A 140,014-nucleotide genomic window follows, 5' to 3' on the forward strand; every position below is an offset into this window, starting at 1 on the left:
TCTCAGAGACGCAATATCTCATGGCGCTCGTCCGCGGCAGAGCTTGTTGCCGAAAAGGCAAATGTCCGGCTCCTTCTCCCACAAGGAAGGGCCCAGCACTGAAAGCTGTTGCTGCTCTTCACGGTGCCTTGGCACCCTATCTACAGGCACAGCAGCAGTGGGGATCTGTGCTTTCCCAGAGACGCAACATCTCATGGCGCTCGGCCGCGGCAGAGCCTCTTGCCGAAAAGGCAAACGTCCGGCTGCTTCTCCCACAAGGAAGGGCCCAGCCCTGAAAGCTCTTGCTGCTCTTCATGGTGCCTTGGCACCCTATCTACAGGCACAACAGCAGTGGGGATCTGTGCTTTCCCAGAGACGGAACATCTCATGGCGCTCGGCCGCGGCAGAGCCTCTTGCCGAAAAGGCAAACGTCCGGCTCCTTCTCCCACAAGGAAGGGCCCAGCCCTGAAAGCTCTTGCTGCTCTTCACGGTGCCTTGGTGCCCTATCTACAGCCACAACAGCAGTGGGGATCTCTGCTTTCCCAGACACGCAACATCTCATGGCGCTAGGCCGCGGCAGAGCCTCTTGCCGAAAAGGCAAACAGCAGGCTCTTTCTCCCACAAGGAAGGGCCCAGCCCTGAAAACTGTTCCTGCTCTTCACCTACCCTTGGCGCCCTATCTACAGGCAGAGCAGCAGTGGGGATCTGTGCTTTCCCAGAGACGCAAAATCTCATGGCGCTCGGCCGCGGTAGAGCCTCTTGCCGAAAAGGCAAACGTCCGGCTCCTTCTCCCACAAGGAAGGGCCCAGCCCTGAAAGCTGTTGCTGCTCTTCACGGTGCCTTGCCGCCATCTCTACAGGCACAACAGCAGTGGGGATCTGTGCTTTCCCAGAGACACAACATCTCATGGCTCTCGGCCGCGGCGGAGCCTCTTGCCGAAAAGGCAAACGTCCGGCTCCTTCTCCCACAAGGAAGGGCCCAGACCTGAAAGCTCTTGCTGCTCCTCACGCTGCCTTGGCACCCTATCTACAGGCAGAGCAGCACTGGGGATCTGTGCTTTCCCAGAGACGCAACATCTCATGGCGCTCGGCCGCGGCAGAGCTTCTTGCCGAAAAGGCAAACGTCCGGCTCCTTCTCCCACAAGGATGGGTGCAGCCTGGAAAGTGTTGCTGCTCTTCACGGTGCCTTGGCACCCTATTTTCAGGCACAGCAGCAGTGGGGATCTGTGCTTTCCCAGAGACGGAACATCTCATGGCGCTCGGCCGCGGCATAGCGTCTTGCCGAAAAGGCAAACGTCCGGCTCCTTCTCCCACAAGGAAGGGCGCAGCCCTGAAAGTGTTGCTGCTCTTCACGGTGCCTTGGCGCCCTAACTAGAGGAACAACAGCAGTGGGTATCTTTGCTTTCCCAGAGACGCAACATCTCATGGCGCTCGGCCGCGGCAGAGCCTCTTGCCGAAAAGGCAAACGTCCGGCTCCTTCTCCCACAAGGAAGGGCCCAGCCCTGAAAACTGTTGCTGCTCTTCACGGTGCCTTGGCACCCTATCTACAGGCAGAGCAGCAGTGGGGATCTGTGCTTTCCCAGAGACGCAACATCTCATGGCGCTCGGCCGCGGCAGAGCCTCTTGCCGAAAAGGCAAACGTCCGGCTCCTACTCCCAGAAGGAAGGGCCCAGCCCTGAAAGCTCTTGCTGCTCTTCACGGTGCCTTGGCGCCCTATCTACAGGCACAGCAGCAGTGGGGATCTCTGCTTTCCCAGAGTCGCAACATCTCATGGCGCTCGGCCGCAGCAGAGCCTCTTGCCGAAAAGGCAAACGTCCGGCTCCTTCTCCCACAAGGAAGGGCCCAGCCCTGAAAGCTGTTGCTGCTCTTCACCTACCCTTGGCGCCCTATCTACAGGCAGAGCAGCAGTGGGGATCTCTGCTTTCCCAGAGTCGCAACATCTCATGGCGCTCGGCCGCAGCAGAGCCTCTTGCCGAAAAGGCAAACGTCCGGCTCCTTCTCTCACAAGGAAGGGCCCAGCTTTAAAACTGTTGCTGCTCTTCACCTACCCTTGGCGTCCTAACTAGAGGAACAACAGCAGTGGGGATCTTTGCTGTCCCAGAGACGCAACATCTCATGGCGCTCGGCCGTGGCAGATCCTCTTGCCGAAAAGGCAAACGTCCGGCTCCTTCTCCCACAAGGAAGGGCCCAGCACTGAAAACTGTTGCTGCTCTTCACCTACCCTTGGCGCCCTATCTACAGGCAGAGCAGCAGTGGGGATCTGTGCTTTCCCAGAGACGCAAAATGTCATGGCGCTCGGCCGCGGCAGAGCCTCTTGCCGAAAAGGCAAACGTCCGGCTCCTTCTCCCACAAGGAAGGTCCCAGCCCTGAAAGCTCTTGCTGCTCCTCACGCTGCCTTGCCACCCTATCTACAGGCAGAGCAGCAGTGGGGATCTGTGCTTTCCCAGAGACGCAACATCTCATGGCGCTCGGCCGCGGCAGAGCCAGTTGCCGAAAAGGCAAACGTCCGGCTCCTTCTCCCACAATGATGGGCGCAGCCCGGAAAGTGTTGCTGCTCTTCACGGTGCCTTGGCACCCTATTTTCAGGCACAGCAGCAGTGGGGATCTGTGCTTTCCCAGAGACGCAACATCTGATGGCGCTCGGCCGCGGCAGAGCTTGTTGCCGAAAAGGCAAACGTCCGGCTCTTTCATCCCCCAAGGAAGGGCCCAGCCCTGAAAACTGTTGCTGCTCTTCACCTACCCTTGGCGCCCTATCTACAGGCACAGCAGCAGTGGGGATCTCTGCTTTCCCAGAGATGCAACATCTCATGGCGCTCGGCCGCGGCAGAGCCTCTTGCCGAAAAGGCAAACATCAGGCTCTTTCTCCCACAAGGAAGGGCACAGCCGTGAAAGCTCTTGCTGCTCTTCACGGTGCCTTGGCGCCCTAACTAGAGGAACAACAGCACTGGGGATCTTTGCTTTCTCAGAGACGCAATACCTCATGGCGCTCGGCCGCGGCAGAGCCTCTTGCCGAAAAGGCAAACGTCCGGCTCCTTTCCCACAAGGAAGGGCCCAGCCCTGAAAACTGTTGCTCCTCTTCACCTACCCTTGGCGCCCTATCTACAGGCAGAGCAGCAGTGGGGATCTGTGCTTTCCCAGAGACGCAACATCTCATGGCGCTCGGCCGCGGCAGAGCCTCTTGCTGAAAAGGCAAACGTCCGGCTCCTTCTCCCACAAGGAAGGGCCCAGCACTGAAAATTGTTGCTGCTCTTCACGGTGCCTTGGCACCCTATCTACAGGCAGAGCAGCACTGGGGATCTGTGCTTTCCCAGAGACGCAACATCTCATGGCGCTCGTTCGCGGCAGAGCTTGTTGCCGAAAAGGCAAACGTCCGGCTCCTTCTCCCACAAGGAAGGGCCCAGCCCTGAAAGCTCTTGCTGCTCTTCACGGTGCCTTGGCGCCCTATCTACAGGCACAACAGCACTGGGGATCTGTGCTTTTCCAGAGACGCAACATCTCATGGCGCTCGGCCGCGGCAGAGCCTCTTGCCGAAAAGGAAAACGTCCGGCTCCTTCTCCCACAATGAAGGAAGCAGCCCTGAAAGTGTTGCTGCTCTTCACGGTGCCTTGGCGCCCTATCTACAGGCAGAGCAGCAGTGGGGATCTGTGCTTTCCCAGAGACGCAAGATCTCATGGCGCTCGGCCGTGGCAGAGCCTCTTGCCGAAAAGGCAAACGTCCGGCTCCTTCTCCCACAAGGAAGGTCCCAGCCCTGAAAACTGTTGCTGCTCTTCACGGTGCCTTGGCACCCTATCTACAGGCAGAGCAGCAGTGGGGATCTGTGCTTTCCCAGAGACGCAACATCTCATGGCGCTCGGCCGCGGCAGAGCCTCTTGCCGAAAAGGCAAACGTCCGGCTCCTTCTCCCACAAGGAAGGGCCCAGCCCTGAAATCTCTTGCTGCTCTTCACGGTGCCTTGGCACCCTATCTACAGGCAGAGCAGCACTGGGGATCTGTGCTTTCCCAGAGACGCAACATCTCATGGCGCTCGGCCGCGGCAGAGCCTCTTGCCGAAAAGGCAAACGTCCGGCTCCTTCTCCCACAAGGATGGGTGCAGCCTGGAAAGTGTTGCTGCTCTTCACGGTGCCTTGGCGCCCTAACTAGAGGAACAACAGCACTGGGGATCTGTGCTTTCCCAGAGACGCAACATCTCATGGCGCTCGGCGGCGGCAGAGCCTCTTGCCGAAAAGGCAAACGTCCGGCTCCTTCTCCCACAAGGAAGGAAGCAGGCCTGAAAGTGTTGCTGCTCTTCACGGTGCTTTGGCGCCCTATCTACAGGCAGAGCAGCAGTGGGGATCTGTGCTTTCCCAGAGACGCAACAGGTCATGGCGCTCGGCCGCGGCAGAGCCTCTTGCAGAAAAGGCAAACGTCCGTCTCCTTCTCCCACAAGGAAGGGCCCAGCCCTGAAAACTGTTGCTGCTCTTCACGGTGCCTTGGCACCCTATCTACAGGCACAACAGCAGTGGGGATCTGTGCTTTCCCAGAGACGCAACATCTCATGGCGCTCGGCCGCGGCAGAGCCTCTTGCCGAAAAGGCAAACGTCCGGCTCCTTCTCCCACAAGGAAGGGCCCAGCCCTGAAAGCTGTTGCTGCTCTTCACCTACCCTTGGCGCCCTATCTACAGGCAGAGCAGCAGTGGGGATCTGTGCTTTCCCAGAGATGCAAGATCTCATGGCGCTCGTCTGCGGCAGAGCCTCTTGCCGAAAAGGCAAATGTCCGGCTCCTTCTCCCACAAGGAAGGTCCCAGCCCTGAAAGCTGTTGTTGCTCTTCACGGTGCCTTGGCGCCCTATCTACAGTCAGAGCAGCAGTGGGGATCTGTGCTTTCCCAGAGACGCAACATCTCATGGCGCTCGGCCGTGGCAGATCCTCTTGCCGAAAAGGCAAACGTCCGGCTCCTTCTCCCACAAGGAAGGGCCCAGCCCTGAAAACTGTTGCTGCTCTTCACCTACCCTTGGCGCCCTATCTACAGGCAGAGCAGCAGTGGGGATCTGTGCTTTCCCAGAGACGCAAAATCTCATGGCGCTCGGCCGCGGCAGAGCCTCTTGCCGAAAAGGCAAACGTCCGGCTCCTTCTCCCACAAGGAAGGGCCCAGCCCTGAAAGCTCTTGCTGCTCTTCACGGTGCCTTGCCGCCATCTCTACAGGCACAACAGCAGTGGGGATCTGTGCTTTCCCAGAGACACAAGATCTCATGGCGCTCGGCCGCGGCGGAGCCTCTTGCCGAAAATGTAAACGTCCGGCTCCTTCTCCCACAAGGAAGGGCCCAGCCCTGAAAGCTCTTGCTGCTCCTAACGCTGCCTTGGCACCCTATCTACAGGCAAAGCAGCACTGGGGATCTGTGCTTTCCCAGAGACGCAACATCTCATGGCGCTTGGCCGCGGCAGAGCGTCTTGCCAAAAAGGCAAACGTCCCGCTCCTTCTCCCACAAGGAAGGGCCCAGCCCTGAAAACTGTTGCTGCTCTTCACCTACCCTTGGCGCCCTATCTACAGGCACAGCAGCAGTGGGGATCTGTGCTTTCCCAGAGACGCAACATCTCATGGCGCTCGGCCACGGCAGAGCCTCTTGGCGAAAAGGCAAACATCAGGCTCCTTCTCCCACAAGGAAGGGCCCAGCCCTGAAAGCTCTTGCTGCTCTTGACGGTGCCTTGGCACCCTATCTACAGGCAGAGCAGCAGTGGGGATCTGTGCTTTCCCAGAGACGCAACATCTCATGGCGCTCGGCCGCGGCAGAGCCTCTTGCCGAAAAGGCAAACGTCCGGCTCCTTCTCCCACAAGGAAGGGCCCAGCCCTGAAAACTGTTGCTGCTCTTCACGGTGCCTTGGCACCCTATCTACAGGCAGAGCAGCAGTGGGGATCTGTGCTTTCCCAGAGACGCAACATCTCATGGCGCTCGGCCGCGGCAGAGCCTCTTGCCGAAAAGGCAAACGTCCGGCTCCTTCTCCCACAAGGAAGGGCCCAGCCCTGAAAGCTCTTGCTGCTCTTCACGGTGCCTTGCTGCCATCTCTACAGGCACAGCAGCAGTGGGGATCTGTGCTTTCACAGAGACGCAACATCTCATGGCGCTCGGCCGCGGCAGAGCCTCTTGCCGAAAAGGCAAACGTCCGGCTCCTTCTCCCACAACGAAGGAAGCAGCCCTGAAAGTGTTGCTGCTCTTCACGGTGCCTTGGCGCCCTATCTACAGGCAGAGCAGCAGTGGGTCTGTGCTTTCCCAGAGACGCAACATCTCATGGCGCTCGGCCGCGGCAGAGCCTCTTGCCGAAAAGGCAAACGTCCGGCTCCTTCTCCCACAAGGAAGGGCCCAGCCCTGAAAGCTCTTGCTGCTCTTCACGGTGCCTTGGCGCGCTATCTGCAGGCAGAGCATCAGTGGGGATCTCTGCTTTCTCAGAGATGCAACATCTCATGGCGCTCGGCCGCAGCAGAGCATCTTGCCGAAAAGGCAAATAGCAGGCTCTTTCTCCCAGAATGAAGGTCCCAGCCCTGAAAGCTGTTGTTGCTCTTCACAGTGCCTTGGCGCCCTATCTACAGGCAGAGCAGCAGTGGGGATCTCTGCTTTCCCAGAGTCGCAACATCTCATGGCGCTCGGCCGCAGCAGAGCCTCTTGCCGAAAAGGCAAACGTCCGGCTCCTTCTCCCACAAGGAAGGGCCCAGCCCTGAAAGCTGTTGCTGCTCTTCACCTACCCTTGGCGCCCTATCTACAGGCAGAGCAGCAGTGGGGATCTGTGCTTTCCCAGAGATGCAACATCTCATGGCGCTCGTCTGCGGCAGAGCCTCTTGCCGAAAAGGCAAACGTCCGGCTCCTTCTCCCACAAGGAAGGGCCCAGCCCTGAAAGCTGTTGTTGCTCTTCACGGTGCCTTGGCGCCCTATCTACAGGCAGAGCAGCAGTGGGGATCTTTGCTTTCCCAGAGACGCAACATCTCATGGCGCTCGGCCGTGGCAGATCCTCTTGCCGAAAAGGCAAACGTCCGGCTCCTTCTCCCACAAGGAAGGGCCCAGCACTGAAAACTGTTGCTGCTCTTCACGCTACCCTTGGCGCCCTATCTACAGGCAGAGCAGCAGTGGGGATCTGTGCTTTCCCAGAGACGCAAAATCTCATGGCGCTCGGCCGCGGCAGAGCTTCTTGCCGAAAAGGCAAACGTCCGGCTACTTCTCCCACAAGGAAGGGCCCAGCCCTGAAAGCTCTTGCTGCTCTTCACGGTGCCTTGCCACCATCTCTACAGGCAGAGCAGCAGTGGGGATCTGTGCTTTCCCAGAGACACAAGATCTCATGGTGCTCGGCCGCGGCAGAGCCTCTTGCCGAAAAGGCAAACGTCCGGCTCCTTCTCCCACAAGGATGGGTGCAGCCTGGAAAGTGTTGCTGCTCTTAACGGTGCCTTGGCACCCTATTTTCAGGCACAGCAGCAGTGGGGATCTGTGCTTTCCCAGAGACGGAACATCTCATGGCGCTCGGCCGCGGCATAGCGTCTTGCCGAAAAGGCAAACGTCCGGCTCCTTCTCCCACAAGGAAGGGCGCAGCCCTGAAAGTGTTGCTGCTCTTCACGGTGCCTTGGCGCCCTATCTACAGGCACAGCAGCAGTGGGGATCTGTGCTTTCCCAGAGACGCAACATCTCATGGCGCTCGGCCGCGGCAGAGCCTCTTGCTGAAAAGGCAAACGTCCGGCTCCTTCTCCCACAAGGAAGGGCCCAGCACTGAAAATTGTTGCTGCTCTTCACGGTGCCTTGGCACCCTATCTACAGGCAGAGTAGCACTGGGGATCTGTGCTTTCCCAGAGACGCAACATCTCATGGCGCTCGTCCGCGGCAGAGCTTGTTGCCGAAAAGGCAAACGTCCGGCTCCTTCTCCCACAAGGAAGGGCCCAGCCCTGAAAGCTCTTGCTGCTCTTCACGGTGCCTTGGCGCCCTATCTACAGGCACAACAGCAGTGGGGATCTGTGCTTTCCCAGAGATGCAACATCTCATGGCACTCGTCTGCGGCAGAGCCTCTTGCCGAAAAGGCAAACGTCCGGCTCCTTCTCCCACAAGGAAGGTCCCAGCCCTGAAAGCTGTTGTTGCTCTTCACGGTGCCTTGGCGCCCTGTCTACAGGCAGAGCAGCAGTGGGGATCTGTGCTTTCCCAGAGACGCAACATCTCATGGCGCTCGGCCGCGGCAGAGCCTCTTGCCGAAAAGGCAAACGTCCGGCTCCTTCTCCCACAAGGAAGGGCCCAGCACTGAAAACTGTTGCTGCTCTTCACCTACCCTTGGCGCCCTATCTACAGGAACAGAGCAGCAGTGGGGATATGTGCTTTCCCAGAGACGCAAAATCTCATGGCGCTCGGCCGCGGCACAGCCTCTTGCCGAAATGGCAAACGTCCGGCTCCTTCTCCCACAAGGAAGGGCCCAGCCCTGAAAGCTCTTGCTGCTCTTCACGGTGCCTTGCCGCCATCTCTACAGGCACAACAGCAGTGGGGATCTGTGCTTTCCCAGAGACGCAAGATCTCATGGCGCTCAGCCGCGGCAGAGCCTCTTGCCGAAAAGGCAAACGTCCGGCTCCTTCTCCCACAAGGAAGGGCCCAGCCCTGAAAGCTCTTGCTGCTCCTCACGCTGCCTTGCCACCCTATCTACAGGCAGAGCAGCAGTGGGGATCTGTGCTTTCCCAGAGACGCAACATCTCATGGCGCTCGGCCGCGGCAGAGCCTCTTGCCGAAAAGGCAAACGTCCGGCTCCTTCTCCCACAAGGAAGGGCCCAGCACTGAAAACTGTTGCTGCTCTTCACCTACCCTTGGCGCCCTAACTAGAGGAACAACAGCACTGGGGATCTTTACTTTCTCAGTGACGCAATATCTCATGGCGCTCGGCCGCGGCCGAGCCTCTTGCCGAAAAGGCAAACGTCCGGCTTCTTCTCCCACAAGGAAGGGCCCAGCCCTGAAAGCTCTTGCTGCTCTTCACGGTGCCTTGGCGCCCTATCTACAGGCAGAGCATCAGTGGGGATCTGTGCTTTCCCAGAGATGCAACATCTCATGGCGCTCGGCCGCAGCAGAGCATCTTGCCAAAAAGGAAACTGTCCGGCTCCTTCTCCGACAAGGAAGGGCCAAGCCCTGAAAGCTCTTGCTGCTCTTCACGGTGCCTTGGCGCCCTATCTACAGGCAGAGCAGCAGTGGGGATCTGTGCTTTCCCAGAGACGCAACATCTCATGGTGCTCGGCCGCGGCAGAGCCTCATGCCGAAAAGGCAAACGTCCGGCTCCTTCTCCCACAAGGAAGGTCCCAGCCCTGAAAACTGTTGCTGCTCTTCACGGTGCCTTGGCACCCTATCTACAGGCAGAGCAGCAGTGGGGATCTGTGCTTTCCCAGAGACGCAACATCTCATGGCGCTCGGCCGCGGCGGAGCCTCTTGCCGAAAAGGCAAACGTCCGGCTCCTTCTCCCACAAGGAAGGGCCCAGCCCTGAAAGCTCTTGCTGCTCTTCACGGTGCCTTGCCGCCATCTCTACAGGCACAGCAGCAGTGGGGATCTGTGCTTTCCCAGAGACGCAACATCTCATGGCGCTCGGCCGCGGCAGAGCCTCTTGCCGAAAAGGCAAATAGCAGGCTCTTTCTCCCAGAATGAAGGTCCCAGCCCTGAAAGCTGTTGTTGCTCTTCACGGTGCCTTGGCGCCCTATCTACAGGCACAGCAGCAGTGGGGATCTTTGCTTTCCCAGAGTCGCAACATCTCATGGCGCTCGGCCGCAGCAGAGCCTCTTGCCGAAAAGGCAAACGTCCGGCTCCTTCTCCCACAAGGAAGGGCCCAGCCCTGAAAGCTGTTGCTGCTCTTCACCTACCCTTGGCGCACTATCTACAGGCAGAGCAGCAGTGGGGATCTGTGCTTTCCCAGAGATGCAACATCTCATGGCGCTCGTCTGCGGCAGAGCCTCTTGCCGAAAAGGCAAACGTCCGGCTCTTTCTCCCACAAGGAAGGGCCCAGCCCTGAAAGCTGTTGTTGCTCTTCACGGTGCCTTGGCGCCCTATCTACAGGCAGAGCAGCAGTGGGGATCTTTGCTTTCCCAGAGACGCAACATCTCATGGCGCTCGGCCGTGGCAGATCCTCTTGCCGAAAAGGCAAACGTCCGGCTCCTTCTCCCACAAGGAAGGGCCCAGCACTGAAAACTGTTGCTGCTCTTCACGCTACCCTTGGCGCCCTATCTACAGGCAGAGCAGCAGTGGGGATCTGTGCTTTCCCAGAGACGCAAAATCTCATGGCGCTCGGCCGCGGCAGAGCTTCTTGCCGAAAAGGCAAACGTCCGGCTACTTCTCCCACAAGGAAGGGCCCAGCCCTGAAAGCTCTTGCTGCTCCTCACGCTGCCTTGGCACCCTATCTACAGGCAGAGCAGCAGTGGGGATCTGTGCTTTCCCAGAGACGCAACATCTCATGGCGCTCGGCCGCGGCAGAGCCTCTTGCCGAAAAGGCAAACGTCCGGCTCCTTCTCCCACAAGGAAGGGCCCAGCCCTGAAAGCTGTTGCTGCTCTTCACCTACCCTTGGCGCCCTAACTAGAGGAACAACAGCACTGGGGATCTTTGCTTTCTCAGAGACGCAATATCTCATGGCGCTCGTCCGCGGCAGAGCTTGTTGCCGAAAAGGCAAATGTCCGGCTCCTTCTCCCACAAGGAAGGGCCCAGCACTGAAAGCTGTTGCTGCTCTTCACGGTGCCTTGGCACCCTATCTACAGGCACAGCAGCAGTGGGGATCTGTGCTTTCCCAGAGACGCAACATCTCATGGCGCTCGGCCGCGGCAGAGCCTCTTGCCGAAAAGGCAAACGTCCGGCTGCTTCTCCCACAAGGAAGGGCCCAGCCCTGAAAGCTCTTGCTGCTCTTCATGGTGCCTTGGCACCCTATCTACAGGCACAACAGCAGTGGGGATCTGTGCTTTCCCAGAGACGGAACATCTCATGGCGCTCGGCCGCGGCAGAGCCTCTTGCCGAAAAGGCAAACGTCCGGCTCCTTCTCCCACAAGGAAGGGCCCAGCCCTGAAAGCTCTTGCTGCTCTTCACGGTGCCTTGGTGCCCTATCTACAGCCACAACAGCAGTGGGGATCTCTGCTTTCCCAGACACGCAACATCTCATGGCGCTAGGCCGCGGCAGAGCCTCTTGCCGAAAAGGCAAACAGCAGGCTCTTTCTCCCACAAGGAAGGGCCCAGCCCTGAAAACTGTTCCTGCTCTTCACCTACCCTTGGCGCCCTATCTACAGGCAGAGCAGCAGTGGGGATCTGTGCTTTCCCAGAGACGCAAAATCTCATGGCGCTCGGCCGCGGTAGAGCCTCTTGCCGAAAAGGCAAACGTCCGGCTCCTTCTCCCACAAGGAAGGGCCCAGCCCTGAAAGCTGTTGCTGCTCTTCACGGTGCCTTGCCGCCATCTCTACAGGCACAACAGCAGTGGGGATCTGTGCTTTCCCAGAGACACAACATCTCATGGCGCTCGGCCGCGGCGGAGCCTCTTGCCGAAAAGGCAAACGTCCGGCTCCTTCTCCCACAAGGAAGGGCCCAGACCTGAAAGCTCTTGCTGCTCCTCACGCTGCCTTGGCACCCTATCTACAGGCAGAGCAGCACTGGGGATCTGTGCTTTCCCAGAGACGCAACATCTCATGGCGCTCGGCCGCGGCAGAGCTTCTTGCCGAAAAGGCAAACGTCCGGCTCCTTCTCCCACAAGGATGGGTGCAGCCTGGAAAGTGTTGCTGCTCTTCACGGTGCCTTGGCACCCTATTTTCAGGCACAGCAGCAGTGGGGATCTGTGCTTTCCCAGAGACGGAACATCTCATGGCGCTCGGCCGCGGCATAGCGTCTTGCCGAAAAGGCAAACGTCCGGCTCCTTCTCCCACAAGGAAGGGCGCAGCCCTGAAAGTGTTGCTGCTCTTCACGGTGCCTTGGCGCCCTAACTAGAGGAACAACAGCAGTGGGTATCTTTGCTTTCCCAGAGACGCAACATCTCATGGCGCTCGGCCGCGGCAGAGCCTCTTGCCGAAAAGGCAAACGTCCGGCTCCTTCTCCCACAAGGAAGGGCCCAGCCCTGAAAACTGTTGCTGCTCTTCACGGTGCCTTGGCACCCTATCTACAGGCAGAGCAGCAGTGGGGATCTGTGCTTTCCCAGAGACGCAACATCTCATGGCGCTCGGCCGCGGCAGAGCCTCTTGCCGAAAAGGCAAACGTCCGGCTCCTACTCCCAGAAGGAAGGGCCCAGCCCTGAAAGCTCTTGCTGCTCTTCACGGTGCCTTGGCGCCGTATCTACAGGCACAGCAGCAGTGGGGATCTCTGCTTTCCCAGAGTCGCAACATCTCATGGCGCTCGGCCGCAGCAGAGCCTCTTGCCGAAAAGGCAAACGTCCGGCTCCTTCTCCCACAAGGAAGGGCCCAGCCCTGAAAGCTGTTGCTGCTCTTCACCTACCCTTGGCGCCCTATCTACAGGCAGAGCAGCAGTGGGGATCTCTGCTTTCCCAGAGTCGCAACATCTCATGGCGCTCGGCCGCAGCAGAGCCTCTTGCCGAAAAGGCAAACGTCCGGCTCCTTCTCTCACAAGGAAGGGCCCAGCTTTAAAACTGTTGCTGCTCTTCACCTACCCTTGGCGTCCTAACTAGAGGAACAACAGCAGTGGGGATCTTTGCTGTCCCAGAGACGCAACATCTCATGGCGCTCGGCCGTGGCAGATCCTCTTGCCGAAAAGGCAAACGTCCGGCTCCTTCTCCCACAAGGAAGGGCCCAGCACTGAAAACTGTTGCTGCTCTTCACCTACCCTTGGCGCCCTATCTACAGGCAGAGCAGCAGTGGGGATCTGTGCTTTCCCAGAGACGCAAAATGTCATGGCGCTCGGCCGCGGCAGAGCCTCTTGCCGAAAAGGCAAACGTCCGGCTCCTTCTCCCACAAGGAAGGGCCCAGCCCTGAAAGCTCTTGCTGCTCTTCACGGTGCCTTGCCGCCATCTCTACAGGCACAACAGCAATGGGGATCTGTGCCTTCCCAGAGACACAAGATCTCATGGCGCTCGGCCGCGGCGGAGCCTCTTGCCGAAAAGGCAAACGTCCGGCTCCTTCTCCCACAAGGAAGGTCCCAGCCCTGAAAGCTCTTGCTGCTCCTCACGCTGCCTTGCCACCCTATCTACAGGCAGAGCAGCAGTGGGGATCTGTGCTTTCCCAGAGACGCAACATCTCATGGCGCTCGGCCGCGGCAGAGCCAGTTGCCGAAAAGGCAAACGTCCGGCTCCTTCTCCCACAAGGATGGGCGCAGCCCGGAAAGTGTTGCTGCTCTTCACGGTGCCTTGGCACCCTATTTTCAGGCACAGCAGCAGTGGGGATCTGTGCTTTCCCAGAGACGCAACATCTGATGGCGCTCGGCCGCGGCAGAGCTTGTTGCCGAAAAGGCAAACGTCCGGCTCTTTCATCCCCCAAGGAAGGGCCCAGCCCTGAAAACTGTTGCTGCTCTTCACCTACCCTTGGCGCCCTATCTACAGGCACAGCAGCAGTGGGGATCTCTGCTTTCCCAGAGATGCAACATCTCATGGCGCTCGGCCGCGGCAGAGCCTCTTGCCGAAAAGGCAAACATCAGGCTCTTTCTCCCACAAGGAAGGGCACAGCCGTGAAAGCTCTTGCTGCTCTTCACGGTGCCTTGGCGCCCTAACTAGAGGAACAACAGCACTGGGGATCTTTGCTTTCTCAGAGACGCAATACCTCATGGCGCTCGGCCGCGGCAGAGCCTCTTGCCGAAAAGGCAAACGTCCGGCTCCTTTCCCACAAGGAAGGGCCCAGCCCTGAAAACTGTTGCTCCTCTTCACCTACCCTTGGCGCCCTATCTACAGGCAGAGCAGCAGTGGGGATCTGTGCTTTCCCAGAGACGCAACATCTCATGGCGCTCGGCCGCGGCAGAGCCTCTTGCTGAAAAGGCAAACGTCCGGCTCCTTCTCCCACAAGGAAGGGCCCAGCACTGAAAATTGTTGCTGCTCTTCACGGTGCCTTGGCACCCTATCTACAGGCAGAGCAGCACTGGGGATCTGTGCTTTCCCAGAGACGCAACATCTCATGGCGCTCGTTCGCGGCAGAGCTTGTTGCCGAAAAGGCAAACGTCCGGCTCCTTCTCCCACAAGGAAGGGCCCAGCCCTGAAAGCTCTTGCTGCTCTTCACGGTGCCTTGGCGCCCTATCTACAGGCACAACAGCACTGGGGATCTGTGCTTTTCCAGAGACGCAACATCTCATGGCGCTCGGCCGCGGCAGAGCCTCTTGCCGAAAAGGAAAACGTCCGGCTCCTTCTCCCACAATGAAGGAAGCAGCCCTGAAAGTGTTGCTGCTCTTCACGGTGCCTTGGCGCCCTATCTACAGGCAGAGCAGCAGTGGGGATCTGTGCTTTCCCAGAGACGCAAGATCTCATGGCGCTCGGCCGTGGCAGAGCCTCTTGCCGAAAAGGCAAACGTCCGGCTCCTTCTCCCACAAGGAAGGGCCCAGCCCTGAAATCTCTTGCTGCTCTTCACGGTGCCTTGGCACCCTATCTACAGGCAGAGCAGCACTGGGGATCTGTGCTTTCCCAGAGACGCAACATCTCATGGCGCTCGGCCGCGGCAGAGCCTCTTGCCGAAAAGGCAAACGTCCGGCTCCTTCTCCCACAAGGATGGGTGCAGCCTGGAAAGTGTTGCTGCTCTTCACGGTGCCTTGGCGCCCTAACTAGAGGAACAACAGCACTGGGGATCTGTGCTTTCCCAGAGACGCAACATCTCATGGCGCTCGGCGGCGGCAGAGCCTCTTGCCGAAAAGGCAAACGTCCGGCTCCTTCTCCCACAAGGAAGGAAGCAGGCCTGAAAGTGTTGCTGCTCTTCACGGTGCTTTGGCGCCCTATCTACAGGCAGAGCAGCAGTGGGGATCTGTGCTTTCCCAGAGACGCAACAGGTCATGGCGCTCGGCCGCGGCAGAGCCTCTTGCAGAAAAGGCAAACGTCCGTCTCCTTCTCCCACAAGGAAGGGCCCAGCCCTGAAAACTGTTGCTGCTCTTCACGGTGCCTTGGCACCCTATCTACAGGCACAACAGCAGTGGGGATCTGTGCTTTCCCAGAGACGCAACATCTCATGGCGCTCGGCCGCGGCAGAGCCTCTTGCCGAAAAGGCAAACGTCCGGCTCCTTCTCCCACAAGGAAGGGCCCAGCCCTGAAAGCTGTTGCTGCTCTTCACCTACCCTTGGCGCCCTATCTACAGGCAGAGCAGCAGTGGGGATCTGTGCTTTCCCAGAGATGCAAGATCTCATGGCGCTCGTCTGCGGCAGAGCCTCTTGCCGAAAAGGCAAATGTCCGGCTCCTTCTCCCACAAGGAAGGTCCCAGCCCTGAAAGCTGTTGTTGCTCTTCACGGTGCCTTGGCGCCCTATCTACAGTCAGAGCAGCAGTGGGGATCTGTGCTTTCCCAGAGACGCAACATCTCATGGCGCTCGGCCGTGGCAGATCCTCTTGCCGAAAAGGCAAACGTCCGGCTCCTTCTCCCACAAGGAAGGGCCCAGCCCTGAAAACTGTTGCTGCTCTTCACCTACCCTTGGCGCCCTATCTACAGGCAGAGCAGCAGTGGGGATCTGTGCTTTCCCAGAGACACAAGATCTCATGGCGCTCGGCCGCGGCGGAGCCTCTTGCCGAAAATGTAAACGTCCGGCTCCTTCTCCCACAAGGAAGGGCCCAGCCCTGAAAGCTCTTGCTGCTCCTAACGCTGCCTTGGCACCCTATCTACAGGCAAAGCAGCACTGGGGATCTGTGCTTTCCCAGAGACGCAACATCTCATGGCGCTTGGCCGCGGCAGAGCGTCTTGCCAAAAAGGCAAACGTCCCGCTCCTTCTCCCACAAGGAAGGGCCCAGCCCTGAAAACTGTTGCTGCTCTTCACCTACCCTTGGCGCCCTATCTACAGGCACAGCAGCAGTGGGGATCTGTGCTTTCCCAGAGACGCAACATCTCATGGCGCTCGGCCACGGCAGAGCCTCTTGGCGAAAAGGCAAACATCAGGCTCCTTCTCCCACAAGGAAGGGCCCAGCCCTGAAAGCTCTTGCTGCTCTTGACGGTGCCTTGGCACCCTATCTACAGGCAGAGCAGCAGTGGGGATCTGTGCTTTCCCAGAGACGCAACATCTCATGGCGCTCGGCCGCGTCAGAGCCTGTTGCCGAAAAGGCAAACGTCCGGCTCCTTCTCCCACAAGGAAGGACCCAGCCCTGAAAACTGTTGCTGCTCTTCACCTACCCTTGGCGCCCTATCTACAGGCACAGCAGCAGTGGGGATCTGTGCTTTCCCAGAGACGCAACATCTCATGGCGCTTGGCCGCGGCAGAGCCTCTTGCCAAAAAGGCAAACGTCCGGCTCCTTCTCCCACAAGGAAGGGCCCAGCCTTAAAGCTCTTGCTGCTCTTCACGGTGCCTTGCCGCCATCTCTACAGGCACAACAGCAGTGGGGATCTTTGCTTTCCCAGAGGCACAAGATCTCATGGCGCTCGGCCGCGGCGGAGCCTCTTGCCGAAAAGGCAAACGTCCGGCTCCTTCTCCCGCAAGGAAGGGCCCAGCCCTGAAAGCTCTTGCTGCTCTTCACGCTACCCTTGGCGCCCTATCTACAGGCACAACAGCAGTGGGGATCTGTGCTTTCCCAGAGACGCAACATCTCATGGCGCTCGGCCGCGGCAGAGCCTCTTGCCGAAAAGGCAAACGTCCGGCTCCTTCTCCCACAAGGAAGGGCCAAGCCGTGAAAGCTCTTGCTGCTCTTCACCTACCCTTGGCGCCCTAACTAGAGGAACAACAGCACTGGAGATCTTTGCTTTCTCAGAGACGCAATATCTCATGGCGCTCGTCCGCGGCAGAGCTTCTTGCCGAAAAGGCAAACAGCAGGCTCCTTCTCCCACAAGGAAGGGCCCAGCACTGAAAACTGTTGCTGCTCTTCACCTACCCTTGGCGCCGTATCTACAGGCAGAGCAGCAGTGGGGATCTGTGCTTTCCCAGAGATGCAAGATCTCATGGCGCTCGTCTGCGGCAGAGCCTCTTGCCGAAAAGGCAAACGTCTGGCTCCTTCTCCCACAAGGAAGGGCCCAGCCCTGAAAGCTCTTGCTGCTCTTCACGGTGCCTTGGTGCCCTATCTACAGTCAGAGCAGCAGTGGGGATCTGTGCTTTCCCAGAGACATAACATCTCATGGCGCTCGGCCGTGGCAGATCCTCTTGCAGAAAAGGCAAACGTCCGGCTCCTTCTCCCACAAGGAAGGGCCCAGCACTGAAAGCTCTTGCTGCTCTTCACGGTGCCTTGCCGCCATCTCTACAGGCACAACAGCAGTGGGGATCTGTGCTTTCCCAGAGACACAAGATCTCATGGCGCTCGGCCGCGGCGGAGCCTCTTGCCGAAAATGTAAACGTCCGGCTCCTTCTCCCACAAGGAAGGGCCCAGCCCTGAAAGCTCTTGCTGCTCCTAACGCTGCCTTGGCACCCTATCAACAGGCAAAGCAGCACTGGGGATCTGTGCTTTCCCAGAGACGCAACATCTCATGGCGCTTGGCCGCGGCAGAGCCTCTTGCCAAAAAGGCAAACGTCCCGCTCCTTCTCCCACAAGGAAGGGCCCAGCCCTGAAAGCTGTTGCTGCTCTTCACGGTGCCTTGGCGCCCTATCTACAGGCACAGCAGCAGTGGGGATCTGTGCTTTCCCAGAGACGCAACATCTCATGGCGCTCGGCCGCGGCAGAGCCTCTTGCCGAAAAGGCAAACATAAGGCTCTTTCTCCCACAAGGAAGGGCCCAGCCCTGAAAGATGTTGTTGCTCTTCACGGTGCCTTGGCGCCCTATCTACAGGCAGAGCATCAGTGGGGATCTCTGCTTTCTCAGAGATGTAACATCTCATGGCGCTCGGCCACAGCAGAGCCTCTTGCCAAAAAGGCAAACGTCCGGCTCCTTCTCCCACAAGGAAGGGCCCAGCCCTGAAAGCTCTTGCTGCTCTTCACGGTGCCTTGGCACCCTATCTACAGGCAGAGCAGCAGTGGGGATCTGTGCTTTCCCAGAGACGCAACATCTCATGGCGCTTGGCCGCGGCAGAGCCTCTTGCCAAAAAGGCAAAACGTCCGGCTCCTTCTCCCACAAGGAAGGGCCCAGCCTTAAAGCTCTTGCTGCTCTTCACCTACCCTTGGCGCCCTAACTAGAGGAACAACAGCACTGGGGATCTTTGCTTTCTCAGAGACGCAATATCTCATGGCGCTCGTCCGCGGTAGAGCTTCTTGCCGAAAAGGCAAACAGCAGGCTCCTTCTCCCACAAGGAAGGGCCCAGCACTGAAAACTGTTGCTGCTCTTCACCTACCATTGGCGCCCTATCTACAGGCACAACAGCAGTGGGGATCTGTGTTTTCCCAGAGACGCAACATCTCATGGCGCTCGGCCGCGGCAGAGCCTCTTGCCGAAAAGGCAAACATCAGGCTCCTTCTCCCACAAGGAAGGGCCCAGCCCTGAAAGCTCTTGCTGCTCTTCACGGTGCCTTGGCGCCCTATCTACAGGCACAACAGCAGTGGGGATCTGTGCTTTCCCAGAGACGCAACATCTCATGGCGCTCGTCCGCGGCAGAGCCTCTTGCCGAAAAGGCAAACGTCCGGCTCCTTCTCCCACAAGGAAGGGCCCAGCCCTGAAAGTGTTGCTGCTCTTCACGATGCCTTGGCGCCCTATCTACAGGCACAACAGCAGTGGGGATCTGTGCTTTCCCAGAGACGCAACATCTCATGGCGCTCGGCCGCGGCAGAGCCTCTTGCCGAAAAGGCAAACGTCCGGCTCCTTCTCCCACAAGGAAGGGCCCAGCCCTGAAAGCTCTTGCTGCTCTTCACGGTGCCTTGGCGCCCTATCTACAGGCACAACAGCAGTGGGGATCTGTGCTTTCCCAGAGACGCAACATCTCATGGCGCTCTACCGCGGCAGAGCCTCTTGCCGAAAAGGCAAACATCAGGCTCATTCTCCCAGAAGGAAAAGCCCAGCCCTTAAAGCTCTTGCTGCTCTTCATGGTGCCTTGGCGCCCTATCTACAGGCACAACAGCAGTGGGGATCTGTGCTTTCCCAGAGACGCAACATCTCATGGCGCTCGGCCGCGGCAGAGCCTCTTGCCGAAAAGGCAAACGTCCGGCTCCTTCTCCCACAAGGAAGGGCCCAGCCCTGAAAGCTGTTGCTGCTCTTCACGGTGCCTTGCCGCCATCTCTACAGGCACAACAGCAGTGGGGATCTGTGCTTTCCCAGAGACACAAGATCTCATGGCTCTCGGCCGCGGCGGAGCCTCTTGCTGAAAAGGCAAACGCCCAGCTCCTTCTCCCACAAGGAAGGGCCCAGCCCTGAAAGCTCTTGCTGCTCCTCACTCTGCCTTGGCACCCTATCTACAGGCAGAGCAGCAGTGGGGATCTGTGCTTTCCCAGAGACGCAACATCTCATAGCGCTCGGCCGCGGCAGAGCCTCTTGCCGAAAAGGCAAACGTCCGGCTCCTTCTCCCACAAGGATGGGTGCAGCCTGGAAAGTGTTGCTGCTCTTCACGGTGCCTTGGCACCCTATTTTCAGGCACAACAGCAGTGGGGATCTGTGCTTTCCCAGAGACGCAACATCTCATGACGCTCGGCCGCGGCATAGCATCTTGCTGAAAAGGCAAACGTCCGGCTCTTTCTCCCACAAGGAAGGGCCCAGCCCTGAAAGCTGTTGCTGCTCTTCACCTACCCTTGGCGCCCTAACTAGAGGAACAACAGCACTGGGGATCTTTGCTTTCTCAGAGACGCAATATCTCATGGCGCTCGTCCGCGGTAGATCTTCTTGCCGAAAAGGCAAATGTCCGGCTCCTTCTCCCACAAGGAAGGTCCCAGCCCTGAAAGCTGTTGTTGCTCTTCACGGTGCCTTGGCGCCCTATCTACAGTCAGAGCAGCAGTGGGGATCTGTGCTTTCCCAGAGACGCAACATCTCATGGCGCTCGGCCGTGGCAGATCCTCTTGCCGAAAAGGCAAACGTCCGGCTCCTTCTCCCACAAGGAAGGGCCCAGCCCTGAAAACTGTTGCTGCTCTTCACCTACCCTTGGCGCCCTATCTACAGGCACAGCAGCAGTGGGGATCTGTGCTTTCCCAGAGACGCAAAATCTCATGGCGCTCGGCCGCGGCAGAGCCTCTTGCCGAAAAGGCAAACGTCCGGCTCCTTCTCCCACAAGGAAGGGCCCAGCACTGAAAGCTCTTGCTGCTCTTCACGGTGCCTTGCCGCCATCTCTACAGGCACAACAGCAGTGGTGATGTGTGCTTTCCCAGAGACACAAGATCTCATGGCGCTCGGCCGCGGCGGAGCCTCTTGCCGAAAATGTAAACGTCCGGCTCCTTCTCCCACAAGGAAGGGCCCAGCCCTGAAAGCTCTTGCTGCTCCTAACGCTGCCTTGGCACCCTATCTACAGGCAAAGCAGCACTGGGGATCTGTGCTTTCCCAGAGACGCAACATCTCATGGCGCTTGGCCGCGGCAGAGCGTCTTGCCAAAAAGGCAAACGTCCCGCTCCTTCTCCCACAAGGAAGGGCCCAGCCCTGAAAACTGTTGCTGCTCTTCACCTACCCTTGGCGCCCTATCTACAGGCACAGCAGCAGTGGGGATCTGTGCTTTCCCAGAGACGCAACATCTCATGGCGCTCGGCCACGGCAGAGCCTCTTGCCGAAAAGGCAAACATCAGGCTCCTTCTCCCACAAGGAAGGGCCCAGCCCTGAAAGCTCTTGCTGCTCTTGACGGTGCCTTGGCACCCTATCTACAGGCAGAGCAGCAGTGGGGATCTGTGCTTTCCCAGAGACGCAACATCTCATGGCGCTCGGCCGCGTCAGAGCCTGTTGCCGAAAAGGCAAACGTCCGGCTCCTTCTCCCACAAGGACTGACCCAGCCCTGAAAACTGTTGCTGCTCTTCACCTACCCTTGGCGCCCTATCTACAGGCACAGCAGCAGTGGGGATCTGTGCTTTCCCAGAGACGCAACATCTCATGGCGCTTGGCCGCGGCAGAGCCTCTTGCCAAAAAGGCAAACGTCCGGCTCCTTCTCCCACAAGGAAGGGCCCAGCCTTAAAGCTCTTGCTGCTCTTCACGGTGCCTTGCCGCCATCTCTACAGGCACAACAGCAGTGGGGATCTTTGCTTTCCCAGAGGCACAAGATCTCATGGCGCTCGGCCGCGGCAGAGCCTCTTGCCGAAAAGGCAAACGTCCGGCTCCTTCTCCCGCAAGGAAGGGCCCAGCCCTGAAAGCTCTTGCTGCTCTTCACGCTACCCTTGGCGCCCTATCTACAGGCACAACAGCAGTGGGGATCTGTGCTTTCCCAGAGACGCAACATCTCATGGCGCTCGGCCGCGGCAGAGCCTCTTGCCGAAAAGGCAAACATCAGGCTCCTTCTCCCACAAGGAAGGGCCCAGCCCTGAAAGCTCTTGCTGCTCTTCACCTACCCTTTGCGCCCTATCTACAGGCAGAGCAGCAGTGGGGATCTGTGCTTTCCCAGAGACGCAATATCTCATGGCGCTCGTCCGCGGCAGAGCTTCTTGCCGAAAAGGCAAACAGCAGGCTCCTTCTCCCACAAGGAAGGGCCCAGCACTGAAAACTGTTGCTGCTCTTCACCTACCCTTGGTGTCGTATCTACAGGCAGATCAGCAGTGGGGATCTGTGCTTTCCCAGAGATGCAAGATCTCATGGCGCTCGTCTGCGGCAGAGCCTCTTGCCGAAAAGGCAAACGTCTGGCTCCTTCTCCCACAAGGAAGGGCCCAGCCCTGAAAGCTCTTGCTGCTCTTCACGGTGCCTTGGCGCCCTATCTACAGTCAGAGCAGCAGTGGGGATCTGTGCTTTCCCAGAGACATAACATCTCATGGCGCTCGGCCGTGGCAGATCCTCTTGCAGAAAAGGCAAACGTCCGGCTCCTTCTCCCACAAGGAAGGGCCCAGCACTGAAAGCTCTTGCTGCTCTTCACGGTGCCTTGCCGCCATCTCTACAGGCACAACAGCAGTGGGGATCTGTGCTTTCCCAGAGACACAAGATCTCATGGCGCTCGGCCGCGGCGGAGCCTCCTGCCGAAAATGTAAACGTCCGGCTCCTTCTCCCACAAGGAAGGGCCCAGCCCTGAAAGCTCTTGCTGCTCCTAACGCTGCCTTGGCACCCTATCTACAGGCAAAGCAGCACTGGGGATCTGTGCTTTCCCAGAGACGCAACATCTCATGGCGCTTGGCCGCGGCAGAGCCTCTTGCCAAAAAGGCAAACGTCCCGCTCCTTCTCCCACAAGGAAGGGCCCAGCCCTGAAAGCTGTTGCTGCTCTTCACGGTGCCTTGGCGCCCTATCTACAGGCACAGCAGCAGTGGGGATCTGTGCTTTCCCAGAGACGCAACATCTCATGGCGCTCGGCCGCGGCAGAGCCTCTTGCCGAAAAGGCAAACATAAGGCTCTTTCTCCCACAAGGAAGGGCCCAGCCCTGAAAGATGTTGTTGCTCTTCACGGTGCCTTGGCGCCCTATCTACAGGCAGAGCATCAGTGGGGATCTCTGCTTTCTCAGAGATGCAACATCTCATGGCGCTCGGCCACAGCAGAGCCTCTTGCCAAAAAGGCAAACGTCCGGCTCCTTCTCCCACAAGGAAGGGCCCAGCCCTGAAAGCTCTTGCTGCTCTTCACGGTGCCTTGGCACCCTATCTACAGGCAGAGCAGCAGTGGGGATCTGTGCTTTCCCAGAGACGCAACATCTCATGGCGCTTGGCCGCGGCAGAGCCTCTTGCCAAAAAGGCAAAACGTCCGGCTCCTTCTCCCACAAGGAAGGGCCCAGCCTTAAAGCTCTTGCTGCTCTTCACCTACCCTTGGTGCCCTAACTAGAGGAACAACAGCACTGGGGATCTTTGCTTTCTCAGAGACGCAATATCTCATGGCGCTCGTCCGCGGTAGAGCTTCTTGCCGAAAAGGCAAACAGCAGGCTCCTTCTCCCACAAGGAAGGGCCCAGCACTGAAAACTGTTGCTGCTCTTCACCTACCATTGGCGCCCTATCTACAGGCACAACAGCAGTGGGGATCTGTGTTTTCCCAGAGACGCAACATCTCATGGCGCTCGGCCGCGGCAGAGCCTCTTGCCGAAAAGGCAAACATCAGGCTCCTTCTCCCACAAGGAAGGGCCCAGCCCTGAAAGCTCTTGCTGCTGTTCACGATGCCTTGGCGCCCTATCTACAGGCACAACAGCAGTGGGGATCTGTGCTTTCCCAGAGACGCAACATCTCATGGCGCTCGGCCGCGGCAGAGCCTCTTGCCGAAAAGGCAAACGTCCGGCTCCTTCTCCCACAAGGAAGGGCCCAGCCCTGAAAGTGTTGCTGCTGTTCACGATGCCTTGGCGCCCTATCTACAGGCACAACAGCAGTGGGGATCTGTGCTTTCCCAGAGACGCAACATCTCATGGCGCTCGGCCGCGGCAGAGCCTCTTGCCGAAAAGGCAAACGTCCGGCTCCTTCTCCCACAAGGAAGGGCCCAGCCCTGAAAGCTCTTGCTGCTCTTCACGGTGCCTTGGCGCCCTATCTACAGGCACAACAGCAGTGGGGATCTGTGCTTTCCCAGAGACGCAACATCTCATGGCGCTCGTCCGCGGCAGAGCCTCTTGCCGAAAAGGCAAACATCAGGCTCATTCTCCCAGAAGGAAAAGCCCAGCCCTTAAAGCTCTTGCTGCTCTTCATGGTGCCTTGGCGCCCTATCTACAGGCACAACAGCAGTGGGGATCTGTGCTTTCCCAGAGACGCAACATCTCATGGCGCTCGGCCGCGGCAGAGCCTCTTGCCGAAAAGGCAAACGTCCGGCTCCTTCTCCCACAAGGAAGGGCCCAGCCCTGAAAGCTGTTGCTGCTCTTCACGGTGCCTTGCCGCCATCTCTACAGGCACAACAGCAGTGGGGATCTGTGCTTTCCCAGAGACACAAGATCTCATGGCTCTCAGCCGCGGCGGAGCCTCTTGCTGAAAAGGCAAACGCCCAGCTTTTTCTCCCACAAGGAAGGGCCCAGCCCTGAAAGCTCTTGCTGCTCCTCACTCTGCCTTGGCACCCTATCTACAGGCAGAGCAGCAGTGGGGATCTGTGCTTTCCCAGAGACGCAACATCTCATGGCGCTCGGCCGCGGCAGAGCCTCTTGCCGAAAAGGCAAACGTCCGGCTCCTTCTCCCACAAGGATGGGTGCAGCCTGGAAAGTGTTGCTGCTCTTCACGGTGCCTTGGCACCCTATTTTCAGGCACAACAGCAGTGGGGATCTGTGCTTTCCCAGAGACGCAACATCTCATGGCGCTCGGCCGCGGCATAGCATCTTGCTAAAAAGGCAAACGTCCGGCTCTTTCTCCCACAAGGAAGGGCCCAGCCCTGAAAGCTGTTGCTGCTCTTCACCTACCCTTGGCGCCCTAACTAGAGGAACAACAGCACTGGGGATCTTTGCTTTCTCAGAGACGCAATATCTCATGGCGCTCGTCCGCGGTAGAGCTTCTTGCCGAAAAGGCAAACAGCAGGCTCCTTCTCCCACAAGGAAGGGCCCAGCACTGAAAACTGTTGCTGCTCTTCACCTACCATTGGCACCCTATCTACAGGCACAACAGCAGTGGGGATCTGTGCTTTCCCAGAGACGCAACATCTCATGGCGCTCGGCCGCGGCAGAGCCTCTTGCCGAAAAGGCAAACGTCCGGCTCCTTCTCCCACAAGGAAGGGCCCAGCCCTGAAAGCTGTTGCTGCTCTTCACCTACCCTTGGCGCCCTATCTACAGGCAGAGCAGCAGTGGGGATCTGTGCTTTCTCAGAGACGCAATATCTCATGGCGCTCGTCCGCGGTAGAGCTTCTTGCCGAAAAGGCAAACAGCAGGCTCCTTCTCCCACAAGGAAGGGCCCAGCACTGAAAGCTCTTGCTGCTCTTCACCTACCCTTGGCGCCCTATCTACAGGCAGAGCAGCAGTGGGGATCTGTGCTTTCCCAGAGATGCAAGATCTCATGGCGCTCGTCTGCGGCAGAGCCTCTTGCCGAAAAGGCAAATGTCCGGCTCCTTCTCCCACAAGGAAGGTCCCAGCCCTGAAAGCTGTTGTTGCTCTTCACGGTGCCTTGGCGCCCTATCTACAGTCAGAGCAGCAGTGGGGATCTGTGCTTTCCCAGAGACGCAACATCTCATGGCGCTCGGCCGTGGCAGATCCTCTTGCCGAAAAGGCAAACGTCCGGCTCCTTCTCCCACAAGGAAGGGCCCAGCCCTGAAAACTGTTGCTGCTCTTCACCTACCCTTGGCGCCCTATCTACAGGCAGAGCAGCAGTGGGGATCTGTGCTTTCCCAGAGACGCAAAATCTCATGGCGCTCGGCCGCGGCAGAGCCTCTTGCCGAAAAGGCAAACGTCCGGCTCCTTCTCCCACAAGGAAGGGCCCAGCACTGAAAGCTCTTGCTGCTCTTCACGGTGCCTTGCCGCCATCTCTACAGGCACAACAGCAGTGGGGATCTGTGCTTTCCCAGAGACACAAGATCTCATGGCGCTCGGCCGCGGCGGAGCCTCTTGCCGAAAATGTAATCGTCCGGCTCCTTCTCCCACAAGGAAGGGCCCAGCCCTGAAAGCTCTTGCTGCTCCTAACGCTGCCTTGGCACCCTAATCTACAGGCAAAGCAGCACTGGGGATCTGTGCTTTCCCAGAGACGCAACATCTCATGGCGCTTGGCCGCGGCAGAGCGTCTTGCCAAAAAGGCAAACGTCCCGCTCCTTCTCCCACAAGGAAGGGCCCAGCCCTGAAAACTGTTGCTGCTCTTCACCTACCCTTGGCGCCCTATCTACAGGCACAGCAGCAGTGGGGATCTGTGCTTTCCCAGAGACGCAACATCTCATGGCGCTCGGCCACGGCAGAGCCTCTTGCCGAAAAGGCAAACATCAGGCTCCTTCTCCCACAAGGAAGGGCCCAGCCCTGAAAGCTCTTGCTGCTCTTGACGGTGCCTTGGCACCCTATCTACAGGCAGAGCAGCAGTGGGGATCTGTGCTTTCCCAGAGACGCAACATCTCATGGCGCTCGGCCGCGTCAGATCCTGTTGCCGAAAAGGCAAACGTCCGGCTCCTTCTCCCACAAGGACTGACCCAGCCCTGAAAACTGTTGCTGCTCTTCACCTACCCTTGGCGCCCTATCTACAGGCAGAGCAGCAGTGGGGATCTGTGCTTTCCCAGAGACGCAATATCTCATGGCGCTCGTCCGCGGCAGAGCTTCTTGCCGAAAAGGCAAACAGCAGGCTCCTTCTCCCACAAGGAAGGGCCCAGCACTGAAAACTGTTGCTGCTCTTCACCTACCCTTGGCGCCGTATCTACAGGCAGAGCAGCAGTGGGGATCTGTGCTTTCCCAGAGATGCAAGATCTCATGGCGCTCGTCTGCGGCAGAGCCTCTTGCCGAAAAGGCAAACGTCTGGCTCCTTCTCCCACAAGGAAGGGCCCAGCCCTGAAAGCTCTTGCTGCTCTTCACGGTGCCTTGGCGCCCTATCTACAGGCACAGCAGCAGTGGGGATCTGTGCTTTCCCAGAGACGCAACATCTCATGGCGCTCGGCCGCGGCAGAGCCTCTTGCCGAAAAGGCAAACATAAGGCTCTTTCTCCCACAAGGAAGGGCCCAGCCCTGAAAGATTTTGTTGCTCTTCACGGTGCCTTGGCGCCCTATCTACAGGCAGAGCATCAGTGGGGATCTCTGCTTTCTCAGAGATGCAACATCTCATGGCGCTCGGCCACAGCAGAGCCTCTTGCCAAAAAGGCAAAAGTCCGGCTCCTTCTCCCACAAGGAAGGGCCCAGCCCTGAAAGCTCTTGCTGCTCTTCACGGTGCCTTGGCACCCTATCTACAGGCAGAGCAGCAGTGGGGATCTGTGCTTTCCCAGAGACGCAACATCTCATGGCGCTTGGCCGCGGCAGAGCCTCTTGCCAAAAAGGCAAAACGTCCGGCTCCTTCTTCCACAAGGAAGGGCCCAGCCTTAAAGCTCTTGCTGCTCTTCACCTACACTTGGCGCCCTAACTAGAGGAACAACAGCACTGGGGATCTTTGCTTTCTCAGAGACGCAATATCTCATGGCGCTCGTCCGCGGTAGAGCTTCTTGCCGAAAAGGCAAACAGCAGGCTCCTTCTCCCACAAGGAAGGGCCCAGCCCTGAAAGCTCTTGCTGCTCTTCACCTACCATTGGCGCCCTATCTACAGGCACAACAGCAGTGGGGATCTGTGTTTTCCCAGAGACGCAACATCTCATGGCGCTCGGCCGCGGCAGAGCCTCTTGCCGAAAAGGCAAACGTCCGGCTCCTTCTCCCACAAGGAAGGGCCCAGCCCTGAAAGCTCTTGCTGCTCTTCATGGTGCCTTGGCGCCCTATCTACAGGCAGAGCAGCAGTCGGGATCTGTGCTTTCCCAGAGACGCAACAGCTCATGGCGCTCGGCCGCGGCAGAGCCTCTTGCCGAAAAGGCAAACGTCCGGCTCCTTCTCCCACAAGGAAGGGCCCAGCCCTGAAAACTGTTCCTGCTCTTCACCTACCCTTGGCGCCCTATCTACAGGCACAGCAGCAGTGGGGATCTGTGCTTTCCCAGAGGTGCAACATCTCATGTTGCTCGTCCGTGGCAGAGCCTCTTGCCGAAAAGGCAAACGTCCGGATCTTTTTCCCACAAGGAAAGGCGCAGCCCTGAAAGTGTTGCTGCTCTTCACGGTGCCTTGGCACCCTATCTACAGGCACAACAGCAGTGGGGATCTGTGCTTTCCCAGAGACGCAACATCTCATGGCGCTCGGCCGCGGCAGAGCCTCTTGCCGAAAAGGCAAACGTCCGGCTCCTTCTCCCACAAGGAAGGGCCCAGCCCTGAAAGCTCTTGCTGCTCTTCACGGTGCCTTGGCGCCCTATCTACAGGCACAACAGCAGTGGGGATCTGTGCTTTCCCAGAGACGCAACATCTCATGGCGCTCGTCCGCGGCAGAGCCTCTTGCCGAAAAGGCAAACGTCCGGCTCCTTCTCCCACAAGGAAGGGCCCAGCCCTGAAAGTGTTGCTGCTCTTCACGATGCCTTGGCGCCCTATCTACAGGCACAACAGCACTGGGGATCTGTGCTTTCCCAGAGACGCAACATCTCATGGCGCTCGGCCGCGGCAGAGCCTCTTGCCGAAAAGGCAAACGTCCGGCTCCTTCTCCCACAAGGAAGGGCCCAGCCCTGAAAGCTCTTGCTGCTCTTCACGGTGCCTTGGCGCCCTATCTACAGGCACAACAGCAGTGGGGATCTGTGCTTTCCCAGAGACGCAACATCTCATGGCGCTCTACCGCGGCAGAGCCTCTTGCCGAAAAGGCAAACATCAGGCTCATTCTCCCAGAAGGAAAAGCCCAGCCCTTAAAGCTCTTGCTGCTCTTCATGGTGCCTTGGCGCCCTATCTACAGGCACAACAGCAGTGGGGATCTGTGCTTTCCCAGAGACGCAACATCTCATGGCGCTCGGCCGCGGCAGAGCCTCTTGCCGAAAAGGCAAACGTCCGGCTCATTCTCCCACAAGGAAGGGCCCAGCCCTGAAAGCTCTTGCTGCTCTTCACGGTGCCTTGCCACCATCTCTACAGGCACAACAGCAGTGGGGATCTGTGCTTTCCCAGAGACACAAGATCTCATGGCTCTCGGCCGCGGCGGAGCCTCTTGCTGAAAAGGCAAACGCCCAGCTCCTTCTCCCACAAGGAAGGTCCCAGCCCTGAAAGCTCTTGCTGCTCCTCACTCTGCCTTGGCACCCTATCTACAGGCAGAGCAGCAGTGGGGATCTGTGCTTTCCCAGAGACGCAACATCTCATGGCGCTCGGCCGCGGCAGAGCCTCTTGCCGAAAAGGCAAACGTCCGGCTCCTTCTCCCACAAGGATGGGTGCAGCCTGGAAAGTGTTGCTGCTCTTCACGGTGCCTTGGCACCCTATTTTCAGGCACAACAGCAGTGGGGATCTGTGCTTTCCCAGAGACGCAACATCTCATGGCGCTCGGCCGCGGCATAGCATCTTGCTGAAAAGGCAAACGTCCGGCTCTTTCTCCCACAAGGAAGGGCCCAGCCCTGAAAGCTGTTGCTGCTCTTCACCTACCCTTGGCGCCCTAACTAGAGGAACAACAGCACTGGGGATCTTTGCTTTCTCAGAGACGCAATATCTCATGGCGCTCGTCCGCGGTAGAGCTTCTTGCCGAAAAGGCAAACAGCAGGCTCCTTCTCCCACAAGGAAGGGCCCAGCACTGAAAACTGTTGCTGCTCTTCACCTACCATTGGCACCCTATCTACAGGCACAACAGCAGTGGGGATCTGTGCTTTCCCAGAGACGCAACATCTCATGGCGCTCGGCCGCGGCAGAGCCTCTTGCCGAAAAGGCAAACGTCCGGCTCCTTCTCCCACAAGGAAGGGCCCAGCCCTGAAAGCTCTTGCTGCTCTTCACCTACCATTGGCGCCCTATCTACAGGCACAACAGCAGTGGGGATCTGTGTTTTCCCAGAGACGCAACATCTCATGGCGCTCGGCCGCGGCAGAGCCTCTTGCCGAAAAGGCAAACGTCCGGCTCCTTCTCCCACAAGGAAGGGCCCAGCCCTGAAAGCTCTTGCTGCTCTTCACCTACCATTGGCGCCCTATCTACAGGCACAGCAGCAGTGGGGATCTGTGCTTTCCCAGAGGTGCAACATCTCATGTTGCTCGTCCGTGGCAGAGCCTCTTGCCGAAAAGGCAAACGTCCGGATCTTTTTCCCACAAGGAAAGGCGCAGCCCTGAAAGTGTTGCTGCTCTTCACGGTGCCTTGGCACCCTATCTACAGGCACAACAGCAGTGGGGATCTGTGCTTTCCCAGAGACGCAACATCTCATGGCGCTCGGCCGCGGCAGAGCCTCTTGCCGAAAAGGCAAACGTCCGGCTCCTTCTCCCACAAGGAAGGGCCCAGCCCTGAAAGCTCTTGCTGCTCTTCACGGTGCCTTGGCGCCCTATCTACAGGCACAACAGCAGTGGGGATCTGTGCTTTCCCAGAGACGCAACATCTCATGGCGCTCGTCCGCGGCAGAGCCTCTTGCCGAAAAGGCAAACGTCCGGCTCCTTCTCCCACAAGGAAGGGCCCAGCCCTGAAAGTGTTGCTGCTCTTCACGATGCCTTGGCGCCCTATCTACAGGCACAACAGCAGTGGGGATCTGTGCTTTCCCAGAGACGCAACATCTCATGGCGCTCGGCCGCGGCAGAGCCTCTTGCCGAAAAGGCAAACGTCCGGCTCCTTCTCCCACAAGGAAGGGCCCAGCCCTGAAAGCTCTTGCTGCTCTTCACGGTGCCTTGGCGCCCTATCTACAGGCACAACAGCAGTGGGGATCTGTGCTTTCCCAGAGACGCAACATCTCATGGCGCTCGGCCGCGGCAGAGCCTCTTGCCGAAAAGGCAAACATCAGGCTCATTCTCCCAGAAGGAAAAGCCCAGCCCTTAAAGCTCTTGCTGCTCTTCATGGTGCCTTGGCGCCCTATCTACAGGCACAACAGCAGTGGGGATCTGTGCTTTCCCAGAGACGCAACATCTCATGGCGCTCGGCCGCGGCAGAGCCTCTTGCCGAAAAGGCAAACGTCCGGCTCCTTCTCCCACAAGGAAGGGCCCAGCCCTGAAAGCTCTTGCTGCTCTTCACGGTGCCTTGCCGCCATCTCTACAGGCACAACAGCAGTGGGGATCTGTGCTTTCCCAGAGACACAAGATCTCATGGCTCTCGGCCGCGGCGGAGCCTCTTGCTGAAAAGGCAAACGCCCAGCTCCTTCTCCCACAAGGAAGGTCCCAGCCCTGAAAGCTCTTGCTGCTCCTCACTCTGCCTTGGCACCCTATCTACAGGCAGAGCAGCAGTGGGGATCTGTGCTTTCCCAGAGACGCAACATCTCATGGCGCTCGGCCGCGGCAGAGCCTCTTGCCGAAAAGGCAAACGTCCGGCTCCTTCTCCCACAAGGATGGGTGCAGCCTGGAAAGTGTTGCTGCTCTTCACGGTGCCTTGGCACCCTATTTTCAGGCACAACAGCAGTGGGGATCTGTGCTTTCCCAGAGACGCAACATCTCATGGCGCTCGGCCGCGGCATAGCATCTTGCTGAAAAGGCAAACGTCCGGCTCTTTCTCCCACAAGGAAGGGCCCAGCCCTGAAAGCTGTTGCTGCTCTTCACCTACCCTTGGCGCCCTAACTAGAGGAACAACAGCACTGGGGATCTTTGCTTTCTCAGAGACGCAATATCTCATGGCGCTCGTCCGCGGTAGAGCTTCTTGCCGAAAAGGCAAACAGCAGGCTCCTTCTCCCACAAGGAAGGGCCCAGCACTGAAAACTGTTGCTGCTCTTCACCTACCCTTGGCGCCCTATCTACAGGCACAGCAGCAGTGGGGATCTGTGCTTTCCCAGAGATGCAACATCTCATGTTGCTCGGCCGCGGCAGAGCCTCTTGCCGAAAAGGCAAACGTCCGGCTCCTTCTCCCACAAGGAAGGGCCCAGCCCTGAAAGCTCTTGCTGCTCTTCACGGTGCCTTGGCGCCCTATCTACAGGCAGAGCAGCAGTGGGGATCTGTGCTTTCCCAGAGATGCAACATCTCATGGCGCTCGTCTGCGGCAGAGCCTCTTCCCGAAAAGGCAAACGTCCGGCTCCTTCTCCCACAAGGAAGGGCCCAGCCCTGAAAACTGTTGCTGCTCTTCACCTACCCTTGGCGCCCTAACTACAGGAACAACAGCAGTGGGGTTCTTTGCTTTCTCAGAGTCGCAATATCTCATGGCGCTCGGCCGCGGCAGAGCCTCTTGCCGAAAAGGCAAACGTCCGGCTCCTTCTCCCACAAGGAAGGGCCCAGCACTGAAAACTGTTGCTGCTCTTCACGCTACCCTTGGCGCCCTATCTAATGGCACAACAGCACTGGGGATCTGTGCTTTCCCAGAGACGCAACATCTCATGGCGCTCGTCTGCGGCAGAGCTTGTTGCCGAAAAGGCAAACGTCCGGCTCTTTCTCCCACAAGGAAGGGCCCAGCCCTGAAAGTGTTGCTGCTCTTCACGGTGCCTTGGTGCCCTATCTGCAGGCAGAGCAGCAGTGGGGATCTGTGCTTTCCCAGAGATGCAACATCTCATGGCGCTCGTCCGCGGCAGAGCCTCTTGCCGAAAAGGCAAACGTCCGGCTCCTTCTCCCACAAGAAAGGGCCCAGCCCTGAAAGCTCTTGCTGCTCTTCACGGTGCCTTGCCGCCATCTCTACAGGCACAACAGCAGTGGGGATCTTTGCTTTCCCAGAGACACAAGATGTAATGGCGCAAGGCCGCGGCGGAGCCTCTTACCGAAAAGGCAAACGTCCGGCTCCTTCTCCCACAAGGAAGGGCCCAGCCCTGAAAGCTGTTGCTGCTCTTCACGCTACCCTTGGCACCCTATCTACAGGCACAGCAGCAGTGGGGATCTGTGCTTTCCCAGAGACGCAACATCTCATGGCGCTCGGCCGCGGCAGAGCCTCTTGCCAAAAAGGCAAATGTCCGGCTCCTTCTCCCACAAGGAAGGTCGCAACCCTGAAAGCTCTTGCTGCTCTTCACGGTGACTTGGCGCCCTATCTACAGGCACAACAGCAGTGGGGATCTGTGCTTTCCCAGATACACAAGATCTCATGGCGCTCGGCCGCGGCGGAGCGTCTTGCCGAAAAGGCAAACGTCCGGCTCCTTCTCCCACAAGGAAGGGCCCAGCACTGAAAGCTGTTGCTGCTCTTCACGCTACCCTTGGCGCCCTATCTAATGGCACAACAGCACTGGGGATCTGTGCTTTCCCAGAGATGCAACATCTCATGGCGCTCGTCTGCGGCAGAGCCTCTTCCCGAAAAGGCAAACGTCCGGCTCCTTCTCCCACAAGGAAGGGCCCAGCCCTGAAAGCTGTTGTTGCTCTTCACGGTGCCTTTGCACCCTATCTACAGGCAGAGCAGCAGTGGGGATCTGTGCTTTCCCAGAGACGCAACATCTCATGGCGCTCGGCCGCGGCAGAGCCTCTTGCCGAAAAGGCAAACGTCCGGCTCCTTCTCCCACAAGGAAGGGCCCAGCCCTGAAAACTGTTGCTGCTCTTCACCTACCCTTGGCGCCCTAACTACAGGAAAAACAGCACTGGGGATCTTTGGTTTCTCAGAGACGCAATATCTCATGGCACTCGGCCGCGGTAGAGCCTGTTGCCGAAAAGGCAAACGTCCGGCTCCTTCTCCCACAAGGAAGGGCCCAGCCCTGAAAGCTCTTGTTGCTATTCATGGTGCCTTGGCGCCCTATCTACAGGCACAACAGCAGTGGGGATCTGTGCTTTCCCAGAGGCGCAACATCTCATGGCGCTCGGCTGCGGCAGAGCCTCTTGCCGAAAAGGCAAACATCCGGCTGCTTCTCCCACAAGGAAGGGCCCAGCCCTGAAAGCTCTTGCTGCTCTTCACGGTGCCTTGGTGCCCTGTCTACAGGGACAACAGCACTGGGGATCTGTGCTTTCCCAGAGATGCAACATCTCATGGCGCTCGGCCGCGGCAGAGCCTCTTGCCGAAAAGGCAAACGTCCGGCTCCTTCTCCCACAAGGAAGGGCCCAGCACTGAAAACTGTTGCTGCTCTTCACCTACCCTTGGCGCCCTATCTACAGGCACAGCAGCAGTGGGTATCTGTGCTTTCCCAGAGACGCAACATCTCATGGCGCTCGGCCGCGGCAGAGCCTCTTGCCAAAAAGGCAAACGTCCGGCTCCTTCTCCCACAAGGAAGGGCCCAGCCTTAAAGCTCTTGCTGCTCTTCAGGGTGCCTTGCCGCCATCTCTACAGGCACAACAGCAGTGGGGATCTTTGCTTTCCCAGAGGCACAAGATCTCATGGCGCTCGGCCGCGGCGGAGCCTCTTGCCGAAAAGGCAAACGTCCGGCTCCTTCTCCCACAAGGAAGGGCCCAGCCCTGAAAGCTCTTGCTGCTCTTCACGCTACCCTTGGCGCCCTATCTACAGGCACAGCAGCAGTGGGGATCTGTGCTTTCCCAGAGACGCAACATCTCATGGCGCTCGTCTGCGGCAGAGGTTGTTGCCGAAAAGGCAAACGTCCGGCTCTTTCTCCCACAAGGAAGGGCCCAGCCCTGAAAGTGTTGCTGCTCTTCACGGTGCCTTGGTGCCCTATCTGCAGGCACAGCAGCAGTGGGGATCTGTGCTTTCCCAGAGACGCAACATCTCATGGCGCTCGGCCGCGGCAGAGCCTCTTGCCGAAAAGGCAAACATCAGGCTCTTTCTCCCACAAGGAAGGGCCCAGCCCTGAAAGCTCTTGCTGCTCTTCACGGTGCCTTGGCGCCCTATCTACAGGCAGAGCAGCAGTGGGGATCTGTGCTTTCCCAGAGATGCAACATCTCATGGCGCTCGTCTGCGGCAGAGCCTCTTCCCGAAAAGGCAAACGTCCGGCTCCTTCTCCCACAAGGAAGGGCCCAGCACTGAAAGCTGTTGTTGCTCTTCACGGTGCCTTGCACCCTATCTACAGGCAGAGCAGCAGTGGGGATCTGTGCTTTCCCAGAGACGCAACATCTCATGGCGCTCTGCCGCGGCAGAGCCTCTTGCCGAAAAGGCAAACGTCCGGCTCCTTCTCCCACAAGGAAGGGCCCAGCCCTGAAAACTGTTGCTGCTCTTCACCTACCCTTGGCGCCCTAACTACAGGAACAACAGCACTGGGGATCTTTGGTTTCACAGAGACGCAATATCTCATGGCACTCGGCCGCGGCAGATCCTGTTGCCGAAAAGGCAAACGTCCGGCTCCTTCTCCCACAAGGAAGGGCCCAGCACTGAAAACTGTTGCTGCTCTTCACCTACCCTTGGCGCCCTATCTACAGGCACAGCAGCAGTGGGGATCTGTGCTTTCCCAGAGATGCAACATCTCATGGCGCTCGTCTGCGGCAGAGCTTGTTGCCGAAAAGGCAAACGTCCGGCTCCTTCTCCCACAAGGAAGGGCCCAGCCCTGAAAGCTGTTGTTGCTCTTCACGGTGCCTTTGCACCCTATCTACAGGCAGAGCAGCAGTGGGGATCTGTGCTTTCCCAGAGACGCAACATCTCATGGCGCTCGTCCGCGGCAGAGCCTCTTGCCGAAAAGGCAAACGACCGGCTCCTTCTCCCACAAGGAAGGGCCCAGCACTGAAAACTGTTGCTGCTCTTCACCTACCCTTGGCGCCCTATCTACAGGCACAGCAGCAGTGGGGATCTGTGCTTTCCCAGAGATGCAACATCTCATGGCGCTCGGCCGCGGCAGAGCCTCTTGCCGAAAAGGCAAACGTCCGGCTCCTTCTCCCACAAGGAAGGGCCCAGCCCTGAAAGCTCTTGCTGCTATTCATGGTGCCTTGGCGCCCTATCTACAGGCACAACAGCAGTGGGGATCTTTGCTTTCCCAGAGACACAAGATCTCATGGCGCTCGGCCGCGGCGGAGCCTCTTGCCGAAAAGGCAAACGTCCGGATCCTTCTCCCACAAGGAAGGGCCCAGCCCTGAAAGCTCTTGCTGCTCTTCACGGTGCCTTGGCGCCCTATCTACAGGCACAACAGCAGTGGGGATCTGTGCTTTCCCAGAGACGCAACATCTCATGGCGCTCGGCTACGGCAGAGCCTCTTGCCGAAAAGGCAAACGTCCGGCTGCTTCTCCCACAAGAAAGGGCCCAGCCCTGAAAGCTGTTGTTGCTCTTCACGGTGCCTTTGCACCCTATCTACAGGCAGAGCAGCAGTGCAGATCTGTGCTTTCCCAGAGATGCAACATCTCATGGCGCTCAGCCGCGGCAGAGCCTAATGCCGAAAAGGCAAACGTCCGGCTCCTTCTCCCACAAGGAAGGGCCCAGCCCTGAAAGCTCTTGCTGCTCTTCACGGTGCCTTGGCGCCCTATCTACAGGCACAGCAGCAGTGGGGATCTGTGCTTTCCCAGAGATGCAAAATCTCATGGCGCTCGTCCGCGGCAGAGCCTCTTGCCGAAAAGGCAAACGTCCGGCTCCTTCTCCCACAAGGAAGGGCCCAGCCCTGAAAACTGTTGCTGCTCTTCACCTACCCTTGGCGCCCTAACTACAGGAACAACAGCACTGGGGATCTTTGGTTTCTCAGAGACGCAATATCTCATGGCACTCGGCCGCGGCAGAGCCTGTTGCCGAAAAGGCAAACGTCCGGCTCCTTCTCCCACAAGGAAGGGCCCAGCCCTGAAAGCTCTTGCTGCTCTTCACGCTACCCTTGGCGCCCTATCTACAGGCACAGCAGCAGTGGGGATCTGTGCTTTCCCAGAGACGCAACATCTCATGGCGCTCGTCTGCGGCAGAGCTTGTTGCCGAAAAGGCAAACGTCCGGCTCTTTCTCCCACAAGGAAGGGCCCAGCCCTGAAAGTGTTGCTGCTCTTCACGGTGCCTTGGCGCCCTATCTACAGGCACAGCAGCAGTGGGGATCTGTGCTTTCCCAGAGATGCAACATCTCATGGCGCTCGACCGCGGCAGAGCCTCTTGCCGAAAAGGCAAACGTCCGGCTCCTTCTCCCACAAGGAAGGGCCCAGCCCTGAAAGTGTTGCTGCTCTTCACGCTACCCTTGGCGCCCTATCTACAGGCACAACAGCAGTGGGGATCTGTGCTTTCCCAGAGACGCAACATCTCATGGCGCTCGGCCGCGGCAGAGCCTCTTGCCGAAAAGGCAAACGTCCGGCTCCTTCTCCCACAAGGAAGGGTCCAGCCCTGAAAACTGTTGCTGCTCTTCACGGTGCCTTGGCGCCCTATCTACAGGCACAGCAGCAGTGGGGATCTGTGCTTTCCCAGAGACGCAACATCTCATGGTGCTCGTCTGCGGCAGAGCTTGTTGCCGAAAAGGCAAACGTCCGGCTCTTTCTCCCACAAGGAAGGGCCCAGCCCTGAAAGTGTTGCTGCTCTTCACGGTGCCTTGGTGCCCTATCTGCAGGCACAGCAGCAGTGGGGATCTGTGCTTTCCCAGAGACGCAACATCTCATGGCGCTCGGCCGCGACAGAGCCTCTTGCCGAAAAGGCAAACATCAGGCTCTTTCTCCCACAAGGAAGGGCCCAGCCCTGAAAGCTCTTGCTGCTCTTCACGGTGCCTTGCCGCCATCTCTACAGGCACAACAGCAGTGGGGATCTTTGCTTTCCCAGAGATGCAACATCTCATGGCGCTCGGCCGCGGCGGAGCCTCTTGCCGAAAAGGCAAACGTCCGGCTCCTTCTCCCACAAGGAAGGGCCCAGCCCTGAAAACTGTTGCTGCTCTTCACACTACCCTTGGCGCCCTATCTACAGGCACAACATCACTGGGGATCTGTGCTTTCCCAGAGACGCAACATCTCATGGCGCTCGGCCGCGGCAGAGCCTCTTGCCAAAAAGGCAAACGTCCCGCTCCTTCTCCCACAAGGAAGGGCCCAGCCCTGAAAGCTGTTGCTGCTCTTCACGGTGCCTTGGCGCCCTATCTACAGGCACAGCAGCAGTGGGGATCTGTGCTTTCCCAGAGACACAAGATCTCATGGCGCTCGGCCGCGGCAGAGCCTCTTGCCGAAAAGGCAAACATCAGGCTCTTTCTCCCAGAAGGAAGGGCCCAGCCCTGAAAGATGTTGCTGCTCTTCACGGTGCCTTGGCGCCCTATCTACAGGCAGAGCATCAGTGGGGATCTCTGCTTTCTCAGAGATGCAACATCTCATGGCGCTCGGCCACAGCAGAGCCTCTTGCCAAAAAGGCAAACGTCCGGCTCCTTCTCCCACAAGGAAGGGCCCAGCCCTGAAAGCTGTTGCTGCTCTTCACGGTTCCTTGGCGCCCTATCTACAGGCACAGCAGCAGTGGGGATCTGTGCTTTCCCAGAGATGCAACATCTCATGGCGCTCGGCCGCGGCAGAGCCTCTTGCCGAAAAGGCAAACGTCCGGCTCCTTCTCCCACAAGGAAGGGCCCAGCCCTGAAAGCTCTTGCTGCTATTCATGGTGCCTTGGCGCCCTATCTACAGGCACAACAGCAGTGGGGATCTTTGCTTTCCCAGAGACACAAGATCTCATGGCGCTCGGCCGCGGCGGAGCCTCTTGCCGAAAAGGCAAACGTCCGGCTCCTTCTCCCACAAGGAAGGGCCCAGCCCTGAAAGCTCTTGCTGCTCTTCACGGTGCCTTGGCGCCCTATCTACAGGCACAACAGCAGTGGGGATCTGTGCTTTCCCAGAGACGCAACATCTCATGGCGCTCGGCTACGGCAGAGCCTCTTGCGGAAAAGGCAAACGTCCGGCTGCTTCTCCCACAAGAAAGGGCCCAGCCCTGAAAGCTGTTGTTGCTCTTCACGGTGCCTTTGCACCCTATCTACAGGCAGAGCAGCAGTGCAGATCTGTGCTTTCCCAGAGATGCAACATCTCATGGCGCTCAGCCGCGGCAGAGCCTAATGCTGAAAAGGCAAACGTCCGGCTCCTTCTCCCACAAGGAAGGGCCCAGCCCTGAAAGCTCTTGCTGCTCTTCACGGTGCCTTGGCGCCCTATCTACAGGCACAGCAGCAGTGGGGATCTGTGCTTTCCCAGAGATGCAACATCTCATGGCGCTCGACCGCGGCAGAGCCTCTTGCCGAAAAGGCAAACGTCCGGCTCCTTCTCCCACAAGGAAGGGCCCAGCCCTGAAAGTGTTGCTGCTCTTCACGGTGCCTTGGCGCCCTATCTACAGGCACAACAGCAGTGGGGATCTGTGCTTTCCCAGAGATGCAACATCTCATGGCGCTCGTCCGCGGCAGAGCCTCTGGCCGAAAAGGCAAACGTCCGGCTCCTTCTCCCACAAGGAAGGGCCCAGCCCTGAAAACTGTTGCTGCTCTTCACCTACCCTTGGCGCCCTAACTACAGGAACAACAGCACTGGGGATCTTTGGATTCTCAGAGACGCAATATCTCATGGCACTCGGCCGCGGCAGAGCCTGTTGCCGAAAAGGCAAACGTCGCGCTCCTTCTCCCACAAGGAAGGGCCCAGCCCTGAAAGCTCTTGCTGCTATCATGGTGCCTTGGCGCCCTATCTACAGGCACAACAGCAGTGGGGATCTGTGCTTTCCCAGAGGCGCAACATCTCATGGCGCTCGGCTGCGGCAGAGCCTCTTGCCGAAAAGGCAAACATCCAGCTGCTTCTCCCACAAGAAAGGGCCCAGCCCTGAAAGCTGTTGTTGCTCTTCACGGTGCCTTTGCACCCTATCTACAGGCAGAGCAGCAGTGCAGATCTGTGCTTTCCCAGAGATGCAACATCTCATGGCGCTCGGCCGCGGCAGAGCCTCTTGCCGAAAAGGCAAACGTCCGGCTCCTTCTCCCACAAGGAAGGGCCCAGCACTGAAAACTGTTGCTGCTCTTCACCTACCCTTGGCGCCCTATCTACAGGCACAGCAGCAGTGGGTATCTGTGCTTTCCCAGAGACGCAACATCTCATGGCGCTCGGCCGCGGCAGAGCCTCTTGCCGAAAAGGCAAACGTCCGGCTCCTTCTCCCACAAGGAAGGGCCCAGCCTTAAAGCTCTTGCTGCTCTTCACGGTGCCTTGCCACCATCTCTACAGGCACAACAGCAGTGGGGATCTCTGCTTTCCCAGAGGCACAAGATCTCATGGCGCTCGGCCGCGGCGGAGCGTCTTGCCGAAAAGGCAAACGTCCGGCTCCTTCTCCCACAAGGAAGGGCCCAGCCCTGAAAGCTCTTGCTGCTCTTCACGCTACCCTTGGCGCCCTATCTACAGGCACAGCAGCAGTGGGGATCTGTGCTTTCCCAGAGACGCAACATCTCATGGCGCTCGTCTGCGGCAGAGCTTGTTGTCGAAAAGGCAAACGTCTGGCTCTTTCTCCCACAAGGAAGGGTCCAGCCCTGAAAGTGTTGCTGCTCTTCACGGTGCCTTGGTGCCCTATCTGCAGGCACAACAGCAGTGGGGATCTGTGCTTTCCCAGAGACGCAACATCTCATGGTGCTCGGCAGCGGCAGAGCCTCTTGCCGAAAAGGCAAACGTCCGGCTCCTTCTCCCACAAGGAAGGGCCCAGCCCTGAAAGCTCTTGCTGCTCTTCACGGTGCCTTGGCGCCCTATCTACAGGCACAACAGCAGTGGGGATCTGTGCTTTCCCAGAGACGCAACATCTCATGGCGCTCGGCTACGGCAGAGCCTCTTGCCGAAAAGGCAAATGTCCGGCTCCTTCTCCCACAAGAAAGGGCCCAGCCCTGAAAGCTGTTGTTGCTCTTCACGGTGCCTTTGCACCCTATCTACAGGCAGAGCAGCAGTGCAGATCTGTGCTTTCCCAGAGATGCAACATCTCATGGCGCTCGGCCGCGGCAGAGCCTCTTGCCAAAAAGGCAAACGTCCGGCTCCTTCTCCCACAAAGCAGGGCGCAACCCTGAAAGCTCTTGCTGCTCTTCACGGTGACTTGCCGCCCTATCTACAGGCACAACAGCAGTGGGGATCTGTGCTTTCCCAGATACACAAGATCTCATGGCGCTCGGCCGCGGCGGAGCGTCTTGCCGAAAAGGCAAACGTCCGGCTCCTTCTCCCACAAGGAAGGGCCCAGCACTGAAAGCTGTTGCTGCTCTTCACGCTACCCTTGGCGCCCTATCTAATGGCACAACAGCACTGGGGATCTGTGCTTTCCCAGAGACGCAACATCTCATGGCGCTCAGCCGTGGCAGAGCCTAATGCCGAAAAGGCAAACGTCCGGCTCCTTCTCCCACAAGGAAGGGCCCAGCCCTGAAAGCTCTTGCTGCTCTTCACGGTGCCTTGGCGCCCTATCTACAGGCACAGCAGCAGTGGGGATCTGTGCTTTCCCAGAGACACAAGATCTCATGGCGCTCGGCCGCGGCAGAGCCTCTTGCCTTAAAGGCAAACATCAGGCTCTTTCTCCCAGAAGGAAGGGCCCAGCCCTGAAAGATGTTGCTGCTCTTCACGGTGCCTTGGCGCCCTATCTACAGGCAGAGCATCAGTGGGGATCTCTGCTTTCTCAGAGATGCAACATCTCATGGCGCTCGGCCACAGCAGAGCCTCTTGCCAAAAAGGCAAACGTCCGGCTCCTTCTCCCACAAGGAAGGGCCCAGCCCTGAAAACTGTTGCTGCTCTTCACCTACCCTTGGCGCCCTATCTACAGGCACAGCAGCAGTGGGGATCTGTGCTTTCCCAGAGATGCAACATCTCATGGCGCTCGGCCGCGGCAGAGCCTCTTGCCGAAAAGGCAAACGTCCAGCTCCTTCTCCCACAAGGAAGGGCCCAGCCCTGAAAGCTCTTGCTGCTATTCATGGTGCCTTGGCGCCCTATCTACAGGCACAACAGCAGTGGGGATCTTTGCTTTCCCAGAGACACAAGATCTCATGGCGCTCGGCCGCGGCGGAGCCTCTTGCCGAAAAGGCAAACGTCCGGCTCCTTCTCCCACAAGGAAGGGCCCAGCCCTGAAAGCTCTTGCTGCTCTTCACGGTGCCTTGGCGCCCTATCTACAGGCACAACAGCAGTGGGGATCTGTGCTTTCCCAGAGACGCAACATCTCATGGCGCTCGGCTACGGCAGAGCCTGTTGCCGAAAAGGCAAACGTCCGGCTGCTTCTCCCACAAGAAAGGGCCCAGCCCTGAAAGCTGTTGTTGCTCTTCACGTTGCCTTTGCACCCTATCTACAGGCAGAGCAGCAGTGCAGATCTGTGCTTTCCCAGAGATGCAACATCTCATGGCGCTCATCCGCGGCAGAGCCTAATGCCGAAAAGGCAAACGTCCGGCTCCTTCTCCCACAAGGAAGGGCCCAGCCCTGAAAGCTCTTGCTGCTCTTCACGGTGCCTTGGCGCCCTATCTACAGGCACAGCAGCAGTGGGGATCTGTGCTTTCCCAGAGATGCAACATCTCATGGCGCTCGACCGCGGCAGAGCCTCTTGCCGAAAAGGCAAACGTCCGGCTCCTTCTCCCACAAGGAAGGGCCCAGCCCTGAAAGTGTTGCTGCTCTTCACGGTGCCTTGGCGCCCTATCTACAGGCACAACAGCAGTGGGGATCTGTGCTTTCCCAGAGATGCAAAATCTCATGGCGCTCGTCCGCGGCAGAGCCTCTTGCCGAAAAGGCAAACATCCGGCTCCTTCTCCCACAAGGAAGGGCCCAGCCCTGAAAACTGTTGCTGCTCTTCACCTACCCTTGGCGCCCTAACTACAGGAACAACAGCACTGGGGATCTTTGGTTTCTCAGAGACGCAATATCTCATGGCACTCGGCCGCGGCAGAGCCTGTTGCCGAAAAGGCAAACGTCCGGCTCCTTCTCCCACAAGGAAGGGCCCAGCCCTGAAAGCTCTTGCTGCTATCATGGTGCCTTGGCGCCCTATCTACAGGCACAACAGCAGTGGGGATCTGTGCTTTCCCAGAGGCGCAACATCTCATGGCGCTCGGCTGCGGCAGAGCCTCTTGCCGAAAAGGCAAACATCCAGCTGCTTCTCCCACAAGAAAGGGCCCAGCCCTGAAAGCTGTTGTTGCTCTTCACGGTGCCTTTGCACCCTATCTACAGGCAGAGCAGCAGTGCAGATCTGTGCTTTCCCAGAGATGCAACATCTCATGGCGCTCGGCCGCGGCAGAGCCTCTTGCCGAAAAGGCAAACGTCCGGCTCCTTCTCCCACAAGGAAGGGCCCAGCACTGAAAACTGTTGCTGCTCTTCACCTACCCTTGGCGCCCTATCTACAGGCACAGCAGCAGTGGGTATCTGTGCTTTCCCAGAGACGCAACATCTCATGGCGCTCGGCCGCGGCAGAGCCTCTTGCCGAAAAGGCAAACGTCCGGCTCCTTCTCCCACAAGGAAGGGCCCAGCCTTAAAGCTCTTGCTGCTCTTCACGGTGCCTTGCCGCCATCTCTACAGGCACAACAGCAGTGGGGATCTCTGCTTTCCCAGAGGCACAAGATCTCATGGCGCTCGGCCGCGGCGGAGCGTCTTGCCGAAAAGGCAAACGTCCGGCTCCTTCTCCCACAAGGAAGGGCCCAGCCCTGAAAGCTCTTGCTGCTCTTCACGCTACCCTTGGCGCCCTATCTACAGGCACAGCAGCAGTGGGGATCTGTGCTTTCCCAGAGACGCAACATCTCATGGCGCTCGTCTGCGGCAGAGCTTGTTGCCGAAAAGGCAAACGTCCGGCTCTTTCTCCCACAAGGAAGGGCCCAGCCCTGAAAGTGTTGCTGCTCTTCACGGTGCCTTGGTGCCCTATCTGCAGGCACAGCAGCAGTGGGGATCTGTGCTTTCCCAGAGACGCAACATCTCATGGCGCTCGGCCGCGGCAGAGCCTCTTGCCGAAAAGGCAAACGTCCGGCTCCTTCTCCCACAAGGAAGGGCCCAGCCCTGAAAGCTCTTGCTGCTCTTCACGGTGCCTTGGCGCCCTATCTACAGGCACAACAGCAGTGGGGATCTGTGCTTTCCCAGAGACGCAACATCTCATGGCGCTCGGCTACGGCAGAGCCTCTTGCCGAAAAGGCAAATGTCCGGCTCCTTCTCCCACAAGAAAGGGCCCAGCCCTGAAAGCTGTTGTTGCTCTTCACGGTGCCTTTGCACCCTATCTACAGGCAGAGCAGCAGTGCAGATCTGTGCTTTCCCAGAGATGCAACATCTCATGGCGCTCGGCCGCGGCAGAGCCTCTTGCCAAAAAGGCAAACGTCCGGCTCCTTCTCCCACAAAGCAGGGCGCAACCCTGAAAGCTCTTGCTGCTCTTCACGGTGACTTGCCGCCCTATCTACAGGCACAACAGCAGTGGGGATCTGTGCTTTCCCAGATACACAAGATCTCATGGCGCTCGGCCGCGGCGGAGCGTCTTGCCGAAAAGGCAAACGTCCGGCTCCTTCTCCCACAAGGAAGGGCCCAGCACTGAAAGCTGTTGCTGCTCTTCACGCTACCCTTGGCGCCCTATCTAATGGCACAACAGCCTTGGGATCTGTGCTTTCCCAGAAACGCAACATCTCATGGCGCTCAGCCGCGGCAGAGCCTAATGCCGAAAAGGCAAACGTCCGGCTCCTTCTCCCACAAGGAAGGGCCCAGCCCTGAAAGCTCTTGCTGCTCTTCACGGTGCCTTGGCGCCCTATCTACAGGCACAGCAGCAGTGGGGATCTGTGCTTTCCCAGAGATGCAACATCTCATGGCGCTCGACCGCGGCAGAGCCTCTTGCCGAAAAGGCAAACGTCTGGCTCCTTCTCCCACAAGGAAGGGCCCAGCCCTGAAAGTGTTGCTGCTCTTCACGGTGCCTTGGCGCCCTATCTACAGGCACAGCAGCAGTGGGGATCTGTGCTTTCCCAGAGACGCAACATCTCATGGCGCTCATCTGCGGCAGAGCTTGTTGCCGAAAAGGCAAACGTCCGGCTCTTTCTCCCACAAGGAAGGGCCCAGCCCTGAAAGTGTTGCTGCTCTTCACGGTGCCTTGGTGCCCTATCTGCAGGCACAGCAGCAGTGGGGATCTGTGCTTTCCCAGAGACGCAACATCTCATGGCGCTCGGCCGCGGCAGAGCCTCTTGCCGAAAAGGCAAACATCAGGCTCTTTCTCCCACAAGGAAGGGCCCAGCCCTGAAAGCTCTTGCTGCTCTTCACGGTGCCTTGGCGCCCTATCTACAGGCACAACAGCAGTGGGGATCTGTGCTTTCCCAGAGGCGCAACATCTCATGGCGCTCGGCTGCGGCAGAGCCTCTTGCCGAAAAGGCAAACATCCGGCTGCTTCTCCCACAAGAAAGGGCCCAGCCCTGAAAGCTGTTGTTGCTCTTCACGGTGCCTTTGCACCCTATCTACAGGCAGAGCAGCAGTGCAGATCTGTGCTTTCCCAGAGATGAAACATCTCATGGCGCTCGGCCGCGGCAGAGCCTGTTGCCGAAAAGGCAAACGTCCGGCTCCTTCTCCCACAAGGAAGGGCCCAGCACTGAAAACTGTTGCTGCTCTTCACCTACCCTTGGCGCCCTATCTACAGGCACAGCAGCAGTGGGGATCTGTGCTTTCCCAGAGACGCAACATCTCATGGCGCTCAGCCGCGGCAGAGCCTCTTGCCAAAAAGGCAAACGTCCGGCTCCTTCTCCCACAAGGAAGGGCCCAGCCCTGAAAGCTCTTGCTGCTCTTCACGGTGCCTTGCCGCCATCTCTACAGGCACAACAGCAGTGGGGATCTTTGCTTTCCCAGAGGCACAAGATCTCATGGCGCTCGGCCGCGGCGGAGCCTCTTGCCGAAAAGGCAAACGTCCGGCTCCTTCTCCCACAAGGAAGGGCCCAGCCCTGAAAGCTCTTGCTGCTCTTCACGGTGCCGTGGCGCCCTATCTACAGGCACAACAGCAGTGGGGATCTGTGCTTTCCCAGAGACGCAACATCTCATGGCGCTCGGCTACGGCAGAGCCTCTTGCCGAAAAGGCAAACGTCAGGCTGCTTCTCCCACAAGAAAGGGCCCAGCCCTGAAAGCTGTTGTTGCTCTTCACGGTGCCTTTGCACCCTATCTACAGGCAGAGCAGCAGTGCAGATCTGTCCTTTCCCAGAGATGCAACATCTCATGGCGCTCAGCCGCGGCAGAGCCTAATGCCGAAAAGGCAAACGTTCGGCTCCTTCTCCCACAAGGAAGGGCCCAGCCCTGAAAGCTCTTGCTGCTCTTCACGGTGCCTTGGCGCCCTATCTACAGGCACAGCAGCAGTGGGGATCTGTGCTTTCCCAGAGATGCAACATCTCATGGCGCTCGACCGCGGCAGAGCCTCTTGCCGAAAAGGCAAACGTCCGGCTCCTTCTCCCACAAGGAAGGGCCCAGCCCTGAAAGTGTTGCTGCTCTTCACGGTGCCTTGGCGCCCTATCTACAGGCACAACAGCAGTGGGGATCTGTGCTTTCCCAGAGATGCAAAATCTCATGGCGCTCGTCCACGGCAGAGCCTCTTGCCGAAAAGGCAAACGTCCGGCTCCTTCTCCCACAAGGAAGGGCCCAGCCCTGAAAACTGTTGCTGCTCTTCACCTACCCTTGGCGCCCTAACTACAGGAACAACAGCACTGGGGATCTTTGGTTTCTCAGAGACGCAATATCTCATGGCACTCGGCCGCGGCAGAGCCTGTTGCCGAAAAGGCAAACGTCCGGCTCCTTCTCCCACAAGGAAGGGCCCAGCCCTGAAAGCTCTTGCTGCTATCATGGTGCCTTGGCGCCCTATCTACAGGCACAACAGCAGTGGGGATCTGTGCTTTCCCAGAGGCGCAACATCTCATGGAGCTCGGCTGCGGCAGAGACTCTTGCCGAAAAGGCAAACATCCAGCTGCTTCTCCCACAAGAAAGGGCCCAGCCCTGAAAGCTGTTGTTGCTCTTCACGGTGCCTTTGCACCCTATCTACAGGCAGAGCAGCAGTGCAGATCTGTGCTTTCCCAGAGATGCAACATCTCATGGCGCTCGGCCGCGGCAGAGCCTCTTGCCGAAAAGGCAAACGTCCGGCTCCTTCTCCCACAAGGAAGGGCCCAGCACTGAAAACTGTTGCTGCTCTTCACCTACCCTTGGCGCCCTATCTACAGGCACAGCAGCAGTGGGTATCTGTGGTTTCCCAGAGACGCAACATCTCATGGCGCTCGGCCGCGGCAGAGCCTCTTGCCGAAAAGGCAAACGTCCGGCTCCTTCTCCCACAAGGAAGGGCCCAGCCTTAAAGCTCTTGCTGCTCTTCACGGTGCCTTGCCGCCATCTCTACAGGCACAACAGCAGTGGGGATCTCTGTTTTCCCAGAGGCACAAGATCTCATGGCGCTCGGCCGCGGCGGAGCGTCTTGCCGAAAAGGCAAACGTCCGGCTCCTTCTCCCACAAGGAAGGGCCCAGCCCTGAAAGTGTTGCTGCTCTTCACGGTGCCTTGGTGCCCTATCTGCAGGCACAGCAGCAGTGGGGATCTGTGCTTTCCCAGAGACGCAACATCTCATGGCGCTCGGCCGCGGCAGAGCCTCTTGCCGAAAAGGCAAACGTCCGGCTCCTTCTCCCACAAGGAAGGGCCCAGCCCTGAAAGCTCTTGCTGCTCTTCACGGTGCCTTGGCGCCCTATCTACAGGCAGAGCAGCAGTGGGGATCTGTGCTTTCCCAGAGACGCAACATCTCATGGCGCTCGGCTACGGCAGAGCCTCTTGCCGAAAAGGCAAATGTCCGGCTCCTTCTCCCACAAGAAAGGGCCCAGCCCTGAAAGCTGTTGTTGCTCTTCACGCTACCCTTGGCGCCCTATCTAATGGCACAACAGCACTGGGGATCTGTGCTTTCCCAGAGACGCAACATCTCATGGCGCTCAGCCGCGGCAGAGCCTAATGCCGAAAAGGCAAACGTCCGGCTCCTTCTCCCACAAGGAAGGGCCCAGCCCTGAAAGCTCTTGCTGCTCTTCACGGTGCCTTGGCGCCCTATCTACAGGCACAGCAGCAGTGGGGATCTGTGCTTTCCCAGAGATGCAACATCTCATGGCGCTCGACCGCGGCAGAGCCTCTTGCCGAAAAGGCAAACGTCCGGCTCCTTCTCCCACAAGGAAGGGCCCAGCCCTGAAAGTGTTGCTGCTCTTCACGGTGCCTTGGCGCCCTATCTACAGGCACAGCAGCAGTGGGGATCTGTGCTTTCCCAGAGACGCAACATCTCATGGCGCTCGTCTGCGGCAGAGCTTGTTGCCGAAAAGGCAAACGTCCGGCTCTTTCTCCCACAAGGAAGGGCCCAGCCCTGAAAGTGTTGCTGCTCTTCACGGTGCCTTGGTGCCCCAACTGCAGGCACAGCAGCAGTGGGGATCTGTGCTTTCCCAGAGACGCAACATCTCATGGCGCTCGGCTGCGGCAGAGCCTCTTGCCGAAAAGGCAAACATCAGGCTCTTTCTCCCACAAGGAAGGGCCCAGCCCTGAAAGCTCTTGCTGCTCTTCACGGTGCCTTGGCACTCTATCTACAGGCACAGCAGCAGTGGGGATCTGTGCTTTCCCAGAGACGCAACATCTCATGGCGCTTGGCCGCGGCCGAGCCTCATGCCGAAAAGGCAAACGTCCGGCTCCTTCTCCCACAAGGAAGGGCCCAGCCCTGAAAGCTGTTGTTGCTCTTCACGGTGCCTTTGCACCCTATCTACAGGCAGAGCAGCAGTGGGGATCTCTGCTTTCCCAGAGATGCAACATCTCATGGCGCTCGGCCGCGGCAGAGCCTCTTGCCGAAAAGGCAAACGTCCGGCTCCTTCTCCCACAAGGAAGGGCCCAGCCCTGAAAACTGTTGCTGCTCTCCACCTACCCTTGGCGCCCTAACTACAGGAACAACAGCACTGGGGATCTTTGGTTTCTCAGAGACGCAATATCTCATGGCACTCGGCCGCGGCAGAGCCTGTTGCCGAAAAGGCAAACGTCCGGCTCCTTCTCCCACAAGGAAGGGCCCAGCACTGAAAACTGTTGCTGCTCTTCACCTACCCTTGGCGCCCTATCTACAGGCACAACAGCAGTGGGGATCTTTGCTTTCCCAGAGACACAAGATCTCATGGCGCTCGGGCGCGGCGGAGCCTCTTGCCGAAAAGGCAAACGTCCGGCTCCTTCTCCCACAAGGAAGGGCCCAGCCCTGAAAGCTCTTGCTGCTCTTCACGGTGCCTTGGCGCCCTATCTACAGGCACAACAGCAGTGGGGATCTGTGCTTTCCCAGAGGCGCAACATCTCATGGCGCTCGGCTGCGGCAGAGCCTCTTGCCGAAAAGGCAAACATCCGGCTGCTTCTCCCACAAGAAAGGGCCCAGCCCTGAAAGCTGTTGTTGCTCTTCACGGTGCCTTTGCACCCTATCTACAGGCAGAGCAGCAGTGCAGATCTGTGCTTTCCCAGAGATGCAACATCTCATGGCGCTCGGCCGCGGCAGAGCCTCTTGCCGAAAAGGCAAACGTCCGGCTCCTTCTCCCACAAGGAAGGGCCCAGCACTGAAAACTGTTGCTGCTCTTCACCTACCCTTGGCGCCCTATCTACAGGCACAGCAGCAGTGGGTATCTGTGCTTTCCCAGAGACGCAACATCTCATGGCGCTCAGCCGCGGCAGAGCCTCTTGCCAAAAAGGCAAACGTCCGGCTCCTTCTCCCACAAGGAAGGGCCCAGCCCTGAAAGCTCTTGCTGCTCTTCACGGTGCCTTGCCGCCATCTCTACAGGCACAACAGCAGTGGGGATCTTTGCTTTCCCAGAGGCACAAGATCTCATGGCGCTCGGCCGCGGCGGAGCCTCTTGCCGAAAAGGCAAACGTCCGGCTCCTTCTCCCACAAGGAAGGGCCCAGCCCTGAAAACTGTTGCTGCTCTTCACGGTGCCTTGGCGCCCTATCTACAGGCAGAGCATCAGTGGGGATCTCTGCTTTCTCAGAGATGCAACATCTCATGGCGCTCGGCCACAGCAGAGCCTCTTGCCAAAAAGGCAAACGTCCGGCTCTTTCTCCCACAAGAAAGGGCCCAGCCCTGAAAGCTCTTGCTGCTCTTCACGCTGCATTGGCACCCTATCTACAGGCAGAGCAGCAGTGGGGATCTGTGCTTTCCCAGAGACGCAACATCTCATGGCGCTCGGCCGCGTCAGAGCCTGTTGCCGAAAAGGCAAACGTCCGGCTCCTTCTCCCACAAGGAAGGGCCCAGCCCTGAAAACTGTTGCTGCTCTTCACCTACCCTTGGCGCCATATCTACAGGCACAGCAGCAGTGGGTATCTGTGCTTTCCCAGAGACGCAACATCTCATGGCGCTCGGCCGCGGCAGAGCCTCTTGCCCAAAAGGCAAACGTCCGGCTCCTTCTCCCACAAGGAAGGGCCCAGCCCTGAAAGCTGTTGTTGCTCTTCACGGTGCCTTTGCACCCTATCTACAGGCAGAGCAGCAGTGCAGATCTGTGCTTTCCCAGAGATGCAACATCTCATGGCACTCGGCCGCGGCAGAGCCTCTTGCCGAAAAGGCAAACGTCCGGCTCTTTCTCCCACAAGGAAGGGCCCAGCACTGAAAACTGTTGCTGCTCTTCACCTACCCTTGGCGCCCTATCTAATGGCACAACAGCACTGGGGATCTGTGCTTTCCCAGAGACGCAACATCTCATGTAGCTCGGCCGCGGCAGAGCCTCTTGCCGAAAAGGCAAATGTCCGGCTCCTTCTCCCACAAGGAAGGGCCCAGCCCTGAAAGCTCTTGCTGCTCTTCACGGTGCCTTGGCGCCCTATCTACAGGCACAACAGCAGTGGGGATCTTTGCTTTCCCAGAGACACAAGATCTCATGGCGCTCGGCCGCGGCGGAGCCTCTTGCCGAAAAGGCAAACGTCCGGCTCCTTCTCCCACAAGGAAGGGCCCAGCCCTGAAAGCTCTTGCTGCTCTTCACGGTGCCTTGGCGCCCTATCTACAGGCACAACAGCAGTGGGGATCTGTGCTTTCCCAGAGACGCAACATCTCATGGCGCTCGGCTACGGCAGAGCCTCTTGCCGAAAAGGCAAACGTCAGGCTGCTTCTCCCACAAGAAAGGGCCCAGCCCTGAAAGCTGTTGTTGCTCTTCACGGTGCCTTTGCACCCTATCTACAGGCAGAGCAGCAGTGCAGATCTGTGCTTTCCCAGAGATGCAACATCTCATGGCGCTCAGCCGCGGCAGAGCCTAATGCCGAAAAGGCAAACGTTCGGCTCCTTCTCCCACAAGGAAGGGCCCAGCCCTGAAAGCTCTTGCTGCTCTTCACGGTGCCTTGGCGCCCTATCTACAGGCACAGCAGCAGTGGGGATCTGTGCTTTCCCAGAGATGCAACATCTCATGGCGCTCGACCGCGGCAGAGCCTCTTGCCGAAAAGGCAAACGTCCGGCTCCTTCTCCCACAAGGAAGGGCCCAGCCCTGAAAGTGTTGCTGCTCTTCACGGTGCCTTGGCGCCCTATCTACAGGCACAACAGCAGTGGGGATCTGTGCTTTCCCAGAGATGCAAAATCTCATGGCGCTCGTCCACGGCAGAGCCTCTTGCCGAAAAGGCAAACGTCCGGCTCCTTCTCCCACAAGGAAGGGCCCAGCCCTGAAAACTGTTGCTGCTCTTCACCTACCCTTGGCGCCCTAACTACAGGAACAACAGCACTGGGGATCTTTGGTTTCTCAGAGACGCAATATCTCATGGCACTCGGCCGCGGCAGAGCCTGTTGCCGAAAAGGCAAACGTCCGGCTCCTTCTCCCACAAGGAAGGGCCCAGCCCTGAAAGCTCTTGCTGCTATCATGGTGCCTTGGCGCCCTATCTACAGGCACAACAGCAGTGGGGATCTGTGCTTTCCCAGAGGCGCAACATCTCATGGAGCTCGGCTGCGGCAGAGCCTCTTGCCGAAAAGGCAAACATCCAGCTGCTTCTCCCACAAGAAAGGGCCCAGCCCTGAAAGCTGTTGTTGCTCTTCACGGTGCCTTTGCACCCTATCTACAGGCAGAGCAGCAGTGCAGATCTGTGCTTTCCCAGAGATGCAACATCTCATGGCGCTCGGCCGCGGCAGAGCCTCTTGCCGAAAAGGCAAACGTCCGGCTCCTTCTCCCACAAGGAAGGGCCCAGCACTGAAAACTGTTGCTGCTCTTCACCTACCCTTGGCGCCCTATCTACAGGCACAGCAGCAGTGGGTATCTGTGGTTTCCCAGAGACGCAACATCTCATGGCGCTCGGCCGCGGCAGAGCCTCTTGCCGAAAAGGCAAACGTCCGGCTCCTTCTCCCACAAGGAAGGGCCCAGCCTTAAAGCTCTTGCTGCTCTTCACGGTGCCTTGCCGCCATCTCTACAGGCACAACAGCAGTGGGGATCTCTGTTTTCCCAGAGGCACAAGATCTCATGGCGCTCGGCCGCGGCGGAGCGTCTTGCCGAAAAGGCAAACGTCCGGCTCCTTCTCCCACAAGGAAGGGCCCAGCCCTGAAAGTGTTGCTGCTCTTCACGGTGCCTTGGTGCCCTATCTGCAGGCACAGCAGCAGTGGGGATCTGTGCTTTCCCAGAGACGCAACATCTCATGGCGCTCGGCCGCGGCAGAGCCTCTTGCCGAAAAGGCAAACGTCCGGCTCCTTCTCCCACAAGGAAGGGCCCAGCCCTGAAAGCTCTTGCTGCTCTTCACGGTGCCTTGGCGCCCTATCTACAGGCAGAGCAGCAGTGGGGATCTGTGCTTTCCCAGAGACGCAACATCTCATGGCGCTCGGCTACGGCAGAGCCTCTTGCCGAAAAGGCAAATGTCCGGCTCCTTCTCCCACAAGAAAGGGCCCAGCCCTGAAAGCTGTTGTTGCTCTTCACGCTTCCCTTGGCGCCCTATCTAATGGCACAACAGCACTGGGGATCTGTGCTTTCCCAGAGACGCAACATCTCATGGCGCTCAGCCGCGGCAGAGCCTAATGCCGAAAAGGCAAACGTCCGGCTCCTTCTCCCACAAGGAAGGGCCCAGCCCTGAAAGCTCTTGCTGCTCTTCACGGTGCCTTGGCGCCCTATCTACAGGCACAGCAGCAGTGGGGATCTGTGCTTTCCCAGAGATGCAACATCTCATGGCGCTCGACCGCGGCAGAGCCTCTTGCCGAAAAGGCAAACGTCCGGCTCCTTCTCCCACAAGGAAGGGCCCAGCCCTGAAAGTGTTGCTGCTCTTCACGGTGCCTTGGCGCCCTATCTACAGGCACAGCAGCAGTGGGGATCTGTGCTTTCCCAGAGACGCAACATCTCATGGCGCTCGTCTGCGGCAGAGCTTGTTGCCGAAAAGGCAAACGTCCGGCTCTTTCTCCCACAAGGAAGGGCCCAGCCCTGAAAGTGTTGCTGCTCTTCACGGTGCCTTGGTGCCCCATCTGCAGGCACAGCAGCAGTGGGGATCTGTGCTTTCCCAGAGACGCAACATCTCATGGCGCTCGGCTGCGGCAGAGCCTCTTGCCGAAAAGGCAAACATCAGGCTCTTTCTCCCACAAGGAAGGGCCCAGCCCTGAAAGCTCTTGCTGCTCTTCACGGTGCCTTGGCACTCTATCTACAGGCACAGCAGCAGTGGGGATCTGTGCTTTCCCAGAGATGCAACATCTCATGGCGCTCGGCCGCGGCCGAGCCTCATGCCGAAAAGGCAAACGTCCGGCTCCTTCTCCCACAAGGAAGGGCCCAGCCCTGAAAGCTGTTGTTGCTCTTCACGGTGCCTTTGCACCCTATCTACAGGCAGAGCAGCAGTGGGGATCTCTGCTTTCCCAGAGATGCAACATCTCATGGCGCTCGGCCGCGGCAGAGCCTCTTGCCGAAAAGGCAAACGTCCGGCTCCTTCTCCCACAAGGAAGGGCCCAGCCCTGAAAACTGTTCCTGCTCTTCACCTACCCTTGGCGCCCTAACTACAGGAACAACAGCACTGGGGATCTTTGGTTTCTCAGAGACGCAATATCTCATGGCACTCGGCCGCGGCAGAGCCTGTTGCCGAAAAGGCAAACGTCCGGCTCCTTCTCCCACAAGGAAGGGCCCAGCACTGAAAACTGTTGCTGCTCTTCACCTACCCTTGGCGCCCTATCTACAGGCACAACAGCAGTGGGGATCTTTGCTTTCCCAGAGACACAAGATCTCATGGCGCTCGGGCGCGGCGGAGCCTCTTGCCGAAAAGGCAAACGTCCGGCTCCTTCTCCCACAAGGAAGGGCCCAGCCCTGAAAGCTCTTGCTGCTCTTCACGGTGCCTTGGCGCCCTATCTACAGGCACAACAGCAGTGGGGATCTGTGCTTTCCCAGAGGCGCAACATCTCATGGCGCTCGGCTGCGGCAGAGCCTCTTGCCGAAAAGGCAAACATCCGGCTGCTTCTCCCACAAGAAAGGGCCCAGCCCTGAAAGCTGTTGTTGCTCTTCACGGTGCCTTTGCACCCTATCTACAGGCAGAGCAGCAGTGCAGATCTGTGCTTTCCCAGAGATGCAACATCTCATGGCGCTCGGCCGCGGCAGAGCCTCTTGCCGAAAAGGCAAACGTCCGGCTCCTTCTCCCACAAGGAAGGGCCCAGCACTGAAAACTGTTGCTGCTCTTCACCTACCCTTGGCGCCCTATCTACAGGCACAGCAGCAGTGGGTATCTGTGCTTTCCCAGAGACGCAACATCTCATGGCGCTCAGCCGCTGCAGAGCCTCTTGCCAAAAAGGCAAACGTCCGGCTCCTTCTCCCACAAGGAAGGGCCCAGCCCTGAAAGCTCTTGCTGCTCTTCACGGTGCCTTGCCGCCATCTCTACAGGCACAACAGCAGTGGGGATCTTTGCTTTCCCAGAGGCACAAGATCTCATGGCGCTCGGCCGCGGCGGAGCCTCTTGCCGAAAAGGCAAACGTCCGGCTCCTTCTCCCACAAGGAAGGGCCCAGCCCTGAAAACTGTTGCTGCTCTTCACGGTGCCTTGGCGCCCTATCTACAGGCACAGCAGCAGTGGGGATCTGTGCTTTCCCAGAGACACAAGATCTCATGGCGCTCGGCCGCGGCAGAGCCTCTTGCCGAAAAGGCAAACATCAGGCTCTTTCTCCCAGAAGGAAGGGCCCAGCCCTGAAAGATGTTGCTGCTCTTCACGGTGCCTTGGCGCCCTATCTACAGGCAGAGCATCAGTGGGGATCTCTGCTTTCTCAGAGATGCAACATCTCATGGCGCTCGGCCACAGCAGAGCCTCTTGCCAAAAAGGCAAACGTCCGGCTCTTTCTCCCACAAGAAAGGGCCCAGCCCTGAAAGCTCTTGCTGCTCTTCACGCTGCATTGGCACCCTATCTACAGGCAGAGCAGCAGTGGGGATCTGTGCTTTCCCAGAGACGCAACATCTCATGGCGCTCGGCCGCGTCAGAGCCTGTTGCCGAAAAGGCAAACGTCCGGCTCCTTCTCCCACAAGGAAGGGCCCAGCCCTGAAAACTGTTGCTGCTCTTCACCTACCCTTGGCGCCATATCTACAGGCACAGCAGCAGTGGGTATCTGTGCTTTCCCAGAGACGCAACATCTCATGGCGCTCGGCCGCGGCAGAGCCTCTTGCCCAAAAGGCAAACGTCCGGCTCCTTCTCCCACAAGGAAGGGCCCAGCCCTGAAAGCTGTTGTTGCTCTTCACGGTGCCTTTGCACCCTATCTACCGGCAGAGCAGCAGTGCAGATCTGTGCTTTCCCAGAGATGCAACATCTCATGGCGCTCGGCCGCGGCAGAGCCTCTTGCCGAAAAGGCAAACGTCCGGCTCCTTCTCCCACAAGGAAGGGCCCAGCACTGAAAACTGTTGCTGCTCTTCACCTACCCTTGGCGCCCTATCTAATGGCACAACAGCACTGGGGATCTCTGCTTTCCCAGAGACGCAACATCTCATGGCGCTCAGCCGCGGCAGAGCCTAATGCCGAAAAGGCAAACGTCCGGCTCCTTCTCCCACAAGGAAGGGCCCAGCCCTGAAAGCTCTTGCTGCTCTTCACGGTGCCTTGGCGCCCTATCTACAGGCACAGCAGCAGTGGGGATCTGTGATTTCCCAGAGATGCAACATCTCATGGCGCTCGACCACGGCAGAGTCTCTTGCCGAAAAGGCAAACGTCCGGCTCCTTCTCCCACAAGGAAGGGCCCAGCCCTGAAAGTGTTGCTGCTCTTCACGGTGCCTTGGCACCCTATCTACAGGCAGAACAGCAGTGGGGATCTGTGCTTTCCCAGAGATGCAACATCTCATTGCGCTCGGCCGCGGCAGAGCCTCTTGCCGAAAAGGCAAACGTCCGGCTCCTTCTCCCACAAGGAAGGGCCCAGCCCTGAAAACTGTTGCTGCTCTTCACGGTGCCTTGGCGCCATCTCTACAGGCACAACAGCAGTGGGGATCTTTGCTTTCCCAGAGGCACAAGATCTCATGGCGCTCGGCCGCGGCGGAGCCTCTTGCCGAAAAGGCAAACGTCCGGCTCCTTCTCCCACAAGGAAGGGCCCAGCCCTGAAAGTGTTGCTGCTCTTCACGGTGCCTTGGCGCCCTATCTACAGGCACAACAGCAGTGGGGATCTGTGCTTTCCCAGAGATGCAACATCTCATGGCGCTCGTCTGCGGCAGAGCTTGTTGCCGAAAAGGCAAACGTCCGGCTCTTTCTCCCACAAGGAAGGGCCCAGCCCTGAAAGTGTTGCTGCTCTTCACGGTGCCTTGGTGCCCTATCTGCAGGCACAGCAGCAGTGGGGATCTGTGCTTTCCCAGAGACGCAAGTTCTCATGGCGCTCGGCCGCGGCAGAGCCTCTTGCCGAAAAGGCAAACATCAGGCTCTTTCTCCCACAAGGAAGGGCCCAGCCCTGAAAGCTCTTGCTGCTCTTCACGGTGCCTTGGCACTCTATCTACAGGCACAGCAGCAGTGGGGATCTGTGCTTTCCCAGAGACGCAACATCTCATGGCGCTCGGCCGCGGCCGAGCCTCATGCCGAAAAGGCAAACGTCCGGCTCCTTCTCCCACAAGGAAGGGCCCAGCCCTGAAAGCTGTTGCTGCTCTTCACGGTGCCTTGGCACCCTATCTACAGGCACAACAGCAGTGGGGATCTGTGCTTTCCCAGAGATGCAACATCTCATGGCGCTCGTCTGCGGCAGAGCCTCTTGCCGAAAAGGCAAACGTCCGGCTCCTTCTCCCACAAGGAAGGGCCCAGCCCTGAAAGCTGTTGTTGCTCTTCACGGTGCCTTTGCACCCTATCTACAGGCACAGCAGCAGTGGGGATCTGTGCTTTCCCAGAGATGCAACATCTCATGGCGCTCGGCCGCGGCAGAGCCTCTTGCCGAAAAGGCAAACGTCCGGCTCCTTCTCCCACAAGGAAGGGCCCAGCCCTGAAAACTGTTGCTGCTCTTCACCTACCCTTGGCGCCCTATCTACAGGCACAACAGCAGTGGGGATCTTTGCTTTCCCAGAGACACAAGATCTCATGGCGCTCGGGCGCGGCGGAGCCTCTTGCCGAAAAGGCAAACGTCCGGCTCCTTCTCCCACAAGGAAGGGCCCAGCCCTGAAAGTTCTTGCTGCTCTTCACGGTGCCTTGGCGCCCTATCTACAGGCACAACAGCAGTGGGGATCTGTGCTTTCCCAGAGGCGCAACATCTCATGGCGCTCGGCTGCGGCAGAGCCTCTTGCCGAAAAGGCAAACATCCGGCTGCTTCTCCCACAAGAAAGGGCCCAGCCCTGAAAGCTGTTGTTGCTCTTCACGGTGCCTTTGCACCCTATCTACAGGCAGAGCAGCAGTGCAGATCTGTGCTTTCCCAGAGATGCAACATCTCATGGCGCTCGGCCGCGGCAGAGCCTCTTGCCGAAAAGGCAAACGTCCAGCTCCTTCTCCCACAAGGAAGGGCCCAGCCCTGAAAGCTCTTGCTGCTCTTCACGGTGCCTTGCCGCCATCTCTACAGGCACAACAGCAGTGGGGATCTTTGCTTTCCCAGAGGCACAAGATCTCATGGCGCTCGGCCGCGGCGGAGCCTCTTGCCGAAAAGGCAAACGTCCGGCTCCTTCTCCCACAAGGAAGGGCCCAGCCCTGAAAGCTCTTGCTGCTCTTCACGGTGCCTTGGCGCCCTATCTACAGGCAGAGCAGCAGTGGGGATCTGTGCTTTCCCAGAGACGCAACAGCTCATGGCGCTCGGCCGCGGCAGAGCCTCTTGCCGAAAAGGCAAACGTCCGGCTCCTTCTCCCACAAGAAAGGGCCCAGCCCTGAAAATTGTTGCTGCTCTTCACCTACCCTTGGCGCCCTAACTACAGGAACAAAAGCACTGGGGATCTTTGGTTTCTCAGAGACGCAATATCTCATGGCACTCGGCCGCGGCAGAGCCTGTTGCCGAAAAGGCAAACGTCCGGCTCCTTCTCCCACAAGGAAGGGCCCAGCACTGAAAACTGTTGCTGCTCTTCACCTACCCTTGGCGCCCTATCTACAGGCACAACAGCAGTGGGGATCTTTGCTTTCCCAGAGACACAAGATCTCATGGCGCTCGGCCGCGGCGGAGCCTCTTGCCGAAAAGGCAAACGTCCGGCTCCTTCTCCCACAAGGAAGGGCGAGCCCTGAAAGCTCTTGCTGCTCTTCACGGTGCCTTGGCGCCCTATCTACAGGCACAACAGCAGTGGGGATCTGTGCTTTCCCAGAGGCGCAACATCTCATGGCGCTCGGACGCGGCAGAGCCTCTTGCCGAAAAGGCAAACATCCGGCTGCTTCTCCCACAAGAAAGAGCCCAGCCCTGAAAGCTGTTGTTGCTCTTCACGGTGCCTTTGCACCCTATCTACAGGCAGAGCAGCAGTGCAGATCTGTGCTTTCCCAGAGATGCAACATCTCATGGCGCTCGGCCGCGGCAGAGCCTCTTGCCGAAAAGGCAAACGTCCGGCTCCTTCTCCCACAAGGAAGGGCCCAGCACTGAAAACTGTTGCTGCTCTTCACCTACCCTTGGCGCCCTATCTACAGGCACAGCAGCAGTGGGTATCTGTGCTTTCCCAGAGACGCAACATCTCATGGCGCTCGGCAGCGGCAGAGCCTCTTGCCAACAAAGCAAAAGTCCGGCTCCTTCTCCCACAAGGAAGGGTCCAGCCCTGAAAGCTCTTGCTGCTCTTCACCAACCCTTTTGAACCCTATCTACAGGCACAAGAGCAGTGGGGATCTGTGCTTTCCCAGAGACGCAAGATCTCATGGCGCTCGGCCGCGGCAGAGCCTCTTGCCGAAAAGGCAAACGTCCGGCTCCTTCTCCCACAAGGAAGGGTCCAGCCCTGAAAGCTGTTGCTGCTCTTCACGCTACCCTTGGCGCCCTATCTACAGCCACAACAGCAGTGGGGATCTGTGCTTTCCCAGAGACGCAACATCTCATGGCGCTCGGCAGCGGCAGAGCCTCTTGCCAAAAAGGCAAACGTCCGGCTCCTTCTCCCACAAGGAAGGGTCCAGCCCTGAAAGATGTTGCTGCTCTTCACCTACCCTTGGAACCCTATCTACAGGCACAAGAGCAGTGGGGATCTGTGCTTTCCCAGAGACGCAACATCTCATGGCTCTCACCCGCGACTGAGCCTCTTGCCTAAAAGGCAAACTTCCGGCTCCTTCTCCCACAAGGAAGGGCCCAGCCCTGAAAGCCCTTGCTGCTCTTCACCAACCCTTGGAACCCTATCTACAGGCACAACAGCAGTGGGGATCTGTGCTTTCCCAGAGACGCAAGATGTCATGGCGCTCGGCCGCGGCAGAGCCTCTTGCCAACAAAGCAAAAGTCCGGCTCCTTCTCCCACAAGGAAGGGCCCAGCCCTGAAAGCTCTTCTGCTCTTCACCTACCCTTGAAACCCTATCTACAGGCACAAGAGCACTGGGGATCTGTGCTTTTCCACAGACGCAACATCTCATGGCTCTCGGCCGTGGCAGAGCCTCTTGCCGAAAAGGCAAACGTCCGGCTCCTTCTCCCACAAGGAAGGACCTAGCCCTGAAAGCTCTTGCTGCTCTTCACGCTACCCTTGGCGCCCTATCTACAGGCACAACAGAAGTGGGGATCTGTGCTTTCCCAGAGACGCAAGATCTCATGGCGCTCGGCCGCGGCAGAGCCTCTTGCCGAAAAGGCAAACGTCCGGCTCCTTCTCCCACAAGGAAGGGCCCAGCCCTGAAAGCTCTTGCTGCTCTTCACGGTGCCTTGGTGCCCTATCTACAGGCACAAGAGCAGTGGGGATCTGTGCTTTCCCAGAGACGCAACATCTCATGGCTCTCAGCCGCGGCAGAGCCTCTTGCCTAAAAAGCAAACGTCCGGCTCCTTCTCCCACAAGGAAGGGCTCAGCCCTGAAATATGTTGCTGTTCTTCATGGTGCCTTGGCGCCCTATCTACAGCCAAAGCAGCAGTGGGTATCTGTGCTTTCCCAGAGACGCAACATCTCATGGCTCTCACCCGCGGCTGAGCCTCTTGCCAAAAAGGCACACGTCCGGCTCCTTCTCCCACAAGGAAGGGCCCAGCCCTGAAAGCTCTTGCTGCTCTTCACCAACCCTTGGAACCCTATCTACAGGCACAACAGCAGTGGGGATCTGTGCTTTCCCAGAGACGCAACATCTCATGGCGCTCGGCCGCGGCAGAGCCTCTTGCCCAAAAGGCAAACGTCCGGCTCCTTCTCCCACAAGGAAGGGTCCAGCCCTGAAAGCTGTTGCTGCTCTTCACCTACCCTTGGAACCCTATCTACAGGCACAACAGCAGTGGGGATCTGTGCTTTCCCAGAGACGCAACATCTTATGGCGCTCGGCAGCAGCAGAGCCTCTTGCCAAAAAGGCACACGTCGGGCTCCTTCTCCCACAAGGAAGGGCCCAGCCCTGAAAGCTGTTGCTGCTCTTCACCTACCCTTGGAACCCTATCTACAGGCACAACAGCAGTGGGGATCTGTGCTTTCCCAGAGACGAAACATCTCATGGCGCTCGGCCACGGCAGAGCCTCTTGCCGAAAAGGCAAACGTCGGGCTCCTTCTCCCACAAGGAAGGGTCCAGCCCTGAAAGATGTTGCTGTTCTTCACGGTGCCTTGGCACCCTATCTACAGGCACAACAGCAGTGGGGATCTGTGCTTTCCCAGAGACGCAACATCTCATGGCGCTCGGCCGTGGCAGAGCCTCTTGCCGAAAAGGCAAACGTACGGCTCCTTCTCCCACAAGGAAGGGCCCAGCCCTGAAAGCTCTTGCTGCTCTTCACTGTGCCTTGGCGCCCTATCTACAGGCACAACAGCAGTGGGGATCTGTGCTTTCCCAAAGACGCAACATCTCATGGCTCTCACCCGCGGCTGAGCCTCTTGCCTAAAAGGCAAACGTCCGGCTCCTTCTCCCACAAGGAAGGGCCCAGCCCTGAAAGCCCTTGCTGCTCTTCACCAACCCTTGGAACCCTATCTACAGGCACAACAGCAGTGGGGATCTGTGCTTTCCCAGAGACGCAACATCTCATGGCGCTCGGCCGCGGCAGAGCCTCTTGCCGAAAAGGCAAACGTCCGGCTCCTTCTCCCACAAGGAAGGGCCCAGCCCTGAAAGCTGTTGCTGCTCTTCACGGTGCCTTGGTGCCCTATCTACAGGCACAACAGCACTGGGGATCTGTGCTTTCCCAGAGACGCAACATCTCATGGCTCTCGGCTGTGGCAGAGCCTCTTGCCAAAAAGGCAAACGTCCGGCTCCTTCTCCCACAAGGAAGGGCCCAGCCCTGAAAGCTCTTCTGCTCTTCACCTACCCTTGAAACCCTATCTACAGGCACAAGAGCACTGGGGATCTGTGCTTTTCCAGAGACGCAACATCTCATGGCTCTCGGCCGTGGCAGAGCCTCTTGCCGAAAAGGCAAACGTCTGGCTCCTTCTCCCACAAGGAAGGACCTAGCCCTGAAAGCTCTTGCTGCTCTTCACGCTACTCTTGGCGCCCTATCTACAGGCACAACAGCAGTGGGGATCTGTGCTTTCCCAGAGACGCAAGATCTCATGGCGCTCGGCCGCGGCAGAGCCTCTTGCCGAAAAGGCAAACGTCCGGCTCCTTCTCCCACAAGGAAGGGCCCAGCCCTGAAAGCTCTTGCTGCTCTTCACGGTGCCTTGGTGCCCTATCTACAGGCACAAGAGCAGTGGGGATCTGTGCTTTCCCAGAGACGCAACATCTCATGGCTCTCAGCCGCGGCAGAGCCTCTTGCCTAAAAAGCAAACGTCCGGCTCCTTCTCCCACAAGGAAGGGCCCAGCCCTGAAAGCTCTTGCTGCTCTTCACGGTGCCTTGGCACCCTATCTCCAGGCACAACAGCAGTGGGGATCTGTGCTTTCCCAGAGACGCAACAACTCATGGCGCTCGGCCGCGGCAGAGCCTCTTGCCCAAAAGGCAAACGTCCGGCTCCTTCTCCCACAAGGAAGGGCCCAGCCCTGAAAGCTCTTGCTGCTCTTCACGGTGCCTTGGTGCCCTATCTACAGGGACAACAGCAGTGGGGATCTGTGCTTTCCCAGAGACGCAACATGTCATGGCTCTCGGCCGTGGCAGAGCCCCTTGCCAAAAAGGCAAACGTCCGGCTCCTTCTCCCACAAGGAAGGGCTCAGCCCTGAAATATGTTGCTGTTCTTCATGGTGCCTTGGCGCCCTATCTACAGCCACAACAGCAGTGGGGATCTGTGCTTTCCCAGAGACGCAACATCTCATGGCGCTCGGCCGCGGCAGAGCCTCTTGCCCAAAAGGCAAACGTCCGGCTCCTTCTCCCACAAGGAAGGGTCCAGCCCTGAAAGCTGTTGCTGCTCTTCACCTACCCTTGGAACCCTATCTACAGGCACAACAGCAGTGGGGATCTGTGCTTTCCCAGAGACGCAACATCTTATGGCGCTCGGCAGCAGCAGAGCCTCTTGCCAAAAAGGCACACGTCGGGCTCCTTCTCCCACAAGGAAGAGCCCAGCCCTGAAAGCTGTTGCTGCTCTACACCTACCCTTGGAACCCTATCTACAGGCACAACAGCAGTGGGGATCTGTGCTTTCCCAGAGACGAAACATCTCATGGCGCTCGGCCACGGCAGAGCCTCTTGCCAAAAAGGCAAACGTCGGGCTCCTTCTCCCACAAGGAAGGGTCCAGCCCTGAAAGATGTTGCTGTTCTTCACGGTGCCTTGGCACCCTATCTACAGGCACAACAGCAGTGGGGATCTGTGCTTTCCCAGAGACGCAACATCTCATGGCGCTCGGCCGCGGCAGAGCCTCTTGCCGAAAAGGCAAACGTACGGCTCCTTCTCCCACAAGGAAGGGCCCAGCCCTGAAAGCTCTTGCTGCTCTTCACTGTGCCTTGGCGCCCTATCTACAGGCACAACAGCAGTGGGGATCTGTGCTTTCCCAGAGACGCAACATCTCATGGCTCTCACCCGCGGCTGAGCCTCTTGCCTAAAAGGCAAACGTCCGGCTCCTTCTCCCACAAGGAAGGGCCCAGCCCTGAAAGCCCTTGCTGCTCTTCACCAACCCTTGGAACCCTATCTACAGGCACAACAGCAGTGGGGATCTGTGCTTTCCCAGAGACGCAACATCTCATGGCGATCGGCCGCGGCAGAGCCTCTTGCCCAAAAGGCAAACGTCCGGCTCCTTCTCCCACAAGGAAGGGCCCAGCCCTGAAAGCTGTTGCTGCTCTTCACGGTGCCTTGGTGCCCTATCTACAGGCACAACAGCACTGGGGATCTGTGCTTTCCCAGAGACGCAACATCTCATGGCTCTCGGCTGTGGCAGAGCCTCTTGCCAAAAAGGCAAACGTCCGGCTCCTTCTCCCACAAGGAAGGGCCCAGCCCTGAAAGCTCTTCTGCTCTTCACCTACCCTTGAAACCCTATCTACAGGCACAAGAGCACTGGGGATCTGTGCTTTTCCACAGACGCAACATCTCATGGCTCTCGGCCGTGGCAGAGCCTCTTGCCGAAAAGGCAAACGTCCGGCTCCTTCTCCCACAAGGAAGGACCTAGCCCTGAAAGCACTTGCTGCTCTTCACGCTACCCTTGGCGCCCTATCTACAGGCACAACAGCAGTGGGGATCTGTGCTTTCCCAGAGACGCAACATCTCATGGCGGTCGGCCGCGGCAGAGCCTCTTGCCGAAAAGGCAAACGTCCGGCTCCTTCTCCCACAAGGAAGGGCCCAGCCCTGAAAGCTCTTGCTGCTCTTCACGGTGCCTTGGTGCCCTATCTACAGGGACAACAGCACTGGGGATCTGTGCTTTCACAGAGACGCAACATCTCATGGCTCTCACCCGCGGCTGAGCCTCTTGCCAAAAAGGCAAACGTCCGGCTCCTTCTCCCACAAGGAAGGGCTCAGCCCTGAAATATGTTGCTGTTCTTCATGGTGCCTTGGCGCCCTATCTACAGGCACAACAGCAGTGGGGATCTGTGCTTTCCCAGAGACGCAACATCTCATGGCTCTCACCCGCGGCTGAGCCTCTTGCCGAAAAGGCAAACGTCGGGCTCCTTCTCCCACAAGGAAGGGTCCAGCCCTGAAAGCTCTTGCTGCTCTTCACCAACCCTTGGAACCCTATCTACAGGCACAACAGCAGTGGGGATCTGTGCTTTCCCAGAGACGCAACATCTTATGGCGCTCGGCAGCATCAGAGCCTCTTGCCGAAAAGGCAAACCTCCGGCTCCTTCTCCAACAAGGAAGGGTCCAGCCCTGAAAGCTGTTGCTGCTCTTCACCTACCCTTGGAACCCTATCTACAGGCACAACAGCACTGGGGATCTGTGCTTTCCCAGAGACGAAACATCTCATGGCGCTCGGCCACGGCAGAGCCTCTTGCCGAAAAGGCAAACGTCCGGCTCCTTCTCCCACAAGGAAGGGCCCAGCCCTGAAAGCTCTTGCTGCTCTTCACGGTGCCTTGGCGCCCTATCTACAGGCACAACAGCAGTGGGGATCTGTGCTTTCCCAGAGACGCAACATCTTATGGCGCTCGGCAGCGGCAGAGCCTCTTGCCAAAAAGGCACACATCGGGCTCCTTCTCCCACAAGGAAGGGCCCAGCCCTGAAAGCTGTTCCTGCTCTTCACCTACCCTTGGAACCCTATCTACAGGCACAACAGCAGTGGGGATCTGTGCTTTCCCAGAGACGCAAGATCTCATGGCGTTCGGCCGCGGCAGAGCCTCTTGCCGAAAAGGCAAACGTCCGGCTCCTTCTCCCACAAGGAAGGGCCCAGCCCTGAAATATGTTGCTGCCCTTCACCTACCCTTGGAACCCTATCTACAGGCACAACAGCAGTGGGGATCTGTGCTTTCCCAGAGACGCAACATCTCATGGCGCTCGGCCGCGGCAGAGCCTGTTGCCGAAAAGGCAAACGTCCGGCTCCTTCTCCCACAAGGAAGGGCCCAGCCCTGAAAGCTCTTGCTGCTCTTCACGGTGCCTTGGTGCCCTATCTACAGGCACAACAGCAGTGGGGATCTGTGCTTTCCCAGAGACGCAACGTCCCATGGCGCTCGGCCGCGGCAGAGCTTCTTGCCGAAAAGGCAAACGTCCGGCTTCTTCTCCCACAAGGAAGGGCCCAGCCCTGAAAGCTCTTGCTGCTCTTCAACAACCCTTGGAACCCTATCTACAGCCACAACAGCAGTGGGGATCTGTGCTTTCCCAGAGACGCAACATCTCTTGGCGCTCGGCCGCGGCAGAGCCTCTTGCCGAAAAGGCAAACGTCCGGCTCCTTCTCCCACAAGGAAGGGCCCAGCCCTGAAAGCTCTTGCTGCTCTTCACGGTGCCTTGGTGCCCTATCTACAGGGACAACAGCACTGGGGATCTGTGCTTTCCCAGAGACGCAACATCTCATGGCTCTCACCCGCGGCTGAGCCTCTTGCCGAAAAGGCAAACGTCGGGCTCCTTCTCCCACAAGGAAGGGCCCAGCCCTGAAAGCTCTTGCTGCTCTTCACCAACCCTTGAACCCTATCTACAGGCACAACAGCAGTGGGGATCTGTGCTTTCCCAGAGACGCAACATCTCATGGCGCTCGGCCGCGGCAGAGCCTCTTGCCGAAAAGGCAAACGTCCGGCTCCTTCTCCCACAAGGAAGGGTCCAGCCCTGAAAGCTGTTGCTGCTCTTCACCTACCCTTGGAACCCTATCTACAGGCACAACAGCAGTGGGGATCTGTGCTTTCCCAGAGACGCAACATCTTATGGCGCTCGGCAGCAGCAGAGCCTCTTGCCAAAAAGGCAAACGTTCGGCTCCTTCTCCCACAAGGAAGGGCCCAGCCCTGAAAGATGTTGCTGTTCTTCACGGTGCCTTGGCACCCTATCTACAAGCACAACAGCAGTGGGGATCTGTGCTTTCCCAGAGACGCAACATCTCATGGCGCTCGGCCGCGGCAGAGCCTCTTGCCGAAAAGGCAAACGTACGGCTCCTTCTCCCACAAGGAAGGGCCCAGCCCTGAAATATGTTGCTGTTCTTCATGGTGCCTTGGCGCCCTATCTACAGGCACAACAGCAGTGGGGATCTCTGCTTTCCCAGAGACGCAACATCTCATGGCTCTCACCCGCGGCTGAGCCTCTTGCCTAAAAGGCAAACGTCCGGCTCTTTCTCCCACAAGGAAGGGCCCAGCCCTGAAAGCCCTTGCTGCTCTTCACCAACCCTTGGAACCCTATCTACAGGCACAACAGCAGTGGGGATCTGTGCTTTCCCAGAGACGCAACATCTCATGGCGCTCGGCTGCGGCAGAGCCTCTTGCCAACAAAGCAAAAGTCCGGCTCCTTCTCCCACAAGGAAGGGCCCAGCCCTGAAAGCTCTTGCTGCTCTTCACGCTACCCTTGGAACCCTATCTACAGCCACAAGAGCAGTGGGGATCTGTGCTTTCCCAGAGACGCAACATCTCATGGCGCTCGGCCGCGGCAGAGCCTCTTGCCGAAAAGGCAAACGTCCGGCTCCTTCTCCCACAAGGAAGGGCTCAGCCCTGAAATATGTTGCTGTTCTTCATGGTGCCTTGGCGCCCTATCTACAGGCACAACAGCAGTGGGGATCTGTGCTTTCCCAGAGACGCAACATCTCATGGCTCTCACCCGCGGCTGAGCCTCTTGCCTAAAAGGCAAACGTCCGGCTCCTTCTCCCACAAGGAAGGGCCCAGCCCTGAAGGCTCTTTCTGCTCTTCACCTACCCTTGGAACCCTATCTACAGGCACAACAGCAGTGGGGATCTGTGCTTTCCCAGAGACGCAACATCTCATGGCGCTCGGCCGCGGCAGAGCCTCTTGCCGAAAAGGCAAACGTCCGGCTCCTTCTCCCACAAGGAAGGGCCCAGCCCTGAAAGCTCTTGCTGCTCTTCACGGTGCCTTGGTGCCCTATCTACAGGGACAACAGCACTGGGGATCTGTGCTTTCCCAGAGACGCAACATGTCATGGCTCTCGGCCGTGGCAGAGCCCCTTGCCAAAAAGGCAAACGTCCGGCTCCTTCTCCCACAAGGAAGGGCTCAGCCCTGAAATATGTTGCTGTTCTTCATGGTGCCTTGGCGCCCTATCTACAGGCACAACAGCAGTGGGGATCTGTGCTTTCCCAGAGACGCAACATCTCATGGCTCTCACCCGCGGCTGAGCCTCTTGCCTAAAAGGCAAACGTCCGGCTCCTTCTCCTACAAGGAAGGGTCCAGCCCTGAAAGCTCTTGCTGCTCTTCACCTACCCTTGGAACCCTATCTACAGGCACAACAGCAGTGGGGATCTGTGCTTTCCCAGAGACGCAACATCTCATGGCGCTCGGCCGCGGCAGAGCCTCTTGCCGAAAAGGCAAACGTCCGGCTCCTTCTCCTACAAGGAAGGGTCCAGCCCTGAAAGCTCTTGCTGCTCTTCACCTATCCTTGGAACCCTATCTACAGGCACAACAGCAGTGGGGATCTGTGCTTTCCCAGAGACGCAACATCTCATGGCGCTCAGCCGCGGCAGAGCCTCTTGCCGAAAAGGCAAACGTCCGGCTCCTTCTCCCACAAGGAAGGGCCCAGCCCTGAAAGCTCTTGCTGCTCTTCACGGTGCCTTGGTGCCCTATCTACAGGGACAACAGCACTGGGGATCTGTGCTTTCCCAGAGACGCAACATCTTATGGCGCTCGGCAGCATCAGAGCCTCTTGCCGAAAAGGCAAACCTCCGGCTCCTTCTCCAACAAGGAAGGGTCCAGCCCTGAAAGCTGTTGCTGCTCTTCACCTACCCTTGGAACCCTATCTACAGGCACAACAGCACTGGGGATCTGTGCTTTCCCAGAGACGAAACATCTCATGGCGCTCGGCCACGGCAGAGCCTCTTGCCGAAAAGGCAAACGTCCGGCTCCTTCTCCCACAAGGAAGGGCCCAGCCCTGAAAGCTCTTGCTGCTCTTCACGGTGCCTTGGCGCCCTATCTACAGGCACAACAGCAGTGGGGATCTGTGCTTTCCCAGAGACGCAACATCTTATGGCGCTCGGCAGCGGCAGAGCCTCTTGCCAAAAAGGCACACATCGGGCTCCTTCTCCCACAAGGAAGGGCCCAGCCCTGAAAGCTGTTCCTGCTCTTCACCTACCCTTGGAACCCTATCTACAGGCACAACAGCAGTGGGGATCTGTGCTTTCCCAGAGACGCAAGATCTCATGGCGTTCGGCCGCGGCAGAGCCTCTTGCCGAAAAGGCAAACGTCCGGCTCCTTCTCCCACAAGGAAGGGCCCAGCCCTGAAAGGTGTTGCTGCCCTTCACCTACCCTTGGAACCCTATCTACAGGCACAACAGCAGTGGGGATCTGTGCTTTCCCAGAGACGCAACATCTCATGGCGCTCGGCCGCGGCAGAGCCTGTTGCCGAAAAGGCAAACGTCCGGCTCCTTCTCCCACAAGGAAGGGCCCAGCCCTGAAAGCTCTTGCTGCTCTTCACGGTGCCTTGGTGCCCTATCTACAGGGACAACAGCAGTGGGGATCTGTGCTTTCCCAGAGACGCAACGTCCCATGGCGCTCGGCCGCGGCAGAGCTTCTTGCCGAAAAGGCAAACGTCCGGCTTCTTCTCCCACAAGGAAGGGCCCAGCCCTGAAAGCTCTTGCTGCTCTTCAACAACCCTTGGAACCCTATCTACAGCCACAACAGCAGTGGGGATCTGTGCTTTCCCAGAGACGCAACATCTCTTGGTGCTCGGCCGCGGCAGAGCCTCTTGCCGAAAAGGCAAACGTCCGGCTCCTTCTCCCACAAGGAAGGGCCCAGCCCTGAAAGCTCTTGCTGCTCTTCACGGTGCCTTGGTGCCCTATCTACAGGGACAACAGCACTGGGGATCTGTGCTTTCCCAGAGACGCAACATCTCATGGCTCTCACCCGCGGCTGAGCCTCTTGCCGAAAAGGCAAACGTCCGGCTCCTTCTCCCACAAGGAAGGGCCCAGCCCTGAAAGCTCTTGCTGCTCTTCACCAACCCTTGAACCCTATCTACAGGCACAACAGCAGTGGGGATCTGTGCTTTCCCAGAGACGCAACATCTCATGGCGCTCGGCCGCGGCAGAGCCTCTTGCCGAAAAGGCAAACGTCCGGCTCCTTCTCCCACAAGGAAGGGTCCAGCCCTGAAAGCTGTTGCTGCTCTTCACCTACCCTTGGAACCCTATCTACAGGCACAACAGCAGTGGGGATCTGTGCTTTCCCAGAGACGCAACATCTTATGGCGCTCGGCAGCAGCAGAGCCTCTTGCCAAAAAGGCACACGTCGGGCTCCTTCTCCCACAAGGAAGGGCCCAGCCCTGAAAGCTGTTGCTGCTCTTCACCTACCCTTGGAACCCTATCTACAGGCACAACAGCAGTGGGGATCTGTGCTTTCCCAGAGACGAAACATCTCATGGCGCTCGGCCACGGCAGAGCCTCTTGCCAAAAAGGCAAACGTCGGGCTCCTTCTCCCACAAGGAAGGGTCCAGCCCTGAAAGATGTTGCTGTTCTTCACGGTGCCTTGGCACCCTATCTACAAGCACAACAGCAGTGGGGATCTGTGCTTTCCCAGAGACGCAACATCTCATGGCGCTCGGCCGCGGCAGAGCCTCTTGCCGAAAAGGCAAACGTACGGCTCCTTCTCCCACAAGGAAGGGCCCAGCCCTGAAATATGTTGCTGTTCTTCATGGTGCCTTGGCGCCCTATCTACAGGCACAACAGCAGTGGGGATCTCTGCTTTCCCAGAGACGCAACATCTCATGGCTCTCACCCGCGGCTGAGCCTCTTGCCTAAAAGGCAAACGTCCGGCTCTTTCTCCCACAAGGAAGGGCCCAGCCCTGAAAGCCCTTGCTGCTCTTCACCAACCCTTGGAACCCTATATACAGGCACAACAGCAGTGGGGATCTGTGCTTTCCCAGAGACGCAACATCTCATGGCGCTCGGCTGCGGCAGAGCCTCTTGCCAACAAAGCAAAAGTCCGGCTCCTTCTCCCACAAGGAAGGGCCCAGCCCTGAAAGCTCTTGCTGCTCTTCACGCTACCCTTGGAACCCTATCTACAGCCACAAGAGCAGTGGGGATCTGTGCTTTCCCAGAGACGCAACATCTCATGGCGCTCGGCCGCGGCAGAGCCTCTTGCCGAAAAGGCAAACGTCCGGCTCCTTCTCCCACAAGGAAGGGCTCAGCCCTGAAATATGTTGCTGTTCTTCATGGTGCCTTGGCGCCCTATCTACAGGCACAACAGCAGTGGGGATCTCTGCTTTCCCAGAGACGCAACATCTCATGGCTCTCACCCGCGGTTGAGCCTCTTGCCTAAAAGGCAAACGTCCGGCTCCTTCTCCCACAAGGAAGGGCCCAGCCCTGAAAGCCCTTGCTGCTCTTCACCAACCCTTGGAACCCTATCTACAGGCACAACAGCAGTGGGGATCTGTGCTTTCCCAGAGACGCAACATCTCATGGCGCTCGGCTGCGGCAGAGCCTCTTGCCAACAAAGCAAAAGTCCGGCTCCTTCTCCCACAAGGAAGGGCCCAGCCCTGAAAGCTCTTGCTGCTCTTCACCTACCCTTGGAACCCTATCTACAGGCACAGCAGCAGTGGGGATCTGTGCTTTCCCAGAGACGCAACATCTCATGGCGCTCGGCCGCGGCAGAGCCTCTTGCCGAAAAGGCAAACGTCCGGCTCCTTCTCCCACAAGGAAGGGCCCAGCCCTGAAAGCTCTTGCTGCTCTTCACGCTACCCTTGGAACCCTATCTACAGCCACAAGAGCAGTGGGGATCTGTGCTTTCCCAGAGACGCAACATCTCATGGCGCTCGGCTGCGGCAGAGCCTCTTGCCGAAAAGGCAAACGTCCGGCTCCTTCTCCCACAAGGAAGGGCTCAGCCCTGAAATATGTTGCTGTTCTTCATGGTGCCTTGGCGCCCTATCTACAGGCACAACAGCAGTGGGGATCTGTGCTTTCCCAGAGACGCAACATCTCATGGCTCTCACCCGCGGCTGAGCCTCTTGCCTAAAAGGCAAACGTCCGGCTCCTTCTCCCACAAGGAAGGGCCCAGCCCTGAAGGCTCTTGCTGCTCTTCACCTACCCTTGGAACCCTATCTACAGGCACAACAGCAGTGGGGATCTGTGCTTTCCCAGAGACGCAACATCTCATGGCGCTCGGCCGCGGCAGAGCCTCTTGCCGAAAAGGCAAACGTCCGGCTCCTTCTCCCACAAGGAAGGGCCCAGCCCTGAAAGCTCTTGCTGCTCTTCACGGTGCCTTGGTGCCCTATCTACAGGGACAACAGCACTGGGGATCTGTGCTTTCCCAGAGACGCAACATGTCATGGCTCTCGGCCGTGGCAGAGCCCCTTGCCAAAAAGGCAAACGTCCGGCTCCTTCTCCCACAAGGAAGGGCTCAGCCCTGAAATATGTTGCTGTTCTTCATGGTGCCTTGGCGCCCTATCTACAGGCACAACAGCAGTGGGGATCTGTGCTTTCCCAGAGACGCAACATCTCATGGCTCTCACCCGCGGCTGAGCCTCTTGCCTAAAAGGCAAACGTCCGGCTCCTTCTCCTACAAGGAAGGGTCCAGCCCTGAAAGCTCTTGCTGCTCTTCACCTACCCTTGGAACCCTATCTACAGGCACAACAGCAGTGGGGATCTGTGCTTTCCCAGAGACGCAACATCTCATGGCGCTCGGCCGCGGCAGAGCCTCTTGCCGAAAAGGCAAACGTCCGGCTCCTTCTCCTACAAGGAAGGGTCCAGCCCTGAAAGCTCTTGCTGCTCTTCACCTATCCTTGGAACCCTATCTACAGGCACAACAGCAGTGGGGATCTGTGCTTTCCCAGAGACGCAACATCTTATGGCGCTCGGCAGCAGAGCCTCTTGCCGAAAAGGCAAACGTCCGGCTCCTTCTCCCACAAGGAAGGGCCCAGCCCTGAAAGCTCTTGCTGCTCTTCACGGTGCCTTGGTGCCCTATCTACAGGCACAACAGCAGTGGGGATCTGTGCTTTCCCAGAGACGCAACATCTCATGGCTCTCGGCCGTGGCAGAGCCTCTTGCCAAAAAGGCAAACGTCTGGCTCCTTCTCCCACAAGGAAGGGCCCAGCCCTGAAAGCTCTTGCTGCTCTTCACCTATCCTTGAAACCCTATCTACAGGCACAAGAGCAGAGGGATCTGTGCTTTTCCACAGACGCAACATCTCATGGTGCTCGGCTGCGGCAGAGCCTCTTGCCGAAAAGGCAAACGTCCGGCTCCTTCTCCCACAAGGAAGGGTCCAGCCCTGAAAGATGTTGCTGTTCTTCATGGTGCCTTGGCACCCTATCTACAGCCACAACAGCAGTGGGGATCTGTGCTTTCCCAGAGACGCAACATCTCATGGCGCTCGGCAGCGGCAGAGCCTCTTGCCAAAAAGGCAAACGTCCGGCTCCTTCTCCCACAAGGAAGGGTCCAGCCCTGAAAGATGTTGCTGCTCTTCACCTTCCCTTGGAACCCTATCTACAGGCACAAGAGCAGTGGGGATCTGTGCTTTCCCAGAGACGCAACATCTCATGGCTCTCACCCGCGGCTGAGCCTCTTGCCTAAAAGGCAAACTTCCGGCTCCTTCTCCCACAAGGAAGGGCCCAGCCCTGAAAGCCCTTGCTGCTCTTCACCAACCCTTGGAACCCTATCTACAGGCACAACAGCAGTGGGGATCTGTGCTTTCCCAGAGACGCAAGATCTCATGGCGCTCGGCCGCGGCAGAGCCTCTTGCCAACAAAGCAAAAGTCCGGCTCCTTCTCCCACAAGGAAGGGCCCAGCCCTGAAAGCTCTTGCTGCTCTTCACGGTGCCTTGGTGCCCTATCTACAGGCACAAGAGCAGTGGGGATCTGTGCTTTTCCACAGACGCAACATCTCATGGCGCTCGGCTGCGGCAGAGCCTCTTGCCGAAAAGGCAAACGTCGGGCTCCTTCTCCCACAAGGAAGGGCCCAGCCCTGAAAGCTCTTGCTGCTCTTCACCTACCCTTGGAACCCTATCTACAGGCACAGCAGCAGTGGGGATCTGTGCTTTCCCAGAGACGCAACATCTCATGGTGCTCGGCCGCGGCAGAGCCTCTTGCCGAAAAGGCAAACGTCCGGCTCCTTCTCCCACAAGGAAGGGCCCAGCCCTGAAAGCTCTTGCTGCTCTTCACGGTGCCTTGGTGCCCTATCTACAGGCACAACAGCAGTGGGGATCTGTGCTTTCCCAGAGACGCAACATCTCATGGCTCTCGGCCGTGGCAGAGCCTCTTGCCAAAAAGGCAAACGTCTGGCTCCTTCTCCCACAAGGAAGGGCCCAGCCCTGAAAGCTCTTGCTGCTCTTCACCTATCCTTGAAACCCTATCTACAGGCACAAGAGCAGAGGGATCTGTGCTTTTCCACAGACGCAACATCTCATGGCGCTCGGCTGCGGCAGAGCCTCTTGCCGAAAAGGCAAACGTCCGGCTCCTTCTCCCACAAGGAAGGGTCCAGCCCTGAAAGATGTTGCTGTTCTTCATGGTGCCTTGGCACCCTATCTACAGCCACAACAGCAGTGGGGATCTGTGCTTTCCCAGAGACGCAACATCTCATGGCGCTTGGCAGCGGCAGAGCCTCTTGCCAAAAAGGCAAACGTCCGGCTCCTTCTCCCACAAGGAAGGGTCCAGCCCTGAAAGATGTTGCTGCTCTTCACCTTCCCTTGGAACCCTATCTACAGGCACAAGAGCAGTGGGGATCTGTGCTTTCCCAGAGACGCAACATCTCATGGCTCTCACCCGCGGCTGAGCCTCTTGCCTAAAAGGCAAACTTCCGGCTCCTTCTCCCACAAGGAAGGGCCCAGCCCTGAAAGCCCTTGCTGCTCTTCACCAACCCTTGGAAACCTATCTACAGGCACAACAGCAGTGGGGATCTGTGCTTTCCCAGAGACGCAACATCTCATGGCGCTCGGCCGCGGCAGAGCCTCTTGCCAACAAAGCAAAAGTCCGGCTCCTTCTCCCACAAGGAAGGGCCCAGCCCTGAAAGCTCTTGCTGCTCTTCACGGTGCCTTGGTGCCCTATCTACAGGCACAAGAGCAGTGGGGATCTGTGCTTTTCCAAAGACGCAACATCTCATGGCGCTCGGCTGCGGCAGAGCCTCTTGCCGAAAAGGCAAACGTCGGGCTCCTTCTCCCACAAGGAAGGGCCCAGCCCTGAAAGCTCTTGCTGCTCTTCACCTACCCTTGGAACCCTATCTACAGGCACAGCAGCAGTGGGGATCTGTGCTTTCACAGAGACGCAACATCTCATGGTGCTCGGCCGCGGCAGAGCCTCTTGCCGAAAAGGCAAACGTCCGGCTCCTTCTCCCACAAGGAAGGGCCCAGCCCTGAAAGCTCTTGCTGCTCTTCACGGTGCCTTGGTGCCCTATCTACAGGCAAAACAGCAGTGGGGATCTGTGCTTTCCCAGAGACGCAACATCTCATGGCTCTCGGCCGTGGCAGAGCCTCTTGCCAAAAAGGCAAACGTCCGGCTCCTTCTCCCACAAGGAAGGGCCCAGCCCTGAAAGCTCTTGCTGCTCTTCACCAACCCTTGGAACCCTATCTACAGGCAAAACAGAACTGGGGATCTGTGCTTTCCCAGAGACGCAACATCTCATGGCGCTCGGCTGCGGCAGAGCCTCTTGCCGAAAAGGCAAACGTCCGGCTCCTTCTCCCACAAGGAAGGGTCCAGCCCTGAAAGCTCTTGCTGCTCTTCACCTACCTTTGGAACCCTATCTACAGGCACAAGAGCAGTAGGGATCTGTGCTTTCCCAGAGACGCAACATCTTATGGCACTCGGCAGCAGCAGAGCCTCTTGCCGAAAAGGCAAACGTCCGGCTCCTTCTCCCACAAGGAAGGGTCCAGCCCTGAAAGATGTTGCTGTTCTTCATGGTGCCTTGGCGCCCTATCTACAGCCACAACAGCAGTGGGGATCTGTGCTTTCCCAGAGACGCAAGATCTCATGGCGCTCGGCCGCGGCAGAGCCTCTTGCCAAAGAAGCAAAAGTCCGGCTCCTTCTCCCACAAGGAAGGGTCCAGCCCAAAAAGATGTTGCTGTTCTTCATGGTGCCTTGGCACCCTATCTACAGGCACAACAGCAGTGGGGATCTGTGCTTTCCCAGAGACGCAACATCTCATGGCGATCGGCCGCGGCAGAGCCTCTTGCCGAAAAGGCAAACGTACGGCTCTTTCTCCCACAAGGAAGGGCCCAGCCCTGAAAGCTCTTGCTGCTCTTCACGGTGCCTTGGTGCCCTATCTACAGGCACAACAGCACTGGGGATCTGTGCTTTCCCAGAGACGCAACATCTCATGGCTCTCGGCCGTGGCAGAGACCCTTGCCAAAAAGGCAAACGTCCGGCTCCTTCTCCCACAAGGAAGGGCCCAGCCCTGAAAGCTCTTGCTGCTCTTCACGGTGCCTTGGCGCCCTATCTACAGGCACAACAGCAGTGGGGATCTGTGCTTTCCCAGAGACGCAACATCTCATGGTTCTCACCCGCGGCTGAGCCTCTTGCCAAAAAGGCAAACGTCCGGCTCCTTCTCCCACAAGGAAGGGCCCAGCCCTGAAAGCTCTTGCTGCTCTTCACCTACCCTTGGAACCCTATCTACAGCCACAACAGCAGTGGGGATCTGTGCTTTCCCAGAGACGCAAAATCTCATGGCTCTCACCCGCGGCTGAGCCTCTTGCCTAAAAGGCAAACGTCCGGCTCCTTCTCCCACAAGGAAGGGCCCAGCCCTGAAAGCCCTTGCTGCTCTTCACCTACCCTTGGAACCCTATCTACAGGCACAGCAGCAGTGGGGATCTGTGCTTTCGCAGAGACGCAACATCTCATGGCGCTCGGCCGCGGCAGAGCCTCTTGCCGAAAAGGCAAACGTCCGGCTCCTTCTCCCACAAGGAAGGGCCCAGCCCTGAAAGCTCTTGCTGCTCTTCACGCTACCCTTGGCGCCCTATCTACAGCCACAACAGCAGTGGGGATCTGTGCTTTCCCAGAGACGCAACATCTCATGGCGCTCGGCCGCGGCAGAGCCTCTTGCCGAAAAGGCAAACGTCCGGCTCCTTCTCCCACAAGGAAGGGCCCAGCCCTGAAAGCTGTTGCTGCCCTTCACCTACCCTTGGAACCCTATCTACAGGCACAACAGCAGTGGGGATCTGTGCTTTCCCAGAGACGCAACATCTCATGGCTCTCGGCCGCGGCAGAGCCTCTTGCCGAAAAGGCAAACGTCCGGCTCCTTCTCCCACAAGGAAGGGCCCAGCCCTGAAAGCTCTTGCTGCTCTTCACGGTGCCTTGGTGCCCTATCTACAGGCAAAACAGCAGTGGGGATCTGTGCTTTCCCAGAGACGCAACATCTCATGGCTCTCGGCCGTGGCAGAGCCTCTTGCCAAAAAGGCAAACGTCCGGCTCCTTCTCCCACAAGGAAGGGCCCAGCCCTGAAAGCTCTTGCTGCTCTTCACCAACCCTTGGAACCCTATCTACAGGCAAAACAGAACTGGGGATCTGTGCTTTCCCAGAGACGCAACATCTCATGGCGCTCGGCTGCGGCAGAGCCTCTTGCCGAAAAGGCAAACGTCCGGCTCCTTCTCCCACAAGGAAGGGTCCAGCCCTGAAAGCTCTTGCTGCTCTTCACCTACCTTTGGAACCCTATCTACTGGCACAAGAGCAGTAGGGATCTGTGCTTTCCCAGAGACGCAACATCTTATGGCACTCGGCAGCAGCAGAGCCTCTTGCCGAAAAGGCAAACGTCCGGCTCCTTCTCCCACAAGGAAGGGTCCAGCCCTGAAAGATGTTGCTGTTCTTCATGGTGCCTTGGCGCCCTATCTACAGCCACAACAGCAGTGGGGATCTGTGCTTTCCCAGAGACGCAAGATCTCATGGCGCTCGGCCGCGGCAGAGCCTCTTGCCAAAAAAGCAAAAGTCCGGCTCCTTCTCCCACAAGGAAGGGTCCAGCCCAAAAAGATGTTGCTGTTCTTCATGGTGCCTTGGCACCCTATCTACAGGCACAACAGCAGTGGGGATCTGTGCTTTCCCAGAGACGCAACATCTCATGGCGCCCGGCCGAGGCAGAGGCTCTTGCCGAAAAGGCAAATGTCCGGCTCCTTCTTCCAGAAGGAAGGGCCCAGCCCTGAAAGCTGTTGCTGCTCTTCACCTACCCTTGGAACCCTATCTACAGGCACAACAGCAGTGGGGATCTGTGCTTTCCCAGAGACGCAACATCTCATGGCTCTCACCCGCGGCTGAGCCTCTTGCCTAAAAGGCAAACGTCCGGCTCCTTCTCCCACAAGGAAGGGCCCAGCCCTGAAAGCCCTTGCTGCTCTTCACCAACCCTTGGAACCCTATCTACAGGCACAACAGCAGTGGGGATCTGTGCTTTCCCAGAGACGCAAGATGTCATGGCGCTCGGCCGCGGCAGAGCCTCTTGCCAACAAAGCAAAAGTCCGGCTCCTTCTCCCACAAGGAAGGGCCCAGCCCTGAAAGCTGTTGCTGCTCTTCACCTACCCTTGGAACCCTATCTACAGGCACAGCAGCAGTGGGGATCTGTGCTTTCGCAGAGATGCAACATCTCATGGCGCTCGGCCGCGGCAGAGCCTCTTGCCGAAAAGGCAAACGTCCGGCTCCTTCTCCCACAAGGAAGGGCTCAGGCCTGAAATATGTTGCTGTTCTTCATGGTGCCTTGGCGCCCTATCTACAGGCACAACAGCAGTGGGGATCTGTGCTTTCCCAGAGACGCAACAGCTCATGGCGCTCTTCGGCGGCTGAGCCTCCTGCCGAAAAGGCAAACGTCCGGCTCCTTCTCCCACAAGGAAGGGCCCAGCCCTGAAAGCTCTTGCTGCTCTTCACGGTGCCTTGGTGCCCTATCTACAGGCAAAACAGCAGTGGGGATCTGTGCTTTCCCAGAGACGCAACATCTCATGGCTCTCGGCCGTGGCAGAGCCTCTTGCCAAAAAGGCAAACGTCCGGCTCCTTCTCCCACAAGGAAGGGCCCAGCCCTGAAAGCTCTTGCTGCTCTTCACCAACCCTTGGAACCCTATCTACAGGCAAAACAGAACTGGGGATCTGTGCTTTCCCAGAGACGCAACATCTCATGGCGCTCGGCTGCGGCAGAGCCTCTTGCCGAAAAGGCAAACGTCCGGCTCCTTCTCCCACAAGGAAGGGTCCAGCCCTGAAAGCTCTTGCTGCTCTTCACCTACCTTTGGAACCCTATCTACTGGCACAAGAGCAGTAGGGATCTGTGCTTTCCCAGAGACGCAACATCTTATGGCACTCGGCAGCAGCAGAGCCTCTTGCCGAAAAGGCAAACGTCCGGCTCCTTCTCCCACAAGGAAGGGTCCAGCCCTGAAAGATGTTGCTGTTCTTCATGGTGCCTTGGCGCCCTATCTACAGCCACAACAGCAGTGGGGATCTGTGCTTTCCCAGAGACGCAAGATCTCATGGCGCTCGGCCGCGGCAGAGCCTCTTGCCAAAAAAGCAAAAGTCCGGCTCCTTCTCCCACAAGGAAGGGTCCAGCCCAAAAAGATGTTGCTGTTCTTCATGGTGCCTTGGCACCCTATCTACAGGCACAACAGCAGTGGGGATCTGTGCTTTCCCAGAGACGCAACATCTCATGGCGCTCGGCCGCGGCAGAGCCTCTTGCCAAAAAGGCAAACGTACGGCTCTTTCTCCCACAAGGAAGGGCCCAGCCCTGAAAGCTCTTGCTGCTCTTCACGGTGCCTTGGTGCCCTATCTACAGGCACAACAGCACTGGGGATCTGTGCTTTCCCAGAGACGCAACATCTCATGGCGCTCGGCTGCGGCAGAGCTTCTTGCCGAAAAGGCAAACGTCCGGCTCCTTCTCCCACAAGGAAGGGCCCAGCCCTGAAAGCTGTTGCTGCTCTTCACCTACCCTTGGAACCCTATCTACAGGCACAGCAGCAGTGGGGATCTGTGCTTTCCCAGAGACGCAACATCTCATGGCGCTCGGCCGCGGCAGAGCCTCTTGCCGAAAAGGCAAACGTCGGGCTCCTTCTCCCACAAGGAAGGGCCCAGCCCTGAAAGCTGTTGCTGCTCTTCACGGTGCCTTGGCGCCCTATCTACAGGCACAACAGCAGTGGAGATCTGTGCTTTCCCAGAGACGCAACATCTCATGGCGCTCGGCCGCGGCAGAGCCTCTTGCCGAAAAGGCAAACGTCCGGCTCCTTCTCCCACAAGGAAGGGCACAGCCCTGAAAGCTCTTGCTGCTCTTCACGGTGCCTTGGTGCCCTATCTACAGGCACAACAGCACTGGGGATCTGTGCTTTCCCAGAGACGCAACATCTCATGGCGCTCGGCCACGGCAGAGCCTCTTGCCAAAAAGGCAAACGTCCGGCTCTTTCTCCCACAAGGAAGGGCCCAGCCCTGAAAGCTCTTGCTGCTCTTCACCAACCCTTGGAACCCTATCTACAGGCACAACAGCAGTGGTGATCTGTGCTTTCCCAGAGACGCAACGTCCCATGGCGCTCGGCCGCGGCAGAGCTTCTTGCCGAAAAGGCAAACGTCCGTCTCCTTCTCCCACAAGGAAGGGCCCAGCCCTGAAAGCTCTTCTGCTCTTCACTAACCCTTGAAACCCTATCTACAGGCAAAAGAGCAGTGGGGATCTGTGCTTTCCCAGAGACGCAACATCTCATGGCGCTCGGCTGCGGCAGAGCCTCTTGCCGAAAAGGCAAACGTCGGGCTCCTTCTCCCACAAGGAAGGGCCCAGCCCTGAAAGCTCTTGCTGCTCTTCACCTACCCTTGGAACCCTATCTACAGGCACAACAGCAGTGGGGATCTGTGCTTTCCCAGAGACGCAAGATCTCATGGCGCTCGGCCGCGGCAGAACCTCTTGCCGAAAAGGCAAACGTCCGGCTTCTTCTCCCACAAGGAAGGGCCCAGCCCTGAAAGCTGTTGCTGCTCTTCACGGTGCCTTGGTGCCCTATCTACAGCCACAACAGCAGTGGGGATCTGTGCTTTCCCAGAGACGCAACATCTCATGGCGCTCGGCAGCGGCAGAGCCTCTTGCCGAAAAGGCAAACGTCGGGCTCCTTCTCCCACAAGGAAGGGTCCAGCCCTGAAAGATGTTGCTGTTCTTCATGGAGCCTTGGCACCCTATCTACAGGCACAACAGCAGTGGGGATCTGTGCTTTCCCAGAGACGCAACATCTCATGGCGCTCTGCCGCGGCAGAGCCTCTTGCCGAAAAGGCAAACGTCCGGCTCCTTCTCCCACAAGGAAGGGTCCAGCCCTGAAAGCTCTTGCTGCTCTTCACCTACCCTTGGAACCCTATCTACAGGCACAAGAGCAGTGGGGATCTGTGCTTTCCCAGAGACGCAACATCTTATGGCGCTCGGCAGCAGCAGAGCCTCTTGCCAAAAAGGCACACGTCGGGCTCCTTCTCCCACAAGGAAGGGCCCAGCCCTGAAAGCTGTTGCTGCTCTTCACCTACCCTTGGAACCCTATCTACAGGCACAAGAGCAGTGGGGATCTGTGCTTTCCCAGAGACGCAACATCTTATGGCGCTCGGCCACGGCAGAGCCTCTTGCCAAAAAGGCAAACGTCCGGCTCCTTCTCCCACAAGGAAGGGTCCAGCCCTGAAAGATGTTGCTGTTCTTCATGGTGCCTTGGCGCCCTATCTACAGGCACAACAGCAGTGGGGATCTGTGCTTTCCCAGAGACGCAACATCTCATGGCGCTCGGCAGCGGCAGAGCCTCTTGCCGAAAGGGCAAAGATCTGGCTCCTTCTCCCACAAGGAAGGGTCCAGCCCTGAAAGCTCTTGCTGCTCTTCACCTACCCTTGGAACCCTATCTACAGGCACAAGAGCAGTGGGGATCTGTGCTTTCCCAGAGACGCAACATCTCATGGCGCTCGGCCGCGGCAGAGCCTCTTGCCAAAAAGGCACACGTCGGGCTCCTTCTCCCACAAGGAAGGGCCCAGACCTGAAAGCTGTTGCTGCTTTTCACCTACCCTTGGAACCCTATCTACAGGCACAATAGCACTGGGGATCTGTGCTTTCCCAGAGACGCAACATCTCATGGCGCTCGGCTGCGGCAGAGCCTCTTGCCGAAAAGGCAAACGTTCGGCTCCTTATCCCACAAGGAAGGGCCCAGCCCTGAAAGCTCTTGCTGCTCTTCACCTACCCTTGGAACCCTATCTACAGGCACAAGAGCAGTGGGGATCTGTGCTTTCCCAGAGACGCAACATCTTATGGCGCTCGGCAGCAGCAGAGCCTCTTGCCGAAAAGGCAAACGTTCGGCTCCTTATCCCACAAGGAAGGGCCCAGGCCTGAAAGCTCTTGCTGCTCTTCACCTACCCTTGGAACCCTATCTACAGGCACAAGAGCAGTGGGGATCTGTGCTTTCCCAGACACGAAACATCTCATGGCTCTCGGCAGCGGCAGAGCCTCTTGCCGAAAAGGCAAACGTCGGGCTCCTTCTCCCACAAGGAAAGGCCCAGCCTTGAAAGCTCTTGCTGCTCTTCACCTACCCTTGGCGCCCTATCTACAGGCACAACAGCAGTGGGGATCTGTGCTTTCCCAGAGACGCAAGATCTCATGGCGCTCGGCTGCGGCAGAGCCTCTTGCCGAAAAGGCAAACGTCCGGCTCCTTCTCCCACAAGGAAGGGCCCAGCCCTGAAAGCTGTTGCTTCTCTTCACCTACCCTTGGCGCCCTATCTACAGTCACAACAGCAGTGGGGATCTGTGCTTTCCCAGAGACGCAACATCTCATGGCGCTCGGCAGCGGCAGAGCCTCTTGCCGAAAGGGCAAAGATCTGGCTCCTTCTCCCACAAGGAAGGGTCCAGCCCTGAAAGATGTTGCTGTTCTTCATGGAGCCTTGGCACCCTATCTACAGGCACAACAGCAGTGGGGATCTGTGCTTTCCCAGAGACGCAACATCTCATGGCGCTCAGCCGCGGCAGAGCCTCTTGCCGAAAAGGCAAACGTCCGGCTCCGTCTCCCACAAGGAAGGGTCCAGCCCTGAAAGCTCTTGCTGCTCTTCACCTACCCTTGGAACCCTATCTACAGGCACAACAGCAGTGGGGATCTGTGCTTTCCCAGAGACGCAAGATCTCATGGCGCTCGGCCACGGCAGAGCCTCTTGCCAAAAAGGCAAACGTCCGGCTCCTTCTCCCACAAGGAAGGGTGCAGCCCTGAAAGATGTTGCTGTTCTTCATGGAGCCTTGGCACCCTATCTACAGGCACAACAGCAGTGGGGATCTGTGCTTTCCCAGAGACGAAACATCTCATGGTTCTCGGCCGCGGCAGAGCCTCTTGCCGAAAAGACAAACGTCCGGCTTCTTCTCCCACAAGGAAGGGTCCAGCCCTGAAAGCTCTTGCTGCTCTTCACCTACCCTTGGAACCCTATCTACAGGCACAACAGCAGTGGGGATCTGTGCTTTCCCAGAGACGCAACATCTTATGGCGCTCGGCAGCAGCAGAGCCTCTTGCCAAAAAGGCACACGTCGGGCTCCTTCTCCCACAAGGAAGGGCCCAGCCCTGAAAGCTGTTGCTGCTCTTCACCTACCCTTGGAACCCTATCTACAGGCACAAGAGCAGTGGGGATCTGTGCTTTCCCAGAGACGCAACATCTTATGGCGCTCGGCCACGGCAGAGCCTCTTGCCAAAAAGGCAAACGTCCGGCTCCTTCTCCCACAAGGAAGGGTCCAGCCCTGAAAGATGTTGCTGTTCTTCATGGTGCCTTGGCGCCCTATCTACAGGCACAACAGCAGTGGGGATCTGTGCTTTCCCAGAGACGCAACATCTCATGGCGCTCGGCAGCGGCAGAGCCTCTTGCCGAAAGGGCAAAGATCTGGCTCCTTCTCCCACAAGGAAGGGTCCAGCCCTGAAAGCTCTTGCTGCTCTTCACCTACCCTTGGAACCCTATCTACAGGCACAAGAGCAGTGGGGATCTGTGCTTTCCCAGAGACGCAACATCTCATGGCGCTCGGCCGCGGCAGAGCCTCTTGCCAAAAAGGCACACGTCGGGCTCCTTCTCCCACAAGGAAGGGCCCAGACCTGAAAGCTGTTGCTGCTTTTCACCTACCCTTGGAACCCTATCTACAGGCACAATAGCACTGGGGATCTGTGCTTTCCCAGAGACGCAACATCTCATGGCGCTCGGCTGCGGCAGAGCCTCTTGCCGAAAAGGCAAACGTTCGGCTCCTTATCCCACAAGGAAGGGCCCAGCCCTGAAAGCTCTTGCTGCTCTTCACCTACCCTTGGAACCCTATCTACAGGCACAAGAGCAGTGGGGATCTGTGCTTTCCCAGAGACGCAACATCTTATGGCGCTCGGCAGCAGCAGAGCCTCTTGCCGAAAAGGCAAACGTTCGGCTCCTTATCCCACAAGGAAGGGCCCAGGCCTGAAAGCTCTTGCTGCTCTTCACCTACCCTTGGAACCCTATCTACAGGCACAAGAGCAGTGGGGATCTGTGCTTTCCCAGACACGAAACATCTCATGGCTCTCGGCAGCGGCAGAGCCTCTTGCCGAAAAGGCAAACGTCGGGCTCCTTCTCCCACAAGGAAAGGCCCAGCCTTGAAAGCTCTTGCTGCTCTTCACCTACCCTTGGCGCCCTATCTACAGGCACAACAGCAGTGGGGATCTGTGCTTTCCCAGAGACGCAAGATCTCATGGCGCTCGGCTGCGGCAGAGCCTCTTGCCGAAAAGGCAAACGTCCGGCTCCTTCTCCCACAAGGAAGGGCCCAGCCCTGAAAGCTGTTGCTTCTCTTCACCTACCCTTGGCGCCCTATCTACAGTCACAACAGCAGTGGGGATCTGTGCTTTCCCAGAGACGCAACATCTCATGGCGCTCGGCAGCGGCAGAGCCTCTTGCCGAAAGGGCAAAGATCTGGCTCCTTCTCCCACAAGGAAGGGTCCAGCCCTGAAAGATGTTGCTGTTCTTCATGGAGCCTTGGCACCCTATCTACAGGCACAACAGCAGTGGGGATCTGTGCTTTCCCAGAGACGCAACATCTCATGGCGCTCAGCCGCGGCAGAGCCTCTTGCCGAAAAGGCAAACGTCCGGCTCCGTCTCCCACAAGGAAGGGTCCAGCCCTGAAAGCTCTTGCTGCTCTTCACCTACCCTTGGAACCCTATCTACAGGCACAACAGCAGTGGGGATCTGTGCTTTCCCAGAGACGCAAGATCTCATGGCGCTCGGCCACGGCAGAGCCTCTTGCCAAAAAGGCAAACGTCCGGCTCCTTCTCCCACAAGGAAGGGTGCAGCCCTGAAAGATGTTGCTGTTCTTCATGGAGCCTTGGCACCCTATCTACAGGCACAAGAGCAGTGGGGATCTGTGCTTTCCCAGAGACGAAACATCTCATGGTTCTCGGCCGCGGCAGAGCCTCTTGCCGAAAAGACAAACGTCCGGCTTCTTCTCCCACAAGGAAGGGTCCAGCCCTGAAAGCTCTTGCTGCTCTTCACCTACCCTTGGAACCCTATCTACAGGCACAACAGCAGTGGGGATCTGTGCTTTCCCAGAGACGCAAGATGTCATGGCGCTCGGCCGCGGCAGAGCCTCTTGCCAACAATGCAAAAGTCCGGCTCCTTCTCCCACAAGGAAGGGTCCAGCCCTGAAAGATGTTGCTGTTCTTCATGGTGCCTTGGCGCCCTATCTACAGGCACAAGAGCAGTGGGGATCTGTGCTTTCCCAGAGACGCAACATCTCATGGCGCTCGGCAGCGGCAGAGCCTCTTGCCGAAAGGGCAAAGTTCTGGCTCCTTCTCCCACAAGGAAGGGTCCAGCCCTGAAAGCTGTTGCTGCTCTTCACCTACCCTTGGAACCCTATCTACAGGCACAAGAGCAGTGGGGATCTGTGCTTTCCCAGAGACGCAACATCTCATGGCGCTCGGCCGCGGCAGAGCCTCTTGCCGAAAAGACAAACGTCCGGCTTCTTCTCCCACAAGGAAGGGCCCAGCCCTGAAAGCTATTTCTGCTCTTCACCTACCCTTGAAACCCTATCTATAGGCACAAGAGCAGAGGGATCTGTGCTTTTCCACAGACGCAACATCTCATGGTGCTCGGCTGCGGGAGAGCCTCTTGCCGAAAAGGCAAACGTCTGGCTCCTTCTCCCACAAGGAAGGGTCCAGCCCTGAAAGATGTTGCTGTTCTTCATGGTGCCTTGGCGGCCTATCTACAGCCACAACCGCAGTGGGGATCTGTGCTTTCCCAGAGACGCAACATCTCATGGCGCTCGGCAGCGGCAGAGCCTCTTGCCGAAAAGGCAAACGTCCGGCTCCTTCTCCCACAAGGAAGGGCCCAGCCCTGAAAGCTCTTGCTGCTCTTCACCTACCCTTGGAACCCTATCTACAGGCACAACAGCAGTGGGGATCTGTGCTTTCCCAGAGACGAAACATCTCATGGTTCTCGGCCGCGGCAGAGCCTCTTGCCGAAAAGACAAACGTCCGGCTCCTTCTCCCACAAGGAAGGGTCCAGCCCTGAAAGCTCTTGCTGCTCTTCACCTACCCTTGGAACCCTATCTACAGCCACAACCGCAGTGGGGATCTGTGCTTTCCCAGAGACGCAACATCTCATGGCGCTCTGCAGCGGCAGAGCCTCTTGCCAAAAAGGCACACGTCGGGCTCCTTCTCCCACAAGGAAGGGCCCAGATCTGAAAGCTGTTGCTGCTCTTCACCTACCCTTGGAACCCTATCTACAGGCACAACAGCAGTGGGGATCTGTGCTTTCCCAGAGACGCAACATCTCATGGCGCTCGGCCACGGCAGAGCCTCTTGCCAAAAAGGCAAACGTCCGGCTCCTTCTCCCACAAGGAAGGGTGCAGCCCTGAAAGATGTTGCTGTTCTTCATGGAGCCTTGGCACCCTATCTACAGGCACAACAGCAGTGGGGATCTGTGCTTTCCCAGAGACGAAACATCTCATGGTTCTCGGCCGCGGCAGAGCCTCTTGCCGAAAAGACAAACGTCCGGCTTCTTCTCCCACAAGGAAGGGTCCAGCCCTGAAAGCTCTTGCTGCTCTTCACCTACCCTTGGAACCCTATCTACAGGCACAACAGCAGTGGGGATCTGTGCTTTCCCAGAGACGCAACATCTTATGGCGCTCGGCAGCAGCAGAGCCTCTTGCCAAAAAGGCACACGTCGGGCTCCTTCTCCCACAAGGAAGGGCCCAGCCCTGAAAGCTGTTGCTGCTCTTCACCTACCCTTGGAACCCTATCTACAGGCACAAGAGCAGTGGGGATCTGTGCTTTCCCAGAGACGCAACATCTTATGGCGCTCGGCCACGGCAGAGCCTCTTGCCAAAAAGGCAAACGTCCGGCTCCTTCTCCCACAAGGAAGGGTCCAGCCCTGAAAGATGTTGCTGTTCTTCATGGTGCCTTGGCGCCCTATCTACAGGCACAACAGCAGTGGGGATCTGTGCTTTCCCAGAGACGCAACATCTCATGGCGCTCGGCAGCGGCAGAGCCTCTTGCCGAAAGGGCAAAGATCTGGCTCCTTCTCCCACAAGGAAGGGTCCAGCCCTGAAAGCTCTTGCTGCTCTTCACCTACCCTTGGAACCCTATCTACAGGCACAAGAGCAGTGGGGATCTGTGCTTTCCCAGAGACGCAACATCTCATGGCGCTCGGCCGCGGCAGAGCCTCTTGCCAAAAAGGCACACGTCGGGCTCCTTCTCCCACAAGGAAGGGCCCAGACCTGAAAGCTGTTGCTGCTTTTCACCTACCCTTGGAACCCTATCTACAGGCACAATAGCACTGGGGATCTGTGCTTTCCCAGAGACGCAACATCTCATGGCGCTCGGCTGCGGCAGAGCCTCTTGCCGAAAAGGCAAACGTTCGGCTCCTTATCCCACAAGGAAGGGCCCAGCCCTGAAAGCTCTTGCTGCTCTTCACCTACCCTTGGAACCCTATCTACAGGCACAAGAGCAGTGGGGATCTGTGCTTTCCCAGAGACGCAACATCTTATGGCGCTCGGCAGCAGCAGAGCCTCTTGCCGAAAAGGCAAACGTTCGGCTCCTTATCCCACAAGGAAGGGCCCAGGCCTGAAAGCTCTTGCTGCTCTTCACCTACCCTTGGAACCCTATCTACAGGCACAAGAGCAGTGGGGATCTGTGCTTTCCCAGACACGAAACATCTCATGGCTCTCGGCAGCGGCAGAGCCTCTTGCCGAAAAGGCAAACGTCGGGCTCCTTCTCCCACAAGGAAAGGCCCAGCCTTGAAAGCTCTTGCTGCTCTTCACCTACCCTTGGCGCCCTATCTACAGGCACAACAGCAGTGGGGATCTGTGCTTTCCCAGAGACGCAAGATCTCATGGCGCTCGGCTGCGGCAGAGCCTCTTGCCGAAAAGGCAAACGTCCGGCTCCTTCTCCCACAAGGAAGGGCCCAGCCCTGAAAGCTGTTGCTTCTCTTCACCTACCCTTGGCGCCCTATCTACAGTCACAACAGCAGTGGGGATCTGTGCTTTCCCAGAGACGCAACATCTCATGGCGCTCGGCAGCGGCAGAGCCTCTTGCCGAAAGGGCAAAGATCTGGCTCCTTCTCCCACAAGGAAGGGTCCAGCCCTGAAAGATGTTGCTGTTCTTCATGGAGCCTTGGCACCCTATCTACAGGCACAACAGCAGTGGGGATCTGTGCTTTCCCAGAGACGCAACATCTCATGGCGCTCAGCCGCGGCAGAGCCTCTTGCCGAAAAGGCAAACGTCCGGCTCCGTCTCCCACAAGGAAGGGTCCAGCCCTGAAAGCTCTTGCTGCTCTTCACCTACCCTTGGAACCCTATCTACAGGCACAACAGCAGTGGGGATCTGTGCTTTCCCAGAGACGCAAGATCTCATGGCGCTCGGCCACGGCAGAGCCTCTTGCCAAAAAGGCAAACGTCCGGCTCCTTCTCCCACAAGGAAGGGTGCAGCCCTGAAAGATGTTGCTGTTCTTCATGGAGCCTTGGCACCCTATCTACAGGCACAAGAGCAGTGGGGATCTGTGCTTTCCCAGAGACGAAACATCTCATGGTTCTCGGCCGCGGCAGAGCCTCTTGCCGAAAAGACAAACGTCCGGCTTCTTCTCCCACAAGGAAGGGTCCAGCCCTGAAAGCTCTTGCTGCTCTTCACCTACCCTTGGAACCCTATCTACAGGCACAACAGCAGTGGGGATCTGTGCTTTCCCAGAGACGCAAGATGTCATGGCGCTCGGCCGCGGCAGAGCCTCTTGCCAACAATGCAAAAGTCCGGCTCCTTCTCCCACAAGGAAGGGTCCAGCCCTGAAAGATGTTGCTGTTCTTCATGGTGCCTTGGCGCCCTATCTACAGGCACAAGAGCAGTGGGGATCTGTGCTTTCCCAGAGACGCAACATCTCATGGCGCTCGGCAGCGGCAGAGCCTCTTGCCGAAAGGGCAAAGTTCTGGCTCCTTCTCCCACAAGGAAGGGTCCAGCCCTGAAAGCTGTTGCTGCTCTTCACCTACCCTTGGAACCCTATCTACAGGCACAAGAGCAGTGGGGATCTGTGCTTTCCCAGAGACGCAACATCTCATGGCGCTCGGCCGCGGCAGAGCCTCTTGCCGAAAAGACAAACGTCCGGCTTCTTCTCCCACAAGGAAGGGCCCAGCCCTGAAAGCTATTTCTGCTCTTCACCTACCCTTGAAACCCTATCTATAGGCACAAGAGCAGAGGGATCTGTGCTTTTCCACAGACGCAACATCTCATGGTGCTCGGCTGCGGGAGAGCCTCTTGCCGAAAAGGCAAACGTCTGGCTCCTTCTCCCACAAGGAAGGGTCCAGCCCTGAAAGATGTTGCTGTTCTTCATGGTGCCTTGGCGGCCTATCTACAGCCACAACCGCAGTGGGGATCTGTGCTTTCCCAGAGACGCAACATCTCATGGCGCTCGGCAGCGGCAGAGCCTCTTGCCGAAAAGGCAAACGTCCGGCTCCTTCTCCCACAAGGAAGGGCCCAGCCCTGAAAGCTCTTGCTGCTCTTCACCTACCCTTGGAACCCTATCTACAGGCACAACAGCAGTGGGGATCTGTGCTTTCCCAGAGACGAAACATCTCATGGTTCTCGGCCGCGGCAGAGCCTCTTGCCGAAAAGACAAACGTCCGGCTCCTTCTCCCACAAGGAAGGGTCCAGCCCTGAAAGCTCTTGCTGCTCTTCACCTACCCTTGGAACCCTATCTACAGCCACAACCGCAGTGGGGATCTGTGCTTTCCCAGAGACGCAACATCTCATGGCGCTCTGCAGCGGCAGAGCCTCTTGCCAAAAAGGCACACGTCGGGCTCCTTCTCCCACAAGGAAGGGCCCAGATCTGAAAGCTGTTGCTGCTCTTCACCTACCCTTGGAACCCTATCTACAGGCACAACAGCAGTGGGGATCTGTGCTTTCCCAGAGACGCAACATCTCATGGCGCTCGGCTGCGGCAGAGCCTCTTGCCGAAAAGGCAAACGTTCGGCTCCTTATCCCACAAGGAAGGGCCCAGCCCTGAAAGCTCTTGCTGCTCTTCACCTACCCTTGGAACCCTATCTACAGGCACAAGAGCAGTGGGGATCTGTGCTTTCCCAGAGACGCAACATCTTATGGCGCTCGGCAGCAGCAGAGCCTCTTGCCAAAAAGGCAAACGTCCGGCTCCTTCTCCCACAAGGAAGGGCCCAGCCCTGAAAGCTCTTGCTGCTCTTCACCTACCCTTGGAACCCTATCTACAGGCACAACAGCAGTGGGGATCTGTGCTTTCCCAGAGACGCAAGATCTCATGGCGCTCGGCCGCGGCAGAGCCTCTTGCCGAAAAGGCAAACGTCCGGCTTCTTCTCCCACAAGGAAGGGCCCAGCCCTGAAAGCTGTTGCTGCTCTTCACGGTGCCTTGGCGCCCTATCTACAGGCACAACAGCAGTGGGGATCTGTGCTTTCCCAGAGACGCAACATCTCATGGCGCTCGGCAGCGGCAGAGCCTCTTGCCGAAAAGGCAAACGTCGGGCTCCTTCTCCCACAAGGAAAGGCCCAGCCCTGAAAGCTCTTGCTGCTCTTCACCCACCCTTGGAACCCTATCTACAGGCACAACAGCAGTGGGGATCTGTGCTTTCCCAGAGACGTAACATCTCATGGCGCTCGGCCGCGGCAGAGCCTCTTGCCGAAAAGGCAAACATCCGGCTTCTTCTCCCACAAGGAAGGGCCCAGCCCTGAAAGCTCTTGCTGCTCTTCACGGTGCCTTGGTGCCCTATCTAGAGGCACAACAGCAGTGGTGATCTGTGCTTTCCCAGAGACGCAACATCTCATGGCTCTCGGCCGTGGCAGAGCCTCTTGCCAAAAAGGCAAACGTCCGGCTCCTTCTCCCACAAGGAAGGGCCCAGCCCTGAAAGCTCTTGCTGCTCTTCACCAACCCTTGGAACCCTATCTACAGGCACAACAGCAGTGGGGATCTGTGCTTTCCCAGAGACGCAAGATGTCATGGCGCTCGGCCGCGGCAGAGCCTCTTGCCAACGAAGCAAAAGTCCGGCTCCTTCTCCCACAAGGAAGGGCCCAGCCCTGAAAGCTCTTGCTGCTCTTCACCTACCCTTGGAACCCTATCTACAGGCACAAGAGCAGTGGGGATCTGTGCTTTCCCAGAGACGCAACATCTTATGGCGCTCGGCAGCGGCAGAGCCTCTTGCCAAAAAGGCACACATCGGGCTCCTTCTTCCACAAGGAAGGGCCCAGCCCTGAAAGCTCTTGCTGCTCTTCACGGTGCCTTGGCACCCTATCTACAGGCACAACTGCAGTGGGGATCTGTGCTTTCCCAGAGACGCAACATCTCATGGCGCTCGGCAGCGGCAGAGCCTCTTGCCGAAAAGGCAAACGTCGGGCTCCTTCTCCCACAAGGAAGGGTCCAGCCCTGAAAGATGTTGCTGTTCTTCATGGATCCTTGGCACCCTATCTACAGGCACAACAGCAGTGGGGATCTGTGCTTTCCCAGAGACGCAACATCTCATGGCGCTCGGCAGCGGCAGAGCCTCTTGCCGAAAAGGCAAACGTCGGGCTCCTTCTCCCACAAGGAAGGGTCCAGCCCTGAAAGATGTTGCTGTTCTTCATGGAGCCTTGGCACCCTATCTACAGGCACAACAGCAGTGGGGATCTGTGCTTTCCCAGAGACGCAACATCTCATGGCGCTCGGCCGCGGCAGAGCCTCTTGCCGAAAAGGCAAACGTCCGGCTCCTTCTCCCACAAGGAAGGGTCCAGCCCTGAAAGCTCTTGCTGCTCTTCACCTACCCTTGGAACCCTATCTACAGGCACAACAGCAGTGGGGATCTGTGCTTTCCCAGAGACGCAACATCTTATGGCGCTCGGCAGCAGCAGAGCCTCTTGCCAAAAAGGCACACGTCGGGCTCCTTCTCCCACAAGGAAGGGCCCAGCCCTGAAAGCTGTTGCTGCTCTTCACCTACCCTTGGAACCCTATCTACAGGCACAACAGCAGTGGGGATCTGTGCTTTCCCAGAGACGCAACATCTTATGGCGCTCGGCCACGGCAGAGCCTCTTGCCAAAAAGGCAAACGTCCGGCTCCTTCTCCCACAAGGAAGGGTCCAGCCCTGAAAGATGTTGCTGTTCTTCATGGTGCCTTGGCGCCCTATCTACAGGCACAACAGCAGTGGGGATCTGTGCTTTCCCAGAGACGCAACATCTCATGGCGCTCGGCAGCGGCAGAGCCTCTTGCCGAAAGGGCAAAGATCTGGCTCCTTCTCCCACAAGGAAGGGTCCAGCCCTGAAAGATGTTGCTGTTCTTCATGGAGCCTTGGCACCCTATCTACAGGCACAACAGCAGTGGGGATCTGTGCTTTCCCAGAGACGCAACATCTCATGGCGCTCAGCCGCGGCAGAGCCTCTTGCCGAAAAGGCAAACGTCCGGCTCCTTCTCCCACAAGGAAGGGTCCAGCCCTGAAAGCTCTTGCTGCTCTTCACCTACCCTTGGAACCCTATCTACAGGCACAACAGCAGTGGGGATCTGTGCTTTCCCAGAGACGCAAGATCTCATGGCGCTCGGCCACGGCAGAGCCTCTTGCCAAAAAGGCAAACGTCCGGCTCCTTCTCCCACAAGGAAGGGTGCAGCCCTGAAAGATGTTGCTGTTCTTCATGGAGCCTTGGCACCCTATCTACAGGCACAACAGCAGTGGGGATCTGTGCTTTCCCAGAGACGAAACATCTCATGGTTCTCGGCCGCGGCAGAGCCTCTTGCCGAAAAGACAAACGTCCGGCTCCTTCTCCCACAAGGAAGGGTCCAGCCCTGAAAGCTCTTGCTGCTCTTCACCTACCCTTGGCACCCTATCTACAGGCACAACAGCAGTGGGGATCTGTGCTTTCCCAGAGACGCAAGATGTCATGGCGCTCGGCCGCGGCAGAGCCTCTTGCCAACAAAGCAAAAGTCCGGCTCCTTCTCCCACAAGGAAGGGTCCAGCCCTGAAAGCTCTTGCTGCTCTTCACCTACCCTTGAAACCCTATCTACAGGCACAACAGCAGTGGGGATCTGTGCTTTCCCAGAGACGCAACATCTTATGGCGCTCGGCAGCAGCAGAGCCTCTTGCCAAAAAGGCACACATCGGGCTCCTTCTTCCACAAGGAAGGGCCCAGCCCTGAAAGCTCTTGCTGCTCTTCACGGTGCCTTGGCACCCTATCTACAGGCACAACTGCAGTGGGGATCTGTGCTTTCCCAGAGACGCAACATCTCATGGCGCTCGGCAGCGGCAGAGCCTCTTGCCGAAAAGGCAAACGTCGGGCTCCTTCTCCCACAAGGAAGGGTCCAGCCCTGAAAGATGTTGCTGTTCTTCATGGAGCCTTGGCACCCTATCTACAGGCACAACAGCAGTGGGGATCTGTGCTTTCCCAGAGACGCAACATCTCATGGCGCTCGGCAGCGGCAGAGCCTCTTGCCGAAAAGGCAAACGTCGGGCTCCTTCTCCCACAAGGAAGGGTCCAGCCCTGAAAGATGTTGCTGTTCTTCATGGAGCCTTGGCACCCTATCTACAGGCACAACAGCAGTGGGGATCTGTGCTTTCCCAGAGACGCAACATCTCATGGCGCTCGGCCGCGGCAGAGCCTCTTGCCGAAAAGGCAAACGTCCGGCTCCTTCTCCCACAAGGAAGGGTCCAGCCCTGAAAGCTCTTGCTGCTCTTCACCTACCCTTGGAACCCTATCTACAGGCACAACAGCAGTGGGGATCTGTGCTTTCCCAGAGACGCAACATCTTATGGCGCTCGGCAGCAGCAGAGCCTCTTGCCAAAAAGGCACACGTCGGGCTCCTTCTCCCACAAGGAAGGGCCCAGCCCTGAAAGCTGTTGCTGCTCTTCACCTACCCTTGGAACCCTATCTACAGGCACAACAGCAGTGGGGATCTGTGCTTTCCCAGAGACGCAACATCTTATGGCGCTCGGCCACGGCAGAGCCTCTTGCCAAAAAGGCAAACGTCCGGCTCCTTCTCCCACAAGGAAGGGTCCAGCCCTGAAAGATGTTGCTGTTCTTCATGGTGCCTTGGCGCCCTATCTACAGGCACAACAGCAGTGGGGATCTGTGCTTTCCCAGAGACGCAACATCTCATGGCGCTCGGCAGCGGCAGAGCCTCTTGCCGAAAGGGCAAAGATCTGGCTCCTTCTCCCACAAGGAAGGGTCCAGCCCTGAAAGATGTTGCTGTTCTTCATGGAGCCTTGGCACCCTATCTACAGGCACAACAGCAGTGGGGATCTGTGCTTTCCCAGAGACGCAACATCTCATGGCGCTCAGCCGCGGCAGAGCCTCTTGCCGAAAAGGCAAACGTCCGGCTTCTTCTCCCACAAGGAAGGGCCCAGCCCTGAAAGCTATTGCTGCTCTTCACCTACCCTTGAAACCCTATCTATAGGCACAAGAGCAGAGGGATCTGTGCTTTTCCACAGACGCAACATCTCATGGTGCTCGGCTGCGGGAGAGCCTCTTGCCGAAAAGGCAAACGTCCGGCTCCTTCTCCCACAAGGAAGGGTCCAGCCCTGAAAGATGTTGCTGTTCTTCATGGTGCCTTGGCGGCCTATCTACAGCCACAACCGCAGTGGGGATCTGTGCTTTCCCAGAGACGCAACATCTCATGGCGCTCGGCAGCGGCAGAGCCTCTTGCCGAAAAGGCAAACGTCGGGCTCCTTCTCCCACAAGGAAGGGTCCAGCCCTGAAAGCTGTTGCTGCTCTTCACCTACCCTTGAAACCCTATCTATAGGCACAAGAGCAGAGGGATCTGTGCTTTTCCACAGACGCAACATCTCATGGTGCTCGGCTGCGGGAGATCCTCTTGCCGAAAAGGCAAACGTCCGGCTCCTTCTCCCACAAGGAAGGGTCCAGCCCTGAAAGATGTTGCTGTTCTTCATGGTGCCTTGGCGGCCTATCTACAGCCACAACCGCAGTGGGGATCTGTGCTTTCCCAGAGACGCAACATCTCATGGCGCTCGGCAGCGGCAGAGCCTCTTGCCGAAAAGGCAAACGTCGGGCTCCTTCTCCCACAAGGAAGGGCCCAGACCTGAAAGCTGTTGCTGCTTTTCACCTACCCTTGGAACCCTATCTACAGGCACAATAGCACTGGGGATCTGTGCTTTCCCAGAGACGCAACATCTCATGGCGCTCGGCTGCGGCAGAGCCTCTTGCCGAAAAGGCAAACGTTCGGCTCCTTATCCCACAAGGAAGGGCCCAGCCCTGAAAGCTCTTGCTGCTCTTCACCTACCCTTGGAACCCTATCTACAGGCACAAGAGCAGTGGGGATCTGTGCTTTCCCAGACACGAAACATCTCATGGCTCTCGGCAGCGGCAGAGCCTCTTGCCGAAAAGGCAAACGTCGGGCTCCTTCTCCCACAAGGAAAGGCCCAGCCCTGAAAGCTCTTGCTGCTCTTCACCTACCCTTGGAACCCTATCTACAGGCACAACAGCAGTGGGGATCTGTGCTTTCCCAGAGATGCAAGATCTCATGGCGCTCGGCTGCGGCAGAGCCTCTTGCCGAAAAGGCAAACGTCCGGCTCCTTCTCCCACAAGGAAGGGCCCAGCCCTGAAAGCTGTTGCTTCTCTTCACCTACCCTTGGCGCCCTATCTACAGTCACAACAGCAGTGGGGATCTGTGCTTTCCCAGAGACGCAACATCTCATGGCGCTCGGCAGCGGCAGAGCCTCTTGCCGAAAAGGCAAACGTCGGGCTCCTTCTCCCACAAGGAAGGGTCCAGCCCTGAAAGATGTTGCTGTTCTTCATGGAGCCTTGGCACCCTATCTACAGGCACAACAGCAGTGGGGATCTGTGCTTTCCCAGAGACGCAACATCTCATGGCGCTCAGCCGCGGCAGAGCCTCTTGCCGATAAGGCAAACGTCCGGCTCCTTCTCCCACAAGGAAGGGTCCAGCCCTGAAAGCTCTTGCTGCTCTTCACCTACCCTTGGAACCCTATCTACAGGCACAACAGCAGTGGGGATCTGTGCTTTCTCAGAGACGCAACATCTTATGGCGCTCGGCCACGGCAGAGCCTCTTGCCAAAAAGGCAAACGTCCGGCTCCTTCTCCCACAAGGAAGGGTCCAGCCCTGAAAGATGTTGCTGTTCTTCATGGTGCCTTGGCGCCCTATCTACAGGCACAAGAGCAGTGGGGATCTGTGCTTTCCCAGAGACGCAACATCTCATGGCGCTCGGCAGCGGCAGAGCCTCTTGCCGAAAGGGCAAAGATCTGGCTCCTTCTCCCACAAGGAAGGGTCCAGCCCTGAAAGCTGTTGCTGCTCTTCACCTACCCTTGGAACCCTATCTACAGGCACAAGAGCAGTGGGGATCTGTGCTTTCCCAGAGACGCAACATCTCATGGCGCTCGGCCGCGGCAGAGCCTCTTGCCGAAAAGACAAACGTCCGGCTTCTTCTCCCACAAGGAAGGGCCCAGCCCTGAAAGCTATTGCTGCTCTTCACCTACCCTTGAAACCCTATCTATAGGCACAAGAGCAGAGGGATCTGTGCTTTTCCACAGACGCAACATCTCATGGTGCTCGGCTGCGGGAGAGCCTCTTGCCGAAAAGGCAAACGTCCGGCTCCTTCTCCCACAAGGAAGGGTCCAGCCCTGAAAGATGTTGCTGTTCTTCATGGTGCCTTGGCGGCCTATCTACAGCCACAACCGCAGTGGGGATCTGTGCTTTCCCAGAGACGCAACATCTCATGGCGCTCTGCAGCGGCAGAGCCTCTTGCCAAAAAGGCACACGTCGGGCTCCTTCTCCCACAAGGAAGGGCCCAGATCTGAAAGCTGTTGCTGCTCTTCACCTACCCTTGGAACCCTATCTACAGGCACAACAGCAGTGGGGATCTGTGCTTTCCCAGAGACGCAACATCTCATGGCGCTCGGCCGCGGCAGAGCCTCTTGCCGAAAAGGCAAACGTTCGGCTCCTTATCCCACAAGGAAGGGCCCAGCCCTGAAAGCTCTTGCTGCTCTTCACGGTGCCTTGGTGCCCTATCTAGAGGCACAACAGCACTGGGGATCTGTGCTTTCCCAGAGACGCAACATCTCATGGCTCTCGGCCGTGGCAGAGCCTCTTGCCAAAAAGGCAAACGTCCGGCTCCTTCTCCCACAAGGAAGGGCCCAGCCCTGAAAGCTCTTGCTGCTCTTCACCAACCCTTGGAACCCTATCTACAGGCACAACAGCAGTGGGGATCTGTGCTTTCCCAGAGACGCAAGATCTCATGGCGCTCGGCCGCGGCAGAGCCTCTTGCCAACGAAGCAAAAGTCCGGCTCCTTCTCCCACAAGGAAGGGCCCAGCCCTGAAAGCTCTTGCTGCTCTTCACCTACCCTTGGAACCCTATCTACAGGCACAAGAGCAGTGGGGATCTGTGCTTTCCCAGAGACGCAACATCTTATGGCGCTCGGCAGCAGCAGAGCCTCTTGCCAAAAAGGCACACATCGGGCTCCTTCTTCCACAAGGAAGGGCCCAGCCCTGAAAGCTGTTGCTGCTCTTCACGGTGCCTTGGCACCCTATCTACAGGCACAACTGCAGTGGGGATCTGTGCTTTCCCAGAGACGCAACATCTCATGGCGCTCGGCAGCGGCAGAGCCTCTTGCCGAAAAGGCAAACGTCGGGCTCCTTCTCCCACAAGGAAGGGTCCAGCCCTGAAAGATGTTGCTGTTCTTCATGGAGCCTTGGCACCCTATCTACAGGCACAACAGCAGTGGGGATCTGTGCTTTCCCAGAGACGCAACATCTCATGGCGCTCGGCAGCGGCAGAGCCTCTTGCCGAAAAGGCAAACGTCGGGCTCCTTCTCCCACAAGGAAGGGTCCAGCCCTGAAAGATGTTGCTGTTCTTCATGGAGCCTTGGCACCCTATCTACAGGCACAACAGCAGTGGGGATCTGTGCTTTCCCAGAGACGCAACATCTCATGGCGCTCGGCCGCGGCAGAGCCTCTTGCCGAAAAGGCAAACGTCCGGCTCCTTCTCCCACAAGGAAGGGTCCAGCCCTGAAAGCTCTTGCTGCTCTTCACCTACCCTTGGAACCCTATCTACAGGCACAACAGCAGTGGGGATCTGTGCTTTCCCAGAGACGCAACATCTTATGGCGCTCGGCAGCAGCAGAGCCTCTTGCCAAAAAGGCACACGTCGGGCTCCTTCTCCCACAAGGAAGGGCCCAGCCCTGAAAGCTGTTGCTGCTCTTCACCTACCCTTGGAACCCTATCTACAGGCACAACAGCAGTGGGGATCTGTGCTTTCCCAGAGACGCAACATCTTATGGCGCTCGGCCACGGCAGAGCCTCTTGCCAAAAAGGCAAACGTCCGGCTCCTTCTCCCACAAGGAAGGGTCCAGCCCTGAAAGATGTTGCTGTTCTTCATGGTGCCTTGGCGCCCTATCTACAGGCACAACAGCAGTGGGGATCTGTGCTTTCCCAGAGACGCAACATCTCATGGCGCTCGGCAGCGGCAGAGCCTCTTGCCGAAAGGGCAAAGATCTGGCTCCTTCTCCCACAAGGAAGGGTCCAGCCCTGAAAGATGTTGCTGTTCTTCATGGAGCCTTGGCACCCTATCTACAGGCACAACAGCAGTGGGGATCTGTTCTTTCCCAGAGACGCAACATCTCATGGCGCTCAGCCGCGGCAGAGCCTCTTGCCGAAAAGGCAAACGTCCGGCTCCTTCTCCCACAAGGAAGGGTCCAGCCCTGAAAGCTCTTGCTGCTCTTCACCTACCCTTGGAACCCTATCTACAGGCACAACAGCAGTGGGGATCTGTGCTTTCCCAGAGACGCAAGATCTCATGGCGCTCGGCCACGGCAGAGCCTCTTGCCAAAAAGGCAAACGTCCGGCTCCTTCTCCCACAAGGAAGGGTGCAGCCCTGAAAGATGTTGCTGTTCTTCATGGAGCCTTAGCACCCTATCTACAGGCACAACAGCAGTGGGGATCTGTGCTTTCCCAGAGACGAAACATCTCATGGTTCTCGGCCGCGGCAGAGCCTCTTGCCGAAAAGACAAACGTCCGGCTTCTTCTCCCACAAGGAAGGGTCCAGCCCTGAAAGCTCTTGCTGCTCTTCACCTACCCTTGGAACCCTATCTACAGGCACAACAGCAGTGGGGATCTGTGCTTTCCCAGAGACACAAGATGTCATGGCGCTCGGCCGCGGCAGAGCCTCTTGCCAACAAAGCAAAAGTCCGGCTCCTTCTCCCACAAGGAAGGGTCCAGCCCTGAAAGCTCTTGCTGCTCTTCACCTACCCTTGGAACCCTATCTACAGGCACAAGAGCAGTGGGGATCTGTGCTTTCCCAGAGACGCAACATCTCATGGCGCTCGGCAGCGGCAGAGCCTCTTGCCAAAAAGGCACACGTCGGGCTCCTTCTCCCACAAGGAAGGGCCCAGACCTGAAAGCTGTTGCTGCTTTTCACCTACCCTTGGAACCCTATCTACAGGCACAAGAGCAGTGGGGATCTGTGCTTTCCCAGAGACGCAACATCTCATGGCGCTCGGCCGCGGCAGAGCCTCTTGCCGAAAAGACAAACGTCCGGCTTCTTCTCCCACAAGGAAGGGCCCAGCCCTGAAAGCTATTGCTGCTCTTCACCTACCCTTGAAACCCTATCTATAGGCTTAAGAGCAGAGGGATCTGTGCTTTTCCACAGACGCAACATCTCATGGTGCTCGGCTGCGGGAGAGCCTCTTGCCGAAAAGGCAAACGTCCGGCTCCTTCTCCCACAAGGAAGGGTCCAGCCCTGAAAGATGTTGCTGTTCTTCATGGTGCCTTGGCGGCCTATCTACAGCCACAACCGCAGTGGGGATCTGTGCTTTCCCAGAGACGCAACATCTCATGGCGCTCGGCAGCGGCAGAGCCTCTTGCCGAAAAGGCAAACGTCGGGCTCCTTCTCCCACAAGGAAGGGTCCAGCCCTGAAAGCTGTTGCTGCTCTTCACCTACCCTTGGAACCCTATCTACAGGCACAACAGCAGTGGGGATCTGTGCTTTCCCAGAGACGAAACATCTCATGGTTCTCGGCCGCGGCAGAGCCTCTTGCCGAAAAGACAAACGTCCGGCTCCTTCTCCCACAAGGAAGGGTCCAGCCCTGAAAGCTCTTGCTGCTCTTCACGGTGCCTTGGCGCCCTAACTAGAGGAACAACAGCAGTGGGGATCTGTGCTTTCCCAGAGACGCAACATCTCATGGCGCTCTGCAGCGGCAGAGCCTCTTGCCAAAAAGGCACACGTCGGGCTCCTTCTCCCACAAGGAAGGGCCCAGATCTGAAAGCTGTTGCTGCTCTTCACCTACCCTTGGAACCCTATCTACAGGCACAACAGCAGTGGGGATCTGTGCTTTCCCAGAGACGCAACATCTCATGGCGCTCGGCTGCGGCAGAGCCTCTTGCCGAAAAGGCAAACGTTCGGCTCCTTATCCCACAAGGAAGGGCCCAGCCCTGAAAGCTCTTGCTGCTCTTCACGGTGCCTTGGTGCCCTATCTACAGGCACAACAGCAGTGGGGATCTGTGCTTTCCCAGAGACGCAACATCTCATGGCTCTCAGAAATGGCTGAGCCTCTTGCCGAAAAGGCAAACGTCCGGCTCCTTCTCCCACAAGGAAGGGCCCAGCCCTGAAAGCTCTTGCTGCTCTTCACCAACCCTTGGAACCCTATCTACAGGCACAACAGCAGTGGGGATCTGTGCTTTCCCAGAGACGCAAGATCTCATGGCGCTCGGCAGCGGCAGAGCCTCTTGCCAACGAAGCAAATGTCTGGCTCCTTCTCCCACAAGGAAGGGCCCAGCCCTGAAAGCTCTTGCTGCTCTTCACCTACCCTTGGAACCCTATCTACAGGCACAAGAGCAGTGGGGATCTGTGCTTTCCCAGAGACGCAACATCTTATGGCGCTCGGCAGCGGCAGAGCCTCTTGCCAAAAAGGCACACATCGGGCTCCTTCTTCCACAAGGAAGGGCCCAGCCCTGAAAGCTGTTGCTGCTCTTCACGGTGCCTTGGCACCCTATCTACAGGCACAACTGCAGTGGGGATCTGTGCTTTCCCAGAGACGCAACATCTCATGGCGCTCGGCAGCGGCAGAGCCTCTTGCCGAAAAGGCAAACGTCGGGCTCCTTCTCCCACAAGGAAGGGTCCAGCCCTGAAAGATGTTGCTGTTCTTCATGGAGCCTTGGCACCCTATCTACAGGCACAACAGCAGTGGGGATCTGTGCTTTCCCAGAGACGCAACATCTCATGGCGCTCGGCAGCGGCAGAGCCTCTTGCCGAAAAGGCAAACGTCCGGCTCCTTCTCCCACAAGGAAGGGTCCAGCCCTGAAAGATGTTGCTGTTCTTCATGGAGCCTTGGCACCCTATCTACAGGCACAACAGCAGTGGGGATCTGTGCTTTCCCAGAGACGCAACATCTCATGGCGCTCGGCCGCGGCAGAGCCTCTTGCCGAAAAGGCAAACGTCCGGCTCCTTCTCCCACAAGGAAGGGTCCAGCCCTGAAAGCTCTTGCTGCTCTTCACCTACCCTTGGAACCCTATCTACAGGCACAACAGCAGTGGGGATCTGTGCTTTCCCAGAGACGCAACATCTTATGGCGCTCGGCAGCAGCAGAGCCTCTTGCCAAAAAGGCACACGTCGGGCTCCTTCTCCCACAAGGAAGGGCCCAGCCCTGAAAGCTGTTGCTGCTCTTCACCTACCCTTGGAACCCTATCTACAGGCACAACAGCAGTGGGGATCTGTGCTTTCCCAGAGACGCAACATCTTATGGCGCTCGGCCACGGCAGAGCCTCTTGCCAAAAAGGCAAACGTCCGGCTCCTTCTCCCACAAGGAAGGGTCCAGCCCTGAAAGATGTTGCTGTTCTTCATGGTGCCTTGGCGCCCTATCTACAGGCACAACAGCAGTGGGGATCTGTGCTTTCCCAGAGACGCAACATCTCATGGCGCTCGGCAGCGGCAGAGCCTCTTGCCGAAAGTGCAAAGATCTGGCTCCTTCTCCCACAAGGAAGGGTCCAGCCCTGAAAGATGTTGCTGTTCTTCATGGAGCCTTGGCACCCTATCTACAGGCACAACAGCAGTGGGGATCTGTGCTTTCCCAGAGACGCAACATCTCATGGCGCTCAGCCGCGGCAGAGCCTCTTGCCGAAAAGGCAAACGTCCGGCTCCTTCTCCCACAAGGAAGGGTCCAGCCCTGAAAGCTCTTGCTGCTCTTCACCTACCCTTGGAACCCTCTCTACAGGCACAACAGCAGTGGGGATCTGTGCTTTCCCAGAGACGCAAGATCTCATGGCGCTCGGCCACGGCAGAGCCTCTTGCCAAAAAGGCAAACGTCCGGCTCCTTCTCCCACAAGGAAGGGTGCAGCCCTGAAAGATGTTGCTGTTCTTCATGGAGCCTTGGCACCCTATCTACAGGCACAACAGCAGTGGGGATCTGTGCTTTCCCAGAGACGAAACATCTCATGGTTCTCGGCCGCGGCAGAGCCTCTTGCCGAAAAGACAAACGTCCGGCTTCTTCTCCCACAAGGAAGGGTCCAGCCCTGAAAGCTCTTGCTGCTCTTCACCTACCCTTGGAACCCTATCTACAGGCACAACAGCAGTGGGGATCTGTGCTTTCCCAGAGACGCAAGATGTCATGGCGCTCGGCCGCGGCAGAGCCTCTTGCCAACAAAGCAAAAGTCCGGCTCCTTCTCCCACAAGGAAGGGTCCAGCCCTGAAAGCTCTTGCTGCTCTTCACCTACCCTTGGAACCCTATCTACAGGCACAAGAGCAGTGGGGATCTGTGCTTTCCCAGAGACGCAACATCTCATGGCGCTCGGCAGCGGCAGAGCCTCTTGCCAAAAAGGCACACGTCGGGCTCCTTCTCCCACAAGGAAGGGCCCAGACCTGAAAGCTGTTGCTGCTTTTCACCTACCCTTGGAACCCTATCTACAGGCACAATAGCACTGGGGATCTGTGCTTTCCCAGAGACGCAACATCTCATGGCGCTCGGCTGCGGCAGAGCCTCTTGCCGAAAAGGCAAACGTTCGGCTCCTTATCCCACAAGGAAGGGCCCAGCCCTGAAAGCTCTTGCTGCTCTTCACCTACCCTTGGAACCCTATCTACAGGCACAAGAGCAGTGGGGATCTGTGCTTTCCCAGACACGAAACATCTCATGGCTCTCGGCAGCGGCAGAGCCTCTTGCCGAAAAGGCAAACGTCGGGCTCCTTCTCCCACAAGGAAAGGCCCAGCCCTGAAAGCTCTTGCTGCTCTTCACCTACCCTTGGAACCCTATCTACAGGCACAACAGCAGTGGGGATCTGTGCTTTCCCAGAGATGCAAGATCTCATGGCGCTCGGCTGCGGCAGAGCCTCTTGCCGAAAAGGCAAACGTCCGGCTCCTTCTCCCACAAGGAAGGGCCCAGCCCTGAAAGCTGTTGCTTCTCTTCACCTACCCTTGGAGCCCTATCTACAGTCACAACAGCAGTGGGGATCTGTGCTTTCCCAGAGACGCAACATCTCATGGCGCTCGGCAGCGGCAGAGCCTCTTGCCGAAAAGGCAAACGTCGGGCTCCTTCTCCCACAAGGAAGGGTCCAGCCCTGAAAGATGTTGCTGTTCTTCATGGAGCCTTGGCACCCTATCTACAGGCACAACAGCAGTGGGGATCTGTGCTTTCCCAGAGACGCAACATCTCATGGCGCTCAGCCGCGGCAGAGCCTCTTGCCGATAAGGCAAACGTCCGGCTCCTTCTCCCACAAGGAAGGGTCCAGCCCTGAAAGCTCTTGCTGCTCTTCACCTACCCTTGGAACCCTATCTACAGGCACAACAGCAGTGGGGATCTGTGCTTTCCCAGAGACGCAACATCTTATGGCGCTCGGCCACGGCAGAGCCTCTTGCCAAAAAGGCAAACGTCCGGCTCCTTCTCCCACAAGGAAGGGTCCAGCCCTGAAAGATGTTGCTGTTCTTCATGGTGCCTTGGCGCCCTATCTACAGGCACAACAGCAGTGGGGATCTGTGCTTTCCCAGAGACGCAACATCTCATGGCGCTCGGCAGCGGCAGAGCCTCTTGCCGAAAGGGCAAAGATCTGGCTCCTTCTCCCACAAGGAAGGGCCCAGCCCTGAAAGCTGTTGCTGCTCTTCACCTACCCTTGGAACCCTATCTACAGGCACAAGAGCAGTGGGGATCTGTGCTTTCCCAGAGACGCAACATCTCATGGCGCTCGGCCGCGGCAGAGCCTCTTGCCAAAAAGACAAACGTCCGGCTTCTTCTCCCACAAGGAAGGGCCCAGCCCTGAAAGCTATTGCTGCTCTTCACCTACCATTGAAACCCTATCTATAGGCACAAGAGCAGAGGGATCTGTGCTTTTCCACAGACGCAACATCTCATGGTGCTCGGCTGCGGGAGAGCCTCTTGCCGAAAAGGCAAACGTCCGGCTCCTTCTCCCACAAGGAAGGGTCCAGCCCTGAAAGATGTTGCTGTTCTTCATGGTGCCTTGGCGGCCTATCTACAGCCACAACCGCAGTGGGGATCTGTGCTTTCCCAGAGACGCAACATCTCATGGCGCTCGGCAGCGGCAGAGCCTCTTGCCGAAAAGGCAAACGTCGGGCTCCTTCTCCCACAAGGAAGGGTCCAGCCCTGAAAGCTGTTGCTGCTCTTCACCTACCCTTGGAACCCTATCTACAGGCACAACAGCAGTGGGGATCTGTGCTTTCCCAGAGACGAAACATCTCATGGTTCTCGGCCGCGGCAGAGCCTCTTGCCGAAAAGACAAACGTCCGGCTCCTTCTCCCACAAGGAAGGGTCCAGCCCTGAAAGCTCTTGCTGCTCTTCACCTACCCTTGGAACCCTATCTACAGCCACAACCGCAGTGGGGATCTGTGCTTTCCCAGAGACGCAACATCTCATGGCGCTCTGCAGCGGCAGAGCCTCTTGCCAAAAAGGCACACGTCGGGCTCCTTCTCCCACAAGGAAGGGCCCAGATCTGAAAGCTGTTGCTGCTCTTCACCTACCCTTGGAACCCTATCTACAGGCACAACAGCAGTGGGGATCTGTGCTTTCCCAGAGACGCAACATCTCATGGCGCTCGGCTGCGGCAGAGCCTCTTGCCGAAAAGGCAAACGTTCGGCTCCTTATCCCACAAGGAAGGGCCCAGCCCTGAAAGCTGTTGCTGCTCTTCACGGTGCCTTGGCGCCCTATCTACAGGCACAAGAGCAGTGGGGATCTGTGCTTTCCCAGAGACGCAACATCTTATGGCGCTCGGCAGCAGCAGAGCCTCTTGCCAAAAAGGCAAACGTCCGGCTCCTTCTCCAACAAGGAAGAGCCCAGCCCTGAAAGCTCTTGCTGCTCTTCACCTACCCTTGGAACCCTATCTACAGGCACAACAGCAGTGGGGATCTGTGCTTTCCCAGAGACGCAAGATCTCATGGCGCTCGGCCGCGGCAGAGCCTCTTGCCGAAAAGGCAAACGTCCGGCTCCTTCTCCCACAAGGAAGGGCCCAGCCCTGAAAGCTGTTGCTGCTCTTCACGGTGCCTTGGCGCCCTATCTACAGGCACAACAGCAGTGGGGATCTGTGCTTTCCCAGAGACGCAACATCTCATGGCGCTCGGCTGCGGCAGAGCCTCTTGCCGAAAAGGCAAACGTCCGGCTCCTTCTCCCACAAGGAAGGGTCCAGCCCTGAAAGCTCTTGCTGCCCTTCACCTACCCTTGGAACCCTATCTACAGGCACAACAGCAGTGGGGATCTGTGCTTTCCCAGAGACGTAACATCTCATGGCGCTCGGCCGCGGCAGAGCCTCTTGCCGAAAAGGCAAACATCCGGCTTCTTCTCCCACAAGGAAGGGCCCAGCCCTGAAAGCTCTTGCTGCTCTTCACGGTGCCTTGGTGCCCTATCTAGAGGCACAACAGCACTGGGGATCTGTGCTTTCCCAGAGACGCAACATCTCATGGCTCTCGGCCGTGGCAGAGCCTGTTGCCAAAAAGGCAAACGTCCGGCTCCTTCTCCCACAAGGAAGGGCCCAGCCCTGAAAGCTCTTGCTGCTCTTCACCAACCCTTGGAACCCTATCTACAGGCACAACAGCAGTGGGGATCTGTGCTTTCCCAGAGACGCAAGATCTCATGGCGCTCGGCCGCGGCAGAGCCTCTTGCCAACGAAGCAAAAGTCCGGCTCCTTCTCCCACAAGGAAGGGCCCAGCCCTGAAAGCTCTTGCTGCTCTTCACCTACCCTTGGAACCCTATCTACAGGCACAAGAGCAGTGGGGATCTGTGCTTTCCCAGAGACGCAACATCTTATGGCGCTCGGCAGCGGCAGAGCCTCTTGCCAAAAAGGCACACATCGGGCTCCTTCTTCCACAAGGAAGGGCCCAGCCCTGAAAGCTGTTGCTGCTCTTCACGGTGCCTTGGCACCCTATCTACAGGCACAACTGCAGTGGGGATCTGTGCTTTCCCAGAGACGCAACATCTCATGGTGCTCGGCAGCGGCAGAGCCTCTTGCCGAAAAGGCAAACGTCGGGCTCCTTCTCCCACAAGGAAGGGTCCAGCCCTGAAAGATGTTGCTGTTCTTGATGGAGCCTTGGCACCCTATCTACAGGCAGAGCAGCAGTGGGGATCTGTGCTTTCCCAGAGACGCAACATCTCATGGCGCTCGGCAGCGGCAGAGCCTCTTGCCGAAAAGGCAAACGTCGGGCTCCTTCTCCCACAAGGAAGGGTCCAGCCCTGAAAGATGTTGCTGTTCTTCATGGAGCCTTGGCACCCTATCTACAGGCACAAGAGCAGTGGGGATCTGTGCTTTCCCAGAGACGCAACATCTCATGGCGCTCGGCCGCGGCAGAGCCTCTTGCCGAAAAGGCAAACGTCCGGCTCCTTCTCCCACAAGGAAGGGTCCAGCCCTGAAAGCTCTTGCTGCTCTTCACCTACCCTTGGAACCCTATCTACAGGCACAAGAGCAGTGGGGATCTGTGCTTTCCCAGAGACGCAACATCTTATGGCGCTCGGCAGCAGCAGAGCCTCTTGCCAAAAAGGCACACGTCGGGCTCCTTCTCCCACAAGGAAGGGCCCAGCCCTGAAAGCTGTTGCTGCTCTTCACCTACCCTTGGAACCCTATCTACAGGCACAAGAGCAGTGGGGATCTGTGCTTTCCCAGAGACGCAACATCTTATGGCGCTCGGCCACGGCAGAGCCTCTTGCCAAAAAGGCAAACGTCCGGCTCCTTCTCCCACAAGGAAGGGTCCAGCCCTGAAAGATGTTGCTGTTCTTCATGGTGCCTTGGCGCCCTATCTACAGGCACAACAGCAGTGGGGATCTGTGCTTTCCCAGAGACGCAACATCTCATGGCGCTCGGCAGCGGCAGAGCCTCTTGCCGAAAGGGCAAAGATCTGGCTCCTTCTCCCACAAGGAAGGGTCCAGCCCTGAAAGCTGTTGCTGCTCTTCACCTACCCTTGGAACCCTATCTATAGGCACAAGAGCAGTGGGGATCTGTGCTTTCCCAGAGACGCAACATCTCATGGCGCTCGGCCGCGTCAGAGCCTCTTGCCGAAAAGACAAACGTCCGGCTTCTTCTCCCACAAGGAAGGGCCCAGCCCTGAAAGCTATTGCTGCTCTTCACCTACCCTTGAAACCCTATCTATAGGCACAAGAGCAGAGGGATCTGTGCTTTTCCACAGACGCAACATCTCATGGTGCTCGGCTGCGGCAGAGCCTCTTGCCGAAAAGGCAAACGTCCGGCTCCTTCTCCCACAAGGAAGGGTCCAGCCCTGAAAGATGTTGCTGTTCTTCATGGTGCCTTGGCGCCCTATCTACAGCCACAACCGCAGTGGGGATCTGTGCTTTCCCAGAGACGCAACATCTCATGGCGCTCGGCCGCGGCAGAGCCTCTTGCCGAAAAGGCAAACGTCCGGCTCCTTCTCCCACAAGGAAGGGTCCAGCCCTGAAAGCTCTTGCTGCTCTTCACCTACCCTTGGAACCCTATCTACAGGCACAAGAGCAGTGGGGATCTGTGCTTTCCCAGACACGAAACATCTCATGGCTCTCGGCAGCGGCAGAGCCTCTTGCCGAAAAGGCAAACGTCGGGCTCCTTCTCCCACAAGGAAAGGCCCAGCCCTGAAAGCTCTTGCTGCTCTTCACCTACCCTTGGAACCCTATCTACAGGCACAACAGCAGTGGGGATCTGTGCTTTCCCAGAGATGCAAGATCTCATGGCGCTCGGCTGCGGCAGAGCCTCTTGCCGAAAAGGCAAACGTCCGGCTCCTTCTCCCACAAGGAAGGGCCCAGCCCTGAAAGCTGTTGCTTCTCTTCACCTACCCTTGGAGCCCTATCTACAGTCACAACAGCAGTGGGGATCTGTGCTTTCCCAGAGACGCAACATCTCATGGCGCTCGGCAGCGGCAGAGCCTCTTGCCGAAAAGGCAAACGTCGGGCTCCTTCTCCCACAAGGAAGGGTCCAGCCCTGAAAGATGTTGCTGTTCTTCATGGAGCCTTGGCACCCTATCTACAGGCACAACAGCAGTGGGGATCTGTGCTTTCCCAGAGACGCAACATCTCATGGCGCTCAGCCGCGGCAGAGCCTCTTGCCGATAAGGCAAACGTCCGGCTCCTTCTCCCACAAGGAAGGGTCCAGCCCTGAAAGCTCTTGCTGCTCTTCACCTACCCTTGGAACCCTATCTACAGGCACAACAGCAGTGGGGATCTGTGCTTTCCCAGAGACGCAACATCTTATGGCGCTCGGCCACGGCAGAGCCTCTTGCCAAAAAGGCAAACGTCCGGCTCCTTCTCCCACAAGGAAGGGTCCAGCCCTGAAAGATGTTGCTGTTCTTCATGGTGCCTTGGCGCCCTATCTACAGGCACAAGAGCAGTGGGGATCTGTGCTTTCCCAGAGACGCAACATCTCATGGCGCTCGGCAGCGGCAGAGCCTCTTGCCGAAAGGGCAAAGATCTGGCTCCTTCTCCCACAAGGAAGGGTCCAGCCCTGAAAGCTGTTGCTGCTCTTCACCTACCCTTGGAACCCTATCTACAGGCACAAGAGCAGTGGGGATCTGTGCTTTCCCAGAGACGCAACATCTCATGGCGCTCGGCCGCGGCAGAGCCTCTTGCCGAAAAGACAAACGTCCGGCTTCTTCTCCCACAAGGAAGGGCCCAGCCCTGAAAGCTATTGCTGCTCTTCACCTACCCTTGAAACCCTATCTATAGGCACAAGAGCAGAGGGATCTGTGCTTTTCCACAGACGCAACATCTCATGGTGCTCGGCTGCGGGAGAGCCTCTTGCCGAAAAGGCAAACGTCCGGCTCCTTCTCCCACAAGGAAGGGTCCAGCCCTGAAAGATGTTGCTGTTCTTCATGGTGCCTTGGCGGCCTATCTACAGCCACAACCGCAGTGGGGATCTGTGCTTTCCCAGAGACGCAACATCTCATGGCGCTCGGCAGCGGCAGAGCCTCTTGCCGAAAAGGCAAACGTCGGGCTCCTTCTCCCACAAGGAAGGGTCCAGCCCTGAAAGCTGTTGCTGCTCTTCACCTACCCTTGGAACCCTATCTACAGGCACAACAGCAGTGGGGATCTGTGCTTTCCCAGAGACGAAACATCTCATGGTTCTCGGCCGCGGCAGAGCCTCTTGCCGAAAAGACAAACGTCCGGCTCCTTCTCCCACAAGGAAGGGTCCAGCCCTGAAAGCTCTTGCTGCTCTTCACCTACCCTTGGAACCCTATCTACAGCCACAACCGCAGTGGGGATCTGTGCTTTCCCAGAGACGCAACATCTCATGGCGCTCTGCAGCGGCAGAGCCTCTTGCCAAAAAGGCACACGTCGGGCTCCTTCTCCCACAAGGAAGGGCCCAGATCTGAAAGCTGTTGCTGCTCTTCACCTACCCTTGGAACCCTATCTACAGGCACAACAGCAGTGGGGATCTGTGCTTTCCCAGAGACGCAACATCTCATGGCGCTCGGCTGCGGCAGAGCCTCTTGCCGAAAAGGCAAACGTTCGGCTCCTTATCCCACAAGGAAGGGCCCAGCCCTGAAAGCTCTTGCTGCTCTTCACCTACCCTTGGAACCCTATCTACAGGCACAAGAGCAGTGGGGATCTGTGCTTTCCCAGAGACGCAACATCTTATGGCGCTCGGCAGCAGCAGAGCCTCTTGCCAAAAAGGCAAACGTCCGGCTCCTTCTCCCACAAGGAAGGGCCCAGCCCTGAAAGCTCTTGCTGCTCTTCACCTACCCTTGGAACCCTATCTACAGGCACAACAGCAGTGGGGATCTGTGCTTTCCCAGAGACGCAACATCTCATGGCGCTCGGCTGCGGCAGAGCCTCTTGCCGAAAAGGCAAACGTCCGGCTCCTTCTCCCACAAGGAAGGGTCCAGCCCTGAAAGCTCTTGCTGCCCTTCACCTACCCTTGGAACCCTATCTACAGGCACAACAGCAGTGGGGATCTGTGCTTTCCCAGAGACGTAACATCTCATGGCGCTCGGCCGCGGCAGAGCCTCTTGCCGAAAAGGCAAACATCCGGCTTCTTCTCCCACAAGGAAGGGCCCAGCCCTGAAAGCTCTTGCTGCTCTTCACGGTGCCTTGGTGCCCTATCTAGAGGCACAACAGCACTGGGGATCTGTGCTTTCCCAGAGACGCAACATCTCATGGCTCTCGGCCGTGGCAGAGCCTCTTGCCAAAAAGGCAAACGTCCGGCTCCTTCTCCCACAAGGAAGGGCCCAGCCCTGAAAGCTCTTGCTGCTCTTCACCAACCCTTGGAACCCTATCTACAGGCACAACAGCAGTGGGGATCTGTGCTTTCCCAGAGACGCAAGATCTCATGGCGCTCGGCCGCGGCAGAGCCTCTTGCCAACGAAGCAAAAGTCCGGCTCCTTCTCCCACAAGGAAGGGCCCAGCCCTGAAAGCTCTTGCTGCTCTTCACCTACCCTTGGAACCCTATCTACAGGCACAAGAGCAGTGGGGATCTGTGCTTTCCCAGAGACGCAACATCTTATGGCGCTCGGCAGCGGCAGAGCCTCTTGCCAAAAAGGCACACATCGGGCTCCTTCTTCCACAAGGAAGGGCCCAGCCCTGAAAGCTGTTGCTGCTGTTCACGGTGCCTTGGCACCCTATCTACAGGCACAACTGCAGTGGGGATCTGTGCTTTCCCAGAGACGCAACATCTCATGGTGCTCGGCAGCGGCAGAGCCTCTTGCCGAAAAGGCAAACGTCGGGCTCCTTCTCCCACAAGGAAGGGTCCAGCCCTGAAAGATGTTGCTGTTCTTCATGGAGCCTTGGCACCCTATCTACAGGCAGAGCAGCAGTGGGGATCTGTGCTTTCCCAGAGACGCAACATCTCATGGCGCTCGGCAGCGGCAGAGCCTCTTGCCGAAAAGGCAAACGTCGGGCTCCTTCTCCCACAAGGAAGGGTCCAGCCCTGAAAGATGTTGCTGTTCTTCATGGAGCCTTGGCACCCTATCTACAGGCACAACAGCAGTGGGGATCTGTGCTTTCCCAGAGACGCAACATCTCATGGCGCTCGGCCGCGGCAGAGCCTCTTGCCGAAAAGGCAAACGTCCGGCTCCTTCTCCCACAAGGAAGGGTCCAGCCCTGAAAGCTCTTGCTGCTCTTCACCTACCCTTGGAACCCTATCTACAGGCACAACAGCAGTGGGGATCTGTGCTTTCCCAGAGACGCAACATCTTATGGCGCTCGGCAGCAGCAGAGCCTCTTGCCAAAAAGGCACACGTCGGGCTCTTTCTCCCACAAGGAAGGGCCCAGCCCTGAAAGCTGTTGCTGCTCTTCACCTACCCTTGGAACCCTATCTACAGGCACAACAGCAGTGGGGATCTGTGCTTTCCCAGAGACGCAACATCTTATGGCGCTCGGCCACGGCAGAGCCTCTTGCCAAAAAGGCAAACGTCCGGCTCCTTCTCCCACAAGGAAGGGTCCAGCCCTGAAAGATGTTGCTGTTCTTCATGGTGCCTTGGCGCCCTATCTACAGGCACAACAGCAGTGGGGATCTGTGCTTTCCCAGAGACGCAACATCTCATGGCGCTCGGCAACGGCAGAGCCTCTTGCCGAAAGGGCAAAGATCTGGCTCCTTCTCCCACAAGGAAGGGTCCAGCCCTGAAAGCTGTTGCTGCTCTTCACCTACCCTTGGAACCCTATCTATAGGCACAAGAGCAGTGGGGATCTGTGCTTTCCCAGAGACGCAACATCTCATGGCGCTCGGCCGCGTCAGAGCCTCTTGCCGAAAAGACAAACGTCCGGCTTCTTCTCCCACAAGGAAGGGCCCAGCCCTGAAAGCTATTGCTGCTCTTCACCTACCCTTGAAACCCTATCTATAGGCACAAGAGCAGAGGGATCTGTGCTTTTCCACAGACGCAACATCTCATGGTGCTCGGCTGCGGCAGAGCCTCTTGCCGAAAAGGCAAACGTCCGGCTCCTTCTCCCACAAGGAAGGGTCCAGCCCTGAAAGATGTTGCTGTTCTTCATGGTGCCTTGGCGCCCTATCTACAGCCACAACCGCAGTGGGGATCTGTGCTTTCCCAGAGACGCAACATCTCATGGCGCTCGGCCGCGGCAGAGCCTCTTGCCGAAAAGGCAAACGTCCGGCTCCTTCTCCCACAAGGAAGGGTCCAGCCCTGAAAGCTCTTGCTGCTCTTCACCTACCCTTGGAACCCTATCTACAGGCACAAGAGCAGTGGGGATCTGTGCTTTCCCAGAGACGCAACATCTCATGGCGCTCGGCAGCAGCAGAGCCTCTTGCCAAAAAGGCACACGTCGGGCTCCTTCTCCCACAAGGAAGGGCCCAGCCCTGAAAGCTGTTGCTGCTCTTCACCTACCCTTGGAACCCTATCTACAGGCACAACAGCAGTGGGGATCTGTGCTTTCCCAGATACGCAACATCCTATGGCGCTCGGCCACGGCAGAGCCTCTTGCCGAAAAGGCAAACGTCCGGCTCCTTCTCCCACAAGGACGGGCCCAGCCCTGAAAGCTCTTGCTGCTCTTCACGGTGCCTTGGCGCCCTATCTACAGGCACAACAGCAGTGGGGATCTGTGCTTTCCCAGAGACGCAACGTCCCATGGCGCTCGGCCGCGGCAGAGCTTCTTGCCGAAAAGGCAAACGTCCGGCTCCTTCTCCCACAAGGAAGGATCCAGCCCTGAAAGATGTTGCTGTTCTTCATGGTGCCTTGGCGCCCTATCTACAGCCACAACAGGACTGGGGATCTGTGCTTTCCCAGAGACGCAACATCTCATGGCGCTCGGCAGCGGCAGAGCCTCTTGCCGAAAGGGCAAAGATCTGGCTCCTTCTCCCACAAGGAAGGGTCCAGCCCTGAAAGCTGTTGCTGATCTTCACCTACCCTTTAAACCCTATCTACAGGCACAACAGCAGTGGGGATCTGTGCTTTCCCAGAGACGCAACATCTCATGGCGCTCGGCAGCGGCAGAGCCTCTTGCCGAAAGGGCAAAGATCTGGCTCCTTCTCCCACAAGGAAGGGTCCAGCCCTGAAAGCTGTTGCTGCTCTTCACCTACCCTTGGAACCCTATCTACAGGCACAAGAGCAGTGGGGATCTGTGCTTTCCCAGAGACGCAACATCTCATGGCGCTCGGCCGCGGCAGAGCCTCTTGCCGAAAAGACAAACGTCCGGCTTCTTCTCCCACAAGGAAGGGTCCAGCCCTGAAAGCTCTTGCTGCTCTTCACCAACCCTTGGAACCCTATCTACAGGCACAACAGCAGTGGGGATCTGTGCTTTCCCAGAGACGCAACATCTCATGGCACTCGGCCGCGGCAGAGCCTCTTGCCGAAAAGGCAAACGTCCGGCTCCTTCTCCCACAAGGAAGGGTCCAGCCCTGAAAGCTCTTGCTGCTCTTCACCAACCCTTGGAACCCTATCTACAGGCACAACAGCAGTGGGGATCTGTGCTTTCCCAGAGACGCAACATCTCATGGCACTCGGCCGCGGCAGAGCCTCTTGCCGAAAAGGCAAACGTCCGGCTCCTTCTCCCACAAGGAAGGGTCCAGCCCAAAAAGATGTTGCTGTTCTTCATGGTGCCTTGGCACCCTATCTACAGGCACAACAGCAGTGGGGATCTGTGCTTTCCCAGAGACGCAACATCTCATGGCGCTCGGCCGCGGCAGAGCCTCTTGCCAAAAAGGCAAACGTACGGCTCTTTCTCCCACAAGGAAGGGCCCAGCCCTGAAAGCTCTTGCTGCTCTTCACGGTGCCTTGGTGCCCTATCTACAGGCACAACAGCACTGGGGATCTGTGCTTTCCCAGAGACGCAACATCTCATGGCTCTCGGCCGTGGCAGAGACCCTTGCCAAAAAGGCAAACGTCCGGCTCCTTCTTCCACAAGGAAGGGCCCAGCCCTGAAAGCTCTTGCTGCTCTTCACGGTGCCTTGGCGCCCTATCTACAGGCACAACAGCAGTGGGGATCTGTGCTTTCCCAGAGACGCAACATCTCATGGCGCCCGGCCGAGGCAGAGGCTCTTGCCGAAAAGGCAAACGTCCGGCTCCTTCTTCCACAAGGAAGGGCCCAGCCCTGAAAGCTGTTGCTGCTCTTCACCTACCCTTGGAACCCTATCTACAGCCACAACAGCAGTGGGGATCTGTGCTTTCCCAGAGACGCAACATCTCATGGCTCTCACCCGCGGCTGAGCCTCTTGCCTAAAAGGCAAACGTCCGGCTCCTTCTCCCACAAGGAAGGGCCCAGCCCTGAAAGCCCTTGCTGCTCTTCACCAACCCTTGGAACCCTATCTACAGGCACAACAGCAGTGGGGATCTGTGCTTTCCCAGAGACGCAAGATGTCATGGCGCTCGGCCGCGGCAGAGCCTCTTGCCAACAAAGCAAAAGTCCGGCTCCTTCTCCCACAAGGAAGGGCCCAGCCCTGAAAGCTCTTGCTGCTCTTCACCTACCCTTTAAACCCTATCTACAGGCACAAGAGCAGTGGGGATCTGTGCTTTTCCACAGACGCAACATCTCATGGCGCTCGGCTGCGGCAGAGCTTCTTGCCGAAAAGGCAAACGTCCGGCTCCTTCTCCCACAAGGAAGGGCCCAGCCCTGAAAGCTGTTGCTGCTCTTCACCTACCCTTGGAACCCTATCTACAGGCACAGCAGCAGTGGGGATCTGTGCTTTCCCAGAGACGCAAGATCTCATGGCGCTCGGCCGCGGCAGAGCCTCTTGCCGAAAAGGCAAACGTTCGGCTCCTTCTCCCACAAGGAAGGGCCCAGCCCTGAAAGCTGTTGCTGCTCTTCATGGAGCCTTGGCACCCTATCTACAGGCACAACAGCAGTGGAGATCTGTGCTTTCCCAGAGACGCAACATCTCATGGCGCTCGGCCGCGGCAGAGCCTCTTGCCGAAAAGGCAAACGTCCGGCTCCTTCTCCCACAAGGAAGGGCACAGCCCTGAAAGCTCTTGCTGCTCTTCACCAACCCTTGGAACCCTATCTACAGGCACAACAGCAGTGGGGATCTGTGCTTTCCCAGAGACGCAACATCTTATGGCGCTCGGCCACGGCAGAGCCTCTTGCCAAAAAGGCAAACGTCCGGCTCCTTCTCCCACAAGGAAGGGTCCAGCCCTGAAAGATGTTGCTGTTCTTCATGGTGCCTTGGCGCCCTATCTACAGGCACAACAGCACTGGGGATCTGTGCTTTCCCAGAGACGCAACATCTCATGGCGCTCGGCTGCGGCAGAGCCTCTTGCCGAAAAGGCAAACGTTCGGCTCCTTATCCCACAAGGAAGGGCCCAGCCCTGAAAGCTCTTGCTGCTCTTCACCTACCCTTGGAACCCTATCTACAGGCACAACAGCAGTGGGGATCTGTGCTTTCCCAGAGACGCAAGATGTCATGGCGCTCGGCCGCGGCAGAGCCTCTTGCCAACGAAGCAAAAGTCCGGCTCCTTCTCCCACAAGGAAGGGCCCAGCCCTGAAAGCTCTTGCTGCTCTTCACCTACCCTTGGAACCCTATCTACAGGCACAACAGCAGTGGGGATCTGTGCTTTCCCAGAGACGCAAGATCTCATGGCGCTCGGCCGCGGCAGAGCCTCTTGCCGAAAAGGCAAACGTCCGGCTCCTTCTCCCACAAGGAAGGGCCCAGCCCTGAAAGCTGTTGCTGCTCTTCACCTACCCTTGGCGCCCTATCTACAGCCACAACAGCAGTGGGGATCTGTGCTTTCCCAGAGACGAAACATCTCATGGCGCTCGGCAGCGGCAGAGCCTCTTGCCGAAAAGGCAAACGTCGGGCTCCTTCTCCCACAAGGAAGGGTCCAGCCCTGAAAGATGTTGCTGTTCTTCATGGAGCCTTGGCACCCTATCTACAGGCACAAGAGCAGTGGGGATCTGTGCTTTCCCAGAGACGCAACATCTCATGGCGCTCGGCCGCGGCAGAGCCTCTTGCCGAAAAGGCAAACGTCCGGCTCCTTCTCCCACAAGGAAGGGTCCAGCCCTGAAAGCTCTTGCTGCTCTTCACCTACCCTTGGAACCCTATCTACAGGCACAAGAGCAGTGGGGATCTGTGCTTTCCCAGAGACGCAACATCTTATGGCGCTCGGCAGCAGCAGAGCCTCTTGCCAAAAAGGCACACGTCGGGCTCCTTCTCCCACAAGGAAGGGCCCAGCCCTGAAAGCTCTTGCTGCTCTTCACCTACCCTTGGAACCCTATCTACAGGCACAACAGCAGTGGGGATCTGTGCTTTCCCAGAGACGCAACATCTTATGGCGCTCGGCCACGGCAGAGCCTCTTGCCAAAAAGGCAAACGTCCGGCTCCTTCTCCCACAAGGAAGGGTCCAGCCCTGAAAGATATTGCTGTTCTTCATGGTGCCTTGGCGCCCTATCTACAGGCACAAGAGCAGTGGGGATCTGTGCTTTCCCAGAGACGCAACATCTCATGGCGCTCGGCAGCGGCAGAGCCTCTTGCCGAAAGGGCAAAGATCTGGCTCCTTCTCCCACAAGGAAGGGTCCAGCCCTGAAAGCTGTTGCTGCTCTTCACCTACCCTTGGAACCCTATCTACAGGCACAAGAGCAGTGGGGATCTGTGCTTTCCCACAGACGCAAGATGTCATGGCGCTCGGCCGCGGCAGAGCCTCTTGCCAACAAAGCAAAAGTCCGGCTCCTTCTCCCACAAGGAAGGGTCCAGCCCTGAAAGCTCTTGCTGCTCTTCACCTACCCTTGGAACCCTATCTACAGGCACAAGAGCAGTGGGGATCTGTGCTTTCCCAGAGACGCAACATCTCATGGCGCTCGGCAGCGGCAGAGCCTCTTGCCAAAAAGGCAAACGTCCGGCTCCTTCTCCCACAAGGAAGGGCCCAGACCTGAAAGCTGTTGCTGCTTTTCACCTACCCTTGGAACCCTATCTACAGGCACAATAGCACTGGGGATCTGTGCTTTCCCAGAGACGCAACATCTCATGGCGCTCGGCTGCGGCAGAGCCTCTTGCCGAAAAGGCAAACGTTCGGCTCCTTATCCCACAAGGAAGGGCCCAGCCCTGAAAGCTCTTGCTGCTCTTCACCTACCCTTGGAACCCTATCTACAGGCACAAGAGCAGTGGGGATCTGTGCTTTCCCAGACACGAAACATCTCATGGCTCTCGGCAGCGGCAGAGCCTCTTGCCGAAAAGGCAAACGTCGGGCTCCTTCTCCCACAAGGAAAGGCCCAGCCCTGAAAGCTCTTGCTGCTCTTCACCCACCCTTGGAACCCTATCTACAGGCACAACAGCAGTGGGGATCTGTGCTTTCCCAGAGACGCAAGATCTCATGGCGCTCGGCCGTGGCAGAGCCTCTTGCCGAAAAGGCAAACGTCCGGCTCCTTCTCCCACAAGGAAGGGCCCAGCCCTGAAAGCTGTTGCTTCTCTTCACCTACCCTTGGCGCCCTATCTACAGTCACAACAGCAGTGGGGATCTGTGCTTTCCCAGAGACGCAACATCTTATGGCGCTCGGCAGCAGCAGAGCCTCTTGCCAAAAAGGCAAACGTACGGCTCTTTCTCCCACAAGGAAGGGCCCAGCCCTGAAAGCTCTTGCTGCTCTTCACGGTGCCTTGGTGCCCTATCTACAGGCACAACAGCAGTGGGGATCTGTGCTTTCCCAGAGACGCAACATCTCATGGCGCTCAGCCGCGGCAGAGCCTCTTGCCGAAAAGGCAAACGTCCGGCTCCTTCTCCCACAAGGAAGGGTCCAGCCCTGAAAGCTCTTGCTGCTCTTCACCTACCCTTGCAACCCTATCTACAGGCACAAGAGCAGTGGGGATCTGTGCTTTCCCAGAGACGCAACATCTTATGGCGCTCGGCAGCAGCAGAGCCTCTTGCCAAAAAGGCACACGTCGGGCTCCTTCTCCCACAAGGAAGGGCCCAGCCCTGAAAGCTGTTGCTGCTCTTCACCTACCCTTGGAACCCTATCTACAGGCACAACAGCAGTGGGGATCTGTGCTTTCCCAGAGACGCAACATCTTATGGCGCTCGGCCACGGCAGAGCCTCTTGCCAAAAAGGCAAACGTCCGGCTCCTTCTCCCACAAGGAAGGGTCCAGCCCTGAAAGATGTTGCTGTTCTTCATGGTGCCTTGGCGCCCTATCTACAGGCACAACAGCAGTGGGGATCTGTGCTTTCCCAGAGACGCAACATCTCATGGCGCTCGGCAGCGGCAGAGCCTCTTGCCGAAAGGGCAAAGATCTGGCTCCTTCTCCCACAAGGAAGGGTCCAGCCCTGAAAGCTGTTGCTGCTCTTCACCTACCCTTGAAACCCTATCTATAGGCACAAGAGCAGAGGGATCTGTGCTTTTCCACAGACGCAACATCTCATGGTGCTCGGCTGCGGCAGAGCCTCTTGCCGAAAAGGCAAACGTCCGGCTCCTTCTCCCACAAGGAAGGGTCCAGCCCTGAAAGATGTTGCTGTTCTTCATGGTGCCTTGGCGGCCTATCTACAGCCACAACCGCAGTGGGGATCTGTGCTTTCCCAGAGACGCAACATCTCATGGCTCTCGGCAGCGGCAGAGCCTCTTGCCGAAAAGGCAAACGTCCGGCTCCTTCTCCCACAAGGAAGGGTCCAGCCCTGAAAGCTGTTGCTGATCTTCACCTACCCTTGGAACCCTATCTACAGGCACAACAGCAGTGGGGATCTGTGCTTTACCAGAGACGAAACATCTCATGGTTCTCGGCCGCGGCAGAGCCTCTTGCCGAAAAGACAAACGTCCGGCTCCTTCTCCCACAAGGAAGGGTCCAGCCCTGAAAGCTCTTGCTGCTCTTCACCTACCCTTGGAACCCTATCTACAGGCACAAGAGCAGTGGGGATCTGTGCTTTCCCAGAGACGCAACATCTCATGGCGCTCGGCAGCGGCAGAGCCTCTTGCCAAAAAGGCACACGTCGGGCTCCTTCTCCCACAAGGAAGGGCCCAGATCTGAAAGCTGTTGCTGCTCTTCACCTACCCTTGGAACCCTATCTACAGGCACAATAGCACTGGGGATCTGTGCTTTCCCAGAGACGCAACATCTCATGGCGCTCGGCTGCGGCAGAGCCTCTTGCCGAAAAGGCAAACGTTCGGCTCCTTATCCCACAAGGAAGGGCCCAGCCCTGAAAGCTCTTGCTGCTCTTCACCTACCCTTGGAACCCTATCTACAGGCACAAGAGCAGTGGGGATCTGTGCTTTCCCAGAGACGCAACATCTCATGGCGCTCTGCCGCGGCAGAGCCTCTTGCCAAAAAGGCAAACGTACGGCTCTTTCTCCCACAAGGAAGGGCCCAGCCCTGAAAGCTCTTGCTGCTCTTCACCTACCCTTGGAACCCTATCTACAGGCACAACAGCACTGGGGATCTGTGCTTTCCCAGAGACGCAACATCTCATGGCTCTCGGCCGTGGCAGAGACCCTTGCCAAAAAGGCAAACGTCCGGCTCCTTCTCCCACAAGGAAGGGCCCAGCCCTGAAAGCTCTTGCTGCTCTTCACGGTGCCTTGGCGCCCTATCTACAGGCACAACAGCAGTGGGGATCTGTGCTTTCCCAGAGACGCAACATCTCATGGCGCCCGGCCGAGGCAGAGGCTCTTGCCGAAAAGGCAAACGTCCGGCTCCTTCTTCCACAAGGAAGGGCCCAGCCCTGAAAGCTGTTGCTGCTCTTCACCTACCCTTGGAACCCTATCTACAGCCACAACAGCAGTGGGGATCTGTGCTTTCCCAGAGACGCAACATCTCATGGCTCTCACCCGCGACTGAGCCTCTTGCCTAAAAGGCAAACGTCCGGCTCCTTCTCCCACAAGGAAGGGCCCAGCCCTGAAAGCCCTTGCTGCTCTTCACCAACCCTTGGAACCCTATCTACAGGCACAACAGCAGTGGGGATCTGTGCTTTCCCAGAGACGCAAGATGTCATGGCGCTTGGCCGCGGCAGAGCCTCTTGCCAACAAAGCAAAAGTCCGGCTCCTTCTCCCACAAGGAAGGGCCCAGCCCTGAAAGCTCTTGCTGCTCTTCACCTACCCTTTAAACCCTATCTACAGGCACAAGAGCAGTGGGGATCTGTGCTTTTCCACAGACGCAACATCTCATGGCGCTCGGCTGCGGCAGAGCTTCTTGCCGAAAAGGCAAACGTCCGGCTCCTTCTCCCACAAGGAAGGGCCCAGCCCTGAAAGCTGTTGCTGCTCTTCACCTACCCTTGGAACCCTATCTACAGGCAGAGCAGCAGTGGGGATCTGTGCTTTCCCAGAGACGCAACATCTCATGGCGCTCGGCCGCGGCAGAGCCTCTTGCCGAAAAGGCAAACGTCCGGCTCCTTCTCCCACAAGGAAGGGCCCAGCCCTGAAAGCTGTTGCTGCTCTTCACGGTGCCTTGGCGCCCTATCTACAGGCAGAGCAGCAGTGGGGATCTGTGCTTTCCCAGAGACGCAACATCTCATGGCGCTCGGCCGCGGCAGAGCCTCTTGCCGAAAAGGCAAACGTTCGGCTATTTTTCCCACAAGGAAGGGCACAGCCCTGAAAGCTCTTGCTGCTCTTCACGGTGCCTTGGTGCCCTATCTACAGGCACAACAGCAGTGGGGATCTGTGCTTTCCCAGAGACGCAACATCTCATGGCGCTCGGCCATGGCAGAGCCTCTTGCCAAAAAGGCAAACGTCCGGCTCCTTCTCCCACAAGGAAAGGCCCAGCCCTGAAAGCTCTTGCTGCTCTTCACCAACCCTTGGAACCCTATCTACAGGCACAACAGCAGTGGTGATCTGTGCTTTCCCAGAGACGCAACGTCCCATGGCGCTCGGCCGCGGCAGAGCTTCTTGCCGAAAAGGCAAACGTCCGTCTCCTTCTCCCACAAGGAAGGGCCCAGCCCTGAAACCTCTTCTGCTCTTCACCTACCCTTGAAACCCTATCTACAGGCAAAAGAGCAGTGGGGATCTGTGCTTTCCCAGAGACGCAACATCTCATGGCGCTCGGCTGCGGCAGAGCCTCTTGCCGAAAAGGCAAACGTCGGGCTCCTTCTCCCACAAGGAAGGGCCCAGCCCTGAAAGCTCTTTCTGCTCTTCACCTACCCTTGGAACCCTATCTACAGGCACAACAGCAGTGGGGATCTGTGCTTTCCCAGAGACGCAATATCTCATGGCGCTCGGCCGCGGCAGAGCCTCTTGCCGAAAAGGCAAACGTCCGGCTTCTTCTCCCACAAGGAAGGGCCCAGCCCTGAAAGCTCTTGCTGCTCTTCGCGGTGCCTTGGTGCCCTATCTACAGCCACAACAGCAGTGGGGATCTGTGCTTTCCCAGAGACGCAACATCTCATGGCGCTCGGCAGCGGCAGAGCCTCTTGCCAAAAAGGCAAACGTCCGGCTCCTTCTCCCACAAGGAAGGGTCCAGCCCTGAAAGATGTTGCTGTTCTTCATGGAGCCTTGGCACCCTATCTACAGGCACAACAGCAGTGGGGATCTGTGCTTTCCCAGAGACGCAACATCTCATGGCGCTCGGCCGCGGCAGAGCCTCTTGCCGAAAAGGCAAACGTCCGGCTCCTTCTCCCACAAGGAAGGGCCCAGCCCTGAAAGCTCTTGCTGCTCTTCACCTACCCTTGGAACCCTATCTACAGGCACAAGAGCAGTGGGGATCTGTGCTTTCCCATTGACGCAACATCTTATGGCGCTCGGCAGCAGCAGAGCCTCTTGCCAAAAAGGCACACGTCGGGCTCCTTCTCCCACAAGGAAGGGCCCAGCCCTGAAAGCTGTTGCTGCTCTTCACCTACCCTTGGAACCCTATCTACAGGCACAACAGCAGTGGGGATCTGTGCTTTCCCAGAGACGCAACATCTTATGGCGCTCGGCCACGGCAGAGCCTCTTGCCAAAAAGGCAAACGTCCGGCTCCTTCTCCCACAAGGAAGGGTCCAGCCCTGAAAGATGTTGCTGTTCTTCATGGTGCCTTGGCGCCCTATCTACAGGCACAACAGCAGTGGGGATCTGTGCTTTCCCAGAGACGCAACATCTCATGGCACTCGGCAGCGGCAGAGCCTCTTGCCGAAAGGGCAAAGATCTGGCTCCTTCTCCCACAAGGAAGGGTCCAGCCCTGAAAGCTGTTGCTGCTCTTCACCTACCCTTGGAACCCTATCTACAGGCACAAGAGCAGTGGGGATCTGTGCTTTCCCAGAGACGCAACATCTCATGGCGCTCGGTCGCGGCAGAGCCTCTTGCCGAAAAGACAAACGTCCGGCTTCTTCTCCCACAAGGAAGGGTCCAGCCCTGAAAGCTCTTGCTGCTCTTCACCTACCCTTGGAACCCTATCTACAGGCACAAGAGCAGTGGGGATCTGTGCTTTCCCAGAGACGCAAGATGTCATGGCGCTCGGCCGCGGCAGAGCCTCTTGCCAACAAAGCAAAAGTCCGGCTCCTTCTCCCACAAGGAAGGGTCCAGCCCTGAAAGCTCTTGCTGCTCTTCACCTACCCTTGGAACCCTATCTACAGGCACAAGAGCAGTGGGGATCTGTGCTTTCCCAGAGACGCAACATCTCATGGCGCTCGGCCGCGGCAGAGCCTCTTGCCAAAAAGGCACACGTCGGGCTCCTTCTCCCACAAGGAAGGGCCCAGACCTGAAAGCTGTTGCTGCTTTTCACCTACCCTTGGAACCCTATCTACAGGCACAAGAGCAGTGGGGATCTGTGCTTTCCCAGAGACGCAACATCTTATGGCGCTCGGCAGCAGCAGAGCCTCTTGTCAAAAAGGCAAACGTCCGGCTCCTTCTCCACAAGGAAGGGCCCAGCCCTGAAAGCTCTTGCTGCTCTTCACCTACCCTTGGAACCCTATCTACAGGCAGAAGAGCAGTGGGGATCTGTGCTTTCCCAGAGACGCAAGATCTCATGGCGCTCGGCCGCGGCAGAGCCTCTTGCCGAAAAGGCAAACATCCGGCTCCTTCTCCCACAAGGAAGGGCCCAGCCCTGAAAGCTCTTGCTGCTCTTCACGGTGCCTTGGTGCCCTATCTACAGAGACAACAGCACTGGGGATCTGTGCTTTCCCAGAGACGCAACATCTCATGGCTCTCGGCCGTGGCAGAGCCTCTTGCCAAAAAGGCAAACGTCCGGCTGCTTCTCCCACAAGGAAGGGCCCAGCCCTGAAAGCTCTTGCTGCTCTTCACCAACCCTTGGAACCCTATCTACAGGCACAACAGCAGTGGGGATCTGTGCTTTCCCAGAGACGCAAGATGTCATGGCGCTCGGCCGCGGCAGAGCCTCTTGCCAACGAAGCAAAAGTCCGGCTCCTTCTCCCACAAGGAAGGGCCCAGCCCTGAAAGCTCTTGCTGCTCTTCACCTACCCTTGGAACCCTATCTACAGCCACAACAGCAGTGGGGATCTGTGCTTTCCCAGAGACGCAAGATCTCATGGCGCTCGGCCGCGGCAGAGCCTCTTGCCGAAAAGGCAAACGTCCGGCTCCTTCTCCCACAAGGAAGGGCCCAGCCCTGAAAGCTGTTGCTGCTCTTCACCTACCCTTGGCGCCCTATCTACAGCCACAACAGCAGTGGGGATCTGTGCTTTCCCAGAGACGAAACATCTCATGGCGCTCGGCAGCGGCAGAGCCTCTTGCCGAAAAGGCAAACGTCGGGCTCCTTCTCCCACAAGGAAGGGCCCAGCCCTGAAAGCTCTTGCTGTTCTTCATGGAGCCTTGGCACCCTATCTACAGGCACAAGAGCAGTGGGGATCTGTGCTTTCCCAGAGACGCAACATCTCATGGCGCTCGGCCGCGGCAGAGCCTCTTGCCGAAAAGGCAAACGTCCGGCTCCTTCTCCCACAAGGAAGGGTCCAGCCCTGAAAGCTCTTGCTGCTCTTCACCTACCCTTGGAACCCTATCTACAGGCACAAGAGCAGTGGGGATCTGTGCTTTCCCAGAGACGCAACATCTTATGGCGCTCGGCAGCAGCAGAGCCTCTTGCCAAAAAGGCACACGTCGGGCTCCTTCTCCCACAAGGAAGGGCCCAGCCCTGAAAGCTCTTGCTGCTCTTCACCTACCCTTGGAACCCTATCTACAGGCACAACAGCAGTGGGGATCTGTGCTTTCCCAGAGACGCAACATCTTATGGCGCTCGGCCACGGCAGAGCCTCTTGACAAAAAGGCAAACGTCCGGCTCCTTCTCCCACAAGGAAGGGTCCAGCCCTGAAAGATATTGCTGTTCTTCATGGTGCCTTGGCGCCCTATCTACAGGCACAAGAGCAGTGGGGATCTGTGCTTTCCCAGAGACGCAACATCTCATGGCGCTCGGCAGCGGCAGAGCCTCTTGCCGAAAGGGCAAAGATCTGGCTCCTTCTCCCACAAGGAAGGGTCCAGCCCTGAAAGCTGTTGCTGCTCTTCACCTACCCTTGGAACCCTATCTACAGGCACAAGAGCAGTGGGGATCTGTGCTTTCCCACAGACGCAAGATGTCATGGCGCTCGGCCGCGGCAGAGCCTCTTGCCAACAAAGCAAAAGTCCGGCTCCTTCTCCCACAAGGAAGGGTCCAGCCCTGAAAGCTCTTGCTGCTCTTCACCTACCCTTGGAACCCTATCTACAGGCACAAGAGCAGTGGGGATCTGTGCTTTCCCAGAGACGCAACATCTCATGGCGCTCGGCAGCGGCAGAGCCTCTTGCCAAAAAGGCAAACGTCCGGCTCCTTCTCCCACAAGGAAGGGCCCAGACCTGAAAGCTGTTGCTGCTTTTCACCTACCCTTGGAACCCTATCTACAGGCACAATAGCACTGGGGATCTGTGCTTTCCCAGAGACGCAACATCTCATGGCGCTCGGCTGCGGCAGAGCCTCTTGCCGAAAAGGCAAACGTTCGGCTCCTTATCCCACAAGGAAGGGCCCAGCCCTGAAAGCTCTTGCTGCTCTTCACCTACCCTTGGAACCCTATCTACAGGCACAAGAGCAGTGGGGATCTGTGCTTTCCCAGACACGAAACATCTCATGGCTCTCGGCAGCGGCAGAGCCTCTTGCCGAAAAGGCAAACGTCGGGCTCCTTCTCCCACAAGGAAAGGCCCAGCCCTGAAAGCTCTTGCTGCTCTTCACCTACCCTTGGAACCCTATCTACAGGCACAACAGCAGTGGGGATCTGTGCTTTCCCAGAGACGCAACATCTCATGGCGCTCGGCCGTGGCAGAGCCTCTTGCCGAAAAGGCAAACGTCCGGCTCCTTCTCCCACAAGGAAGGGCCCAGCCCTGAAAGCTGTTGCTTCTCTTCACCTACCCTTGGCGCCCTATCTACAGTCACAACAGCAGTGGGGATCTGTGCTTTCCCAGAGACGCAACATCTCATGGCGCTCGGCAGCGGCAGAGCCTCTTGCCGAAAAGGCAAACGTCGGGCTCCTTCTCCCACAAGGAAGGGTCCAGCCCTGAAAGATGTTGCTGTTCTTCATGGAGCCTTGGCACCCTATCTACAGGCACAACAGCAGTGGGGATCTGTGCTTTCCCAGAGACGCAACATCTCATGGCGCTCGGCCGCGGCAGAGCCTCTTGCCGAAAAGGCAAACGTCCGGCTCCTTCTCCCACAAGGAAGGGTCCAGCCCTGAAAGCTCTTGCTGCTCTTCACCTACCCTTGCAACCCTATCTACAGGCACAACAGCAGTGGGGATCTGTGCTTTCCCAGAGACGCAACATCTTATGGCGCTCGGCCACGGCAGAGCCTCTTGCCAAAAAGGCAAACGTCCGGCTCCTTCTCCCACAAGGAAGGGTCCAGCCCTGAAAGATGTTGCTGTTCTTCATGGTGCCTTGGCGCCCTATCTACAGGCACAAGAGCAGTGGGGATCTGTGCTTTCCCAGAGACGCAACATCTCATGGCGCTCGGCAGCGGCAGAGCCTCTTGCCGAAAGGGCAAAGATCTGGCTCCTTCTCCCACAAGGAAGGGTCCAGCCCTGAAAGCTGTTGCTGCTCTTCACCTACCCTTGGAACCCTATCTACAGGCACAAGAGCAGTGGGGATCTGTGCTTTCCCAGAGACGCAACATCTCATGGCGCTCGGCCGCGGCAGAGCCTCTTGCCGAAAAGACAAACGTCCGGCTTCTTCTCCCACAAGGAAGGGCCCAGCCCTGAAAGCTATTGCTGCTCTTCACCTACCCTTGAAACCCTATCTATAGGCACAAGAGCAGAGGGATCTGTGCTTTTCCACAGACGCAACATCTCATGGTGCTCGGCTGCGGGAGAGCCTCTTGCCGAAAAGGCAAACGTCCGGCTCCTTCTCCCACAAGGAAGGGTCCAGCCCTGAAAGATGTTGCTGTTCTTCATGGTGCCTTGGCGGCCTATCTACAGCCACAACCGCAGTGGGGATCTGTGCTTTCCCAGAGACGCAACATCTCATGGCGCTCTGCAGCGGCAGAGCCTCTTGCCAAAAAGGCACACGTCGGGCTCCTTCTCCCACAAGGAAGGGCCCAGATCTGAGAGCTCTTGCTGCTCTTCACCTACCCTTGGAACCCTATCTACAGGCACAACAGCAGTGGGGATCTGTGCTTTCCCAGAGACGCAACATCTCATGGCGCTCGGCCGCGGCAGAGCCTCTTGCCGAAAAGGCAAACGTTCGGCTCCTTATCCCACAAGGAAGGGCCCAGCCCTGAAAGCTCTTGCTGCTCTTCACGGTGCCTTGGTGCCCTATCTAGAGGCACAACAGCACTGGGGATCTGTGCTTTCCCAGAGACGCAACATCTCATGGCTCTCGGCCGTGGCAGAGCCTCTTGCCAAAAAGGCAAACGTCCGGCTCCTTCTCCCACAAGGAAGGGCCCAGCCCTGAAAGCTCTTGCTGCTCTTCACCAACCCTTGGAACCCTATCTACAGGCACAACAGCAGTGGGGATCTGTGCTTTCCCAGAGACGCAAGATCTCATGGCGCTCGGCCGCGGCAGAGCCTCTTGCCAACGAAGCAAAAGTCCGGCTCCTTCTCCCACAAGGAAGGGCCCAGCCCTGAAAGCTCTTGCTGCTCTTCACCTACCCTTGGAACCCTATCTACAGGCACAAGAGCAGTGGGGATCTGTGCTTTCCCAGAGACGCAACATCTTATGGCGCTCGGCAGCAGCAGAGCCTCTTGCCAAAAAGGCACACATCGGGCTCCTTCTTCCACAAGGAAGGGCCCAGCCCTGAAAGCTGTTGCTGCTCTTCACGGTGCCTTGGCACCCTATCTACAGGCACAACTGCAGTGGGGATCTGTGCTTTCCCAGAGACGCAACATCTCATGGCGCTCGGCAGCGGCAGAGCCTCTTGCCGAAAAGGCAAACGTCGGGCTCCTTCTCCCACAAGGAAGGGTCCAGCCCTGAAAGATGTTGCTGTTCTTCATGGAGCCTTGGCACCCTATCTACAGGCACAACAGCAGTGGGGATCTGTGCTTTCCCAGAGACGCAACATCTCATGGCGCTCGGCAGCGGCAGAGCCTCTTGCCGAAAAGGCAAACGTCCGGCTCCTTCTCCCACAAGGAAGGGTCCAGCCCTGAAAGATGTTGCTGTTCTTCATGGAGCCTTGGCACCCTATCTACAGGCACAACAGCAGTGGGGATCTGTGCTTTCCCAGAGACGCAACATCTCATGGCGCTCGGCCGCGGCAGAGCCTCTTGCCGAAAAGGCAAACGTCCGGCTCCTTCTCCCACAAGGAAGGGTCCAGCCCTGAAAGCTCTTGCTGCTCTTCACCTACCCTTGGAACCCTATCTACAGGCACAACAGCAGTGGGGATCTGTGCTTTCCCAGAGACGCAACATCTTATGGCGCTCGGCAGCAGCAGAGCCTCTTGCCAAAAAGGCACACGTCGGGCTCCTTCTCCCACAAGGAAGGGCCCAGCCCTGAAAGCTGTTGCTGCTCTTCACCTACCCTTGGAACCCTATCTACAGGCACAACAGCAGTGGGGATCTGTGCTTTCCCAGAGACGCAACATCTTATGGCGCTCGGCCACGGCAGAGCCTCTTGCCAAAAAGGCAAACGTCCGGCTCCTTCTCCCACAAGGAAGGGTCCAGCCCTGAAAGATGTTGCTGTTCTTCATGGTGCCTTGGCGCCCTATCTACAGGCACAACAGCAGTGGGGATCTGTGCTTTCCCAGAGACGCAACATCTCATGGCGCTCGGCAGCGGCAGAGCCTCTTGCCGAAAGGGCAAAGATCTGGCTCCTTCTCCCACAAGGAAGGGTCCAGCCCTGAAAGATGTTGCTGTTCTTCATGGAGCCTTGGCACCCTATCTACAGGCACAACAGCAGTGGGGATCTGTTCTTTCCCAGAGACGCAACATCTCATGGCGCTCAGCCGCGGCAGAGCCTCTTGCCGAAAAGGCAAACGTCCGGCTCCTTCTCCCACAAGGAAGGGTCCAGCCCTGAAAGCTCTTGCTGCTCTTCACCTACCCTTGGAACCCTATCTACAGGCACAACAGCAGTGGGGATCTGTGCTTTCCCAGAGACGCAAGATCTCATGGCGCTCGGCCACGGCAGAGCCTCTTGCCAAAAAGGCAAACGTCCGGCTCCTTCTCCCACAAGGAAGGGTGCAGCCCTGAAAGATGTTGCTGTTCTTCATGGAGCCTTAGCACCCTATCTACAGGCACAACAGCAGTGGGGATCTGTGCTTTCCCAGAGACGAAACATCTCATGGTTCTCGGCCGCGGCAGAGCCTCTTGCCGAAAAGACAAACGTCCGGCTTCTTCTCCCACAAGGAAGGGTCCAGCCCTGAAAGCTCTTGCTGCTCTTCACCTACCCTTGGAACCCTATCTACAGGCACAACAGCAGTGGGGATCTGTGCTTTCCCAGAGACACAAGATGTCATGGCGCTCGGCCGCGGCAGAGCCTCTTGCCAACAAAGCAAAAGTCCGGCTCCTTCTCCCACAAGGAAGGGTCCAGCCCTGAAAGCTCTTGCTGCTCTTCACCTACCCTTGGAACCCTATCTACAGGCACAAGAGCAGTGGGGATCTGTGCTTTCCCAGAGACGCAACATCTCATGGCGCTCGGCAGCGGCAGAGCCTCTTGCCAAAAAGGCACACGTCGGGCTCCTTCTCCCACAAGGAAGGGCCCAGACCTGAAAGCTGTTGCTGCTTTTCACCTACCCTTGGAACCCTATCTACAGGCACAAGAGCAGTGGGGATCTGTGCTTTCCCAGAGACGCAACATCTCATGGCGCTCGGCCGCGGCAGAGCCTCTTGCCGAAAAGACAAACGTCCGGCTTCTTCTCCCACAAGGAAGGGCCCAGCCCTGAAAGCTATTGCTGCTCTTCACCTACCCTTGAAACCCTATCTATAGGCACAAGAGCAGAGGGATCTGTGCTTTTCCACAGACGCAACATCTCATGGTGCTCGGCTGCGGGAGAGCCTCTTGCCGAAAAGGCAAACGTCCGGCTCCTTCTCCCACAAGGAAGGGTCCAGCCCTGAAAGATGTTGCTGTTCTTCATGGTGCCTTGGCGGCCTATCTACAGCCACAACCGCAGTGGGGATCTGTGCTTTCCCAGAGACGCAACATCTCATGGCGCTCGGCAGCGGCAGAGCCTCTTGCCGAAAAGGCAAACGTCGGGCTCCTTCTCCCACAAGGAAGGGTCCAGCCCTGAAAGCTGTTGCTGCTCTTCACCTACCCTTGGAACCCTATCTACAGGCACAACAGCAGTGGGGATCTGTGCTTTCCCAGAGACGAAACATCTCATGGTTCTCGGCCGCGGCAGAGCCTCTTGCCGAAAAGACAAACGTCCGGCTCCTTCTCCCACAAGGAAGGGTCCAGCCCTGAAAGCTCTTGCTGCTCTTCACCTACCCTTGGAACCCTATCTACAGCCACAACCGCAGTGGGGATCTGTGCTTTCCCAGAGACGCAACATCTCATGGCGCTCTGCAGCGGCAGAGCCTCTTGCCAAAAAGGCACACGTCGGGCTCCTTCTCCCACAAGGAAGGGCCCAGATCTGAAAGCTGTTGCTGCTCTTCACCTACCCTTGGAACCCTATCTACAGGCACAACAGCAGTGGGGATCTGTGCTTTCCCAGAGACGCAACATCTCATGGCGCTCGGCTGCGGCAGAGCCTCTTGCCGAAAAGGCAAACGTTCGGCTCCTTATCCCACAAGGAAGGGCCCAGCCCTGAAAGCTCTTGCTGCTCTTCACGGTGCCTTGGTGCCCTATCTAGAGGCACAACAGCACTGGGGATCTGTGCTTTCCCAGAGACGCAACATCTCATGGCTCTCGGCCGTGGCAGAGCCTCTTGCCAAAAAGGCAAACGTCCGGCTCCTTCTCCCACAAGGAAGGGCCCAGCCCTGAAAGCTCTTGCTGCTCTTCACCAACCCTTGGAACCCTATCTACAGGCACAACAGCAGTGGGGATCTGTGCTTTCCCAGAGACGCAAGATCTCATGGCGCTCGGCAGCGGCAGAGCCTCTTGCCAACGAAGCAAAAGTCTGGCTCCTTCTCCCACAAGGAAGGGCCCAGCCCTGAAAGCTCTTGCTGCTCTTCACCTACCCTTGGAACCCTATCTACAGGCACAAGAGCAGTGGGGATCTGTGCTTTCCCAGAGACGCAACATCTTATGGCGCTCGGCAGCGGCAGAGCCTCTTGCCAAAAAGGCACACATCGGGCTCCTTCTTCCACAAGGAAGGGCCCAGCCCTGAAAGCTGTTGCTGCTCTTCACGGTGCCTTGGCACCCTATCTACAGGCACAACTGCAGTGGGGATCTGTGCTTTCCCAGAGACGCAACATCTCATGGCGCTCGGCAGCGGCAGAGCCTCTTGCCGAAAAGGCAAACGTCGGGCTCCTTCTCCCACAAGGAAGGGTCCAGCCCTGAAAGATGTTGCTGTTCTTCATGGAGCCTTGGCACCCTATCTACAGGCACAACAGCAGTGGGGATCTGTGCTTTCCCAGAGACGCAACATCTCATGGCGCTCGGCAGCGGCAGAGCCTCTTGCCGAAAAGGCAAACGTCCGGCTCCTTCTCCCACAAGGAAGGGTCCAGCCCTGAAAGCTCTTGCTGCTCTTCACCTACCCTTGGAACCCTATCTACAGGCACAACAGCAGTGGGGATCTGTGCTTTCCCAGAGACGCAACATCTTATGGCGCTCGGCAGCAGCAGAGCCTCTTGCCAAAAAGGCACACGTCGGGCTCCTTCTCCCACAAGGAAGGGCCCAGCCCTGAAAGCTGTTGCTGCTCTTCACCTACCCTTGGAACCCTATCTACAGGCACAACAGCAGTGGGGATCTGTGCTTTCCCAGAGACGCAACATCTTATGGCGCTCGGCCACGGCAGAGCCTCTTGCCAAAAAGGCAAACGTCCGGCTCCTTCTCCCACAAGGAAGGGTCCAGCCCTGAAAGATGTTGCTGTTCTTCATGGTGCCTTGGCGCCCTATCTACAGGCACAACAGCAGTGGGGATCTGTGCTTTCCCAGAGACGCAACATCTCATGGCGCTCGGCAGCGGCAGAGCCTCTTGCCGAAAGTGCAAAGATCTGGCTCCTTCTCCCACAAGGAAGGGTCCAGCCCTGAAAGATGTTGCTGTTCTTCATGGAGCCTTGGCACCCTATCTACAGGCACAACAGCAGTGGGGATCTGTGCTTTCCCAGAGACGCAACATCTCATGGCGCTCAGCCGCGGCAGAGCCTCTTGCCGAAAAGGCAAACGTCCGGCTCCTTCTCCCACAAGGAAGGGTCCAGCCCTGAAAGCTCTTGCTGCTCTTCACCTACCCTTGGAACCCTATCTACAGGCACAACAGCAGTGGGGATCTGTGCTTTCCCAGAGACGCAAGATCTCATGGCGCTCGGCCACGGCAGAGCCTCTTGCCAAAAAGGCAAACGTCCGGCTCCTTCTCCCACAAGGAAGGGTGCAGCCCTGAAAGATGTTGCTGTTCTTCATGGAGCCTTGGCACCCTATCTACAGGCACAACAGCAGTGGGGATCTGTGCTTTCCCAGAGACGAAACATCTCATGGTTCTCGGCCGCGGCAGAACCTCTTGCCGAAAAGACAAACGTCCGGCTTCTTCTCCCACAAGGAAGGGTCCAGCCCTGAAAGCTCTTGCTGCTCTTCACCTACCCTTGGAACCCTATCTACAGGCACAACAGCAGTGGGGATCTGTGCTTTCCCAGAGACGCAAGATGTCATGGCGCTCGGCCGCGGCAGAGCCTCTTGCCAACAAAGCAAAAGTCCGGCTCCTTCTCCCACAAGGAAGGGTCCAGCCCTGAAAGCTCTTGCTGCTCTTCACCTACCCTTGGAACCCTATCTACAGGCACAAGAGCAGTGGGGATCTGTGCTTTCCCAGAGACGCAACATCTCATGGCGCTCGGCAGCGGCAGAGCCTCTTGCCAAAAAGGCACACGTCGGGCTCCTTCTCCCACAAGGAAGGGCCCAGACCTGAAAGCTGTTGCTGCTTTTCACCTACCCTTGGAACCCTATCTACAGGCACAATAGCACTGGGGATCTGTGCTTTCCCAGAGACGCAACATCTCATGGCGCTCGGCTGCGGCAGAGCCTCTTGCCGAAAAGGCAAACGTTCGGCTCCTTATCCCACAAGGAAGGGCCCAGCCCTGAAAGCTCTTGCTGCTCTTCACCTACCCTTGGAACCCTATCTACAGGCACAAGAGCAGTGGGGATCTGTGCTTTCCCAGACACGAAACATCTCATGGCTCTCGGCAGCGGCAGAGCCTCTTGCCGAAAAGGCAAACGTCGGGCTCCTTCTCCCACAAGGAAAGGCCCAGCCCTGAAAGCTCTTGCTGCTCTTCACCTACCCTTGGAACCCTATCTACAGGCACAACAGCAGTGGGGATCTGTGCTTTCCCAGAGATGCAAGATCTCATGGCGCTCGGCTGCGGCAGAGCCTCTTGCCGAAAAGGCAAACGTCCGGCTCCTTCTCCCACAAGGAAGGGCCCAGCCCTGAAAGCTGTTGCTTCTCTTCACCTACCCTTGGAGCCCTATCTACAGTCACAACAGCAGTGGGGATCTGTGCTTTCCCAGAGACGCAACATCTCATGGCGCTCGGCAGCGGCAGAGCCTCTTGCCGAAAAGGCAAACGTCGGGCTCCTTCTCCCACAAGGAAGGGTCCAGCCCTGAAAGATGTTGCTGTTCTTCATGGAGCCTTGGCACCCTATCTACAGGCACAACAGCAGTGGGGATCTGTGCTTTCCCAGAGACGCAACATCTCATGGCGCTCAGCCGCGGCAGAGCCTCTTGCCGATAAGGCAAACGTCCGGCTCCTTCTCCCACAAGGAAGGGTCCAGCCCTGAAAGCTCTTGCTGCTCTTCACCTACCCTTGGAACCCTATCTACAGGCACAACAGCAGTGGGGATCTGTGCTTTCCCAGAGACGCAACATCTTATGGCGCTCGGCCACGGCAGAGCCTCTTGCCAAAAAGGCAAACGTCCGGCTCCTTCTCCCACAAGGAAGGGTCCAGCCCTGAAAGATGTTGCTGTTCTTCATGGTGCCTTGGCGCCCTATCTACAGGCACAACAGCAGTGGGGATCTGTGCTTTCCCAGAGACGCAACATCTCATGGCGCTCGGCAGCGGCAGAGCCTCTTGCCGAAAGGGCAAAGATCTGGCTCCTTCTCCCACAAGGAAGGGCCCAGCCCTGAAAGCTGTTGCTGCTCTTCACCTACCCTTGGAACCCTATCTACAGGCACAAGAGCAGTGGGGATCTGTGCTTTCCCAGAGACGCAACATCTCATGGCGCTCGGCCGCGGCAGAGCCTCTTGCCAAAAAGACAAACGTCCGGCTTCTTCTCCCACAAGGAAGGGCCCAGCCCTGAAAGCTATTGCTGCTCTTCACCTACCCTTGAAACCCTATCTATAGGCACAAGAGCAGAGGGATCTGTGCTTTTCCACAGACGCAACATGTCATGGTGCTCGGCTGCGGGAGAGCCTCTTGCCGAAAAGGCAAACGTCCGGCTCCTTCTCCCACAAGGAAGGGTCCAGCCCTGAAAGATGTTGCTGTTCTTCATGGTGCCTTGGCGGCCTATCTACAGCCACAACCGCAGTGGGGATCTGTGCTTTCCCAGAGACGCAACATCTCATGGCGCTCGGCAGCGGCAGAGCCTCTTGCCGAAAAGGCAAACGTCGGGCTCCTTCTCCCACAAGGAAGGGTCCAGCCCTGAAAGCTGTTGCTGCTCTTCACCTACCCTTGGAACCCTATCTACAGGCACAACAGCAGTGGGGATCTGTGCTTTCCCAGAGACGAAACATCTCATGGTTCTCGGCCGCGGCAGAGCCTCTTGCCGAAAAGACAAACGTCCGGCTCCTTCTCCCACAAGGAAGGGTCCAGCCCTGAAAGCTCTTGCTGCTCTTCACCTACCCTTGGAACCCTATCTACAGCCACAACCGCAGTGGGGATCTGTGCTTTCCCAGAGACGCAACATCTCATGGCGCTCTGCAGCGGCAGAGCCTCTTGCCAAAAAGGCACACGTCGGGCTCCTTCTCCCACAAGGAAGGGCCCAGATCTGAAAGCTGTTGCTGCTCTTCACCTACCCTTGGAACCCTATCTACAGGCACAACAGCAGTGGGGATCTGTGCTTTCCCAGAGACGCAACATCTCATGGCGCTCGGCTGCGGCAGAGCCTCTTGCCGAAAAGGCAAACGTTCGGCTCCTTATCCCACAAGGAAGGGCCCAGCCCTGAAAGCTGTTGCTGCTCTTCACGGTGCCTTGGCGCCCTATCTACAGGCACAAGAGCAGTGGGGATCTGTGCTTTCCCAGAGACGCAACATCTTATGGCGCTCGGCAGCAGCAGAGCCTCTTGCCAAAAAGGCAAACGTCCGGCTCCTTCTCCCACAAGGAAGGGCCCAGCCCTGAAAGCTCTTGCTGCTCTTCACCTACCCTTGGAACCCTATCTACAGGCACAACAGCAGTGGGGATCTGTGCTTTCCCAGAGACGCAAGATCTCATGGCGCTCGGCCGCGGCAGAGCCTCTTGCCGAAAAGGCAAACGTCCGGCTCCTTCTCCCACAAGGAAGGGCCCAGCCCTGAAAGCTGTTGCTGCTCTTCACGGTGCCTTGGCGCCCTATCTACAGGCACAACAGCAGTGGGGATCTGTGCTTTCCCAGAGACGCAACATCTCATGGCGCTCGGCTGCGGCAGAGCCTCTTGCCGAAAAGGCAAACGTCCGGCTCCTTCTCCCACAAGGAAGGGTCCAGCCCTGAAAGCTCTTGCTGCCCTTCACCTACCCTTGGAACCCTATCTACAGGCACAACAGCAGTGGGGATCTGTGCTTTCCCAGAGACGTAACATCTCATGGCGCTCGGCCGCGGCAGAGCCTCTTGCCGAAAAGGCAAACATCCGGCTTCTTCTCCCACAAGGAAGGGCCCAGCCCTGAAAGCTCTTGCTGCTCTTCACGGTGCCTTGGTGCCCTATCTAGAGGCACAACAGCACTGGGGATCTGTGCTTTCCCAGAGACGCAACATCTCATGGCTCTCGGCCGTGGCAGAGCCTGTTGCCAAAAAGGCAAACGTCCGGCTCCTTCTCCCACAAGGAAGGGCCCAGCCCTGAAAGCTCTTGCTGCTCTTCACCAACCCTTGGAACCCTATCTACAGGCACAACAGCAGTGGGGATCTGTGCTTTCCCAGAGACGCAAGATCTCATGGCGCTCGGCCGCGGCAGAGCCTCTTGCCAACGAAGCAAAAGTCCGGCTCCTTCTCCCACAAGGAAGGGCCCAGCCCTGAAAGCTCTTGCTGCTCTTCACCTACCCTTGGAACCCTATCTACAGGCACAAGAGCAGTGGGGATCTGTGCTTTCCCAGAGACGCAACATCTTATGGCGCTCGGCAGCGGCAGAGCCTCTTGCCAAAAAGGCACACATCGGGCTCCTTCTTCCACAAGGAAGGGCCCAGCCCTGAAAGCTGTTGCTGCTCTTCACGGTGCCTTGGCACCCTATCTACAGGCACAACTGCAGTGGGGATCTGTGCTTTCCCAGAGACGCAACATCTCATGGTGCTCGGCAGCGGCAGAGCCTCTTGCCGAAAAGGCAAACGTCGGGCTCCTTCTCCCACAAGGAAGGGTCCAGCCCTGAAAGATGTTGCTGTTCTTGATGGAGCCTTGGCACCCTATCTACAGGCAGAGCAGCAGTGGGGATCTGTGCTTTCCCAGAGACGCAACATCTCATGGCGCTCGGCAGCGGCAGAGCCTCTTGCCGAAAAGGCAAACGTCGGGCTCCTTCTCCCACAAGGAAGGGTCCAGCCCTGAAAGATGTTGCTGTTCTTCATGGAGCCTTGGCACCCTATCTACAGGCACAAGAGCAGTGGGGATCTGTGCTTTCCCAGAGACGCAACATCTCATGGCGCTCGGCCGCGGCAGAGCCTCTTGCCGAAAAGGCAAACGTCCGGCTCCTTCTCCCACAAGGAAGGGTCCAGCCCTGAAAGCTCTTGCTGCTCTTCACCTACCCTTGGAACCCTATCTACAGGCACAAGAGCAGTGGGGATCTGTGCTTTCCCAGAGACGCAACATCTTATGGCGCTCGGCAGCAGCAGAGCCTCTTGCCAAAAAGGCACACGTCGGGCTCCTTCTCCCACAAGGAAGGGCCCAGCCCTGAAAGCTGTTGCTGCTCTTCACCTACCCTTGGAACCCTATCTACAGGCACAAGAGCAGTGGGGATCTGTGCTTTCCCAGAGACGCAACATCTTATGGCGCTCGGCCACGGCAGAGCCTCTTGCCAAAAAGGCAAACGTCCGGCTCCTTCTCCCACAAGGAAGGGTCCAGCCCTGAAAGATGTTGCTGTTCTTCATGGTGCCTTGGCGCCCTATCTACAGGCACAACAGCAGTGGGGATCTGTGCTTTCCCAGAGACGCAACATCTCATGGCGCTCGGCAGCGGCAGAGCCTCTTGCCGAAAGGGCAAAGATCTGGCTCCTTCTCCCACAAGGAAGGGTCCAGCCCTGAAAGCTGTTGCTGCTCTTCACCTACCCTTGGAACCCTATCTATAGGCACAAGAGCAGTGGGGATCTGTGCTTTCCCAGAGACGCAACATCTCATGGCGCTCGGCCGCGTCAGAGCCTCTTGCCGAAAAGACAAACGTCCGGCTTCTTCTCCCACAAGGAAGGGCCCAGCCCTGAAAGCTATTGCTGCTCTTCACCTACCCTTGAAACCCTATCTATAGGCACAAGAGCAGAGGGATCTGTGCTTTTCCACAGACGCAACATCTCATGGTGCTCGGCTGCGGCAGAGCCTCTTGCCGAAAAGGCAAACGTCCGGCTCCTTCTCCCACAAGGAAGGGTCCAGCCCTGAAAGATGTTGCTGTTCTTCATGGTGCCTTGGCGCCCTATCTACAGCCACAACCGCAGTGGGGATCTGTGCTTTCCCAGAGACGCAACATCTCATGGCGCTCGGCCGCGGCAGAGCCTCTTGCCGAAAAGGCAAACGTCCGGCTCCTTCTCCCACAAGGAAGGGTCCAGCCCTGAAAGCTCTTGCTGCTCTTCACCTAACCTTGGAACCCTATCTACAGGCACAAGAGCAGTGGGGATCTGTGCTTTCCCAGACACGAAACATCTCATGGCTCTCGGCAGCGGCAGAGCCTCTTGCCGAAAAGGCAAACGTCGGGCTCCTTCTCCCACAAGGAAAGGCCCAGCCCTGAAAGCTCTTGCTGCTCTTCACCTACCCTTGGAACCCTATCTACAGGCACAACAGCAGTGGGGATCTGTGCTTTCCCAGAGATGCAAGATCTCATGGCGCTCGGCTGCGGCAGAGCCTCTTGCCGAAAAGGCAAACGTCCGGCTCCTTCTCCCACAAGGAAGGGCCCAGCCCTGAAAGCTGTTGCTTCTCTTCACCTACCCTTGGAGCCCTATCTACAGTCACAAGAGCAGTGGGGATCTGTGCTTTCCCAGAGACGCAACATCTCATGGCGCTCGGCAGCGGCAGAGCCTCTTGCCGAAAAGGCAAACGTCGGGCTCCTTCTCCCACAAGGAAGGGTCCAGCCCTGAAAGATGTTGCTGTTCTTCATGGAGCCTTGGCACCCTATCTACAGGCACAACAGCAGTGGGGATCTGTGCTTTCCCAGAGACGCAACATCTCATGGCGCTCAGCCGCGGCAGAGCCTCTTGCCGATAAGGCAAACGTCCGGCTCCTTCTCCCACAAGGAAGGGTCCAGCCCTGAAAGCTCTTGCTGCTCTTCACCTACCCTTGGAACCCTATCTACAGGCACAACAGCAGTGGGGATCTGTGCTTTCCCAGAGACGCAACATCTTATGGCGCTCGGCCACGGCAGAGCCTCTTGCCAAAAAGGCAAACGTCCGGCTCCTTCTCCCACAAGGAAGGGTCCAGCCCTGAAAGATGTTGCTGTTCTTCATGGTGCCTTGGCGCCCTATCTACAGGCACAAGAGCAGTGGGGATCTGTGCTTTCCCAGAGACGCAACATCTCATGGCGCTCGGCAGCGGCAGAGCCTCTTGCCGAAAGGGCAAAGATCTGGCTCCTTCTCCCACAAGGAAGGGTCCAGCCCTGAAAGCTGTTGCTGCTCTTCACCTACCCTTGGAACCCTATCTACAGGCACAAGAGCAGTGGGGATCTGTGCTTTCCCAGAGACGCAACATCTCATGGCGCTCGGCCGCGGCAGAGCCTCTTGCCGAAAAGACAAACGTCCGGCTTCTTCTCCCACAAGGAAGGGCCCAGCCCTGAAAGCTATTGCTGCTCTTCACCTACCCTTGAAACCCTATCTATAGGCACAAGAGCAGAGGGATCTGTGCTTTTCCACAGACGCAACATCTCATGGTGCTCGGCTGCGGGAGAGCCTCTTGCCGAAAAGGCAAACGTCCGGCTCCTTCTCCCACAAGGAAGGGTCCAGCCCTGAAAGATGTTGCTGTTCTTCATGGTGCCTTGGCGGCCTATCTACAGCCACAACCGCAGTGGGGATCTGTGCTTTCCCAGAGACGCAACATCTCATGGCGCTCGGCAGCGGCAGAGCCTCTTGCCGAAAAGGCAAACGTCGGGCTCCTTCTCCCACAAGGAAGGGTCCAGCCCTGAAAGCTGTTGCTGCTCTTCACCTACCCTTGGAACCCTATCTACAGGCACAACAGCAGTGGGGATCTGTGCTTTCCCAGAGACGAAACATCTCATGGTTCTCGGCCGCGGCAGAGCCTCTTGCCGAAAAGACAAACGTCCGGCTCCTTCTCCCACAAGGAAGGGTCCAGCCCTGAAAGCTCTTGCTGCTCTTCACCTACCCTTGGAACCCTATCTACAGCCACAACCGCAGTGGGGATCTGTGCTTTCCCAGAGACGCAACATCTCATGGCGCTCTGCAGCGGCAGAGCCTCTTGCCAAAAAGGCACACGTCGGGCTCCTTCTCCCACAAGGAAGGGCCCAGATCTGAAAGCTGTTGCTGCTCTTCACCTACCCTTGGAACCCTATCTACAGGCACAACAGCAGTGGGGATCTGTGCTTTCCCAGAGACGCAACATCTCATGGCGCTCGGCTGCGGCAGAGCCTCTTGCCGAAAAGGCAAACGTTCGGCTCCTTATCCCACAAGGAAGGGCCCAGCCCTGAAAGCTCTTGCTGCTCTTCACCTACCCTTGGAACCCTATCTACAGGCACAAGAGCAGTGGGGATCTGTGCTTTCCCAGAGACGCAACATCTTATGGCGCTCGGCAGCAGCAGAGCCTCTTGCCAAAAAGGCAAACGTCCGGCTCCTTCTCCCACAAGGAAGGGCCCAGCCCTGAAAGCTCTTGCTGCTCTTCACCTACCCTTGGAACCCTATCTACAGGCACAACAGCAGTGGGGATCTGTGCTTTCCCAGAGACGCAACATCTCATGGCGCTCGGCTGCGGCAGAGCCTCTTGCCGAAAAGGCAAACGTCCGGCTCCTTCTCCCACAAGGAAGGGTCCAGCCCTGAAAGCTCTTGCTGCCCTTCACCTACCCTTGGAACCCTATCTACAGGCACAACAGCAGTGGGGATCTGTGCTTTCCCAGAGACGTAACATCTCATGGCGCTCGGCCGCGGCAGAGCCTCTTGCCGAAAAGGCAAACATCCGGCTTCTTCTCCCACAAGGAAGGGCCCAGCCCTGAAAGCTCTTGCTGCTCTTCACGGTGCCTTGGTGCCCTATCTAGAGGCACAACAGCACTGGGGATCTGTGCTTTCCCAGAGACGCAACATCTCATGGCTCTCGGCCGTGGCAGAGCCTCTTGCCAAAAAGGCAAACGTCCGGCTCCTTCTCCCACAAGGAAGGGCCCAGCCCTGAAAGCTCTTGCTGCTCTTCACCAACCCTTGGAACCCTATCTACAGGCACAACAGCAGTGGGGATCTGTGCTTTCCCAGAGACGCAAGATCTCATGGCGCTCGGCCGCGGCAGAGCCTCTTGCCAACGAAGCAAAAGTCCGGCTCCTTCTCCCACAAGGAAGGGCCCAGCCCTGAAAGCTCTTGCTGCTCTTCACCTACCCTTGGAACCCTATCTACAGGCACAAGAGCAGTGGGGATCTGTGCTTTCCCAGAGACGCAACATCTTATGGCGCTCGGCAGCGGCAGAGCCTCTTGCCAAAAAGGCACACATCGGGCTCCTTCTTCCACAAGGAAGGGCCCAGCCCTGAAAGCTGTTGCTGCTGTTCACGGTGCCTTGGCACCCTATCTACAGGCACAACTGCAGTGGGGATCTGTGCTTTCCCAGAGACGCAACATCTCATGGTGCTCGGCAGCGGCAGAGCCTCTTGCCGAAAAGGCAAACGTCGGGCTCCTTCTCCCACAAGGAAGGGTCCAGCCCTGAAAGATGTTGCTGTTCTTCATGGAGCCTTGGCACCCTATCTACAGGCAGAGCAGCAGTGGGGATCTGTGCTTTCCCAGAGACGCAACATCTCATGGCGCTCGGCAGCGGCAGAGCCTCTTGCCGAAAAGGCAAACGTCGGGCTCCTTCTCCCACAAGGAAGGGTCCAGCCCTGAAAGATGTTGCTGTTCTTCATGGAGCCTTGGCACCCTATCTACAGGCACAACAGCAGTGGGGATCTGTGCTTTCCCAGAGACGCAACATCTCATGGCGCTCGGCCGCGGCAGAGCCTCTTGCCGAAAAGGCAAACGTCCGGCTCCTTCTCCCACAAGGAAGGGTCCAGCCCTGAAAGCTCTTGCTGCTCTTCAC

The sequence above is a fragment of the Harpia harpyja genome, chromosome 4, assembly GCF_026419915.1.
Source record: "Harpia harpyja isolate bHarHar1 chromosome 4, bHarHar1 primary haplotype, whole genome shotgun sequence".
Lineage (NCBI taxonomy): Eukaryota > Metazoa > Chordata > Aves > Accipitriformes > Accipitridae > Harpia > Harpia harpyja.